The following is a 144,179-nucleotide window of genomic DNA, read 5'->3' on the forward strand; positions in this document are numbered from 1 at the left end:
TAAAAAACATTATTTCATGACCCATTATCAACTAACCATAATTCTTATAAAAAGAGCATAAAATTTATCTTTTGTATTTAGATTCGGATGTCTTAGGGGCTATCTTTATGAAACTGTTAGAAAAAAAAGGAAGAGAGGAAAAAATAGAAAATGCTAAAGCTAGAAGAAGAAATAATTTTAAATATTTTAGGGAGAAGAAAACTCAATGCCGTATTTATAGACACAAACAACATGCAAAAATTATATGTACTTTAAGAACGCATATCCTTAGAATCGGAAAACCACTAATTCAGGGCAGTGTTGTGGTGTAGTGGGTTAAGCCACCACTTGCGATGTTGGCATCCCGCATGGGTGTTGCTTCAAGGCCAGGCTGTTGCACTTCCATCCAGCTCCCTGCTAATGCACCTGAGAAATCAGTGTAGGACGGCCTAACTGCTTGGGCCCTTGCACCCATGTGGGAGACCTGGAAGAAGCTCTGGGCTCCTGGCGTTAGCCTGCCACAGCCTCGGTCATTGCAGCCATTGAGTAAACTAGCAGATGGAAGATCTTTCTCACTCTCTTTCTCTCTCTCTGTCTCTCTCCCTGTAACTCTTCCTTTAAAATAAATTTAAAAAAAACCTCACTAACTCTCAGATAATAAATTTGTCTGGAATATACAATGCTAATTATTTGATGTAATTGTTTTAAATGAGTGGTTAAATAAATATTGTAAAAAAGATGTTTTAAGTCATAATCTACTTGGTTTTTGGTATCTGAATAATGTATATAAATGATATATTCAGGAACATTTTTTGGGAAAAGGCAGTAAAGAGTTTTTGTTAGTACATGACAAGGACGAGGACAGAAAACAAGTTGATGCATTTCACAAAAGGTCTAACTGTGTCTTTCATACTCTCAAGGACAGTAAACCATTGAAATAATTCCATTATGCCCTCGAGCAGTGTTTCTCTCAAAATCACATGAAGACTACTTCTGTTTCTGAAATGAGAGGGAAAAGCTGATGATATGGCTTCTACTGAGTCACAAGAAGGGATTCTTGGAATCTCCCTTTCCCATGCTGTCTTGAGCCAGGCATACCAGTCTTTGTAGGACTTAAAAACATAGTACTTTGGAAATTTATATTCATTAAATAAAAGTTAAAAAAAAACATAGTTGAAATAAGACTACTTAAAAAGGGAAGATATCATCCTTTTTGCATTATCCACCAGTAGAGAGAATCTTTACTTAAATTTGCATCCAGTATTTTGTCAGTCGCTTCTTAATACTCTTTGCAAAGTGTACATATATACTCAGTATCCACAAGGTAAGAATGTAGGAGGAAAATAGTGTGATTTATTGCAGTTTGCAGATTTTTCAGGTATTTTCTATGGAACGGGTTGTTGGAATATTGATAAGAAAGTGTATGAAATGATGTACTATAGACTGACTCTAAGTTGCATATGGAAAGTTATATACTAGGAGGAAGTTAGTACACAGACAAGAAAACAGGGACTCAGGATCTGAGCGATTCTGTGGAATGAAGTAATTAAGGGAAATAGGTAAAGATTAGGAGGTTTAAATGTTGGGTGTTTGGAGTAAAGATTTCAGAGAATGATACAAGTACAAGGTACTTAAAAAAACTCACGGAAAATTGAATTAAAAAGAGTTTATTTGGGTGCAAAACATGTTGAAGTCTTATATGCAGAATCTTCAGAAAGTTCAAGGAACAAGGATTTCAAATGTTTTTGCACCAAAATAAATTGATCTTAGTTCAGCTTTTTCCAAGAACTTTTAGAAGTCCTCTCATATTAGTTTTCTCTTGTGTAACAGTTTAACCACAATTCAGTGGTCTCAAACAACACACATTTGTTTCCTCCTAGTGGGTCAGGAGATGGACGTGGCTTAGGTAGGCCCGCTCTTTACAGCCTGACAAAACTGTTTCCAGGGTGTTCATTGTATTGGTTTTTCACAGGGAGCTGGAATTGGGGAACAAAACCACTTCTGAGTGTACTCAGGTTGTTGGTAGAATTCCTTTCCTTGCAGCTGCAGAACTGAGGGACCCTATTTTTGAGTGGACATCAGCTGGAGGTCCTTTTCCCTTTCTGGAAGCAGCTCACAGTTCTTAGATCTCGGCTACTCATAGTTACCCGATGTCTTTGCCATGTGGGCTCACCCAACAGCACCCTCCTGGTGAATCTGCCAGAAAAGTAGCATTGTGCGTAGCCTCCTGCACGTGACTTCATCTCTGCCGCATTCTAATGGTTGGCGGAGACACAGTTCTGTCTGCTCTCAAGGGGAGTAGACTGCACAGGGGCACAAACAGTCCTGGGTGGCCAGGCTTAGAGTCTGTCTGTCACAATGTGTGAATGTTTGAGATCAATTGATTTCTTTGCCCTTGTTCAGAGGCAAGATATAATGATACGATACTTATGGGCTGGAGTGCCATGTTAATTGTTAATATGTAGGAATTGCTAGGATTTCAGGAGATAGGGAGAGAATGGGGAGAGCTGGAGAAAAAAAAGTGGAGGGCAAGAATATCGCTGCTGGAATCCAGTTAGTTTAATTAGCTTTCCTTAAAAAAAAAGGGCCATAAATTTATGCATCTTTAACCCTATATTGACTGCTTTTTAGATAGGTTTAATCTAAAAAAAAGTGTGTGTGTGGAGTGTGGTTTGTGTGTGTGTGTGTGTGTGTGTTCTCTTTCACTGAGAGGATTAGTTAGAACATTTGATTTGAAATAGAACATAAAATGTTTATTTTTGTAATCTTGCTTTTAACAGCATAATAAAATACAGACATAGTGATATGGCAGGCTTTAGAATCTGATTCTATAAACTGAATTTTATGGTTGAAAAGAGTGATGCAGACTTGAAAATCACACTCAAAAGTTTCAAATGCAGGCCCTCTTTTCATTATATATATTTTTTATTCCCAAGGCCTGAAATACACTCAAATATATTTAGAAGCCATTTGCCCTAAGGAGTCTCTAAGACAAGTGGGTCACTTATTGTTAGCTATTCTTTTCCTGTTTGCATAGTAATAAATAGCAACCTCACATGGCTCAGCATGGCAGGACCTGAAAAAACTCTAGCTTTAATTTATGTTCATATTCTTTATCAAATATGTAAGTGAATCTGGTACAGCCTCTCAGTGTTTGTTTTTCTACTGGTTCCCTCTGCTATATTTGCAGACCATGATTCTTCCATCCAGAGATGACAGAGACACTGGGTTGATGTTAAAAGCAATGACTCTCATCAGACCCAATGACCAGATAATTCACTCATGCGTTTGAACCCTGACATCACCTCCCATTCGCTGGGGGATCTGAGCAAGTTATTTCAGCTCAGTGGGCCTCAGGCTCCTCACTTGTAAAGTAGGTGGTTGTGAATTTAAAATGTGATTAGTATGTTATAAATTAAATGATAAACTAATGTTATCTATCATAATTATATCTTTAGGGTTAATTATTCTCTATCCTTTTATTTGTCATGAATTTATTTTCTGATAATTCTATATGTAGTAAAGATGTTGGCTTTTGGCTTATGTCTCTTGGATCGCATCTTAACCTTTATCCATCATAATTTCAATTGTATATATTTATATTCCAGGGCCAGAAGTTTTGCCTCCTCCAATTTAGCAAATTCAAAAATAATTAAAAGTCAGATACTCATACTGTGGCCCTATGATACAACTCCTTGTCACAGGAACTTGCACCCATCCAAAGCTCTTAAACTTGCAGAGTACCATCTCCAGCTCCCATCTTCTTTGGTCCTCCCTCCTAGTATTCACATGATTAGGCTTCAGCCTTTGATTTTTTTTTCTTTTGTCTTTCTTCAGTGGGTATTTCCTGCCCGGTATTCAGTCTGGACTCCCACAACTGTTGAAGAACTCTTTTATTGACTTCTTTACTATCCTGTAACCTGCGTGTATGCATTGGTGGATTTGGGCTCAAGGCTACAATCTGCCTTTGTTGTTCCTTCGTTGGTGTTGCTCCATGCTGACAACTGTGGCTGCTGTCTGAGCACAAGTTCACTTGGTCTGCCACCTCCCTAAGACCTTGATGCTTAATCAGTTCCCTCTTCCATGTTCCTCTTCAGCCAATACAAATCATCACTGAATATTCAGTCTCAGAAGATAATGTGTCACTCTTTCAATGCATAGTCAGTAGCATCGTCCCCTCGCACAGTAGGGCCAATGTACTTCCAGGAGTATAAACTCAAGTGCAATGTGTACCCTGCATGCATACATACACTTGCTTTTAATCTCTTCCCTTATTCCCCAGAACATTGTGGGATTAGTTATTTCCTCTACTTCAATTCTCTCTTCTCATTTTTCCCAATCTCTTATCCCATCTTAAATAATATGGGTTGAATCCTCCAGGCATTTGAAAGAAATGCAGTAGAGCAGGTGTGGTACACTAGGTGAAGCCACTGCTCTCCTCCATTCGTGTTGCACAAATAGTGAAAAAAATTTACAGGGTAACCAAAGTGTTGAGAGCGTTCACTTGAGGACTGTTTGGCTTACATGTACTTGATCCTTAAGTTCAATCACCTAAGTGAAAATCACCCAAAATGTCTGATGCGTAGTTACTGGAGAATGATATCCAAGTTGTGATTGTTTACAGAATATCCAAATATCCAAATATATATATATATATATATATATATATCCCCTTTTTTTATTTGTGCAAAAGTACCTTTAGTACTTGATTTCAACTGCTGGTCTGTTAGCTATTGTCCTTTCTTTTTTGGTGGTTGCTCTAGAGTTTACAATATATGAGGGTACAATAATGACGGTATTTCAAAAAGTTTGTAGAGAAATGAGATTAAAAGTTAAGTTTATTTTGGTGCAAAAATATTTGAAATCTATGCACAGTTATTTTATATTACACATTTCCACTAACTTTTTGAAGACTCCCCATACTGTTTCTGGTGAATTTAAGAACATTTTAGCAATAAAATTCCATTATTTTCTTCTTGTCCTCTCAATTCTCACTGTCATGTATTTTACTTCTATATATGCTCTAACTTCACAATGTATTGTTACTAATACAATGTATTGCACTAAAATCTTAATAAATGAGAAAGAAATTCTTCATATTTATTTATCTATATATCACTTCTTACTCTTGTCGTTTCTTTATATAGATTGAAATTTCTATCTTTACCATTTTCCTTCTACTTGAAGAATGTTCTTCAGCATTCCTTCTAGCATTGGTGTGCTGTTGAAAGATGCTCTAAACTTTTATTTGTTTCTTATTTTACCTTTATTTTTGAAGAATACTTTTACTGGACATAGAATTTCAGATTGATTTTGTTTTTTCCTTCATATTTACCATTTTAAATATGTTGTTCCACTGCCTCCTGCTTGCATAATTTATACAGAGAAGTCTGAGGTGATCCATTGCTTTTGTTTCTCTACATGATTGTCATGTGTCTTTCCTCTGGTGCTTTTAGGATTTGTTTTTCTTTTAAGATTGTTTTGTTTTCTAGCCACATAATCATGTTTTTTGGTCTTATGCTATGAGTTTTGTAATTTTTCATGTTAAAGTGTGTTTATCTTGTTTCCAGTTCACTGTGAATTTATAGTTTTTGTCAAATTTGAGAAAATTTTGATCTATATTTATTTAAATAAATACTATTTTAAATCATCCAACCAACCAAAGTGAGATCTTTTCATTTTTTGAGCTCCTACAATAAACAAGGGGAATAAGGAAATTGTTCTTAATTGACCATTAACTGAGTTGAGCTCAAATCTCTATCCAAGTGTTTTTATGTACATAGTTCCCATCCCAATTTTTAGTATCTGGAAGGTATTCTTCCAGTAAAGGTCTGTTATACCAAGGAAGAAAGTAAATACTTTTCCTTGTTTTCTAATTCTTGTTGCCTAGTTTTTTTTGGGGCTCCTTGACCTATTTAGTACACCAAACATCACAATTCCCAATACACACTGTTGCTGAAGATCCCATTTTTTTGCTTCCATTTGAAAACACTTATGTGTGAAGTCTACACATCATTGAAACCATATACCCTTGTAGGTTTTTTTTTTCACTCATTTCTCAGCTACTTTTACGAGAATCGTTGTCCCCGACTAAGTGTTGGAAGGTAGTTTGGGTGTTATATAGGGCAGTGATGCGACTACTCCCATTGGAATGATATAATGCCTCTGCATGGAAGATGAATGTACTCTCACACTGCTGAGTTGAAAACTATGTTTGTTGATTATAAATTTCCTCACTGCAATTGGATCTCAACATCCATAATAAATCAATTGTTGGGGTCTTTAAATTGCTTTATATCTCTACCCTGCTTATTATCTTAACTTCTCTTTGGTTGAGAAAAAAACTGGAAATCTGATTATCTCAAATAAGGAGACTTACAGTCTGTATATAATACTCAGAAGAGTAATTGGCTTTTAATACCTTTCCTTATTATCCCTAGGGTTCTATTTGGATTCAGTAGAAATGCCAAGGCACTTAGAAATTTGTCTCTTAGAAGCTTTACTAATGATTGACTTGATTGAAGGAAGTCATTCACTAACCGATACTTCATTTCCTATGTTGAATATTGAAATATCATTGTTATGTAGCAAAGTGGGTCACCTTTGCCTGTCTGAGCTATCGTAACTTACTTCTGCAGGATCAAGTAATTCTAACTGGAACAGAACTATCAGGGAGATTCAGACACCATGGATTATATTTAAATCATAGACCTTAGCATTTACATGGATTTGAGACCTCACTTACTGAAAATAATAAATTGCAAGAGAGGCTTTCCTGTTCGATACCCTCAGAGTTTTAATATTCTTGAATCTCATGATACAGGGCTGACTAGTTTCTGAAAAGAAAACCTGTAATAGTAATTTATCATTCTTGACAGTTTCCTTTCAGTTTAATTACTGGTGAGCAGCAGAACTGACACTTAATAAAAGTAAGAAGCATTTTTAAAATCCTCAAAGAAAATCTCCACCTTATAAGAGAATTGGAAAGCTGTAAGATACACCTGGCCACACCTATCATTTTATTTTGTTGTTGGATTTCAAAACGCACCATTATGAAGCTTTAAAAAGAATGAGACTGGAGGAAGACTAATGTGATGATAGCCAGTGAGGCATCTGTCTCAGAGACTCCAAAATGTCTTTAATATTTAAAGATTTTTTTTAATCTTGCTCTCTTCTCATTAGGGTGACATGGTACCCTGTGGCCAAAAATTCAGAAGGAGGTTGTACTGTTCCTAGATAACTCACCTAATCTCAAATATCCTGATAAATCAATTTTTAGTTCTCCTTGTGTCTGATTGTAAGAAAAGTCCAGAGGATAGGCCCTTGTCTCAGACCCTTGTCTGAGGCCCAGTATAATGTAGTTTGATGGGACCGGGGGCTACCTCTGGCCCCTGAATTCTGTCACATTTTCTGATGCCTCTGATTCATTTATTTTGAAAATTAATTTCTTTTCAGGCTTTTTTGAGCTTCCAGCTGAAAGGACCCTAATAAGGTATCATTAGTTAGTCTGAGAGTATAGAAGAGGAATTGGAAGAGGAGATTCTCTAGAAAGATGATTCAGGGAGATAACGAAAGCTTATTTGACCTTTTTTGTTGTAGTAGGCTCCTCTCCTGGGGCTCTTGCAAACATTTTCTTCTACAAACCTTCTAAAAACTGTGATTCAGGTACAGATGAGGAAACTGAAGCCCAGAGAGGTGCAGTTTTACCTAAGTTCACACAGCTATTGAGAGTGACACAAGACATACCTAACCAAGGTATCTCCATGACCACACAGCAGTACTAAGTCCTGTCTACATAGTGAGTGATTCCTAGATCAGTGCAATGAATGGTAATAGCAATGGCTCCCCCCTAAAGACCTGGAGCATTTAAATGTTCATTGAATGGGATAGTAATGATCTGACTTGGGCTTCTCCTACAAAATAAAAGTGAAAATCCAATTGGAATGAAATATACCCCTGGAAAGGTAACAGAGCAATGTTCTTCAAGTCTAAGAAATATAACATCAATTATAGACTGAACACCAAGAATGACTACATCAAAAACTTATGAACCCAACAATAAAGGATGTGGCAAGAAAATGACACTCAAGAGAAAGAAATCAATTTCCATTAGTCAAATTTCATGGATTAAAAGAATAAGCACACTAGATAAAAAGTAGAAGTTAATGGAATTTTGAAGCAATTCGATAACTATTTAAAAACACTCAAGGTACACCGTGGCAAAGCATTTATAAGGCTTGGAGAAAACAAGACTATAATGATTATTAGAATTGAATGCAGCTAATGTCATGGAATTAAACATCAATTAAACAATGAAAATATTTAGTGATATCTGAATAAATACTCAATATTCCAATTCTTGTTGACACTACCCCCTGCAAAAACATCCCAAGAGAACATACATGTGCAATGCACTGGAAGGCTGGATTTTATGCAGGACACCCCCTCCCCCCAAGACTTCCTAATTGGTTGAAGTCATAGATAAGTATGAGAGTACTTCAAAAAGTTCTTGGAAAATGAAATGAAAAAAAAAAAACAAGTTTACATTGGTGTAAAATGTTTGAAATCCATCCATGGGAGGGGTTTCATAAAAGTCAATGGAAAATGTATATTAAAAAAATCTAAATAAATTTCAGTTGATTTTGTACCAAAATAAACTGATCATTTAATCCATTTTTCCCATCAAGTTTTTGAAATAGCTTTGTATACTTTTGTCTTTAATGCTAACTAGAGGGTGGTAGTTTCAGACTGCCTGCCGTGTCAGGCTTATGAAGGGTAATAGGGTGGTGCCATTAGTTGTGTCACTTGAAGTTATTCTCCAGTGTTCCCAGGGTACCTGGAGCCTGGTTGCAATGACAAAACTACAACACTGAAACACAGATTCAGATTCAAGCAGACTCGTTTTGCCTATGGGGAGACAGCCTTGAATCCAAAGCAGAGCGGCTCATTCTCTACTTCTCATTTTCTTCCCCCGGTAACATATGGAGGCTCTCACAGCATTGCAGTATCTACTTCCGTGTTAATGACAAAAGGCCGTGATTATTTGTCTGCGGACTCCACTCCTTTTGGTATGCTCATTCCCTGCAAAGTCAGGGTGGAAGTTGAATTTACACACGATCTTTAAAATTACCTTGGGAAAAACCAGCTGTAACTGATCAGAAGAAAAATATAATATAGGAATACTTGGAAACAAAAGAAGATAAGACCAAACAACTTTTACTTAAATGATTAAAAAACACAGAAGCACAGATGTTATCAGTCAATCGCATATGGCATGATGCTGTTGACCTTTCATCAGAAGAGCTATTAACGAATTGCCTCCCAGGTTGTGGGGCTAGACCATGGATCTTGCAGATTGTGTTCCCCCCATTTGCATATTTTCAGCAGGTGGATGAGTTCAGATATCTGAACTGGAGAGATTTCTGACCACCAGGTTCTATGAGAGAACATGTACCTGCTCTTAGACACCTTGCTCTTCCATCCACGGAGTTCCTACTATGGGATAGTTCCTACTATGGGTTCCAGGTATGGAGGATGCACCTCTGGCCGGGGCGAACCAAGCTGCGGCCTTCGTGAAGTTTATAGTGGGGATCAGGAGGGAGGGTGGTTTCACCAGGTACATGAGAGTGTTGTTACAGCTGTATATATGGCAAGTGCTTGATGAGGGAATTTGAAGGGCAGTGTAGAGGTGAGCAATCCAATCTGAGAGTGATCTCCAAGAGGGGTGTGAAGGAACAAGTAGGAGTTAGCCAGACTGAGGGCAGGAATGAAGTGGAGGAATGCTACAGGCAGGGGAGCTGTGTGCACAAAATAAAGAGGTTGTACAGAGCGAGGCCTACTGTGGACACTGTGACTAGAGGGGTACAAAGTTAACAGCTACAGCAAGGGAAGCCAGCGAGGTGAGTGGGCCACAGCCCCAAGGTGACAGTTTTTTTCACTGAATTCTTCTAGCACTCAGCTTGGGAGATGGACAGTTGAGATTTGTTTTCCTCCTCTGCGATCACTTTCTCATTATTCCACTCCACCCCTCTTCCAAGGACAAAGCTGGGAACCAGGCTCAGGGCCTCTAAGCTGTATTTCTTTTAGTGTAAATGAAACAGCCACCTCTGTTAGCCTTCAGAATCAGCTCAGGGGGTGGATGTTGTGGTATAGAGAGTTAAGCCGCCACTTGGGGCACCCACATCCCATGTGGGAATACTGAGATCAAATCCTGCTTCTGCTCTGATGCAGCCTCCTGCTAATGCAACTGGGAGGGAGCAGATGATGGTTCAAGTGTTTGAGTCCCTGTCACCCATGTAAGTGACTCAAATGGAGTTGAAGGCTGCTGACTTTGGCCTGAGTCAGCCCCAGCTATTGTGGGCATTTGGGGAGTGTACCACTGAATAGAATCTCTCTCTCTCTCTTTCTCTGTCTCTCTCTCTCCCATCTCCTCTCTCTTCTCTCTTTTCTGTCATTCTGCCTTTTCAATAAATAAATAAGTAAATATTTTAAAAATAATCAGCTTGAAATATTGGAAAGGAAGATATGTAAACTAAAGGTGTTGTTTTGTTCCTCATACAATATAGTTGAAAAAATATGCTTTTGTGGAGTTAAGAGTTCATAGGGCATGAGTCTGGAAATTTTTGCTGAGTTTGGATTCATTCTCTAGCTTTTTAGAGAGCTGAGAAATGGGTGGAAGTCAGATTTTTAATTTCTTTCTGCAAGTGATGAGACCATCTACTGGCTGTTTGGTACTAGGAGCATTTCCCAACTGGCTTGGTGATATTAGTGCTGAATGAGATACATGTATTTTCCCATAGTACTATAATTTGAGTATGATTTGTCCCCTTGAACTTATGCAGGAGTTTAATGCCCCATAGTCTTTTTAAAAGATTTATTTATTTATTTGAAACTCAGAGTAACAGAGAGAAAAGGAGAGGAAGAAAGAGAGAGCAAGAGAGCGAGAGAGCGAGGGAGCGAGAGAGAGAGAGGTCTTCCATTTGCTGGTTCACTCTCCAATTGGCTGCAACTACCAGAGCTGTGCCTGTCTGAAGCCAGGAGCCAGGAGCTTCTTCCGGGTCTCCCACACAGGTGAAGGGGCCTAAGGACTTGGACCATCTTCTACTGCTTTCTCAGACCATAACAGAGAGCTGGATGGGAAATGCAGAAGCCAGGACTTGAACTGGCACCCATATGGGATGCTGGCACTGCAGTTGGCAGCTTTACGCACTATGCCACAGTGCCTCCCCCACCCCCAGTCTTATGTTAATGGTATCAAGGGGGTGGCGACTTAATATGGCTGAGTGTGGTATTTGGAGATTGGACCTTTGGAAGATGATTCCATTGGGTTGGATGTAGTTATTAGCATGGAACCCCAATGATCAATTCCCAGTGCTTTACAAGGGGGAAGAGAGAGGTTGCATTGATGTAGAAAGACATGAGTGCTTCTTGTCTCTTGCCATGTGATGGATGCTCTGTGCCACTTGAGACTTGGCCATCAGGAAGGCTTCTACTGGATGAGACTCCTAGACCTCCTACCTTCAGAACCATGAGCCAAAATAAACCCCCTTTCTTTATAAAATTCACTTCACTTGGGTTTTTGCTATTACCACAAGAAGCTAAACTAATAATAGCCACAGGCATGAAGCATGTGTGTGTATGTGCGTGGCTGGTGGTGGTGGGGGAGACAGTGTGTGTAGCTCTTTAGAGGAGGACGTTCAACTTTCTGGAAAGCAATGAGCATTGTTGAGGCATCTTAACATAGACTATGCAGCAGGGCAAAGGGTCAATTCCCTTCTTTGTACGTGGGGTAATGAAAAAGTATTGATCTACTTTATTCTATCAGCCTGGAGATGCTTTCTTAAGAGGGGAGAGAAGTGGCTTTTCTTGACTGGAGATGAGACTGACCCTACTGATGTATTCAAAGCACTTTCTTCAAGGTGAATAGCTGTTACTGACCTGGCCGCAGAGCTGGCTTTCCAATTCAAGAGGCTGGACAGTTGAGTGTTAGGCCTCCATTGAAAGACTTGGTAAAAGCTTGGTAGAGGGAATGATTAAGGCTGAAGACTGCACTAGGAAACCCTGGATGTCACTTCTTCCAGCCTCAGGTTGTGTGCAATGCTAGGCTAGAGTATACACTCCTCATATCCATTACCCATTCTGCTTTAATCGCTCATTTTTTGAGGATGGGTATGATATGTTTAACTGAAAAAATAATCTGTATATTTCCAAATCTCTCTTGCATCTAGGGGAGGCCTTGTGAAACAGTTTTGGCCAATGACGCGTAAACTGCAGTTGTGGGATTTCTGGAAACACTTTTGTTTTCATGCCATGGATGCTGTGCTTTCTAGCTTTGCTTTCTTTCCCTCTTCATGTCTGAAATGCGGTCTTGATATTTTGACACTGGGGCCAATGAAGAAAAGGCCAAAGGAATCACAGATACCTTGGCTCTGAAACCTTTGAGCTGCTGAAGCAGTGACAGCAACTGTTTCCTTGAGACCTTTTGTTAATTGGTGATAACAAACCCTGATGTGTTTAAACCACAGAAAATAGATCTCTGTTTCTTGCAGACAAAACCAATTTTTACCTGACACAAATGCATGCAGGGAGGAGGGAGACCACAGGTAGATGATCCATCTCGGGTTTAGGAGTCCCAGAGAGCATTTTGTAGGACGTGCCCCTGCGGGGGTCTGTTACCCGAGCTCGGGAGCCTTTGCTCAGGGAGTGCTGGAGCAGTGAGGAGCGTCATATGGCCTAGTGCTCAATCTGTCCATGTGTCCAAAATATGCCTTGAATATTGTTGCTTTGCCTGTTTTAATCCAAATGGTGTGCCTGCCTCAGAACTAGTTGGTGTATACCACAGCTGACAATTCCAGGACTATTAAGTAATGATGCTGCTTCTAATAGACCTTGGCTTTATTCATTTTCTTATTATAAGGAACCAAGTGGGAGAAGAGTGAGGCTGAATACATACATGTCTTTTATTACTTAATAATTTGTTCATTAAGTAATTATTTAGTGTGTACTAAGTACCATGCTGTGTGTTAACTTTTGGGAAGATAATGATGAACTTGACTAAGACAGTGTCTTTCTTATGGTCTAGCCTTGGGACAATAGTTCCACCCTATTAAATCCCTGCTATGAGCCAGGTATAATATTGGGCTCATCATATACATCACCTTAGATTATCTTCATAATAAACCTATGAGATAAATATTATATTTTCTAAAGATTTAAAAATAAAAATAAGTATCAGTTTTTAATGTGACTGGAAGATGGAGGAGTTGGTCTCCCTAACTTCTAGTCTTAACCAACTTGGAAATCCCCAGTGCCTCTGTTTCTGTTAGGGTATATATGAATCCCACATTCCCCAGTACTGGGTTAATGAATGTTAGCAATAGAAGCAGAGATGAACACTTCTGTGGTTTGGAGATGGATTGAGTTTGTTTCCCAAAGGTTCATGTGCTGAAGGCTTGGTCCCTAGCGTGATGATGTTGCAAGGTGGTGGAATCTTCACAATGCAGAGCCTAGTGGGGGATAATTATGTCTTTAGGACAGATTGATGCCTTTGGAGGGAGTGAATTCTTGCTCCTAAGAGAAGTCCTGTGAGAGCTGGTTGTTCTAAGTGATCCTGGCACCTCCCCTGAATCTCTCTGACTTGCTTGTTTGCATAGGTATCTCTTCCCTTCCCATTTCCATGTTTTGATGCTGTCAGAGAGTCATTGTCAAGACACCACAACCATGCTGTTTGGATCTTCCAACCACCAGAATCAGGAACCAAATAAACCTGTTTGCTTTATAAGTTATTCATTTTCAGGTATTTTGTTATAGCAACATGAGACAGACTAAAACAGGCACTGGGGTGAAGTGAATAGAAATAGATTTCCTTTGGGCAGAAGAAACCATGAATGAAGACACAGGGTATTCAGGTACATGCTATGTTCAAGTCATGGCAAGGTGGGAAGCTTATTGAGAATATGACAGATGCTTACTCTCTATAGTGCCTAGAACATAGCTCGGGTGTCTTCCTATTGTCCTTCTGGGTCAGTTAGAGTGAAGGATCATTTTGTTTCTGCCAGTTTCTTCGGGAGATGTGAGCCATCAGGATAGGTTGATGGGGACCATGGATTTGAGAGACTGAGGTAAGTAAAGACGAGGATGAAGCAAGAATGGGTCCAATGGACTGGCTGAGGCACAGCATGCCAAGAAAAGATGTGTGTCCCACACCGGCTCATCCTTGATGGTCAGACTGAGGTCGGAAAAGGCTATAGAAAGCCAAATAAGACAGAATTTGGGTCAGTCTTCACAGGAACATATATCAGACTCTCACTGTTGAATCTGAGGAGAGTTTAAAAAAAGTAAGGTTTTTTTTTTTTTTGGTGCAAAATTTTTTGAAATCCTTGCATAGTTTTCTCATACTATGACTTCCATGAATGAATATTTTTTTAAATATTTATTTATTTTAAAGGCAGAGAGAGAGAGAGAGAGAGAGGGAGAGAGAGAGAGAGATATATTTCATTCTATGGTTACTCCACAAATGGCACCAACAGCCAGGGCTGGTCTGGGTCAAACTAAAGGCAGGATCCTGGAACTCCATCTGGGTCTCCCATGAGTGGCAGGGACCCAAGTTCTTGAACCATCATCTGCTGCCTCGTGGGGTACACATTAGTGGAAAGCTGGATCAGAGGTGGAGGTGAGGCTTAATCTAGGCACTCCTATATGGGATGTGTGCATCCCAAGTGGCAGCTTGGTAACACCTGCTTTCCCATGAAATTTTGGGTACTCTGATATGGGAAAGCACAAGTCTTTACATCCAGTCTCATTTCTGAAGCGTATATTCTGGATCTTAGAAGAGTGGGTATCTCAGGGTCTGTGCTACCTTCCCAGAATGATGCCTGTGTCCTTTATAGTCTCTTGGAGACTCGTTTACACATCTTACAATACATTTAATCCTTAGAGGACACTGGGACTCAGCTTCCAGTTTGTCTTCTATGCTGGGTGGAGGCTCATTCACCCAAGTCTGTAGAAACATTTAAAAAAGAAATCTAGACACTGTCTCTCCAAATGTGCTCAAGGATCTTGGCTGTGATTCTATGAGCAATGACATGAATTTGAGAGCTTGATGCAACCTCCTGTGACTTCCGCACAGCTCACTGCCCTGGGTGGGGACATTATCTATACCCTTGATCCCCGGGGATAGTGCATCAGTCAAGCTGATCTGTTTAGCATGGGCACCACAGCAGGACCACCATGAGGGTGCATATAGACAGAAACGTATGATTCATCTTCTTTGTGATTGGATCCCCTAGGTGGATGATGCCTCCCTCCATCTTTTCTAGGGAAGAGCCCCCTCACCATCGTGGTGTGTTGATGATATAGACTGGCCAGAAGAAGGCACAGCTGTACTCTAACAGGGGAATGGAAAACAGTGATTATACACTCCCCATGATCCTTTGAAAATGCAGGGCTTCTTTTGGTAATTGAGCTAAACTTCTACAAACTCAGATTGAAAAATCAGCTTGTAAGAGCCTTTCTCTCCCAGAGCCCCTAAGGAACATTCTCTTAGGGAATAGCCTGTTTTATCTTTATCTGTTTGTCATCCATCTTCTATTTTACAGATAGCCTCTGTAGATGAGCAAGAAATATCTTCCAGCTCTTTTACTTTATGTATACTATCATTGAGATAATATTTCTCCTAGTTTCCTCCTACTTGGAGATGACTATCATTTTTTTCCAGATGCTTTGAGATAACGCCTTTGCTATTTGTATTTTTTTATACTTTTGAGAAATATTTCCTTTTATTCTTGCATAATTTAGCAGATTAAATCACATATTTTGTTATACTTCCCCTTTCCAGTTTGAATTTTGGCTATCTCTTCTCAATGCCTTCTTAATGGTGTTGAAATCTTAGCAGTAGTTCATGTTACATTTTCTTATAATATTAAAGCATATACAAATATTTCAAGGACATAGGATGTTCTCATAGACTATTTTTAAATATTCTCTAGCTCCTGATTTTGACTTATAAAGAATTTAAAATATAATATTCCATTTCTGTAGGATCCAGAAAATGCTGATTTAACACTACTTATATAAAATGTTTACTTCTACTAGGAGTGAAATATTGAATAGTTTCTTTTTTAACTTAAAGGTAGCCAGCCACTTCTTATATTTTCAACCCACGTTTATTTGATTGCAGTTTATCTTATTCTATAATTTCAGAGATACCATATTAATGCTTATTGCAGAATGGATTGAATCTCTAATTTTTCTTTTAAAATGCTGATAGTTCTGATGGAAACTCTCTGAAAGAAAGCTTTTCAGAGGAAGATTTTATTAAGCTCATCAAATATTTACTAAGTACAGACCATGTCCCTGGCTTCCAGGAACAGAATCAAAGGTGAGTAAGACCACATTCTTCTCCTGAAGTTGATCATAAGAGATGTATAACCAGAGTAAGAAATGAGCTGTGGGAAAATATGGGAAGGGGGGGTCAATTTTAAATGAGAAAATCATGGAAGAGTTTAAAGGATTGAGGGAACTGTGATGGAGAAAGAAAGCGAGGAAGAATGTTCCGGATGGAGAGAGTTGGAACTTCAGGCCAGGGGAATTGTGCACAAAACCAGGGAATAGGATGACTAAGTGTGTAGTTTTGTGAGAGTACTGGAGAGAATGGGAAATAAATTTGGGAGGTTTTGCACTCATGTTAAAGAGACTTCATTTTATTCTGTATTCCCTGGGTTGGATGTTTGATTAAGAAGCAGTTTGGGATGCCCACATCCCATATTGGAAGGCCTGGATTTCAGCCCCAGCTCTATCTCTGATTCTAGCATCTCTGCTAATGTAGACCTTAGGAAGCAGGGAATGGTGGCTCAAGTACCTGGCTTGCTGCCACGCACATGGGAGCCCTAATCTGACTTTCAGGCTTGTAGTTTTGGCCTGGCCCAATACTGGGTGTTTGTGGGCATTTGGAGGAGTGAATGGATGGATGACCTATGCTATTTCTCTGCCTTTCAAATAAGTCAAAATAAACAAATAAGAAATATCCACATCAAAATATTTTTTAAAAAACCTGTACTCAGGGGCTGTCACTGTGGTATAGTGGTTTAAACCTCTGCTTGCATCCCATATAGGTGCTTGTTCAAGTCTCGGCTGACTTTACTTCAGATTCAGCTCCCTGTTAATGGCCTGGGAAAACAATGAAAGATGGCCCAATTGCTTGGGACCCTGTACACAAGTGGGATACCAGGAGGAAGGTCCTGGCTCCTGGCTTCAGATTGGCCCAGCTCGGGCTGTTACAGCCATTTGGGGAGTGAACCAACAGATGAAAGATCTCTCACTCTCTCTGTCTCTGTCTCTCTCTCTCTCTGTAACTCTGCATCTTAAATAAATAAATCTTTCAAAAACAACAACAAAAAAAGCTGTTCTCATCGAGAATACAGAAGGGAAGGTGTTTGTTACTGAAGTGTAATCTAGATGAAGTTTGTCTGAGAGAACTTTCTGCAAAGATGTGAAGTTCTGTATCTGCACTGACCAATATGGTAGCTACCATCCATGTATGGCCACTGAGTACTGGGGGCATGGCTAGTGTGAATGAGGAACTGAATTTGGAATTTTAGTCAGTTTGGATCGACTTAAACTTACAGAGGCATCCAGACTGATACCATTAAACTTTTTCTTTAAGTGCTAGAGAAAACCTGTCCAAAGCCTTTCCACTGGGACAGAAAATACTGCACTGATTTGCTCACTAGCACTATCCTATCATCTAATGACCAAAACAATTAACAGCACTAGTGGTGGCCACTGCATCAAAGTTCATTAAACTTCATCCTATGTCCTTCTAAGGGGGAGGCAGAAGGAGATTTAATACAGAGAAGAAGGAAATAGGACAGAGCCAGAGAGAGATCCGAAGATGCTACTTAGTTGACACTGAATGTGGAGGAAGGGGCCAGAGGCCAAGGAATGCAAGGAATGTAACTCTGGTTCTTGAAAAGGGCAAGGAAATGGATTTTCCCCTGCAGCCTCCAGGAAGAGTATAGCTCTGCCAACACTTTGACTTTGGTTTAGGGAGACTGATTTCAGACATCCAGCCTCCTGAATGGTAATAGAAGAAATCGGTATTGTTGTAAGCCACAGAATTTGTGCAAACTGTTACAACAACTGTGGGAACCAAGACATTGGCTAAGTACTTACTGAGGACCAACAATGTTCAAGACACCCTTGGTCTGGCTAGGACTATAATGGTGAGTAAAAATAATTCGTCTTTTCCTCTTGATATTTATTATGGAGAAGAACAGCAAAGCAAGAAATACCAAGTGAGGCAAAAAGTCAGAGCCCTGAGAGAAGCAATTATGTGTTATGCTAATTCAAAGTAGGAGGGACAGAGGTTCTTGAGCCAGGTAGTAGGATGGGGAAAGCCCATGTTGAAGAGTTGACAATTAAAATAAGACCTAGGGGAAGCTGAAATAATGGCAGAAAGAACTGGGATAAAAGAGGCGACACCACACAAAGTGGAGAGAATAGATGGGTCAGAAAGATGGGAAACTGAATGGCTTGTTTGAAGAATAAGGAATACCTGCTTTTGCTCTAACAAAAGATACTTGAATTGGGCTAAGAAGTAAGACCTGGGTCATATGATGGAGAGCTTTGGATGGCAAACTGAGAGATTTATATTTTCACTCAACAGTTGGTCAGCATTAAAGGTATTTGTGATAGGCATCTTTAGTTTATATTTAAAACATATGGTTAACCACAATCTTTTTTGGGGAAAATTGTAAATGTTGTTTATTAAAATAACCTGCAACTAAAAGAAATTTTAGTAAGTTTTTTGCAGTGTAAAATTTTCTTATGTATTATGATGACTCTAATTATATTTAAAATTCTTAAAATTTACTTCTGCAATCAAGTTAAGAATGAAAAAAGACAGATTTGTCTGAAATTTAAAATAAATTACTGATACTATACTTTGAGGAGAGTTATTGAAAAGGTGATGTTGAGTGATAAACAAACACTAATTAACTCATGGCTTGAGTAGCTATTCTCAGGATGACAAACATGAAAGACTTTAGTGTCATAAAGGTGTTAAAATTACATTATAATTAGAAGAAAGAAAAGTTTGGCAGATGTATAGTTAAGGTAGAAGAGTTGTAAGGGAGACACAGAATTAAAACAAAGCAGAAGTAATTGGAGTTAATCGTGAAGACCTTAACTACTGAAATGGTGGAAAGTTGAAATGTATTATTTAAGATTTCACTTTTGACCTTTCTTGAAAAAAAGAAACCTCTACCATTTTTCTCATGTAATTCATTTGCAGCAGGCAAGATTTGGGACATATTTTCTGAGTAGCTGGCCCAGTGCCAGGCACTAGGTTTGGGTGCCTCCACACTTCCTTGCACCTGAGCAGGATGACTCTTCAGGCAGAAAGCCGTGCTCTTCAACACAACATTCTATTCCCTCAGTAGTCTGAACGTGCTTCCAAGCGAGCACTACACCACAGGCTCAGTGACTACTGGCTGGAGTTCTGCCCGCTGGAAAAATACACTGATCTAGAGGGAGTTAGGCCAGGAGGTGAACCTGTGTAATGGCCAGTAGTTTACTTCTCATGTTTTATACAACTGGGAGTTTTTGTAAATCTGATAATAAATGAAAAAAAAAAGAGAGAAGGAAAGAGAATAATCAAAATGAAAAAAATCTATAAACAATCCACAATAAAATATCTTTGCTAGACAAATAATGGGGTATTGGTTTATGGATAACTCTAATGAAAAATAAAGAGATGTATTATTTTTAAGATTGGTTTATTTACTTGAAAGGCAAAGTTACAGAGGTGGGGGGAGAGAGAGAGAGAGAGAGATCTTCCATCTGGTGGTTAACTTCCCAGATGGCTGCAATGGCCAGAGCTTGTTTGATCCAAAACCAGGAGCCAGAAACCTCCTCTGGGTGTCCCATGTGGGTGCAGTGGCTCAAGTACTTGGGCCATCCTTTGCTGCTTTCCCAGGTGTATTAGCAGGGAGTTGGATTGGAAGTGGAGCAGCTGGGGCTTGAACTGGTTGGTGCCTATATTGGATGCTGGTGCCACAGGTGACAGCTTTACCTTTTATGCCATAGTGCCAGCCCCAAAAGAGGTGTTTTAAAAACATTCATTATAAAAGCTTGTATCTACTTGGAAATCACATGAAAGAAACCAAAAGATATCTACATGCCTCCTGCCCTCCATGCTTCCCGTTCAGCTGTAACATGTTCCATGCTTTGTGCCACCCCAGGCTCTAGCACAGCTAAGGCCCCCTGAACCACTGCCCCAGACAGAGCCAAGGCTTTAGCACTGACAGTGGCAGGAGGGGAGTGCCATGGACTGGTGTGCTGGTTGTGTCCAGCTGAAGGTGTCCAGCAGAGACAACCTGGTCACCAGTGTGGATGCTGCAACCACCTTCAATGAGCGATGTGAGGAAGTGAGGGATATGCAACCTGTACCAGCAGCACCTGATCATCCTCGAATTGGTGGCCAGGGAAGGTGACCCTTGAACTCTGTCCTCCCAGATAGAGCTGGAGAAGGTCTTCTGCCTGGCCTGTCAGGACTGATAGACTCCTCATTCACATCTGCTGAAGCACCCCCAAACAGCCTAGTGTACAGTGTCCCATTTACTGCCTGGGAGCCAGAAGAGGAAGGAAGCTCCACCATGCCAATGGCCATCGCTTCCAAGCCACGTGCTTTACCAGGGGATCATACTGTGGCCAGTGCAGCAAAAGGATATGGGACCTCACAAAGGCATCCGTTATAAGCTGCTGGCCCAGGGATGCTGTCATGCCCTGGTCCCCCTGACCTGCAGAAGGCAGATGGCTTCTGTCAGGTCTGCTCAGGAACCTCCATGGATGACAAAGATGACAACACAGTCCTTTCTTCTGAGAAGACCCACAGAATAGCCTGTATTTATTCAACTCAGAAACCAAAGAACATTAAAGATGATTCTGAGGGCCTTACACTGGGCCTCGGTGAGGTAGATTGGACCTGGGATGTAGGACTTTGACCTAATCAGCCCATCTTGGTGCTATTAACAAGGAATGACCAGATCTAGCCATGGAAATGGTGAAGAAGCTGCTGGTTCATGATAAGGACAGCCACTGAGCACAGACAAGCAGGTGTTTTCACAGGCTTCCAGCAATCCTTCCTGGAAGGCTCCAGACTCCAGCTTCCAGACAACACGTGGGAGATTCCTGGTCATGGACTACAATGGAGGGAACAGGGGAGGTGTCCAGGAGAGCATGCCAGGTTCCATGTTGCTGAGGTTGGTATCACTCTGAATTTCCTGCATGAGAAAGGGATGATCAATCAGGACCTGAATCTGGGCAACACTTTCCTCAATATTGATGGCCACATCAAACTCACCCACACGCGGTGTCCAAGGAAGGCCTGGACGCTGGTGACATGATCAGCACTTTCTGTGGAATCCTGAGTTACAACACTCTGAAAATCCTGCAGGAAGAGGAGTTCAGGTTCAGTGTCCACTGGTGGGTGCTGGGCATCCTCAAGTTTGGAATGATGGCCAGGTGCTCCTCCTTGGACATCATCACCAGCAACCCCAATGGGAACATGGAGGATCTCCTTTTCCAAGTCATTCTGAGCAAGTCCAGCTAGATGCTGTGTTTCCTGTCTATCAAGGCCCCCTATGTATTGAAATAATTTTTAAAAGATTTATTTATTTATTTATTTGAGAGGTAGAGTTATAGAAAGACACACACACACACACACACACACAGATCTTCCATCTGCTGGTTCAATCTCCAAACGGTCCCAATGGCTGCAGCTGAGCTGATATGAAAGCAGGAGTCAGGAGCTTCTCCCACGTGGGTGCAGGGACTTAAGGACTTGAGCCATCTTCCACTGCTTTCCCTGGCCATAAGCAGAGAGCTTGATCAGAAGAGGAGCAAACCAGCACCCATATAGGATGGCAGCATTGCAGGCAGGGGCTTAGCCTACTATGCCACAGTGCTAGCCCCCAAAGAATTTTTAAATAAGGGCCAAGATGGAGCTTGGATGCAGGGCAAACATGGGATGTTCTGATGTCAAGTCTTATGCATTCTTCCACAACATAGACTGGGGCCTGCTGGAGAAAGAGCGAGTCTCCCCCTTGCTGCGGCAGCAGATCACAGAGACCTCTGCTTGGACAGCTCTAGTGTGCAGTTTATCTACGAGCTGGTACATCTGACCCCAGAGAATGACAATGTCCTAATGAGGATTGACCAGTTCAAATTTTAAGGCTTCAAGTACATCACAATTCACTCCCACTCTCTACTGAGGAGTCTGTGGGATGTCCTGTGGGTCTCTGTCATGGACACACCTGTGAATGACCCTTTATCTTTATCCTTAACCAGAGCATGTGCATGTCAGACTGGGCACAAGACTCCAGGTGTAGCCAGGGAGGGGCGCTTACCACTGAGACCATGGAGGGCAGTGTTCAGCAGGCACCGCTAGGGAAGGACAGTCTGGTATCCTCCATTTGGAGGATCTACTGCTTGTGCTGGTGTTGTAGACCTATGGGACCCTATCTGATGGGAGACTGTAGCAAGATTCCAAAGGTGCACATTTTCTGCAGAAACAGAACTTGGTGCATTGACCAGCTCTACCAGGCATGTTAGTGTGTAACGTCCCAAGGAATAAAATATACTGGGGGCTGGCGGGGTGGCTCACTTGGTTAATCCTCTGCCTGCGGCACCGGCATCCCATATGGGTGTTGGGTTCTAGTCCCGGTTGCTCCTCTTCCAGTCCAGCTCTCTGCTGTGGCCCAGGAGGACAGTGGAGGATGGCCCAAGTGCTTGGGCCCCTGTACCCGCATGGGAGACCAGGAAGAAGCAGCTGGCTCCTGGCTTCGGATCGGCGAAGCTCCGGCCGTGGCAGCCACTTGGGAAGTGAACCAACGGAAGGAAGACCTTTCTCTCTGTCTTTCTCTCTCACTGTCTGTAATTCTACCTGTCAAATAAATAAATAAAATCTTTAAAAAAATAAAATATATTAATGATGTTATTTTAAAAAGTGGTATAAGAAAATCATACAGTAATTCAAAAATTTTAAAAGACTCACCTTTTTAGGATGGAGTACAACATACATGAATGAAAAGATAGATGTAAGAAAGAATCATTTCTATTTTCCAAGATAACCTCATGTGCACAAATTTATCCCGAACAACACTGAACATTCATTTGTGCTATTGAATGATTTTTCATGAGGAAATCTCTCACTAAGAGCCAATTTCTCGCTACCATGGATCCCTATCTGCCATCTAAGCATTCCTTAGGGCAGAGTATGGTCTAGTTCTCCTTTTGACTGTGGAAAACACCCCATTGCTTATTTACGCAAGAGCTCTCAATGATACTTTAACAATTTTCATCAAGGGCAAACAGTCCAGTGAAGAATTGGCTCAGTATGTGCACAATTGTAGTAAAGAAATTATGATTCCTTTCACCGAGAGTTTGGGCTAACTATTCATAAATATATGCATAATACACATTAACAGTTCTTGATTTCTAATTATCCAATTATTTCCTTTCCTCTTCCCTAGGATGTTATTCAGAATAGATTATTGCAGATACAATAAACCTAGGGAAAGACTGCAACCCTTTTAGGATCTAGAGCACCGAATCAAAGATTCATCTATGTATTATGAGCTTGCCATTTAGCTACATCTCTACCTTAGCTTAGCATAAATATTATATAAGTATAGACTCTACGGCCTTATTGAGTGGATATTTTGTGCATGTTTGTGTGTGCAGCCTATAAATCATTCCAAATAATAGCAATGTTAAGATGACAGACCAGGATGTAGAGCATCCTAAAAAAATGATAGAATGGTCACCACTGGCTCTATATTAATTAGGTGTTGATTTGACTGTAACAGAGACAAAATAAGCTTAAATAAGACAGATGTTTCTGATCCATAAGATGTGTGGGGCATGCTGTAGGCCAGGATTGGTAGGCAGGGCAATTAAGAGTCTTTGCCACAGGCTTAATGGTCATTTATACTTTCTTAAGGACATATTGTGCTTTTTTCAATACCAGCCTGGGTTTACTGTGTTAATTCTGGCATGATCTAAAATTACTTCAAAAAAATGAAAGCAAACAGCAAATAAAGCAAAGCAAGCAGTAAATAAAGCATCATATACTGCCTCAGTAGGTTTTTGTTAGCTGCTGCATATCTATTTTCCTACCACACTAGAGAAATTGTGAGCTTCTTAAATACCTAGTGACAAGTTAATTAATGAAGCTCAGCAAGACATAGGGCCAAATTAGCACTCTTGATCTCAATGGGACTCAAAGCACTAATTATGAGGAATTTTTGAGTCATGATGAAACTACTGACATACATAAACCTTTTTAAATTGTGCTATTAATCATATCACATGATCATTTCATTAGAGAATACCCCCAACACTGGCTGGAAGAATTGCTGTTAAACCCCCAATACCGGGTTTGCTTGCCTGACACACAGCAAACCAACTGTTGACACTGGGGCTGTGGAAGAAAGCAGGTTTTTCAATGCAAAGCACAGAGCAAGGAGCTGGACAGCATTTGCTTTATTTTCAGGCTGAGGACTTAGGGGTAAAGCTTCTTATCGATTGAATTTGGGGTTGAGGGGTGCATGTTTAGCTCATGTCCAAGTTCCTGGTTGGTCTCCAGCTCTTGTGGTGCTCCTTTGATTAGTTGGTTCTCTGGAGAATTTTGATGGTGGTTAAAGGGGGCTCCTGTCAGTCTGGGGGCTACATACAGGTGGTAATTGTTTCTTGCTCTGAGACTGGGCTTCCTGGAAAAGAAACCCCTCAAGATGAGACTGAACTCCAGCATGTTATCTATAGAGGAGGTAATGATTTCAGGAGTGTGGTCCTCTTATGTTCAAGGATTCTACAGGGTCAGTTGCTCAATTCAGGGGGCTCAATTTAGTAAAAGTAGGCCAACGGAAGTTTAAGCTGAGGGAGGGAGGTTGGGATACTAGGATCCCATGGCATCTAGCACCTGTATTTAGGGCACTGTTCAGGGAGCGGGTTCCATTTTGGAAGTCTACACATTCTTTCTATTACAAGTAGAGCACAATATATGAAAAGTGTTAAGTGCAAAATTAAAATTTTGATAATCAAATTTAGGAACTATAAAACATATTTCCAGAGTGGTTATTTGGAGCTGGTGCTGTTGTGGAGCAGGTAAAGCCGCTGCCTGCAGTACTGGCATCCCATATGGGTGCTGGTTCTAGACCCCACTGCTCCACTTCCAATCCAGCTTCCTGCTAATGCACCTGAGAAAGCAGCGGAAGATGGCCTAAGTCCTTGGGCCCCTGCCATCCATGTAGGGGACCTGGATGAAGCTCCTGGCTCCTGACTTTAGACCAGCTCAGCTCCAGCCATTGCAGCCATTTGGGGAGTGAACTAATGGATGGATCTCTATCTCTCTCTCTTTCTCACTCTTTCAAATAAATAAATAAATAAATAAATCTTAAAAAAGAGTGGTTATTCAAGATGTACTAAGGGTTTAGATACAAATTTTAAGTTTCATTTGGTTTAAAGGTTTTATTTTCTCTTTCCTTAAGAAACTTAAATCTCATCTAGGAGCAATGATTGCCAATCATCAGAACCACACATGGAACATTTTAAAAAATAAAGATTCAAAGACTGGAGATTCTGATATTGTGGATCTGAGATAAGGCTTAGGAACTTCCATTGTAATTTTATTAATATTGTTAAATATTTTTATTAGTTTGAGATAGGGAGAGGGAGATGGTGAGGGGAGGGGGATAGAGGGAGGGAGGGAGAGGGAGAGAGAGCGAGCGTGAGCTGCCATCTGCTGGTTTGCTCCCCAAATACCTACAATAGCCCATGCTGGGCCAGACCGAAGTCCATGTCTGGGAACTCAGTCCTGCTATCCCACATAGGTTGCAGGAAAAGCTCTTGAACAGTCACTGCTGTCTCTAAGGGTCTACATTAGCAGGAAGCTGTAGTCAGGAGCTGGAGCTGGGTATCAACTCAAGTAATCCAATCTTTGGTGAGGGATATGGGAATCTTCACTGGGATGTTAACCACTAGGTTAGATGCCTGCTCTAGGAACAGGCATTTTTAAAGTCTCCCAGACTCCAGAAATTAGCCTAGGAGCATAGGTTTATATAAGAATGATGTTTCACACAGTAGACAGACGTTAGGCATTCTGGAAAGTGTTTTTAGATCATTTTGCTTGTATTAAAAATAATTCTGATGTTATTTACATTCTGGCAGGAATGTTTCTTCTTGCTTTTCTCACTTTATGAACCTGTTAGTCGAATAGATCTCTGTGAAAATCCACTCAACACCTAAAATGTGATTACCTACACCTCCCACCATAGTTTTTACTTCTGTTTAGGAAGAAACTCTTTCAGTCTTTTGACACTGGCTGGGCTATTTTTCCTCAATAGTTTAAGAACATTAAGGAATGGAAGTTTTGCCAGTTACCACTGGTTTGAATCCTGGAACTTATTCTACTGACAATGAAGAATGTGGCCAATGAACATGCATATGAGAAAGTGATTTTAGAAAGTGTGTATTTGAAAAAGTGAAGAGACAGAAATTTCCACACCTGATATCCCAGGTGGTGTCTCAGTAAAGGGCTGAGAGCCCAGTCTGCATTCAGATTAGGGTTTTTATGGGCATGAGTATGGGTCCTCCATTTCTTCTCCCCTCCTCCCTCTTCTGGGAAAGTCTGGGTGGGGGATTTTTGGAATTTCCCTAAACAAATCTCTCAGTCAATGCTGGCCTTCAGGGTTCTCACCCACTGGAGAAGCAAATGACTGCCATAGTTCAGTAGGACCAGCTGTATCACTCCCTCAAGTCCCTGAATTCCTTTTGATAAAGGATAGACCGGGGAGACAGACAAAAGGCTGGCTCCTGCCTTCAGGACTTGTTTTCCCTCATTCCATTGCACATAAGTTTATTTTCTTTGAAAACTTTGAAACTTTTCGTTTTCTTTGTCCCTTCTTACATACACAGGCTAACGTCTACCTAGCTGCTTAAGCATAAGGAACCAGGAATGTAGGACTACCACTGTTTTGAAAGTTGATGCTTCCAGTGTGAAAGAGTTAATGTTTGCAACTGAAGTACACCCTGTCCACCATTCATGGCAAAATACAGTCTGGGTGTGTGTTCAAATTCAGTGGTCATTCTTATGCCAATGACAAGTGTCCAACATGGGTTCCAGCTCTCTCTCCAAGGGTAAGAGTTGGACTTGTTGCCATGGAGACCTTTCCTGGCATGAACACACATGGCATTTGACCCTGAGGAATACGTAGGTGACCTGAATGTGGGCAGGGTGCTCAGGGCTGTTTATCTTGAAGCAGCATCAGTTTTCTCAGGCTGCTCCACTGACTCCTAACACATTTTTCTCCTTTTGAAGTCATGCCATGGCATTCTCTAGAGCAAGACTCAACAGTCTCCACAGTCTCTCTCAGGTGGTAGGGGCCTCAACTGGAGGATTTATAGTCTTTGCAAACAGAGGGAACACTTCTTTGTTTCCTTTCAGAAACCAAGGAGTGATTCATTTTCAGTAAACAAAAGGAGGATTACCGACATGTTTACTAGTCTGGAATTCAGCTTCCACTCAATGCAGTTCCTTCAATTTCTAGAAAAGGCATTGTGCATTTCAAACAGTTATCTTTCTTCTTTAATCCACTTTCTTTCTTCTGAGCATGAAAAGATATATAATTTAGCTTTCACTCAAATCCAAATGAGATGACTTTCAAAGGCCATTCAGGCCCTAATGTTTGTCCTTTGCAAGAACAAGCAACTGTGATTGGGAAGAATTTAAATGCAAGTATTGTTGGCAGTCAGGCGATGTTTTCTGCAGTTGGAATGCAAAAGAAATTTTCCCTTTACAACTGCACTGTGCTATTCCTGACGTTGATGGGCCCTGTATTCACCAGAGGGGGAGAAATTAAAATATCTTACCTGTCTGCACAGTATCCTTGGTGGTTATGCAACAATAAAATATTCAGCAGTCTGATAGATTTACTGTTAAAACTGACAGACCAAGTTGAAACTAGTTGAGAATATGTACATTGTATCATGTTCCTACTTCCTTTAGATCAGCTTTCTATCAGAACGACCACATTCTGCGGGCTCATGTTGTCTCGGTTATACAACCAACTCCAAGACACTAGCACTAGGTTGCTACAGCAACTTTGAAATACTTGCAACTGTTGACAAAAGATTCAGTTTCATTATCCTGAGTTTCAGAGTAAAACTATGATAATATAATCACTTTTTCAGAGTTCCATCATTTATGTGGTCCCAGAAAATCATTATAATTTTCTAGAGTCATCCCCAAATAGTTGAATGAATGCAGTTTTCACATCAGTAAATTGAAGAAGCAGCTGAAACTCACCTGTTTGTTTATTTATTAGAAATAGGTCACAGAGAGACAATTTTTGACGCAAATCTTCTCATTTTCAATAGAACGTTAGAAATAGCCCTGCTAATGTACCATAAAAGTTCAATTCAGGTTTTCATAATGGACCTAAAAGGCATATTAATAAATGAACCTATTGCTTTATGTGCTCCCAAATCAGATTTTTATTTTCCCACTGTTTTCCTATGACATAAACAAAATCTCTTGACAGAAACTCCACATCGACTGAGAAAAATTCTTTCTGAACTGAATATTTTTAGTCATATGTCACTTGTTCATGATGTAGAAGAGGAAAATCAACTTTTTTACTCTTTGTGTTTTAGTTGAGATGGATCATAGTGAGAAAAGGCAGATTAATAAGAGAAAAATGAGCAGATTTATTAACATGCATACTTTGTGTATATAGAGGAGACACCCAGAGAAGTGAGCAAATACCAAAGAGGTGGATTAGACCCAGGCTTAAATCCTGTTTTGTGCCAAAACAAGGAAAGAGTGTGAGGAGGGTTGATTATGTGGAGGTATCCAGGTACTTTTTCCACTGAAGTGTCTCTAATGACAGTGAGAAAAAGATGAAGATTTCTTTTACTCATGTAAGTATTTCTTAAAACATGACATCTCCTACTCTGTTTTCAGAGTTTTTCCTATGGTCATAGCTTCTCAAAATGACAGGTCAAAATAGGTGGCCGATGTTGGGGTGGCATGTTCTGGGTCCCTACAATGGCTGTCTGTCAGAGTTCAGAGATATGCTCTCTAGAGAAAGTAAGATTTACTTTATAATTTTTGGACTTTCAAAACACTAGCTTCATTACACTAAGAGAGTGAGTGTGTAGAGTAAAATCCCTTATTTTAAAATCTAGGTATTTCCATCTATGCATACAGGTCCAATTTCATTATGCCAATAATGGAATGGCTCTTTAGATATATAATAAAAATGGAGTTATATACATGCTTTTCTTTTCTCCTAGCAAGATCTCTGTGCTGTGAAAATAGCCCCAGAGTGAGAGTTTTATTTGTCTTTCTCTAGTAAGGATTACTTTTCTTGAGTTTCTTTAATTACATTTCAAATAGCATACCATGATGAATGTCCCTATCTTGTTTTCTGATCTTAACCAGGGATGTGAGTGTTGGTATGAATATTTCTATGTTGACATTTTGATGATTAGCATTTCCTGAGATTTTGGTAGTGTAGAAGTGAAGGGAATTTTCTTTCTGTTCCTCTGAAGGAAATGTAGAAGTGAGGGGAATTTCTCTTCTACCCCTCTGAAGGTTCACTGAAATGAACTGACAATAGATCAACAAAAGAAAAAGCGTACAAATATGTTAGTACATGAGGGAAGGTGATTACTGAGTAACCCACTGAGCTTCAGAAGGTCTGGTGCCATATAAGAGGGGAACATGAGAACACATAGGCTTTTTTGAGCCATAGTGACTGATTTCCCAGGGAAATTGAATGGGCCCCAATAACTAGTGGTAGTTTGTGAATGAGTCTCTCTGGCAGTTGAATGGACCAATGAAAAGACAATAGCTTATGATAAAGTCCGTCTGGGTGTAGTGATACTCCTCAGACATTCTTCCTGCAATATGAGTTTTATCTTCCTCAGTTAATGCAATTTGAATAAGGGATCAAATCAAAGGCAATTATATTCCATGTCTGTGGATTCCTTCTATGGGTATATAAAGGAGTTTCTGAGAAAAGACTGTCTCTCTGCTAGGGAATGTGTGTGGAGACAAAAAGGGAAGGCAGTTCCTGAATACTTCCAACTTCCATTAATTCAAATTTGTCCACATGTCAACGTATCTCATTTTGGAGTATTGTTTTCTGAGTCCCAGTATTAATGAGTATGAAGATAGTTTGGAATTTTGGTTGTTTTAGGGAAAATGCTTTGATGACCCAGACAGTTTGAGAATTCATAATAGTTCTGATTGTCTATAGCTCAAGTTTAATAAAATTTCTCAGACAACTTCTTCTGTCATAATTATGGCTTTCTAAAAAGGAAACCTATCACTTACTCTTTAGTAAAACTAATGTTAAAATTGAGATTGTATTCTGTTTGTGTAAAGACCAAGTCAATTTTTATTGCATTTGGGGAAAGCAAGAATCTAAATGTTTTAACCCTGGTAATCATCTGTCATTTCCACTTGCTAGAAAATGTCATTTCATCTAAAACTCTCTAAAGGGAAATGATTTGAAAATATTCTTTGAGCTACTTAGTCCCAAGTTCCTTCCCGGTTGTCAGCAATGAGAAGTGATGACCTGAGTCTTAAAGATAGCACAGTTCACTGAGTAGCAGTTCCCCAGGGAGGGTCATCCAGGACTCCCCGAGAGTAATGATAGACTGAAAGCAGTGCAGGAAGAAGTGCTGTATTTTTGAAAGGTTTCACGTTTTCAGCCACATTTTTTTGTGTGGAGAATTAATGTGGACTATGTCAATAATGAGATCATCACCCTTGGACTTATTTTTTGCATTACAGCTTGCCATATTCTTTTCCACATAAAAACCCTTTGTAACATCTCCTAGACATAGCCTCTGGCCTACTGCTACCTAATTTACAGTTAAGAACCTAAAGTTTCAGAGAGAGTAAGGGACTTTCTAAATTCCACTCAGGCAACAAAGGGCAACCATTGTTAGGTCTCAAGATTTTAGGGTTCAAAGAAGGTGGATAGGCTGGTTGAAGTCAGTGGAATTCATTTTAGGGGGACAAAATAAAGGGTTAAAGAGAGTGGGGGGTGAGCCTGCCTGATTTGAGCAGCAGGCAGAGTATTTTCTTTCTTTTTTCATTTTTATTTATTTATTTGAAAGACAGAGTTACAGAGAGAGGTAGAGACGGAGAAAGAGGTCTTCCATCCACTGGTTCACTCCCCAGATGGCCGCAACTGCTGGAGCTGTGCCAATCCGAAGCCAGGAGCCAGGAGCTTCTTCCGGGTCTCCAACATGTGTGCAGGGGCTCACGGACTTGGACTTGGGCCATCTTCTACTGCTTTCCCAGGCCACAGCAGACAGCTATATGGGAAGAGGAGCAGCTGGGACTAGAACCAGCGCCCATATGGGATGCCGGTGCTTCAGGCCAGGTCTTTTTTTCTTTTCTTTTTTTTTTTTTTTTGACAGGCAGAGTGGACAGTGAGAGAGAGAGAGACAGAGAGAAAGGTCTTCCTTTTCCATTAGTTCACCCCCAAATGGCCGCTGCGGCCAGCGCTCTGTGGCCAGCGCACCGCGCTGATCTGAAGCAAGGAGCCGGGTACTTCTCCTGGTCTCTCATGCGGGTGCAGGGCCCAAGGACTTGGGCCATCCTCCACTGCCTTCCCGGGCTACAGCAGAGCGCTGGACTGGAAGAGCAGCAACCGATGCAGAATCCTGCACCCCAATCTGGACTAGAACCTGGGGTGCTGGCACCACAGGCGGAAGATTAGCCTATTGAGCCGTGGCACCAGCCTTTTTTTTTTTTTTTTCAGGCCAGGTCTTTAACCCGCTGTGCCACAGCACCAGCCCCAGGCAGAGTCTTTTCGTAAGCTGCTTGTTGGCAGAGGTGCTGAGGGCCATGTGGACCATGATAAAGTGGGTGGGAGAGGAGCAGAAAAGCTGGTACGGTTTGCAGTGTGCTGTCTTAGAAGGTCATAGCATCTCAAGATTATCTATCTGCACCTGGTTTCATTGGGTTTGAGGGTTTAGGCCTCAGTGGATTCTAACAACCCTGACCCACATCCACAACTGATGCTCTAAGTGTAATCAAGATTAAGATGGGAAATACTGTGTGGGGCAGAGCCAAGATGGCGGAATAGTGAGGGTGCGCACTGATAGTCTGAGAAAAGATAGTTTAATAAAAGTGGAGTTACTGTAGCCTCAGGAAAAGGCTCAGGAAAAAATTGCAGAGGGAACTCTTCCAGATCTAGTGGATGTGACACAGAGGACCTACGGGTGAGCAAGGTCCCCACCGCATGGAAGCTGAGCCGCGGGAGCTGAGCCACCGCAGAAGCCGAGCCACAGAGTCTGCGCACCAGCGCTGGAAGGGGAGGTGAGACAAAAACCCCGGTAACCTGAGACATTGGTGGGGAAAGGCAGAAAGAGCCTAGAGGGAACGAGGCCTGAAGCCCTACTAGGGAAAGTTCACCAGGCTGACTGGAGGAGAGAAAAAAAACGAATAAATAAGGGGAACCAGCACGGACATTAGCCTCTCTCTCCACTCACCTTAAAAAGCTGAGCAAGACAAAGAGCAGGTGCCATTTTATGTATGTAAAGTGGCGCCCGCTATTAGCCAAGCAGAAAAACCTGACTCTGGTGGGGAGAAATAACAGGAGATTAAAACCTAGTGAAAGTGTGGAGCTAATGAACTGAGACTGTGAAAATCTGAGGGGGGGGCGAGAGAACTCACTGAGTACACAAACTCGGTAACCTGGGCAACCTGGTGAGAGACTGTGGAGAAATTTGAGACCACACTGAGGGCTGCATAAACTCTTTGTGTGGTCCCAGGGGTAAGCAGACGAATACCCACAGGGGCCAGATTTCATACATCAACTACCCTCAATTCCACTCAGCTGTGTGGAATTACTTCCCAACTGAATAAAAAAAAAAAAAGAGAGAGAGAGAGAGAGAGAGAGAGAGAGAGCTAGCGAGTGAAAGAACAATCCGGGTGAGTCACTTTTGGCACACCCTTAACCCTGAAGAACCAAACAGAGCTCCCTGGCCACACCCATCACAGCCTCTAAGGATCCATCAAAAGCAGACAGTCCACTTAATCCAGAGTCACAGTATAACAAGAAAAAACACCACAGCGAAGAAACCAAAGAATATCTCCAATATGCCAAGCAACAAACGCAGAAACCGAGGTAACAAGAACAAGGAAGACACTATGACGCCCCCAAATGAAATAGACCCCCCAACTCAAGATTATGAAGATGACGAGATAGAAGAAATGCAAGAAGTGGATCTCAAAAAATTGATAAGAACATTAAAAAGTTCTCAAAAACAAATTCTTGAACTACAGAAATCCTTAATGGACAAGATAGAAAATGTTTCTCACGAAAATGAAATCTTAAGGAGGAATCAAAATGAAATGAAACAACCAGTAGAACATGAAACTGTGATAGTGACAAGAAATCATAATGAAATGAAGAATTCAATAGATCAAATGACAAACACATTAGAGAGCCTTAAAAACAGAATGGGTGAAGCAGAAGAGAGAATATCAGACATAGAAGACAGAGAACAGGAAAATATAGTCAAACCAAGAAAAGAAGAGGAAATTAGAAATCTAAAAAACATTGTTGGGAATCTTCAGTATACTATTAAAAAACCCAACATTCGGGTTCTAGGAGTTCCTGAAGGCATGGAGAGGGAGAAAGGATTAGAAGGCCTTTTTAGTGAGATACTAGCAGAAAATTTTCCAGGTTTGGAGAAGGACAGAGACATCCTAGTACAGGAAGCTCATAGAACCCCTAATAAACATGACCAAAAGAGATCCTCCCCATGACACGTTGTAATTAAACTCACCACAGTGAAACATAAAGAAAAGATCCTAAAATGTGCAAGAGAGAAATGTCAGATTACTCTCAGAGGATCTCCAATTAGACTCACAGCTGACTTCTCATCAGAAACCCTTCAAGCTAGGAGGGAATGGCGAGACATAGCCCAGGTACTAAGAGAGAAAAACTGCCAGCCCAGAATATTATATCCTGCTAAGTTCTCATTTGTGAATGAAGGTGAAATAAAGACCTTTCATAGCAAACAGAAATTGAAAGAATTTGTTGCCACTCATCCAGCCCTGCAAAATATGCTTAAAGATGTGTTGCACACAGAAACACAGAAACACGGTCATCAATATGAAAGAAGGTAAATGAAGGAAACCTCACAGCAAAAGATCACAGGAAGTTCAAAATATATATTAGAAAATATCTTTGGCAAATGGCAGGGCAAAGTTACTACTTATCAATAGTCACATTGAACTTTAATGACCTGAACTGTCCAGTTAAAAGACACAGATTGGCTGATTGGGTTAAGGAACAAAACCCATCTATTTGCTGCTTACAAGAAACACATCTTTCCAACAAAGATCCATACAGACTGAAAGTGAAAGGCTGGAAAAAGATATACCATGCCAACAGAAATGAAAAAAGAGCAGGCGTAGCCATCTTAATATCGGACAACATAAACTTTACCACAAAAACTGTTAAGAGAGACAAAGAGGGGCACTATATAATGATTAAGGGATCAATACAACAGGAAGATAATAATGATTATCAATGTATATGCACCTAATTACAGGGCACCAGTTTATTTAAAAGATTTGTTAAGGGACTTAAAGGGAGACTTAGACCCCAATACAATAGTACTGGGGGACTTCAATACTCCACTCTCAGAAATAGACAGATCAATAGGACAGAAGATCAACAAGGAAACAGTAGATTTAAATGACACTATAGCCCAAATGGATCTAACAGATATCTACAGAACTTTTCATCCTACACAGAAAGCATTTATATTCTTCTCAGCAGTACATGGAACCTTCTCTAGGATTGACCACATACTAGGCCATAAAGCAAGTCTCAGCAAATTCAAAAGAATTAGAATCATACCATGCAGCTTCTCAGACCATAAAGGAATGAAGCTGGAAATTAGCAACTCAGGAATCCCTAGAGCATATGCAAACACATGGAGATTGAACAACATGCTCCTGAATGAACAATGGGTCATAGAAGAAATTAAAAGAGAAATCAAAAACTTTCTGGAAGTAAATGAGGATAACAACACAACATACCAAAACTTGTGGGATACAGCAAAAGCAGTGTCAAGAGGAAAGTTTATAGCAATAGGTGCCTACATCAAGAAATTGGAAAGGCACCAAATAGATGAGCTTTCAATGCATCTCAAGGATCTAGAAAATCTTCAGCAAACCAGACCCAAATCTAGTAGGAGAAGAGAAATAATTAAAATCAGAGAAGAAATCAACAGGATTGAATCCAAAAAAAAAAACATTACAAAAGATCAGCCAAATGAGGAGCTGGTCTTTTGAAAAAATAAACAAAATTGAAACCCCATTGGCCCAACTAACTAAAAAAAGAAGAGAAAAGACTCAAATCAATAAAATCAGAGATAAAAAGGAAACGTAACAACAGACACCACAGAAATGAAAAGAATCATCAGAAATTACTACAAGGACTTGTATGCCAGCAAACAGCGAAACCTATCAGAAATGGATAGATTCCTGGACACATGCAACCTACCTAAATTGAACCAGGAAGACATAGAAAACCTAAACAGACCCATAACTGAGACAGAAATTAAAACAGTAATAAAGGCCCTCCCAACAAAGAAAAGCCCAGGACCAGATGGATTCACTGCTGAATTCTACCAGACATTTAAAGAAGAACTAACTCCAACTCTTCTCAAACTATTCAGAACAATTGAAAAAGAGGGAGTCCTCCCAAATTCTTTTTATGAAGCCAGCATCACCTTAATTCCTAAGCCGGAAAAAGATGCAGCATTGAAAGAGAATTAGAGACCAATATCCCTGATGAACATAGATGCAAAAATCCTCAATAAAATTCTGGCCAATAGAATGCAACAACACATCAGAAAGATCATCCACCCAGACCAAGTGGGATTTATCCCTGGTATGCAGGGATGGTTCAATGTGCGCAAAACAATCAATGTGATTCACCACATTAACAGACTGCAGAAGGAAAACCATATGATTATTCTGTAATTAATACACAGTTATTCTTAAGTGTTAAAATTTAACTGAAATGTGATCCCTGTTAAATATAAGAGTGGGAATAAGAAAGGGAAGAGATGTGCAATTTGGGACATGCTCAAGCTGACTTACCTCAAACGGTAGAGTTAGAAACATACCAGGGGATTCCAATTCAATCCCATCAAGGTGGCATGTACCAATGTCATCTCACTAGTGCAAGTGATCAATTTCAGTTCACAATTGATCATAATGAAGGGACTAAGAGTCAAAGGGATCACATAAACAAGTCTAGTGCCTGCTAATAGTAACCGATAGAATAAATGAAGGGGAGAGCGATCCAACATGGGAAGCGAGATACACAGCAGACCCATAGAATGGCAGATGTCCTAAATAGCACTCTGGCCTCAGAATCAGCCCTAAAGGCATTTGGATCTGGCTGAAAAGCCCATGAGAGTATTTCAGGCATGGAAAACCAAGACACTCTGGCAAAAACAACAACAACAACAACAACAACAAAAACAAAAACAAAAAACCAAAAAAACAAAACAAACAAACAAACAAAAACAACCAAACTCTAAATGAAAGATCTCCACGAGTGAGATCCCAGTGGAAACAATAGGTCATCAAAGAAGGAGGTACCTTTCTCTGAAGGGAGGAAAGAACTTTCACTCTGACTATGACCTTGTCTAAATATGATCAGAGTCAGTGAACTCAAAAGGCTTCCACAGCCTTGGCAACTCATGACAAGAACCTAGGGTGATTACTGATGCCATAAACAAGAGTGTCAATTTGTTAAGTCAACAACAGGAGTCACTGTGCACTTATTCCTCATGTAGGATCTCTGTCCTTAGTGTGCTGTACATTGTGATTTAATGCTATAACTAGTACTCAAACAGCATTTTTCACTTTGTGTTTCTATGTGGGTGCAAACTGTTGAAATCTTTACTTAATGTATGCTAAACTGATCTTCTGTATATAAAGAGAATTGAAAATGAATCTTGATGTGAATGGAAGGGGAGAGGGAGCGAAAGGGGAGGGTTGCGGGTGGGAGGGAAATTATGGGGGGGAAGCCATTGTAATCCATAAGCTGTACTTTGGAAATTTATATTCATTAAATAAAAGTTAAAAAAAAAGAAAAAAAATTAAGATGGTTTTCAGAGCACTAGAACAATGTCTGATGAAGATTAGCTGTTTATTAAAAGTTAGTTCCCATTCTTTTGTGATTTTCTTTCTTTTCACGTGATTTAAAATGATAAAGGGCTCAGACCAGTTCATATGAAACGCCTTCTCCCGTTTCTCTAAGGTAAAAGTCACCATAACTTGAGTAAAGGTCAGTGTATAATATATGAATTAAATGACAAACTGAAAATAAAATGGTGCCTGTGGAGTAATCAAGAGGTGTGACAAGAAGATGCGGGGAGAGAAATTATCTTTTCCTTTGACCCTCTATGCTCATGGCTTTGGCACCTGTAGCAAAAGACAAGCATACACATTTACTTGTATTTAGTATAAGTTTGATATAACAGGGAATCCTTTGTAAAGAAATGAAGACCTGAAGAGACAATTAAACCCCAAACCCAAATGCAATTTGATGGAGAGGAGAAAGTCCTGGAGAAATACGACTGTGTTTAGTATGACGCAAGTCTAGCAAACAGGAAACTTTGTCAGGTCTGTTTACTTGGGTTTCTTTCTGTGTCCCTTTGTCTTTGAAGACGAGGGTATTCCTTTCCTCCAGGTCTAAGGAGGGCACCTCTTACCTGGTGTGCCACAGAGGAAAAAGATTTGAGAAGGTCAGAGACACCTCCCCGCTTTTCTTGTTTTCTCAAATTCCTATCCCCAGCTTACGTGCATCAGGGCTATTATTTCTGCCTTTTGAGCAGTCATCCCTGAAGAGATACTCTTAGCATCAACAGCTCCATATAAACGTACACTTGTATATCCTGCCACCCACCAGTCACTTAACAGACAACTGCTACCATTTGCAAACCATGTCCTCCTGCTAACGTGCATCGAGGCTCTCACTTTGGAGCAATCACGTGTTTGGGGATCCTGAGACAAGGGCAGCAGTGTGGCATGGTGCAGAGTCTGACTTGGTTTTAGAATGATGTTTAGAGTATTCAGCAATAAGGCATGATATTGCAGCACTTGGCCACCAGGTAACCAATGGCGTCCTTTTGTTTCCAGAATATTTACCACCTACTGTGATGTCCACATAGAAAAGAATTGTCCTATAGTGCAGCCCTCTCGGGGACACAGCATCTAGCTGTTTAGAACAAAGAAGCCACTACTCAATTTATTGGTCCTAACATTTGATTTAGAACTCCCACTGTACTTCCCTGTCTTTCATGTACATATGGGTCAGTGGGCTTTTCTAGATCAGGTAAGTCCCACATCAGGGCACCCAACAGAAGCTCCTTTGGCTTTGTAAAGGACTGATCGCATCGACCCATTTGAAGGTGTCAGCTTCCTCTCCTTTTAGTATGTCATAGAGCAATTTTCGACTAGCCCCATCTGGCTATCCAAATCCGGCAGAAGCTAGTCACTCCCAGGATTCCCCATTAATGTTTCCTAGTTTTGGGCAGAGGTGAGTTATAGATTGCCAATTTGTAGACTATGCTGACTCCAGATGTCTTCTCAGGGGCTCAAGCTCACAGGGCCATCTGGAAAGGGGTTTCTAAATGCCAACAACAAAGGAGTTGACTATAGTAAATAAATTCTAAGGCTTCAGAAAAAACTTCAAGAAGGGGTGCACGTTTGATATAGGGGTTAAGACGCCACTTGGGGTGCCTGGATTGGAATATTGTCTCTACTCCTGATTGCAGCTTCGTGTTCATGCACATCCTGGGAGGAAGCCCATTATGCTCAAGTAGTTGCATCCTTGCCACCTTTGTGGGAAACCTGGATTAAGTTCCCAGCTCCTAGCTTCAGCTGGCTCAGCCCTGAAGTCACTGGAGAGTGAACCAGCAGACTGAAGATCTCTGTTAGTATGGCTGTATCCCCACCATGGTGTTCCCACAGACAGCCTGTGCTTTCCTTGGTAGACCCTGGACTGTTCAGGACGCACAATGCCGAGTTCAGCACCCTGTTATGTGGAATATTAGGAGAAATCTGAGAAAACAACAGAAGCAAGAAGTGCTCTCTGACCTCCTCACACCTTTTCCAGGGAAGCAGATCATTTTTGTCTAATTTAGCTAGTTTAGTATGACAGTTTCATTAAAAATGTGTATTATTTGGATTTTGTCTATCTCACTTGATTTTTTTTGAGATGAGATACACGCAACTTTAATCACATTAGGGTGGACAATTAAGTGACATTAATGCATTCACAATGTTGTGCAACCACATTCATAGCAACTTTCAAAGCATTTTCTTTATCCCAAAGGAAAAGGTGTATCCACTAAGAAATCACTCTCCATTTTCTCCTTCTTATGGACTCTGGGAACCACTGGTGTGTTTTCTGTCTCCGTGTATTTACCTGTTATGGATACTTCATGTAATGGAATTATGAAAATGTGACCTTTTGTGTTTAGTTTCTTGCACTTAACATAATTTTCGAGGTTCATCCATATTATAATACACAGCAATACTTCATTACTTCTTGTGGCTGTTGTTTGTCAGCTCGTTTGTTGATAAATACTTGGATTGTTTCCACATTTTGACTGTTGTGAATAGTAGTAGAACAATACTATTATGAACAATCCTGTATGAGTATTTGAGTATTTGTTTAAATTCATTTAGTTCATTTGTCTACTGAATGGTAGAATGGCTGGAATGAAAGGTAGTATGATAACTCTGTGTTTAACATTTGAGGAACTGCCAAGTTATTTTCCATAGCAGTTATACTATTTTTCATTCCCAGAAGCAACATACAATGATTCTAATTTTTCTTTCTGTATCCTCACCAATACTTATTATTTTCATTTTTCAGTGACAGCTACCCTATTAAGTATGAAGTAATATCTATAGTTTGCGTCTCCCAAATATGAATGATGTTCAGTTTCTATTCATGTGCTTGCTGGCCATTTTATATTTTCTTTTTGAAGATTTATGTATTTATTTTTGAAAGTCAGAGCTAGAGAAAGAGAGACAGAGACAGAGAGACAGACAGAGACAGAAAGAGAGAGAGATTTTCTAGCCATAGGTTAACTCCCCAGCTAGCTGCAACAGCCAGGGCTGGGACAAGTGGAAGTCAGGAGTTAGGAGATTCATCTGGGGCTTCCACATGGGTGTCAGAGCCCCAAACACATGGGCCATTTTCTGCGTTTATCCCATGCTGTTAGCAGGGAACTGGATTGGAAGTGGAGCAGCCAGGATATGTACTGGTGCCCATATGGGATGCTGGTGTTACAGGCAGCAGCTTTACTAGCCACACCACAACACTGGCCCACGTTTTATATTTTCTTAAGAAATATGTTTATTCAGATCCTTTGCTCACTTTAAAAATTGAGTTGTTTGCCTTCTTGCATTTGAATTGTAAGAGTTCTTTATACATTCTGGTTATCAGATCTTTAATCAAAATATGACTTACAAATATTTTCTTCCGTTCTATAGTTTATTTTTTTACTTTCATTTTAATATCTTTTGATGCAGATATTTTTAATATTGAGAGGTCTAATTTATCTATTTTTTCTTTTTGTTTGTAATTTTGGTGACACATTTTAAAAATTATTGTTAAATCCCAGGTTATAATTTATGTCTATATTTTCATCTAAGAATTTTACAGCTTTAGCTTAGGCTATTGATGCATTTTTTTCGAATATTGATTCAGTCTTCAAAAAATATACTACAATAAATACAGCAATGTATAAAAGGATTATATACAACAATCAAATGAGAATTATTTCAGGAACGCCTTGTAAGGTTGATTTTACATTTAATAGGCAAATAAGGAAACACATCATATCGATAAAAGACTAAACCCAGACTGTTTGGGAAAATTCAACACACTATCATAATACAAATAAATATACAGATGCTAATCTGGGCCTGGCCTTGTGGCATAGCAGGGTAAAAAGCTGCTGGCAATGCTGGCACCGGTACCTGAGTCCCAGCTACTCTGCTTCTGACTCAGCTTCCTGATGGTGCACCTGGGAAAGCAGCAGGAGATGGCCAAGCACTTGAGCCCCTGCCACCCACATGGGAGAATCTAATGGAGTTCCAGGACCCTGACTGGGCATAGTCAAGGTTCGGCTGGTTATGGAAACCATTTGGGGAGTGAAGCAGCAGATGGAAGATCTCTGTCTGTCTGCCTTTCTCTCTGTAACTCTGCCTTTCAAATAAATAAAATATTTTTGGAAAAAACACTAACTAGGAATAGAAAAACTCAACATGATAACGCAAAGTTATCAAAAAATCCACAGCTAAAATCATATAAATAAAATTTCATCAAATCAAATTTTATTTGCTAAGCTGCTGATCAATTCTGAGTTAATTTTTGTTTATGCTGTGAGATAGGGTTCCAACTTCAGTCCTTTGTGTGTGCATGTCCTTTTGCCTCAGTATCTTTTGTTGAAACGACCTCTCAGGGTTTTGAACATTTTATTTCTTCAATATCTCTCTAAATAAAATATTTAACATCTATATAAAGCATAAAGCCTAATAAAATGTTGAATACATTGGAGATTATCATTCAGCTGTAGAACTAGTACATTTTTGAATAAATTGCCTTATTTATGTGTTTTCATTTGTCTCATTTACTATTTCCATATTCCAGCTATTCCTTGAAGTAACAAACTGTTTTGTATTTCATTTTTATATTTCTCTTATTTTAAGAGACTTTATAGCATTCATTCGTATTTATTACTAAATACTGCATTTCTTGTTTGGGTTTTAGGTATATGAAATAATAATCTACTTTGTCAGATATATTTATATATGTATTCCAACATTATTTCAAAAAATCATCCATGTTGTTATGTATAGCTATATTACACTTTTTACTCTGCTGATGTAGTTTTCTATTCTAGAAGATTGATTCTCTATTGATAAACACTTGAGAACTGTTTGCTCCTTCTTTGCTGAGGAGACTAGTGTTGCTCTGGTCATTCTTATACTTGGATTCTGATACGGGAAATTCCTCAAGACCTGTATATCAAGCAGCAGAACTGCTTGTTCAGATGGTGCTTATGTTCAACTTTAGGAAAGAATATATTTTTATTTTTATTTTTATTTTTTTTGACAGGCAGAGTGGACAGTGAGAGAGAGAGACAGAGAGAAAGGTCTTCCTTTGCCGTTGGTTCACCTTCCAATGGCCGCTGCGGCTGGCACGCTGCGGCCGGCACACTGCGCTGATCCGATGGCAGAGCCAGGTACTTATCCTGGTCTCCCATGGGGTGCAGGGCCCAAGTACTTGGGCCATCCTCCGCTGCACTCCCTGGCCACAGCTGAGAGCTGGCCTGGAAGAGGGGCAACTGGGACAGAATCCGGCGCCCCGACCGGGACTAGAACCTGGTGTGCCGGCGCCGCTAGGTGGAGGATTAGCCTATTGAGCTGCAGCGCCGGCCCAAGAAGTTATTTTTCAAAGTGGTTTTTAGCAAGGTGCAGTCCCACCAGCAAAATGTTAGTAAGCTTGTTGATCCAAATCCTCTCTAACCACACTGGGTGTTTTCAATCTAGTAGGGTATCACTTTGTGATAGTAGTCAATCTAGTAGGGTATTACTTTGTGATAGGAATTTTATTTTATCTTTGATTACTAAAGAGGTTGAACACCTTTCAAATGTTCACTGTCCATTTTTTTTCCTTTTTTTTTTAATCTGGAAATGTCTTTTCAGACCTTTTGTCCATTTTTCTTGCTTTTTAATTAAAACCTTTATAAGAATTTATTTCATATTCTGGACTCCAACTCACTGTCAATTATGTGTTGCAAATATCTTCTTCCAATTTTTGATGTGATTTTTTACTTTCTTGTTGTGTCTTATGAACATTCTTAATTTTTACTCATTTAAGTTTATCAAACTTTTTATGATTAATTAATCAGTTATTTTTTAAGGATTTATTTTATTTATTTGAAAGACAGAGTTACAGAGAGAGGTAGAAACAGAGAGAGAGGTCTTCCATCTGCTGGTTCACTCCCTAGATGGCCTCAATGGTAGGAGCTGTGCCGATCTGAAGCCAGGAGCCAGGAGCCAGGAGCTTCTTCCGGGTCTCCCATGTGGGTGGAGGGACCCAAGGACTTGAGCCATCTTCGACTGCTATCCCAGGCCGTAGAAGAGAGCTGTATCGGAAATGGAGCAGCCAGGACTAGAACCGGTGTCCATGTGGGATGCCGGTGCACCAGGCCAGGGCTTTAACCCGCTGTGCCACAGCCCCGACCCCAGTTAATTTTTTTAAGGTGAACAAATTCCATGTATTTCATATGTACAGATCAAGGAACATAGTGATACTTCCTGCCATACCCCTCCTCCTGCCCATGCCCATGCTCCCACACTTCCACCTCCTTCTTCTCTTATTCTCTCTCTCAATTTTTACAATGACCTACTTTCATTTTACTTCATAATCATAAGATTAACCCTAAACTAAGTAAAGAGTTCAACAAATAGTAAGAAGAAAAAAATCACTCTTCCTCCACAGTAGAGACAAGGGCTATAAACAATCATTGAATCTCAAAAATTCAATTTCACTCCAACACATTACATTTTTTGGTACTCTATTATTACCATGGATCAGGGAAAAATATGATATTTGTCTTTTTGGGATTTCACTAAGTGTAATGTTTTCAGTTGCAACCATTTTGTTGCAAAAGACAGGATTTCATTCTTTTTTTGGCTTAGTGCTAATCAGTTGATGGCCATCTGGGTTGATTCCATATCTTAGCTATTGTGAACTGAGCTGAAATAAATATTTGTATCCACCATAGTGAACTAATGGTTAAAGGTATGTAAGTGTGGTTTAACGAGCAGGTTGTAGTTAGCAGTTCCAATGTGATTTGCTTCATTGCTGAATGCAGGGTTTACATAGCTGAATCAGAAATGCTTTATGTCTACCTGAAACACAATATATAAAGGAAAGCAGTCATTCAACTACTAAGCATAAAGTGACATTAGGAGATAAGACATGACCCATGGTCTTGAGTTGCCCACAGGTTAATTGTTTAGAGATAGGACAAGGCCATCTGCGTGTAACTCATCTGCGTGTAACTTGGAGATTCAGTGCCAGAGTGACCGTAATAGCTGGAAGTGTACCAGAAGGGAAGAATCTGGGATGCCTGATGCAGAAGATCTCGGTATGCTGACTGAGGGGCACACACTTATGCATTTATCATTTATCTAAGTTTTACTGTACCCTACTGGGCACCAGACAGTGTTTCAGACATTAGAGTTATAAAGATGAACAAGACAAGACAAAGTTTCTGCCTCTAGAGAATTTAGTTGAGAGTACGTGCATGTGTGGCACCAGGAGGAGAGAGCAGGTGGTATATGCATAGACATGACAGTGAACCGACTGGGATGGGTGTTGGCCTAGCAGGTGAAATGCTGGTTAAGATGCCCACACCCCATACTGGAGTGCCTGGCTTTGAGTCCTAGATGCGCTTCCAACTTCATCTTCCTGCCATTGCATATCCTGGGAGACAGCAGATGTTGGCTCAAGCAGTTGAGTCCTTTGCTACCTTACATGAGAGATCTGGGTGGAATTCCCAATTCCTGGCTTTATACTAGCTCAGCCCTGGACATTGTTGGCATTTGGGGAGTAAGTTCGAAGATATGAGCTCTCTTTTTCTATCTGTCTTTTTCTCTCTGCCTCACCAAATAAATAACATTTCAAAAATAAGTGAACAGTTGCCTATACTACTAGCAAAGAAAAACAGAGAACTCAGTGGGACTAATTTGGGGAAAGGCTGCTCTATGGAGATGAAATCTGACCTAATGGAGGGAAGGAATTTGTCCTATGAAGACTGGGGAGAGTGTGTGTGTGTGTGTGTGTGTGTGTGTGGTGGTGGTGGGTGGGTGGGTGGGGGAGGAGGGAGACGTTTCAGGGGAGGAATCAGCTATTGCAAATACCCTCAAACAGAATCAGTCTCCACACAAAAGGGAGGGAAAGGCTGGAGTGACTTTCAGGAGGTGATTGGTTTCCACTTCCATACAGAGAATTAGCAGGCTTCACCTGCTGGGTGCAACTAGACAACACACTATAGTCTTTTCCAAGCTCCTTTGGGGAACTCCAGACTCCTGGGCAGTCACATTACTCTGTGAAGCTGAACTTACAACATTGGAATTCAATTTCATGAGCCTCTGTGAGGCTGCATCTGGTCGTCATGCTCTCCAGCTTCCCCTATTCCTCAGGCTGCGCTTTGATCCATGCCAATTTTCAGAATAATATAGAGGAAACTGAAAACTCAAATAGGAAACTTCAACTCTATCATTTTTATTTTTTTCAATTTTAGCACGTTTCTTTCTGTCCAGGCTGTGTTCTGACAAGCCAGGACTTTTCAGCAATTCAGCTGAAAAGTAAACTTAAGCAAATGAATATGATTATAGGTATCCAGCTTGCAGGATCATTCTATTAGAGAACTTGTTTAGACAGAACCTATTTTCTCATTCCCACAACTGACAAAGCTGTAGGAAAATCAGTCATGTTTGAAAGCAAAGTACAGTACAATGTTTTATCGTACAATTGGCTTGGTAAAGGAAAAACAAACCATAGAAGACTCTGTGTTGCTTGAAAATGATAGCTCAGAGGTTTATTCATAAAGGAGAATGTCCAAAACACTAGACTAGCTTCTTGATTACAAGGGCTGAAGATAAATGTGAAATAAAACATCAAAAAAATGGCATGATTGTTGAGTGTTGACTTTGTGATATGGTCAATGTAATAGCAACCAATAGTGGGGGGGGGCGGGAATAAAACATGGCACGTTGATTTCTCCATGGAGGAAGTGAGAACATCTTACTTAACCCACTTACCTGGAGGAACGATCTAGACAATGTTCTTGATGGCTTTAAAAAAGTAAATAAAAAATTTGCCCTCAGAAGTTTTCTTGGAGAATATGAAACTATTGAGCAGTAGATAAATTTGATGATTTAGAATTTAATAAAAGCTATATTCAGGGTGACCATATGTTCCAACTGCCCATGATAGTCCCACTACACACCTGTTGTCCCAATATAATTATTGACAGCAGCTCCCTTTCACTCTTAAATTGTTCCCCAGCTAGAATAGACCTGAAAGTAATGTTTCTTCTCACAATGAAATCTGTCTCGCAGCTACGCCTCCCATTCCAATTTCAGTACCTGCTTCAGCCATTTACTTATTAATATTTCTGATAAATGCAAGACCAGATGTTTTTACAAAAAGGCATACGAAACAATTGCCCATTAGCTCCCTCTAGGGGTTTGGTGTGTGTTATCATCAGTGCAGGATGACGTTAATGGTTTTTCTGAATTCAGTGTTATGAGCATTATAACACACTACACATTAGGCACTGACTGGGTATTTAGGGAATAGAAAGGTGAGCAGGGCAAGGGATGTTTCTTTGAGGAGTTGTGTTGGTTGATTTGTTTGTCTCCATCTACTAATCTGTTAAAAGTCTCCAATGATTTCTCATTTCATTTGAAATAATCTGAGCCTTGTATGATATCAAAGCCCTCATCTGGTGCCCACATGCCTCTTATTTTCACATTCTCCTTCCTGGTTTACTAAAGACATGCATGTACACACAAACACACACATATGCACACACACACACACACAGTGGCCTGCTTTCTGTTTCTGGCACTGTCTAGCTTGTCCTTGCCCCAGGATCTTTGCACTGACTACTTCCTCTGTGAAGGGACTTCTAAGAGGTCATGGGACTGGAATTAAAAATCCATTTACTTTGGGGCAAAAAACTTTGAAGCTTTTGTTTGAAATCCATGTGTAGTTTTTTCATAATATGTCTTTTCCACAAACTTTTTGAAGAGCCTCTATACAAACTCCCTGCTCCTAGGCATTCTGTGGCTGGCTTCTTCTCATTGCTTGTGTCTATGTCCAAATGCGATATCTTCCGGGAGACTTTCCCTAACCACATATAGAAATTAGCCTTCCATCCTTCTTTCACATTTTACCTTTCAGCAACCCCTGAAAAAACGTATACATTGTTTTCTTGGGTTATCTTCTCACAATAAATTGTAAGCAGATTTTGTCTATCTTGGCCACCCCCAAATCTGTCTACCAAGAACAGCAGCTGGCACACCGTGGGCACTCAATAAGTGAATAAGTAAACTCAGTGACTTTTTGTTGAGTTTCTTATTCCTCACAATTCATCAAGTGTTCTAAAAAGTCTTTTCCCAGCCATTTGCCTCTGTTCTTTCCTATGATTCTCTTTGCACTTTGAGCCCTTGGGTTTGTTATTCTCAGCGACTTTTGGACTCACACAGGTACAGAGCTGCTCTGATGGTTGCCTTCTGTACCTCCTTGTTCTGATAAAATAAAAACCCAAGGAGATTTTCAATTGTTTCTCTTGCTTCCTGTGGTAACCAACACCAATTTATTTCAGTCTGGAGGGGCTACTGAAAAGTCCGTAGTGTGAGTTTGGCTGTGACAGAGTATATTTAAGATTAAGACAACAAATTTAGGGGTTTGTGTTTAGCCTACCAGTTAGGATACCCACATCCCACGTTGGAGTACCTGGTTCCATACCTGTTTTCAGCTTCTTGCTAATGTACATCCTGGGGGGCAGCAGTAATGGCTCAGGTAGTTGAGTTGCTGGCACCCGTGTGGAAGATCTGGATTGAGTTTCTGTCTTTTCTGCAGTCCAGCCCCACTTGGCTATTGTGAACATTCTGGAAATGAACAGCAGATGGAAGCTCTTTCTGGCTGTCTACCTTCTTTCACTTTGTGTCTCTCTGCCTTCCAAGTAAATAAATCTAAAAAGATTAAAAATGTTTTAAAAAGATGACAACTTCAGCTCACTGTAAACATGGTATAGACTCTTGAGTATTTCTTTCTGTAATGGTCACAGTTTATGCATTCCTGATGGAGGCAGGGCAGTTGATGTAGGTAAGAGAAATTTGTCTTTCTTTAAAGAGAAGTTGGTCAGTGAGCAGATCAAGCCTGCAATGTTGGCTTCATTATCCTCAAACTCTGATTAGGGACAATGGCCAGCCAGGGCAACTTATTTAAACTATACATAGGGTTTTTGTCATCCATTTACAAGCAATAATTTTTTTATTGCTTATAAAATCAATAATTCAACTCCACACTGAAATGCTGTGCACTCACTGGGCATAAAACAGAAATGAATGATTCAAATGCAATGCCAAACACAAGTGGTGTCTTGGATGCCAAGGATGTGCTTTTTCATATGTTCTACCAACCGTTCCATCATGTCTATAGTGTGAGATGAATCCATTTTTGAGATGAGTATAAAGAACTTAAGTCCATATGACTAGCAAAAGCAAGAGCCCATCTCCAATCTTCTGAGGTCAATCCATTATAATTTCCATTGTATCACACTTTCTTCCCCCTTTCTACCTATATTGCATTTAACTTGAATATACCATTATTTTTAGCTAAGTCTTTTCTCTTGATTGGGAGCAATGCAGCAATAATTACTGTGTGTTTCATGTTATTCATCATTCATATTGAAACTGTTGGTATCCAATCATGTTTGAAATACATACAAAGAATTGTAGTTGTATCTTCAGATACTGACATGGGATGAGATGTGAAAGAGATTGATTTGGGTAAAATGTGTTTAAAGAATAAAAAGAGGGGCAAAAGGAGAGTGCAGAGAGATTAGCAGACAAGGCTGTCCGCCCCTTGTGGAAAGAGGGACAGTGGAGGAGATTCTGTAGGAAGAGCTTCTGATCACAGCACAGTTCTGAGAAAATTTCAGCAAGGTCAGTGGTGAGTCCCTGAACCAAGTCCCTGAACCCTTTAGAGCAGGAATTGCAAACAATGGCCCATGGGACAAATCTGGCTTGCCACTTGTCTTTGTAAATAATGCTTGTTGTGATGTAATCACATTCCTTATTTATATATCCTCCATGGATAACAACCAGAAATGGCATGATTGAGGAGCTGCAATACAGCATGTACAGCTAGAAAAATCCAAAATGCTTGTTACCTGACTCTTTGCAAAAGATGATTGTCCCTTACTTTATAATAATCCCATGCTGATCAGGAATGGTCCATCCTAGTACCTCCACTATGTTCAGTTATTGGATGAAGAAATGTGGTCTTGATGCAAATGGTACCTCTGTGTGAACTCAAAAGTGTAAAAACTTTTAATGAACTACGTTCCTCATAGAAGGTTCTTTTGAAGGGAGATTTGTGTGGGGCAAGCCTTAGCTGCCACACAGGAAATTTTAAATAAATGTTGGCTAAATATTTTGTTTGGAATTGGAATTTCCAACTCATTGCATTGAAAATTAAAATACAGAAGCCATAGAGCCAGCATGTAAAAACCTAAAATACTTATATTAAGCTCTTTACTGAGATAGTTTGCTAAGCCCTAGTCAACATGAAAGTTGCCATTTAGTTCACAAGAGAGATACTCTTTTCTCATAAAAGAGAAAACTGTCTATTTTATAAAGCACTGCCTTGTAAGACTACATAATGAGAATCATCCTCCTAGGATTTGACTAGGTCATCTCCCTATCAGTTAGGTTGCCAAGGGAGGTAAATGTGGTTCTAGGGTCTTGTCCAGTATCAGTGACTAATTACCTATATCACCTTTGTGTGCTGTGGCACCATTCTGGGATTCAACAGCCCCATTTGTAAAATATGGGGTTTGGGCAAGAGGTGTGTTTATTCCTTTTGCTCCTCAGTACAATTAGAGAAGTATTAATCAAAAGGGTGGGTCTGAGTCAGCATTTGGGGCTTTGGTGAACTAATGGGGAAAAGATGACCCGGAATGGTCTGGAGGTGTTCTGTAGCAAGGAGATATTTGGAATTGTCCAGTGATATGAATTGTTCACTTTCTAATTTCAGAATAAGCAAGATTCTGTTTATAGGAATGTTCAATAAATAACACAGGGCAGTGGCCCATCAATTGGAAGAAACCAGTGAACTGGTGATGATATAGCATTAAGGACCCCAGATGCTGACCAAAGAGGGCTCTTGTGTGGGGACACAGACAACAGCTGTTTGTCCCTGATCATGAGACTTTCTCAATCTTGCTGGAGGTAAAAATGAGGGGCTGCTGTTGTGCTATAGCTGGTAAAGCTGCTGCCTGCCTTGCCTAGCATTCCACATGGGCACTGATTCCAGTCCCAGCTGCTCCAACTTCTCATCCAGATCCTTGCTCATGTACCTGGTGAAGCAGTGGAAGATGGTCCAAGTCTTTAGGCCCTTGGACACAAGTGGGAGATCTGGATAAACTGCTTCTGGCTTCAGCTTGGTCCAGTCCTGGCCATTGTGGCCATTTAGGAGTAAACATCTCTCTCTCTCTCTCTCTCTCTCTCTCTCTCTCTCTCTCCCCTCTCCCTCCCTCTCTCCTTTCTATAACTCTGACATTCAAATAAATAAGTCTTAGAAAAGAGAGAGAACACACGTTATGTGCATGTGTGCGTGTGTGTGTGTGCATCTGTGTGCATGTGTATGTGTGTGTGTGTAGGAGTTAAACAATAGGAAAACTCAGGAAATTGCACTGTGTAGATGAAACCTAGGCACTGAAGGTTTTGTATATGAATAATATAGGTTTGAGCTTCTGATATAGCTGTGTGGAAACAGAGATATTAGTATTAAATCTGAGCTATTCTAAGGAGTGCTGAGCAGGTGTCATAGGCAAGGGGAACAGCCCTTCCAATAATAGTATAGGTAAGGTTGCTAGACCTAAAAAAACAAAAATACAGGTAGCATAGTTAAATTTGAATTTCAGATAAACAATATTTTTAAAGTGTAAATTCTATGTAATATTTGCTTTTTGTTTGACAATCTTAATGAAATGAGGCCAATTTTCTGGAAAAAATAATGAAGGGAGCAGATTTTGGTACTCTGTAGGAGTTGAAAGGAATCAGTGGACCCCCCTTCCCCGAGAGCAGGTGTAGCCTGTATTTTCTGTCTCTCCTCATCCTCCAGCAGCCAAGTAGGGGATATAGTTCTAAAAGTGATAAAGGAAGAAATAAACTTTAACTCTACCTTTCAAATTTATAGAGTTTATTTGCAGAAGCTACTAGAATTCTGAGTCTAGCTGTAACTAGAGCTGACCCAGACCCGTATCAAACATTGTGATAATTGAGTTTTTCAAGTCTTAGTGAGAGTGAGATGGAAAGCTATACTATGGTTTAACTAAAAATGTATTCTATCTTTTTTGTGAGAGAATAGAATGTCCTGGACATATAAATATCTCTTTTTTGGGATTTTTTCTCAGTCCTATTGAACTCACAAAATGGAAACTTTAGTTGATTCAAAGCAATGATGAAGAACTTTACCTTGAGAGATTCTTTTATTCAATAAATAGACATAGATAATATTGACACTTTGAGGATCCTGGGGTACTTTGGTGCTTTCCTGTCCCTATGAAAGAAGACCACTATGAAAAAGGAAAAAAGAAACCCTTCCACCGTGAGCAGAAGCATATTATTAACTTTCTTTTTAAATACATTTTTCTGGTTTGGTTTACTGTAAACTTTTGTGTATGCCAACGTAATTTTGACAAGTTTCAAATGGTCTCCAGCTCTAGCTGTTAGATTCACCATTTAATGAAATAAAAATTGATTTAAATTTACATTGGGTTGTAGAGAGTTGCTAGGTTTAAAGAATCATCATGAACATATTATCAAAAATAGACCATTTTAATTGAATTCCATCACTTAAGTTGCACAAAGATACTAATTAGAAAGTCACCCTTTACAAGGTTAGAAGCCACAAGCAAAGCTCCAAAACACAACCAAACCTTTGGAGGTCTTTAGCCTCTTTCCCCCACACTATGCTTCTCTTCTTTTTAGCCAATAACTCTTGTCTCAAGGTACACTCTTCCTTTTCCATTTCCCTATCCCTTTATTGACATGCAATTAGCCTCATAATTGATCCACATTGTGCTTAACACAGAGACTGTAATTTATCATTCCTCATTATATGCCTCTTTAGAAAAGTTCATATTCTCAGTTCACTCTACCATCTTCCAAACTTTAAAGCTGCCCCACTGTCTGACATAATGTTCAGGACAGGCTGGTAGGTGGTGGTATTCTGTTGTTTTCAATCTCCATCAGGGGGTGTGTCTCAATTACCTGTTGTTCAGTTACATACTATCCCTTAGCTAGTGGCATAAAACAGCAGCTTTTTGTGCTCATAGGCTCATGGTCACAAAGTAGCACCGTTGAATGCTAGTGTCAACAGGTTAGAGTTTATACCATAGCAGTTGTTAAATATTTTGATTTTTACCCACAAACACTTGTGTTACAGGATCCCTGCTTAGAACCCAATCCCTTTGTTCAGTTGATAAAGCTCTCCTTAGGACTTTCAAGACTCAGCTCAAGCTCCTTCCTTGGAGCTCCTCCTGCTCTGTTCATGTCCTCTGTTACAGCACTAGGTATGTTGCCTTGTAACTGATTCTTCTTTGAGTTTTCCACCTTAGGTTACGAGCTTCTTAAATAGTGTCCTTTTGTACATGGTTCCCTCTGCACTGTGCATCTGTCATACAGTCATCTTCAAGGGGAGAATAGATCTTGAGCATCAAATATTCTCAATCAATTTTCTGTGCTTTGAAAATTGATATTTTTCTTGATAAATATAAAATTAAGTAATATTTTCTCTAATAACTGTGAAAATTATAACATCTACACACATTAGGGAACTGTTTATGAACTTATTTTTCTTTTTTTTATGGCATATAGTACTAAAAATGCCTCTCCCTCCTTAAAAGATATAAGCTCCATGAAGGCAAAGATGATTTTCTCAGAATTTAGCACAGAGTCTAGAACCATTCTCAATACCTATTTATTAAAACATTATTATAGATTTTTAAAAGATTTATTTATTTATATGAAATTCAGAGTTACACAGAGAGAGAAAGAGAGGTCTTCCATCTGCTGGTTCACTCTTGAGATGGCTAAAATGGCCAGAGCTGTGCTGATCTGAAGCCAGGAGCCAGGAGCTTCTTCCAGGTCTCCTACACAGGTGCAGGGGTCCAAGGATTTGGGCCATCTTCTACTGCTTTCCCAGGCCATAGCAGAGAGCTGGATGGGAAGTGGAGCAGCCAGGACTTGAACCGGTGCCCATATGGGATGCCGGCACTACAGGCGGTGGCTTTACCCACTATGCCACAGAACTAGTCCCTATAGATATTATTAATAGCAAAGCATATACACAGAGTGCTTTCCTCATAGTCTTTCATTTAATATTCTCTTAAGATATTTGTTTTATTTATAGAAGTTCTACTACTTGACTCACTTTTTAGGTGACAGGACAGAGACTAAGTGAGGTTAGGTAGATTATACCAACATCGAAGAGTAATGGAGCCAAGATTTGAATCCAGAATACCCAGTATCAGGACTTGACTTACACATCATGCTTCAATATCACCTTAGGTAAATGAATGTCAAAAACTCCTTTGTATCATTCTGAATTGTGGCCTTCTTAGTAAAATTCTTGAAGTCCATCTATGCTCATTTACCTTAACTTCTAACTTTCTTGCCTGTGGGAATGAATTTGGTAGGTTCAAGGAGTGACAAGAATGCCAGAGTGGTCAGAGCATCAGGAACCAAAGGAGGATGAATAGGAGTGGAGTTGGAGAGAAGAGGAGGGGGAGGGCAGAGCACACGGGGCACTGGGGGACGTTTGGGCTTTATGTAATGAAATAGTCATTGGAGGGGTTTTGATTTGGTTGTAATTGAGTTTAAATATTTTGGATATTCTGTAGATGAAATAAATGGAGGGGAGGGAGGCTCTTTTGGGAATTGGGATGAGAAAAGAGGGAATGTAGAATTGTACAGCTGGAGTGAAAATAAAATATGGATTGATTTGGGATATTTATGGAGGGAGAGGTCCTCAATAAATGCTTGTTAATTCAGTGAGTGCATAATAAATACAGAGTATTTGGAACAGTTATTAATACATAGCAAGTTCTCAGTAAGAAGTGATTACTATTACTAACATCATCATCATGATCATCATCCCTTCCACCTTCAGAGAGTTGAAATTACAGTGTTGACATTTGGAAAGGAGCATTTTCCTACTCTGCATTTTATTCTTTGCCCCTTTAATACCTACCTGCACAGGAGGCTACTCCCCTAAAGTGATCCAAGCTGTTAAATTCATTGTACTTTTCTTATGTTTCATTCCCAATGCCTTTCTGTAGCTTTTGACTTCCTACTCCTTGAAATGCCCTGGCACCTGAGATATTAGATTCTTTTAACTCTCCTAGCATCTCTCTCTCTCTCTCTCTCTCTCTGTCTCATCTCTATCTATATCTAATCTCTCCTTCTCCCTCTCCCTTTCCCTTCCCCTTTCCCTATTTGGCTCTTCTTTTCTCTCCTGCTCTCTCAAAATAGAAGTTGCCAGAGAATCTGATCTTGAGATCCTCATTTTCACAGGTCAGATGCAGAAAGACAAATAATCCTCTTTGACCCGATTTCAGAATTAGCTTTTCATTTCTAGTTGATAACTTTTTCTTTCAAAGTCATGACTTAAACTGGAAGATGAGAAGAGAATTGCATTTGTGTCTAAGTCCTTTCGTTTCCTACCTAAGATTATAAAAACATATAATTGGAAATCTTGGGAGGCACACAAAATATAATTTATAAAGGATAAAATTCTTATAGAGAACTAATTTTCTATTGAGAGAATTAGCAAGATTTTTTAATTTGACCTAAAATATCCATTCCTAAAGTTAATCTTATATGTGCTATTTTTTGCTAGCCTATACGATATTCATTATTACCTCATGAATAATTCATGTACCACTGGCCAGCACAATAAAATTTTCCTCTCTCTGCATACATCTAAATTTCTTCACTCAGATCTCAATTCTAATTAATACACTCAATTTCTGTTTCTTGATGGGGAGTGAAATCCTACATAGACCTGAACAACATATAATGAACTCCATTAAATAGAACTGACTGGATGGAGCTCACTGAGATTTAAGTGTAAATCAAGTTTCCTTTTCTGAGTTAGAAAAAACACCAAAGTTTATCCTCATAGCTGACAGCCTTTGAAGAAGGGTCATCCCTGACCAACAGCTGTTCCTCCTTTCTTTTCTCATAGTTCTCCATGCTCAGACCCTAACTGGGATCCAAAAATCTATAGAGATCTCTTGGGACTGACCCTGACAAGAGCTGGATTTCCAAAGAATGATTACCTTTCCCCCCCAGAAACCTTTTTTTTAAGGAATACAAACTTCATGCATTTCATAAATGCAATCTTAGGAATATAGTGATTCTTCCCACCATAGCTGCCCTCCCACACACACTTCTACCCCTTTTCCTCCTCCCTCCTATTCCCATTCTTATTTTTTACTAAGAACTATTTTCATTTAACTGTAAACACATGATTAACTCTATACTAAGTAAAGACTTCAACAAATTGTATGAATAATTAAAAAAAAGCACTCTGTTCCTCAACAGTGGAGACAAGGGCTATTCAAAATCATTGTATCTCGAAGTGTAAATTTCACTTCTAGGATGCACTTTTCTCTGAAGGGAGGAGAGAACTTCCACTTTGCTTATGGCTTTGTCTAAATTCTGATGGAGACTGTGGCAGCTCATGTCAAGAACCTTGGGTGATCACTGACATCATACATAATAGAGTTAATTGTTAAATTAACAACAGGAGTCACTATGCACTTACTCCTCAAACAGGACCTCTGTCCTCAATGAGTTGTACTAAGAGAATTAACTGCAAAACTTGTTCTCAAACAGTTTTTTATATTGTGTGTGTGTGCAAATTGTTGAAATCTTTAATTAGTATACAGTTGGTCTTCTGTGTATAAAGTTAATTGAAAATGAATCTTAATGGAGAGTAGGACTGGGAATGGGAGAGAGAGGAGGAAATAGGGTGGGAATGGGGGTGGGAGAGTGTATATGGTGGGAAGAATCACTATATTCCTAAAGTTGTATATGAAATTTGTGCTCATTAAATAAAATATGTGGTATTAAATAAAATATCCAGTATTTGCCTTTTTATGACTGGCTTATTTCACTAAGTATGATGTTTTCCAGTTTAATCTACTCTGCTTCAAACAACAGGATTTCAATTTTTAGTGCTGTGTAGTATTCCATGCTGTATATATCCTATAATTTCTTTATCCAGTCTTCAGTTGATGGGCACTTGGGTTGATTATATATCTTAGCTACAATAAATTGAGCTACAATAAACATGGCAGGGAACAGATAACTCTTACATATGCTGATTTTATTTCCTTTGGGTAAATTCCCAGGAGTGGAATGACTGGGTCATGTTAGATCTATATTCAGATTTCTGAGGAATCTCCATACTATCTTTCATAGTTGCTGTACCAATTTACATTCCCACCAACAGTGGATTAGGGTACATTTCCCCCTACATCTTTGCCAACATTTGTTGCTTGTTTATTTCTGTATGAGAGCCATTCAAACCTCATTGTTTTTTTTTTTTATTTTTTTGACAGGCAGAGTGGACAGTGAGAGAGAGAGATACAGAAAGGTCTTCCTTTGCCGTTGGTTCACCCTCCAATGGCCACCGTGGCACTGATCCGATGGCAGGAGCCAGGTACTTCTCCTGGTCTCCCATGGGGTGCAGGGCCCAAGGACTTGGGCCATCCTCCACTTCACTCCCTGGCCACAGCAGAGAGCTGGCCTGGAAGAGGGGCAACCGGGACAGAATCCAGTGCCCCGAACGGGACTAGAACCTGGTGTGCTGGCGCCGCAAGGCGGAGGATTAGGCTAGTGAGCCGCGGCGCTGGCTCTCATTGTGGTTTTGATTTGCATTTCCCTGATGGGTACTGATCCTGAGCATTTTTTCATGTGTTTGTTGGCCATTTGGATTTCCTCTTTTGAAAAATGTTTGAGTCTTTTGCCCATTTATTAACTGGGTTATTTGTTTTGTTGTTGAGCTTCTTGACCTCTTTATATATTGTGGTCATTAATCCTTTATCAGTTGCATAGTTTGCAAATAATTTCTCCCATTCTGTTGGTTGCCTCTTCACTTTCCTGAGTGTTTCTTTTGTAGTACAGAAGCTTCTCAATTTGATGCAATCCCATTTGTCAATTTTGGCTTTGATTGCCTATGCCTCTAGGGTCTTACCCAAGAACTCTTTGCCTATGCCAATGTCTTTCATGGATTCCCCAATGTTCTCTAATAATTTGATGATATCTGTCACAGATTGGGTATTTAATCCATTTTGAGTGTATTTTTGTATAAGGTGTAATAAAGGGGTCTTGCTTCATACTTCTGTACACAGAGATCCAGTTTTCCCAGTACCATTTGTTGAAGTGACTGTGCTTGCTCCAGGGATTGAATCTCCTTTGTCAAAGATAAGTTGGCAGGCCGGTGCCGCAGCTCACTAGGCTAATCCTCTGCCTTGCGGCGCCGGCACTCCAGGTTCTAGTCCTGGTCGGGGCACCGGATTCTGTCCCAGGTGCCCCTCTTCCAGGCCTGCTCTCTGCTGTGGCCAGGGAGTGCAGTGGAGGATGGCCCAAGTGCTTGGGCCCTGCACCCCATGGGAGACCAGGATAAGTACCTGGCTCCTGCCATCAGATCAGCGCGGTGTGCCGGCTGCAGCGTGCCATCTGCGGCGGCCATTGGAGGGTGAACCAATGGCAAAAGGAAGGCCTTTCTCTCTCTCTCTCTCTCTCTCACTGTCCACTCTGCCTGTCCAAAAAAAAAAAAAAAAAAAAAGGATATGTTGGCTATAGATGTGTGGGTTGATTTTTGGCATTTCTATTCTGTTCCATTGGTATATCCACCTTTTTTTTTTTTTTTTTTTTTTTTTTTTTTAACCAGTACCAGGTTGTTTTGATTATAATTGCCCTCTAGGAGGCCGGCGCTGTGGCGCAGCGGGTTAAAGCCCTGGCCTGATTATAATTGCCCTCTAGTATGTCTTGAAATCTGATATTGTGATGCTTCCTGCTTTGGTGTTATTGTATAAGATTGCCTTAACTATTTGGGGTTTCCTGTGTTTCCACATGAACTTCAGCATCATTTTGTTTATATCTGAGAAGAATGTCCTTGGTATTTTGATTGTTATCGCATTGCATCTGTAGATTGCTTTAGGTGCTATGGACATTTCAATGATACTGATTCTTCTAACCATGAACATGAAAGGTTTTTTTCTATTTTTTGTGTCTTCTATTTCTTTCTTTAATGTTTTGTAATTTTCATCATAGAAATATTTGACATCCATGGTTAAATTTATTCCAAGGTATTTGATTTTTTTTGTAGCTATTGTGAATTGGATTGATCTTAGAAGTTCTTTCTCAGAGCTGGTGCTGTGGTGCAGTGGGTTAAAGCCCTGTGTCCGCAGCATCAGCATCCCATTTGGGTACTGGTTCGAGTCCTAGATGCTCTACTTCCATTCCAGCTTCCTGCTAATGTGCCTGGGAACACAGTAAAGGATGGCCCAAGTTATTGGGTCCCTGCACCCATGTGGGAGACCCAGAAGAATTTCCTGGCTCCTGGCTTCAGATCAGCTCAGCTCTGGCCATTGTGGCCATTTGGGGAGTGGACCAGCAGATGGAAGACCTTTCTCTCCCTGTCTCTAATTCTCTCTGTAACTATGTTTCAAATAATAAAATAAATCTTAAAACAACACAACAACAACAACAACAACAAAAGGTCTTTCTCAGCCATGGCATTGTCTGTATTTACAAAGGCTATTTATTTTTGTGTGTTGATTTTATATTCTGCCACTTTACCAAACTCTTCAATGAGTTTCAATAGTCTCTCAGTGGGGTCTTCTGGATCCCCTATGTATAGAATCATGCCACCTGTAAATAGGTATACTTTTATTTTATCCTTTCCAACTTGTATCCCCTTGATTTCTTGATCTTGCCTAATGACTCTGAGACTTGTCTATAATATCTTCAGGACTATATTTATTAGCAATGTTGAGAGTGGGCATCCTTTTCTGGTTCCATATGTCAGTGGGAATGCCTCCAACTTTTCCCCATCCAATAGGATGCTGGTCATGGGTTTGTCATAAATTGCCTTGACTGTGCTGAGGAATGTTCCTTCTATACCCAATTTGCTTAAAGTTTTCATCATGAAAGGGTGTTGTGTTTTATCAAATGCTTTTTCTGCATCCATTGAGATAATCAAATGATTTTTGTTCTTCAATTTGTTAATGTGATGTATCACATTGATTAATTTGTGAATGTTGAGCCATCTCTGCACACCTGGGATAAATCCCACTTGGTAAAGGTGAATGATCTTTCTTATATGTTGTTGGATTCAATTGGCTAGTATTTTGTTAAGAATTTTTGTGTCTATGTTCATCATGGAAATTGATCTGTATTTCTCTTTCTCTGTTGTATATTTTTTAAGTTTAGGAATTAAGGTGATGCTGACTTCATAGAAAGACTTTAGGAGGATTCCCTCTCTTTCAATTGTTTTGAATAGCTTGAAAAGTATTTGAGTTAGCTCTTTAAATGTCTGGCAGAATTCAGCAGTGAAGCCATTCAGTCCTGGGCTTTTTTGTTGTTGTTGTTTGTTTGTTTGAGGGTCTTTATTACTGATTCAGTTTCCCTCTTAATTATTGGTCTGTTTAAGTTTTATTTTTTAAAAATTTATTTATTTGATTGAAAGAGTTACGCAAAGAGAGAGGAGAGGCAGAGAGAGAGAGAGAGAGAGAGAGAGAGAGAGAGAGAGATTGGTCATCCATCTACTGTTCACTCCCCAATTGGCTGAAACATCCAGAGATGAGCTGATCTGGAGCCAGAAGCTTCATCCAGCTCTCCTATGTAGGTGCAGGTCCGGAGGACTTGGGCCATCTTTCACTGCTTTCCCAGGCCATAGCAGAGAGCTGGATTGGACGTGGAGCAGCCAGGACTCAAACTGGTGCTCATATGGGATGCAGGCACTGCAGGTGGTGGCTTAACCAGCTAGGCCACAGTGCCGGCCCCTGTTTAGGTTTCCTATGTCATTATGGCTCAATTTAGGTAAGTTGTATGTGTCCAGGAATCTATCATCTTAATACAGACTGGGCTGGGGCAAAGAGGGTCTGCTTGAGTAGCTTCTTCCTTCCCCAGTGTCTTAATACATCGTTTTCAGATGCATAGGAGAGGAAATATAGCAGGCTATATTGAAGAAACAAGGAGATTCTCAGAGTATTTCTGAGAGACTCTTGGGAAACATAAAATGGGTGTTCTGCACTAAAACAAGTAGAATGAGAGAAGGCTGTTTGTGTGGCTTTTTCCTCAGATTTCTATGCTGGGCACTAGTTGCAGGCTGTTTGCCTCTCCAGTAGAAGAGGGGTCAGGCAGCTTTCAGATTTATCATTCAGTGCATAGGCTCCACAAAGTAGAAACCCCCAAAAATGTCTTCCACAGCATCTAGGACTGTGTCTCACACCCTGTGGATACTTAATAATGGTTGTGTAATGAGCAAATGAGAAGAAGCAGATCCTTTTACTTTGATGTTCAGAAACAAAAGTTTACCAATACTGTGCTATAACCAATAACCTGAATGTGATGGAATTTAAAGATGTGAGACTCCTCTTTATCCTTTCACTTTACTCTTCTTTCAGGTGAGAGCTCCAATGTGTGGACAGTTCTAGTTTATAAACGTGTAGAAACTAAATGTTTTTTCTTTTTGTCCCATTTCCAGTTCTTATCTCCTTCCCCACTCTTCCATATCTAGCCATTTATGTGTTTTGTGTGACCCCTTTGCTCCTGTATTTTGTAAAATGTGGGTTGTTATCTTGTGTACACAAATTTTTGTTTCATATGGTATTATACTGCAGATATCCCTATTATTATTACCATTGCCTCTGATCATTATGATCTACTACTGTACAGCTGAGTGAACATCCAATCCAATAGAATTTAACTGTTGAAGAGTCTACCAGAGAGTCCATCCATGAGTGCTTATTCACTCTTCGTATTGGACATCCTGATTGTTATTGATCTCCTGGTCCAAAAGTGTTGTAGTGGTAAACATCTTGGTACTTGTCCTCTTATATATGTGTATCATAAGTTGGGAGGGACATACATACCCAGGAATAGTACTGATAGGGCATAAGTGCAAAATTGTATATTGACTCTAGTTAACTGCAGCCAACTGCTTTCCAGAATGGCTTTCTAACCTATCTTCCAAACAGCAGCAATGAGAGCACCTACACATCTGTATATTTCTTCCAGTACATGTTAATCAGCTCTTTACCTTTTGCCCATTCAATGTGTATAATGGAATATTCCACTATTTCTTTAACTTCTGTGTGTTTTTTGGACAGGCAGAGTTAGAGAGAGAGAGAGAGAGAGAGAGAGAGAGAGAGAGAGAGAGAGAAAGGTCTTCCCTCCTTTTGTTCACCTGTCAAATGGCTGGCACGCTGCGGCCAGCGCACTGCGCTGATCCAAAGCCAGGAGCCAGGTGCTTCCTCCCAGTCTCCCATGCGAGTGCAGGGCCCAAGCACTTGGGCCATCCTCCACTGCCTTCCCAGGCCACAGCAGAGAGCCAGACTGGAAGAGGAGCAACCGGGACAGAATCTGGCGCCCTAACTGGGACTAGAACCCGGGTAACTTCTGTGTTTTTAGCTATTGTGTTTTTCCTAATGTTCCTGTTTACATCTAACCTTGTTGTGTTGCATCTTTCTGTGAATTAGTTGTTTTCTTTGCCTGGGTTCCTGGATTTTTTTCATTGATTTTTAGAGTCTCTTGTGGGTTTTAGACATGGCAAATATCATTTCCGAATCTGTAATATCTCTGTTAATTTTGTGTGAGACATCTTTTGTTAAACAAAAATCCTTAATTTTTATAAAATCAAACTTTTTGTGGCCTTACATTTTGTGTCTCTGAGATAGAGAGCTTTATAAAGTTGTGTTTTTTATGAAAATAATGCAACAGATGTATCAAAATTTGACAATTTTGTATCAAACAACAATACCATTTCTAGAGCTTAATATGAATCTCTTAATGCATCTATGCTTCTCCATTACTGTGAATAACTGGAGAGTTCTGTTGGTCCAAGTAGAGAATGGATTTGCTTGAGGTATGGATTCTAAAGATTTAGATTTTTTACCTTCATGGAGAAGACCTTTTGAAGAAAAGCTGGAGTCGTTTGGCTCAAGGTTGCCTTGCAAGGAAGCTTGGAGCTTCCCCAGAGGTTAAAGGGCTTAAGTGCCCTTCTTTCCTCCATTCAACCTCCTCAAGTTAACTTCATTTTTCTTATCAAGTCCCATTAAAAATATACAATGAGAGGAAGATTGCATTGTGGACATTTCCACAGTGGCTAACACTTATTCAGTTATTATTTTACTTTTAGGCCAATTGTTCCAGTTAAGAAGAAATGTAGATTGATTCCCAAAGGAAGTGGATGATGAACAAGTCATATCTTCATCATTACTGCAATGAGTGATGCCATTATTTGGTGTGGTGAATTGGTTCACATCCCCCTAAAATTTATGTTCACTAAGAACCTCAGAACTTAACCTTATTTGGAAATAGGGCCTTTGCAGATATGATTACTTAAGAATCTCAAGGTGAAGTCACCCAGACTTAGGGTGAGTCTTTAATTTAGTGACTGATGTCCTTACAAGGAAAGGAAAGGACACAGACCCACACAGGGGTGAAGATAAGGATTTCTGCTGTCACAAGCCAAGGAGTGCCAGGCCACCAGACTCTGGAAGAGACAGGGGAGACTTCTTCTCTAGGTAAGAAGTGGCCTTCAGAGGGAGGGTGGCCCTGTTGACAGTATGATTTGGGACTTTTGGCCTCTCAAAATGTGACAATAAATGCCTATTGTTTAAGCACCGAGTTTGTGGTTATTTGTTACAGCATCCCGAGGAAACAAAAACAGGTGGAATAATGACATAGTACATTTTCAAATTGCTGATGCTTTGTGGTAACTGGTATTCTGATAACCAGGATCATGATGAAGAAGCTCTAAGTACTTCTGGGAAATTCTTCTGCTAAGAAAGTTACGGCTATTGCCAATCAGCAAGTGGCCTGGTTTTCACATAAAGAATCTGAACTCACATTCAGCCCAAGGTAATGGTATAATTGCACACATTTCCTATTTTTAAAAATGTTATTTATTTAGTTATTTAGCTATTGAACTACTTGAGAGAGAGAGAGAGAGAGAGAGAGAGAGAGAAATCTTCTGTTCATTGGTTCACACCCAAGTGATTGCAACATCAAGGCTGAAGCCAGGAGGCTAGAATTCCATCCAAGTCTGTCATGTGAGTTTCAGGGACCTGATTGCTTGGGACCATCATCTGCTGTCTCTCAGGACACATTAACAGGAAGCTGGATTGGCAGTGGAGCAGTCTATTCTTGAAATTGTCACTACACTATGGATGGCTTAACATGCTGAGCCATAACACCCGACCTGTCCACACTATTAATCTAGGACTTTGGCTATAATTTAAATCAAACTTTACCCCACCCTCTATCATTCCATCTGTCAGACAATCCTCAACCTTTTCATCATATAAATCCTTCCTTTTCTCTCAGAGATTTAAATGGTGATGGGACTGAGGAAGGGAACAGTCAACGAGATCAAACTGACACGATCCTTGGAGAGGGGATTTGTACAACAGGAGTCTCATTGACACTCTTACCCTGTGCAGTAGTTATTTATTGAGCAGTTATATGTCAGTTACTGGGGATGGCAGACTTTTGTCTTGATGTTCTTCTTATGTTTGCTCTCCTGGGTTTGTTCCAACTTCATATGGTTTGCGTGCATGATTGATAAGCATTTCGGAGAAGCGTTCCTCTTCTCCACGAGAGACACCTCTTTGTACAGAGTGATGCCCTGTGTTTTGGATGATGGTCTTTCCTTTTGGTGACCTCCATAAACTTTGTTTGACTGACCTGTGACTATTCTTTTGATTTCCTATCCAGGTTCCAGGCCAGACCATGTGTCTCCTCTGGTATCCTCTCTCTGGTATATAGATTTTCTCACCCTTGGAAGCTCAGCAGAATTTCTTAGGATTTTAAGCTCTAATAAATTACCACATATTTTAAGGAGTTTCTTCTTTGTTACTACTCTCAGTGGTATTCTTAACTCCCTGAAGGATGCATGTGCCTGTAAAATATTGCTGCTACTGAGAGACAAGTATGCCAAAAAGTAGAGACAGCATCATTTTCGGAGATGAAGCAGATAGGATTTAAGTGAAATCCACAGAAGGAAAGTGGAAAGCTGTGGGTGGTGTTTGTGGTCTAGGAGAGAAAACTTGTAGCTGAGAGAAAAGTGTGTGATGAAACTGTTTCACTTAGAAGAAAGATCTCCACTGAGAAAGTCTGGGTAGCATTATTAGCAGGTTTGAATCCTTCCAAGAATGGGTGATCCCAAATCTAGGTGATCCCAAATCCAGGACTGAGTGATCCCAAATCCCAAATCTAGGATGTACAAGGATGTTGGGACTTCCTGCAGGCAGGCCATTCAGAAGCACATTTCCCCTGTGGAGAGGGGGCTCAAGTGAAGCCTTGGGTCCACCTGCCATTGGGCCCTTAAAGAGGCAGTAGAAGGAGGAGTTAGTCAGTTTTCTATGAGGGAGTAGAATGGTCAGGCCAAATTGTGGCAGTGGAGCTCACAGGTGACCTTTGCCTAAGTATGTGTCTTTAGGAATCTATCATACCAGAGTCCCCTGACTCTTGGCACTGCTTTTTTTTTTTTTACAGGCAGAGTGGACAGTGAGAGAGAGAGACAGAGAGAAAGGTCTTCCTTTGCCGTTGGTTCACCCTCCAATGGCCGCCACAGCTTGCGTGCTGCAGCCGGAGCACCGCAGCCGGCGCATCGCGCTGATCCGAAGCCAGGAGCCAGGTGCTTCTCCTGGTTTCCCATGCTGGTGCGGCACTGCTTTTTTTAAGTTTTAATGGAAAGCCCACTGTTGAATAAGGTCACTGACCTCCTCAAACTTATATGTAAAGCTCTCCACAGTTCAGCCTTCTCTCTTTTTCCAAGTATAATTCTCAGTATGTGCCTCTATATATTTGTCTTCAGTGACCATCACTCTTCGCCATTTCCCAAATGTGGCCTTTAGTCACCTGAAGTAAAGCCAGTGCTCAAGCTATTTCCTTTACTTGAATGTCTCCTCCTATGCCTGCTGAAGTCTTTCACATTCATTTTGTCTTTTTTTAAAACCATCACCACCCCTAGATTCTTCCAACAGATTCAACGCTCTCCCCCTTTCCAAATTTGCATGATATTTTGAACATCCTATTATGTAATGTATCAAATTTTGTGACATGCTGAAGTTGTCCTACATATTTTTCTTTTTTTGTATCCAGGTCGGAAGTGTAATTTTTTTTAGAAAAAGAATCTATATAAATCTTCTGTGCTGCAGACAATGTTTGTTAATAGAGGCATTCAATAAAGTTTACTGAATCAAACTCTCTGACATCAAGGTGAGTCACAAATGGGATTGCATGTTGAATGTAGAAAATTGGATGAATTTTCAACATTTAAAATGCTGTTAGTTTTTCTTCAGCTTCTTTTTCTTTGCTCCACCATCTTCATCGCAGCCCTGGACCAGTCTTTAGCGCTGACTCTTCTTTCAGCTCTGAAAAGGGCTAAGGCTCACCCTTCAAAGGATCTTGGCTGAGCTTGCTGTGAGATAGCTATCCAATCATTTCATCTGCTACTGCTTTTAGGAAGTCTACTCTTGTGCTAATCCATTAGTGCTACTGGGCTTTTCCTTTCCATATGATTATTGTGCCTCAACTTCCATAATGAGTATATCTTGAAGCATCATAGCCAGGGTAATATAATGGCTAAAAACATGATATTTGTTGTCCTGCTGCCTGGGATTAAATTCCATCCTTTCCACATGCTAGATACTGCCTTGGGAAAGATGCTTGGCATTGACAAAGCAACTCTTTCAATGACAAAATAGCAATAAAAATACATAAAATTATATAGTTCTCCTAAGGATAAAAAGACATGCATGTAAGCACTTAGCAGAACCTAGCACAGTAGTCTATACTTAAAGAGTAATGGTTACTCACATTCTTTGTCTCCCTTTCCACATATTTTATTTAAAGTTTTCTTGCTACTCTTATTTGTATTATACTCTGTAAGAACCATTTACTTAACCCTCTGTAAGTGTTACTAGTCAGAGATACTTGGAAAATATTTATAATATAAAGATAACTCTATCTTTGTCTGAGTAACTCTTATCCTTTTTCTCTTTTCTTAGTACTTCTAATATGGGAGGTCTCTCATTTATATTTTCATATAGAAATTAATGCCCTCACAGTGCAGCTATTCCCCTGATTGTATGCTTTTATAGAAAAGGATGTATTATTATTGTCTACTATAGTATAAAAGAGCAGAGATATAAATTAGACATGAAGAACAACTTTGTTCCCAAAGCATATCAGAACAAATCAGCAAATCACAAACTTACAACAAACTTGGGTTACTAAAAACAAGTCTCCATACTTAAATTTCCCTGGTGTTTAAAAACCTTCACAAATGTTAAATGAGTAACACTCAGAGAAGCTCTTTCAAATAAGCCCTTAGGCAGACACATTTTCTTTCACCATGTTGTGTCCAACTCAATACTGGGGACTTGCTGGCCAGCCTGCTGTCCTTTCCCTGAATAATGCATTTCATCTCCAAACAAGGCCTAAAGTGATGCAGGAGGTAATCAATAGAAAGGCTTTATCAATGTTCAATAGAGGAAGGGAAGTCTAATGAACAAAATAGAGGACTGGGAGTTGAGCCAGATCTGAATTCCAATCTTCTCTTAGCCTTGTAAGCAGAAGCCTAATGAGGTGATTTCACTCCTGGAGCTGGTTGCTGTAAGGGCATCCTTCTCTGCACAGATCCTACTCTGCTCCAAGACTCAATCAAATGGGCAAATGGAGGAAGAGACCAAGAGAAAAATACAGGTAGCAATAGCAGAAGCCATGTGTGGGCAGGTGCATGTGTTTCATCATGATTTATCCCTTGTCATAGAGTGGATGTGTGTGTGCATGCATGCACATGTGCATATACATATATGATGGTGCTTGTCTCTCTTCTTTGGTGTCTTTGTGTACTGATGGTTTCCGACCTTTAAACACTTGACTTTAATTTAATCAATCCCTGTTTACTGAGTACTATTCTCTGTGGGGATCAGTGACTTGGTCATGGACAACACAAAATGAATCTTACCCTCAGTTCTCAATTATATAAAAAGATTTGCTTGCTTATTTTATTTTTTGCTTGTTTATTGTGATCGCTTTAAAGCTGGCAATAAATGAAAAATGATAAAATGAAGTTTAATTTAGTGATTATCCATATTAAAAAATGACCAACAAATGGACAATCTTGTTTCATATCTACCATTATCTACTACTTGTCCATTCCTCACCACACATGTGTACACAACACACACACACACACACACATGATTATGAAGCAAATCTGAGACATTAGATCACTCAGGCAGGGAAGTTCCAACTTCCCTGACTAGAGTATGACATCAGAACTCTTGTCTTCCTGATGCTCTTCTGTGGGTGCCTTGGTGGTTTTCAGACACTGTAGTGGGTTCCTCAAAGAGCTTGCTCACAGCTAATGCTTCTGTTATTGCAAATCCCCATCTCCCCAACAAATTGCGAGATTCCAAAAAGGAAATGGAATAGGGTCTGGGTGTGTGTTGAGACAGACTTAATGATTACTATAGCCTGGTGTGTGTGCCCAAGAGGGATGCTTTGCATGACCAATTGTCCATGATTCCTCCCACTTTCCCTCCAGTTATCTCTCTGTACCCTGGAGCTCATGCTTAACTAAAAGTCTCAGGTCCATCCTGACCTAAATTCTTGGTTTCTTGGTTGTCACCATTTGTCAGCTTCTTGGCTGGCCTGCCATTGGGAGACTGGTGTTTGGATGGTAGGACCGGGGACTAAACTGTCAGGGAGGAGACTTGAGAAATGAGTGAGAGTATTAGTAATAGTAGTAATGACCAAAAATAAGAATAAAACTAGTACCTATTGGATACCCATATGTGTTATTATTATTCATATATATGTATATATGTATATATATATATGTAGAGAGAGAGAGAGAGAGGAGAGAGAGAGAAAAAAAGAATGATCCCATTTGCTGATTCATTTCCCAAGTGCTAGGACTAGAGCCTGAAGTCAGGAACTCAATCCAGGTCTCCTATGAAGATTGCAGGAACCCAATTGTTTGAGCCACCCCTTCTGTCTCTTGGGGTCAGGAGTCTGAGCTGAGTAGCAAATCCAAGTATTCCAATGCAGGACACAGGCATCTTAGCCACTAGGGTAAAACCCAGTCCTGTTCCCACATTTTCATTTCCAGCATCATATTGGCAGGATAAAGAGATGTTCCCAAAGTTTGACAAAAGCATCTCTGTCCAAAATGACTTGAAGGAATGCCTGCTTGCTTCCATCACAGTCCATATTTTCATACGTTGTTGAGGGTTGGGTCAATGTGAATAAGCATTAGGGTTAGTGTGAACAGTGTGGATTTTAAAGCAGGATTCCCTCCTCAAGCATTTTGATGACTAAGACAAAGTTGTCATGTTCCCCATAATTATTGACTTAACATATTTCTGTTTTACTTGTAAGGAAAGTGGGTTATTGTGTAATAATTCCTGTTTCTGGTTTTCCTTGGGGCTAATATAACTAAGGGCTGAGAAATTTGGATTACAGAACCATACATAAGAGAACAGATATCCCCTAAAGCAGTTAGAGACTAATTTTTCTTATCTGCGTGACCCAAAGAGTAGCTCATGCATGACCCTGAGTAGTTGCAGTGTGCTTTTTACTTAGCTGATTAGTTCACCTTTTATGAGTAGATTTTAAAACCACAGGGAAGAATTTTGACATCTTCATTCACTTTTACAGTTCCGTGTATTCTGTGCTTAATAAATAATGGAGACAACACTGCTCAATTTATAAAAATAGACCTTACTACACAGAGGGCATTTGGGAACAATGAGAATTAAGTTGCAGTTTGTTCTGTAACTTGTGATTCAGTCATTTTTCAGAAAGTTTAGCTGTTGGAAATTGTTATAACTATGAAAGCAAAAAGCTCCTCCCTTTTCCTTTACCGATTTTGAGGAATATGAAAAAATCAAAACAAGGGGGAGATTAAGCTCACATGTTTCTTACCCCATGACTTTTTTGTTGTTGTAAACATGAGGTCTCAAACTTGAACTTTCTTCATCATGTATGAAAACACTAATGTATGGTGCTTATAATTTTTCAAGCATCACTCAATCCTCACAATAACCCGATGAAGAAAATGTTATAATTTTCCCCATTTTGTACATGAGAAAATTGAATGACAAGATGGTTTATTAACTTGCCCAGCATCACATAGTTGTTAAGTGCCAAGGTCATGATTCAAAGCAGATCATCTGACACTAGAGACCATGATTCGACTTCTGTGCTTCCTTGATGTGGCTGATGTGACCTGTGCAGAAATGTGGGAGCCAAGAGTTTGTGATACTCATATGTGAATAGATGCTCTGCTAGAACATGCACCCTGGCTTGTAGAAGGGGAGCTAGCATGCTTCGTGAAGATACCAAGAGGGTGGGGACGTGGAGTTTTTTATAATCTCTCAATCTCTCCTAACCTATGCCAAATAAATAGGCAATCCAAGGAAAAGGAATGTGCTTGCTATGGCAAGTTTCATCAAAAGGATTTCTTGTGCTCCATTCCAAAAGATTGCTGCCCAAAGCTCTCCTTTGTAAAAATTCCAGAGCCCTCTCCGTTTGGCTTCATAGCAGTTTCAAGGGTTACAGACAATCCCTCTAAAAATAAATATATTGTGGATCTTTGAAATGTGAAACCAGACCATCTCTAGTTGCACTTTCCTTTAACATTTTTGATTAATGGATTCATGAAAGCCACATAAAAATCAGCTTCTGAAGAGAAGCATCTTTGATTAATATTGAATTTAGGCACTTGCCTATTGCTTCATTTGTGGGACAAATTTTTAACTTCTGAGGAAAACTTCTGCAACTTTTTGTGTCAGATCCTTCAAGACAAGTTCAAAGGCAAAGCAGGTAGCAGCAGTATTAGACTATGGTAATGAAAAAAAGAACACATACACAATTAATCATTCATTCAATAAACCCACTGGCATCCATCAACTTTCCTTAAAATGAGTTTGATATCACAACACAGGCTTGTCTCAATTAATAGTCTTTTTGGGAAAGCTAAAGTAAAAGTGAGTATTAGTGGAATGCTCTGACTCTTTTTGTTTGTGTTCTAAGTGCCAGGGTGAATTCTCTAGTTCTGAGAATGACTCTTTCAAAGTTTATTTATTTTAGAATTAACAATTTTTTAACATTATGCCATATTCACCTCATATGTAAATATAATATACATACACATACATAATATTTTGGAAAGCAGGGAATAGCACATGGAATTCGTGATAAGGATCATAAAGTAGGGAAAGAAGGGTACATAGTTATGTACAGGGAATAATCCATAATTTATAACTATTGATTTACCAAATAAGGTGGCATCCACACAAATTTTATACTCCATATATTAACTTCCACATATGAGAGAAAACATGTGAATTTGTCTTTCTGTTTCTGGCTTTTTCAGAGTAGACTTTCTGGGTTCTGAGTTTATATCCTTTCAAATATCCAACTTTTTCTACTTCATGCATTATTTATGAACTATCATATTTTACACAATCCCTAGGGACTTAGCAGGCCTGCAACCCACTGATTGATTCCACATCATGCTACATATTACAACTAATAGGTTTGTCCCACAGTTATCAATAAAAATATGTCTTTTGTGTAATTTTCACTTGGAAATTTAGAGTGATCTTTTCAGTGATATGGAAAGAGTGTGTTTGCAGGTATATACCCATATATGTCCAACTTCTTACAAGTTTTTTTATAGCATTGCCACAGTCTGTGAACCAAAAAAGGCATACCAAGCAAAAGGCTGGCCCTGTGTAATACAATAAAGGACAATTTCTTTTTCTTACTGAGTGTTACTAGCATATTGAAGTACAATAAAAGTGAGTTTGGCATGTGACACAGTGTTAAGCTACTGCATGTGACACTGGCATTCCATATCAGAGTCTGGTTTGAGTCCTGGCTGCTCCACTCCATATCTCACTTCCTGTTATTGTGCCTGGGAAAGCAGCAACTGGTGGTTTAAGTGCTTGGGTCCCTATTACCCATGTGGGAGATGGATGGAGTTTCCAGCTTCCAGCTTCAGCCAGGCCCAGCCCTGGTTGCTAAAGCCATTTGGAGAGTGAAGCAGTGGATAAAAGATTCTCTCTCTCTCTCTGTATCTTATTCTTTGTCTTTCCCTCTGTTTCTGATGTTCTTTCAAATAAATAAATAAACAAATCATTTAAAACATTATTGCTGATGATTTCTGCACAGAAACACATCTACACAATCAAAAAATTAGTTGTTTTTCCTTTGTTGATTTTTAATTTTCATTTGTTTTATTTTTCATCCTTAAAAATCATTTACTTCACGATCTTTGACAAATGGCCTTCATATAATTTGGTTAGGCATATCTTTGCCTATACAGACAGTTAGCTTTATTTTTTTGAAACAAATTTATTTATTAATTTCAAAGATAGAGCGAGTGAGTGAGAGAGAGAGAGACAAAGAGAAAGATATCTTCCATTCTCTTGTTTACTCCCCAAATGGCCACAATTGCCACGGCTGGTTCAGGCTGGAGCCAAGGAGCCCTGAACTCCATCCAGGTCTCCCATGTAGGTATCAGGACACAAAATACTTGAATCATCATCTGTTGTTTCCCCAGGCACATTAGCATGGACTTTGATCAGGAGCAGAACAGTCAGAACTTGAACCAGTACTCTAACATGGGGCTCTTGTGTCGCAGGCAGCAGTTTAACCCACTATGAAACCACACCAGCCCCATAATTTTTCCTTAGTGGATAGCATAAGGTATATCACCATTTACAGGAAGATTATCAGTCATGACTTAATGAACTAGAAATAGTTGACAGTGGAAATGTCAATAAGCCCACTCTACTGACAAGTTGACACTGTTGGCTGAGACCTGGATTCCTATACATCATGCAGGCTGTTCCTGAAATCTATTTTTATTTCCATTCGGGTAAAGTTGACAAGAAAATTGTGAAATACTATAATATTGCAATTTAATAATTGCATTCGCTTGGAAAAATATAATTGATCATAACAGCCATTCATTGATAAAATTATGCCCATATTGAATTCTTTCAGTTATGTCTACATATCATGAAGTGGCAAAGAGAAAAACAGTCTCTGGCTGTAGGGAAATTCACAGAGCTCTGATTAAAAAAGTGATCAATTTGAGTCATCCTCTGCTGCCTTTAAGCAGGCTCTTGCCTCAGCTCAGAACTGAATCTTTTCAGGGTTTTGTTAAGGGAGTTTTATTTCCCACTGTTAGTGGCTGCACTATTATTTTCATTGGAATTTTATTACCCAAAACTGGCTTTCTGGACATTTGCTTGATGATGCACTCTGCTTTCTTATACCCTGGGGTCAGCATTCCGGCTCTTGTGCTTCATGTGTAGCCTACTCCTGGGTTCTGGTCCTTGGGGAATTTTATTCTGCCTTCTTTGGTGGCTGAGTGACTTCCTGTGTGGGGTCAGAAGTGAAAATAAATCACCCAGGGATGTGTGAGGATACAAAGTCATTAAGTGTCTCCTTCATTTCACCCAACCCCAGAGATCCAGTGTCCACACTTGTACTCATTTCCTCTCCACAAAATGGTAGCCTCATCAAGGCACTGCAGCTGCTTCTTCAATTGCTTAAGTGGGCGTTCTATTAAGTGAGTGGTCATTACATTTCTTTGGGAGGATAAAGAGAATACTACACTTCCTCTTACTGTTTTTGTTCAGATTGGCAATGCAAAATTCTCCAATCTGAAACAGAAAACAATGCTCAAACTGTTAAGTGTATAGCAATAAAATCTTTACAAAGAAAATTATCCACCATAAATATATACGAACTTCTTTTTTTTCATTTAACTTTTATTTAATGAATATAAATTTCCAAAGTACAGCTTATGGATTACAATGGCTTTGCCCCCATAACGTCCCTCCCACCCGCAACCCTCCCCTTTCCCGCTCCCTCTCCCCTTCCATTCACATCAAGATTCATTTTCGTTTCTCTTTATATACAGAATATATACAAACTTCTATAAGTTTTTGTTTTCAAGTAACAAGTTAAGTTTAAGCAGCTAAACTTTTTAAAAGATTTGTTTATTTATTTGAAAGGTAAAGTTGAAGGAGAGAGAGAGAAAGAGAGAGAGAGGTGAGAGAGAGAGGTGAGAGAGAGAGAATCTTCTGTCTGCTGATTTACTCCCCAAATGACTGCAATGGCCTGAGCTGGGCTGGTCCAAAGCCAAGCGCCATGAACTTCCTCTGGGCCCCCCATGAGGGTGCAGGGGCCCAAGGACTTGGGGCATCCTCTGCTGCTTTCCCAAGCGCAGTAGTAGGGAGCTGGATCTGAAGTAGAGTGGATGCTGGCGGTGTAGGTAAGGCTTTACCCACTAAACCACAATGCTGGCTCCAAGGAGGTAATTTTAATACAAAAAGCACAAAAATGTGGAAAATATTAATTGATTAGCTTGATTTCATTTTAAAGTATACAACGCTACCAAGAATAGCTTCAGCAAGGGTGGTCTAGTGATGAAGACCTTGCTTAGGGCATCCACATCCCACATTGAAGTGCCTGGTTCAAGTCTCAGCTCCAGCTCCTGAACTCAGATTCCTGCAAATGCACATTCTGGGAGGCAGCAGTTAATGGATCATGTAGTTTGGTCCCAACCACAAACATGGGGGACCTAGACTGAATTCCCAGATCCCAGATTGGTCTTGGCCCAGGAGTAAATCCATGGATGGAGGACCTCTGTCTGTCTCTGTATGTATTCCTGCCTTTCCAAAAGAAAAAAATAAAGAATTATTTCAGAAAAGCATCCTTCCTTTTTTTAAAGATTTATTTTTATTTCTTTGAAAGACAGAGTTACTGAGAGAGAGATCATCCATTCACTGGTTCACCCCCTAAATGGCTGCAACAGCTGGGACTGGGACAGGCTGAAGCCAGGAGCCAGGAAATGCATCTGGGTCTGGCTTGTGAGTTCAGGGACCCAAGCACTTGCAAGGCCTTTTACTATTTTCCTCATCACATTAGCAGAGAGCTGAAGCAGAAGTAGAGCAGCTGGGATTCGAACCACCTCCACAGCAGCTTAACCCATTGTGCCACACCACCGGCTCGTTCCTTTTCATTTTAAAAATTGTGTTCAAACAGGATGGTTAACCACCCTGGCTAGTTACATAACTTAGGAGCTTTTAAATTAAGAGAAGTTGTACTAGTGGTGATTTTTTAAAAAAATAAATGAATAAAAAGTGAGCATTTTCCACCTTGGCCACTAACCCTTTCTATGGATTTCTGGGCTAGCAGAGGTCAAATCATTGACTCGTATTTCACAACTTCTTCAGGTTTGATTCATAAATCTTAAATTTCCTTAATTGCCATTTGGTAATGATAATTTTAGAGAGCCATTTCCCTAATGATGGAAAATTTTCCTGATAAATTAAGTGTCAAAACTTGGTAAAAGTTCTTGTATTATCATGGAAGATGAGTAAGGCATTTAAATAAATGTGTTCATGGAGGAGTGAAGATACCTTCAGGTACACATTAGAACTTGGGGATTGATTTTTGAGCCAAAACCATTCCTAAAAGGACAAGAATACTTAAAAAGAAGCTTTGTTTTATTTTTAAACCAGAAAACCAGAAGTGGCTTACACAATGATACTGCAGGCCCCTTGGTGAATAAACACAATGATAGGGAGCTGGTACTTTTGTAAAGAGTCACCAATTGTGTAACATCTTCATGCCTATTTGCTTAACATTTACTCAGTACTAAAACAGTCACCCAGCTTACTACTTCATGCTTTGCATGCACAAAGGCTGATCTCCTGTAAACAAAGATGCTGGTATCAGAAGTACAACAGAAAACAGGAGAGTGCAAAGACTCCTCCTTGCTGTGTTCTGATGTTATAAACACATTTGGATTGCTATGAAGGACTCTAGAGCTACATAATACTTCCCGAGGGAATGAAAGGCAACTGAGGAAGCAGTGAGCTGCTCTGTGCAGGCCCAGGAGTGCCCTTCAACTTACACCCTTCGTGGCTCTCAGCTTTCCTTTATTTTGTCCTGCTCCTGCCTATTTGCTGCACCATCGTGGGCCGTTCCTGGTTTGACTCCTTTCAGCATTCCAGCTTCTGTGACTGGATTTCTCTTTTTAGTCAGAAACTCTCATTCCAGGACTTACTTCTTGGTTCTTGATTTCTGCATTTGTCTTCCCTCCTTTCTTGTTTTGGCCCATTTTGTACTGGCTCATAGCCCAGCTTCACTATTGATGCCAACCGTTCCTGCCTGTCCAGTCCTCGGGGCACACACAGCAATGTAATTGTGGAGGAAACTGAGTTGTAAAGTCCTGAATGGGGAGGACAGTTCAAGAAGTGTTTCACAGCAATTTGTTTTTGACTTATTTTTCAAGGCAGAGTGGGGGAGGTAGAGAGATCTCCTATCCATGGGTTTACTCTGCAGATACAACAACTGGGGCTCCATCAAGCTGAAGCCAGGAACTGCAACTCAACCTTATTCTCCAATGTGCACAGCAGCAGCCTACTACATGAGCTACTATCTTCTCTCTCCCATAGTGTGTATTAGCAGGAAGCTAGAATTAGGAGCCAAACTGGGCACTCTGTAATGGGGTGTGGACATCTCAAGCAGGATCTTAACAGCTATGCCAAAGCCTGCCTTGTGTGGTATTTCAAAAACAAAGAAAAATACACAATATTCTTTTTAATTGACATATTTTAAATAAAGAGAGCAAATATCTATATATATCTTAGCAAGATTCTCTCTCTCCCTCTCTCTTTCTTGAGATTTAAAAAGATTTATTAGAGTCAAAGACCTTCAGCCAGAGCAGCATGGAGGGGGACTCCCAAGAGAGGAAAAAACCCAAAGGGCCCCTTAGCACTGGGGTTTTTTAAGTACAATTTTGAAGGAAAAAAAAAAACTTGATAATCAGATTAGCATTCAGTTAATAGGCAGGGACAAAACCCATCAAAAGACCTGATTTACAATTCTTCATCCTGTCTGGTCGGCTCATGGTTAAACAAAATACCATCCAGAAAGGTGGGATAGGTAACTTGTTTTTACAATAAGCTGTGAGCTCGGGAAAAGCTCCCTTGCTAGTCTCATGGTAAATTTGGAGATTCTTAAGGAAGGAGGGCGGCCTGTTTATTCTTGCAAAAAAGATAAAGTTTTTTGAGAGAGAGTCACTGATTAAAAAGGAGATGCTGTTGTCTTTAAATAGATTTTTAACACTATTTCAGAGTATGTGCTAACATATATGCATCGCAAAAACCTCACTGCTTTAACAGAGGATCATATTCTAGTTCTATGTCAAATAGACTAATAGCTTTTGTAAGGCTACCACAAAACACACCAAATACCAGAGTAAGTTAAAAGGTTTATTGGAGGAAACCCAATGGACCGGAGGGAAGGGGTGAAGAAGGAGAAAGAGACAGAGAGAGAGGCAGAGATCAGGAGACTGAGAGAGAGAGAGACATGTGTTCAGGAACAGGTCCTTTGCTGATATCCAAGAAAGGAAGCTGAGTTGGACTAAACCAACATTCCCAGAGCTGCGATGAGAAGTATGAAGAGTGGAGCCTCTGGCTTTACAGCTCTTGAGGACTCAAAAAGGGCAGGGGACTTGCTCCCTACTGGAAACTGCATTTCTTGGCCAACAGCTTTCCAGCAGTGCCCAGCCAAGAGACCTTTCGGAAACACTGGGATGTAGCCCTAGCCAGAATCCATCAGTTGTCTCAAGGCCTTCTTTCAGTCCCATGCTAAGGGCTGGTCCAAGCAAGAGGGAGGTGTTAGGATAAATGTCAGCTCCAGGGGATTGATCTAGCCTTAATCAACAAGCCTCGCCCCTGAATCTTAAGACTGGCAGCTGTGCTAATTACTTTTAACAGACTGACAGGTACTGGTGTTTTTGAGAAAATGCGAGTTACCATGAAGGAGAGCAAGACTCTCCAAAAAAAAAAAAAAAAAAAAAAAGAAAGAAAAAAGAAAAAAAAGACAGTGGTCCACACGCTCACCGGTCTAGCAGGATGATCTGACGCGAGCAGGATCTGCATTACGTTGGAGTTGCAATCCGAGTCTCAACACCAAAATGTTATGGGAAAATGGTGGCAGAGGAATTATAACCTCAGTTCTTTGTCTCACATGGAAGAAGAATTTCCAAGTGGACAAACAGAGAGATTTAAAAAGATTTATTAGAATCAATGACCTCCAACCAGAGCGGCATGGAGGAGGGCTTCTAAGAGAGGAAAAAACCCCAAGATTCTCTTCTAAGGATTATTAATCACTTTGATGAAATAATATATTGAATTATACATGTACTAGTCAAAAAACTAATAGGGCATAGGGAAGGAAGAGCACCAAACTTTGATTGGTGTTGAAGACAGTCATGAAGTCCTAACTTCATACAAAGCTTAATAAGGCAGAATTCTTAATTAGAGATATTTGCTAAGTTCCTATAAGGAAAAAAAGTTGTTTTAGATGGCTTAAGTTTGACAAGATGGTAAAAATTTAAAGCATGCTTTCTACCTTTGAGGAGCATCTTCTTTCTTTGGGGAGATAAGATATAGGTGAAGTAAATGGTAAACCAGAAGTGAGACATCATATTTAAATCATATACAACTAGTACAAATTTTGGCCTCTGAATTTAAAGACCTTCTTTTTTTCATTAAGGCCAAGTAGTATCTCTTTTCATTCTGTTCCATTTAATCACTAAGTTAAACCACTAGTTTTTAGTCTAGGCTTTTGGGAGAGCAAGAACTAAGCTGTTTATAAAGTGATTGAAGCTCACTTGTAAGATTTTGGATAGTGAGTTAGTTAATCCATCTGCTATTCAGACTTGGCATTTTTATGATTGCCATAGGTGTAGGAATGACTACATAGCTGTTTTAATAACACTCATTATGCTACTTAACCTTTATTATGTAATTAAAAAAAGGATGCATTGGATACCACTTATGATTGTGTGATTTCTAGGTAACACCCAAGGAAGATAGGCTGAGGAGCTATGAGTAAAAAACAGAAATCAAAGAGGTGCTACAAGATATGAAGGCTCCTGGTCAGGAAAATGATGTCATTGTAATTCTAAAAGTTAAGAGGTAGAACCAGATTGTCAAGGATGTCACGCACAAATTGATTTTGTGACCCCAAGAGAAGATGAAAGGAAGACTGAGATATGTCAGCAGGATATAAGGGAATCAAGGACAAATTTACATGGGCACCATAGGAGGGATGCCTTGGTCCTGCTCATTTCACTGTACATTTTGTGCACCTGTCTTGAATAATAACAGTGGAAATAAACTCATTTTGGAAGCAACTCTCTTGATCTCCATGTAGACAAATTGCAAAGCTTCATCTTAGAATTTATGTTTTAAGTAAGTTAGAATTACAACTTTCCTAGACTTGAGGAATAGCTTGTCTACCAAACAAGTTTGCTTTGAATAAAGCCTCCAAATGCTCTAAACCAAGAACTGGTATTGCTGGCTCATGTTTTAGAGGACACATTGTTACATCTCACCATAGCCTCTTTTTAGAGGAGGTGAGGACCTTTTAAAATGGCCGGTTGAGAAGATATTTTGATTTGTCCTTTCCTCCATCTTCCTAATTCCTAGGAAATATGAAAGACTTTTTATGTAGTAACACTAATATCCATTCAATTCACCTATGTCAAATGCATTCACAACTCTGCAGTACAAAATAGCATATAAATTACAAAGGAAACAGTGTGCTTTCTCATTTATATTCTTATCTTCAAATTCTGGCTATCAGCACAAGTTTAAATGTAGAATTGAAAACTGAATGAGACTGTAAGATCACCTCATTCTATGTTTCTTATTTTACAGATGAGGAAACAAGCTTGCGAGTGACCTGTCCAAGGTTACAGGCATTAGTGATGGAGCCCTGACCAAGGGCTTGTGACTGTCAGCTCAATTCTCTCTTCATATCACACATCCTCTCAGGCTAAACCATGGAAGAGAAAACTTTCCTAGATCAGGCAAACAGAGCTATTTTCTGCTTGTTGTTTATTTATTTATTTGAAAGGTTCAAATTTATTTATTATTCAGGTTCAAGAGTACATGTGGCCATGTAACAAAACAAATGACATGTCCATGTGAGAATTAAACCAATTTTTAAAGTTTTTAAGATTTTATTTGTTATACAAGTTTCATGCATTGCATATATACAGATTTGGGAACATAGTGATGCTTCCTACCCCACCCTCCCTCCCAAACATGCTCTGAACCTTCTTCCTCCTCCCTCTCCCACTCCCACTCTTAATTTTTACAAAGATCAATTTTTTCCCCAAAGAAAATTTTATTTAAGGAATACAAGCTTCATGAATTTCATAAGTACAACTTTAGGAAGATAGTGGTTCTTCTCACCATACCTGCCCTCCAACCCCACTCCCTCCCACTCCTTCTCCTCCCTCTTCCATTCCCAGTCCCATTCTCCACTAAGATTTATTTTTGATTAACTTATACCAATTTTTAATTTTCATGAGTAGGGTCAAATTTTTAGTAAGCTTTGGAGAAGGGATAGTATAAGCTGAAAATATGAGTTTCAAGTAGGCTTCAAATAATTTGTGGTTATCAGTTTCTTAGTGCATTTAGGGCACGTTAGACATACTTTGAGGCATTGCAATGATACTTTGACAAAGTATAGTAGTTAAAGAATCCAGACTGCCTGGATTAAAATGACAGCTTCACCATTTTCCAGTGGTGTAAAGTTAACTACTCTGTTTGCAAAACAGGGACAAAGGAATAAAGAAATTGCCAACCTCATAGGATAGTTGTTGGGGGTTGCATGTGATTCTACAATGGTACTCCAAAAGTTAATGGTAAATAGAATTAAAAGACAAGCTTGAGCAGGCATTGTGGTGAAGTGGTTAAGAATCCACTTGAAATGTCTGCATCCTATATTGGAGTGCCTGGGTTTAAGTCCTGGCACCACTTCCAATCCAGCTTCCTGCTAATGTGCAATCTTGTAGGGATGATTCAAGTGCTTGGGTCCCTGCCACCCACAATGGAGAACCAGATGGAGTTCCTTTCTTTTGACTTTAGCCTTGCCCAGCTCTGGCAGTTGCATGCATTTGGGAAATGAACCAACAGGTGGGAGATCTCTCTCTATGTCTGTCTCTATCTCTCTGTGTTTCAAATAAATAAAAATAAAATAAAGTTTTTAAAAATAAATTTAGCTTGGCACAAAATAATTTTGAAATTAATGTATAGTTTTCCCAGATTATATAGTTCCTTTTTTAATGGAAGACTGTATCTTTTTAAAAAATTTATTTGTTTATTTAACAGAGTTATAGATAGAGAGAAGGAGAGAGAGAGAGAGGGATTCCATCTGCTGGTTCGCTTCCCAAATGGATGTAAGATCTGGGGCTGGACAAGACCAAAGACAGGAGCCAGGAACTTCTTCCAGGTCTCCTATGTAATTGGCAGGGGACCAAGAACTTGGGCCATCTTCTGCTGCTTTCCCGGGAGCATTAGCAGGGAGTTCAATCAGAAGTGGAGCAGCCAGGACACGAACCAGCACTCACATTGGGTGCTGGCCTCACAGGTGGCAGCTTTCCCTGCTACTCTACAACACCAGCTCAAATATTATGCATTTTCCATAAGCTTTTTGAAGATCCCTTAAATAAATGAAACTGCTTAGCACATAAATGTTCGATAATGCTAGCTGGTACTCTTATTGAAAGCCTAGAAAGTAAACATTTTCTCAAGATATCTGTTGGGAAGGTAGTATGATTTTATAGCAAGGGTGTTGGAATTTTTTTGTCTGGAAGTTTTCAAATTGTATTCCTCTATTTACTGGCTTGTGTTGGACAAGCCATTCAGTTCTCTGCAATCTTATCTCTACCCTGAACATACTGGTAATATTGTTCTTTCTGTTTGTCTCAAGTGGGTAGTTGTGAGAAACTGATGAGTTGACGACTCTTTCTGAAGAGTAGGGCAATTGACAATTGGCCATTGGTATTTTTATTCTTTTCTACTGCATCCTTGATAAGAGATATGACTTGGCTGGACAATGCTCTAACTCAGTGTGAAAATTCAGGGATCCTATGTACTCCCTGTTTCTTGTAGATTCACAATTTTCAGCGATGGGTAGTGGAGATTTGGTCAATAAGTTAGCAACAGTGGTTGAGTACTTACTCTCTATAAGGCACTACGGAAAAAAAGAAATTGCATATGTTCTGAAGTCTCTGTCACTAAAGAGAAAGCTTTATATAAAGATGCTATTCAAGAATGTTCCCATAATAACTGTTATCAGCTCTGACTTTAATTTTTTTGAGTACTGTGCCATGAGATACAGTCTCTAAGATGCTCACATGTATCTCTGTATGTGCCTTCTGCTACACACATCATAGAAGACATGGAGTCAACATCTCTTGCAATTGAATGTGGACTGGGTAATTTCTTGGGTCAGATTAATATAGCAGACTTGACTGGAACTTCTGAAACACACCATAAGGAAGCTTTTAGTTTCTTCCTGAATCTCTTGCAACACTCTTGGGGCATTCTCTGAAGAACTTACATGCAGAGGCTACATATACGAGTTTTAGCTGTTAGCTCCAGCTGAGCTTCAAATCAAAAGCCAACAGCAACTGCCAGGCATGTGTGAATGAGCGTTTTGGATGTCAGCCTAGTCAAGCCTTCGCGTGATTCCATTTAACTGCAGTTGCATGAGAGATTCCAGATGAGATCTGCCTCAGTTAAGCCCAGCCAACACTCAGAAGGTGATAAAGTGTTGTTTTAAAGTAGTAATTTTTAGGGCAGTTTCTTTTACAGCTGTAGATAACTGAAAAACACATTATTTTCTTCTGAGGGAATTTATAAGTTGTGAAAATTGTCAAGAGGTGGTTTAATAAAAGTCTTCATGTACACATTTTAACTTTGATTTATCTTGTAGCTAGAAAAGCATTTGGAGGCATGTTTCATTCTTTTGAAAAATAACAATAATAGAAAAATTACTACATTGTGTAGTACATTACACCTATTGTGTGTCTGACTGTCACTCACTGGATACTTCTTATGTCTATTTCAGACCTAGAGTTTCAAACCAGACTTATTTTAAAAATCCATTTCTGGCCAGTGCCACAGCTCAACAGGCTAATTCTCTGCCTGCGGCGCTGGCACACCAGGTTCTAGTCCCAGTTGGGGCGCTGGATTCTGTCCCGGTTGCCCCTCTTCCAGTCCAGCTCTCTGCTGTGGCCCGGGAGTGCAGTGGAGGATGGCCCAAGTCCTTGGGTCCTGTACCCCATGGGAGACCAGGATAAGCACCTGGCTCCTGCCTTCGGATCAGTGCGGTGCGCTGGCTGCAGTGCGCCGGCCATGGCAGCCATTGGAGGATGAACCAACAGCAAAGGAAGACCTTTCTCTCTGTCTCTCTCTCACTGTCCACTCTGCCTGTCAAAAAAAAGAAAGAAAGAAAAAAAATCCATTTCTTATGTTTATATCACACTGCCCTTATAAATATTATCTCCTTCAAACCAAAAAAGATCTATCATGAGAAATATTATACCTTTAGGTAGGAATTTCTAGACCTTGTAAGAAGGCAGGATGGTTTATTCTGGATTTTGTTTTTTGGAAGTTAGTACAGAGTCCAACACAAGCAAAGTATTTAATCTGTCACTGTTAACCTACATCTAACTGCTTTTCTCCAGATGTACTATCTGGCTCTTTACCACTTTACTTTCAGACATTATCCAACCAGTTTGAAGTCTTTTATTTCTCATATCTTGGTCATCAACATTGAATTATCATGTTCACAGTTTACATTCAATGCAAAAGTAAGTAATGTTCCTATTGTCGTTCTTAATGCATTTATAACAGCAGAGAAAACAGACAAGAGGTCCATTCCCTTCCAGAACTCTCCTGTCATCATAGTGCTCCTTGTTCACTCCACTTTGCCCACACTGGTCTTCCTGCTGTTTTGCTAAATCACTTGTCATGCTCCTGCCTCAAAGCTTTTGTGTAAGAGGGTCTCTCTGCTCATTCAGATCTCCAAGCAAATGCACGGGAGGTGCTTCTTGACCACTCTTTAAAAACATGCCATTACTCCTACTGCCTAGCTTCCTTACACTGTTTTATTTTTCCATTATGGTACATATTGTCATCTGGCATAGTGTATGTGGGCTTTTTAGTCCCTTTATTAGAATGTAAACCCTGCATGGACTGGGATTTGGTTTTGGTTACTGTTGTATTTTCAGCACCAAGGACAGTATCCCATGTGACAGTAACCAAGTGAATGTAATATTATTGAATGAATAGATATCCACAATTCTGTTGTTGAGTAGGAGGACAGAAATGTTGACAACAATACAGGAAAAAGTCTTTCCATTATGTTTAGGTTGGGGATATTGCTTCATATTTTATACTACTGTCATAAAGAGAAGGAAAGCAAAGATGTTGGGAAATTTTCAGTAGCACATTCTGGAAACAGATGGTCATCGATTGAGCTTAGCTTGGACAAAGTGCTGACAAAGATCTTTGCTGCAGAGTTGGCCAGGAGCACTAAGCCCCACATATATCCCTTGTGAGGAGTGACGAATGCTGGGCAGGTGAGAGATAATCAAAATAAAGCCTACAGACTAGAATTGAGATTCCATTGTAAGAAATTACAGCTAGTGGTTTGTAAAAAGGAGACTAAATTCCATGCATGTATTTCTCAGTACTTTGGCTTCATAATTACTCTGTATTTTTTTAAAAAAACACAGCTATTTTGATGAGCACTAATTTTTATAAAAATGGGTCAAATCTGTGTTTCTTATAGTAACTATATTCTTGGATATGCCTAATGACTTGAATCAAATTTCTACCCACAGACATCACCACCTCCTAGAAGAAGTGTGATGAATTGAAGAGAAAATTATCTGAGAGCAAAAGTGTACAAGATACAAGGTTAGAAATCTCAAGTCATAAAGTCATGGCAATCATAATAGTAATGATGTAAATAAAGCAGAATTTCTGTGTGGGGCAAAATGAGGCATAGCAGAAGTTGTTTAGTCCTGCACTTCCAGAATCAGTCCATCTTTTATGCAATGTGATATTGTATTGGAAGAATGTGGGTTGCTATAATGTTTAGCACCCCAGGCAGAAATATACTTTGCTAATAAGTCATTCAGATGCACTGTTTACCTGCAATTTGAAATTACATGCCTGAAACCCTTGACTGTAATCAAGAGAATTCAACCTTACACAGCTCAGGGTTATGTTGCTCTCTATTGTGCTGATCACTCTCTAATTACTAATTCACTACATCTTAAAAAGGTCAAAGTGGACTCCAAATACTTATAGGTTGGGGTCAAGGAAGGTCATTTTTCTCAGATATGCTGTGCAGAATGCCGGATGCTTATTTTACTTGTCTAGACCCCTGGTGAGTAGCACAGATTTTGCTCAGGATTTACAGACTGGCACTGCCACTAATGTAGTGACCTTGATGAACAACTTCACCTCGGTTTTCTTATCTGCAAAATGGAACATCAGTATCATCCTCAAAGAACTTCTGTGTGGGTTAGATTACATGATGCATTATGCTCACTTACCTTATTTCTTGGTATATATTAATTCTTCAATGTATACTTTAAAAAAGGAGAGAGTTTTCTGGAGTGGATGCTGTCTTTTTAGGTCTGTAGCCATCTTTCCTCATCCCTTGAAGAAAACTTACCTTTCATTACCAGTGGCTCTTCCAATGGTTTCATAAGGTGACTCTCTTGTCACTACTAGACTTCTGTCCGCTAATGATAACTCAGAGATTTTACAGTTCTGTCACTTCATGGTCCAAGTGTTTCACCTGCACAGGTAGGCCTACTGTGAAATTTTTTATTATTAAAGATTTATTTTTATTTATTTTAAAGGGAGAGAGAGTGAGAGAGAGTGAGAGAGTGAGAGAGAGAGAGAGAGAGAGAGAGATCTTCCATCCACTAGTTCATTCTCTAAATGACCTCAACAGCCAGGGCTGGGACAGGCTGAAGCCAGGAGCCAAGATCTTCATTTGGTTCTCCTACATGGGCCATCTTCTGCTTCTTTGCGGGGTGCATTAGCAGGGAGCTGGATTGGAAGTGGAGCACAAATAGGATGCTGGCATTTCAGGTAGTGGCTTAACCTGTTAAGCTACAATGCTGGCCCCATGCTATGATATCTTAAGAAATCCCTACTTTGCCTCATCTGGTTGTCCCTGCCTCTGGTTGTCTGAAAGTTTCATTTTTTGAAAATTTTAAGTTATACAAGCGTCATGTATTTCATATATACAGATTTAGGAACATAGAGATACTTCCCACCTTACCTTCCCTCCCACCTACTCTACAACCCTTCTTCTTTCTCTCTCTCCCATTCCCACTCTTAAATTTTATAAAGATCTATTTTCAGTTTACTTAATGATCATAAAACTAACACTAAACTAAGTAAAAGGGTTCAACAAATAGTATAAAGAAAAAAAAAACACTGTTCTTCAATGGAAGAGACAAGGGCTATAAACAATCATCAAATCTCAAAATGTCCATTTCACTCCAATACATTAAATTTTAGGGTCTCTATTAGTTACCTCAGGTCAGGAAAAATATAATATGTCTCTTTGGGACTGGCTCATTTCAATAAGTATAATGGTTTCCAGTTGTGTCCATATGTTGCAAGACATGACTTATTTATTTATTTATTTATTTATTTTACAACTGAGTAGTACTCCATAGTGTATATATACCATAATTTCTGCATCCAGCCAACAGCTGATAGACATCTGGATTTATTGATTTGTAAACTCAGGAGCCTACGACTGACACACAGAGATGAGCGTTTAACATGTTTGCCTCTAATTCTTTAAAATTCCATGTGAATAATTCTGTGGGTCTTATTCAGTATTTTGTGGGAATGAAAATTGATCATTCTGTCACTTGGTACATGTTCAACATATACTGATAACCTAATATCATGCTATCTAAAGTATAAAGGCGAGCAAAATTTCACCAAGAAAAAGAGCCAAACCTTAAATGTAATATGGAAAACCTAAGTGCCTAGCCACAAGAAAGCAGAAGCAAATGTTATTAGAAGACTCATGGTGCTGTATCTCTTTCTGTTTATGTATAATGAGGATCTTAATAAGATGTGTAAGTGCAGAGATGTGAAGGAAACCTGTGATTATGCAGCTCCTGTGAAAACTACATTATGTCATTAGGGCAGAAAAACACAAAACTCTCACACAAAGAGTAAGCTGAAAGTAAATTGAGCATTCCAAATTATTAAAGGGACTTGACACAGAGTTTGATCCTGGCTAAGCTTGCAGAATATGTAAACAAACAGAACCAGATAAGAAAGTGTAAATGGTCTAATCAATCAAGTAACAGATAACATCATCAAATGAACAGAGCTGATCATCCCTCAGAGAACTTATCAGAGTGTAAGGGAAAGATTGTTGAAGGTTTTATGCTTGCCCAGGACACAGTCACTTACCCTCTCACTAAACAGCCTAGTAATTTCACACCACCTGACAGATAACAAGGAAAATTTTTAAAAAGGCAACTTTACAAACTACCAACAATAATATAAAAACCAGAGAAAAGCAAGGTTTGAATTGGAAATATAAGATTTCAATGTGAGAGAGACTCATCCTTTGAGTGATAATAGAAAGAAAAATGAATGCTAGGTTGTAGAGATGCAGAAAATGAACTCTTGTGTCAATACCATTGCATTGAGTTCTGTTATCTTGTTCTGTAGCAAATGCACTAACAATCCAACAACTCGAAAAATTTGTGATAATCTAGAGATTGAGTCATTAATTCACTCTGAATCTCCAGTGTGCCAGGTGATGTGATGGACATGGGAGATGGTGAGTAAACAGAAGTCCTTGCTTTAAAGGAGCTCGTGGTTTATTTGGGAGAGAAAAGTGAATAAATAATAATACAGGGCTAAAGGTGCTATGATATATATATATGTGTGTGTGTGTGTATGAAATATATATCTATGAAAAATACATGTATATATATATATTAGAAAAACATGTTAGATTCTGCAAGGTTTGGCTGTGATTTCTGAATTATGAAGAAATATGGAATTATTTTTAGAGGAGTTTTAGCTGAAGTGTTATTTTGATATTTGAAATCTATGATAATCCCCCATTAAACATATCCTAACAAGGAGAACTAAAGTTAGAGCTAAAGGTAAATATTTGAATATATATTTGAGTACAATGCTCATCTTCCCATCCTTTCAGAGAGAGGAGAGAGAGAGGAGAGAGGAGAGAGGAGAGAGGAGAGAGGAGAGAGGAGAGAGGAGAGAGAGAGAGAGAGAGAGAGAAATATGCCATTTCTTACCTGGCAAATTCCCCCTCCTAGAACTCTTCCCTTATTGCTCTTCCCTACCTATCATCTAGGGCTGGGAAACCTTTTCTATATGCATTCTTTTCTTTCTCTGAAGATCTCTTTAATAAGCCAGCTGTAAACTCCAGTGAAGAACTTTAATAGATTAGGTTTACCAATACAAACTTTTTCCCCTAAGCTAGTCATACTTTAATGTCAAACCAAAGCAGAACTCTGGTTCTGAGAGTCCTGAGCAGTAGAGATACTATGAATCCCCAACAAGGATACCCTGTTGAGTAGATCTAGAACCACAGTTGTATGATTCAGGTAAAAATAATTGAACTCTTTACTTACTTAACATAGAGTATCATATGTATATAAACTCAATTGAGGATGGATATTAATAAAAACGAGAGTGGGAATAAGAGAGGGAGGAGGAAGTTTGTAACTGTAAAGCTGTATAGTTCTGCAAACATTCCTACAGACTTACTTCTAAGGGTACAGTTTAAAAACTTGTCATGGGACCACAGATCCCATTAATCTGGGTGGTAAAAATGCTATCTGAAGTGTAAAAGTGATCATTTAAGTGTTAAAGTGAACATATAAATAGGATCAAGTGTCTGGTAATAATAATAGAATTAAAAAGTAGAGAATGTTCCAACATGGGAAGCAGTCCACACAGCAGACTCATAGCATAACAATCACTTTAAGTAACACTCTGACCTCAGAAACAGCCCTTAAGGCTTCCTGGTCTGGCTGAAAAGCCTGTGAGAGAGTTTCAGGGATGAGAATCCAAGACACTGTGGCAAAAAATGCCCTACATGAAGGATCTCTGTGAGTGAGGCCCCAGTGGAAAGAAGTGGCTATCTAAGAAGGATGTACTTTTCTCTAAAGGGAGGAGAGAACTTCCACTTTGCTTATGGCTTTGTCTAAATACCTATGGAGTTTGTGAATTCAAAAGGCTTCTATAGCCTAGGCAGCTCATGTCAAGGGCCTTGGGTGGTAACTAATGACATACATAAGAGTGTTAATTGTTAAATTAACAATAGGAGTCACTGTGTTCTAATTCCCCATGTAGAACCTCTGTACTCAATGAGTTGTATTATGAGTTAGCTGTGAAACTAGTTCTCAGTTTTTTTGTGTGTGTGCATGCGTGTGAAAATTGTTGAAATCTTTACTTAGTAGTGAGTTGGTCTTATGTGGTCAAAGTTAATTGAAAATATATCTTAATGGAGAATGGGACTGGGAAGGATAGAGGGAAGAGGTGGAGTGGTGGGATTGTGGGTGGGACTGCAGGTATGGAGAGAAGAATAACTATATTGCTAAAGTTGTACTTATGAAATTTGTATTCCTTAGAAAATAGTATAAATAAATAATGAATAAATAAATTTAAAAAATAATTGAATGGGCATAAATACATTTTTAAATTAACTGTTTTCCAACCACTTATTTCTTTTATTCATAATTTTTTTATCTTTTCAACTAATTTCTTTGCTTCTAACACTCTCATAGTTTAGAATGTTTCTGCCAGCAGAAAAATAAAATCCAGGAAGGAATTAACTAGTCATGTGGTGGTCCCTACCATAGAATTTAGATAGTCTTGAACATTTATGTTATATATTCCAGGAACACACTCCAAAATTGGAAAGAAATATCAACTATCCCTATGTGGGAAGCAATGGGAGTCAAAAGGTAGAATTAAGCTTTCAGAACTCTTCTATTTCTGATTCTACACTTTTTTTTTTGCTTCATCACATAGACACAAAGTGCAGTTCCTATTTTTATCTGTTGCACACAGTTGGTATTATAGCCTTTTTAAACTATATGAGATTGGGTCCCTATCTATATATTTTCTATTGCAAAGCAGGCAATGTAATTGCTGCCTAATAAGCATTTATTGAATAATGGTGAATTTATAAGAAAGCTATTTATTGCAGAATTGGAAAAAGTTGAAGTTGGATGTAAAACCTAAATTGGATTTGCTAGCCCTAGAGCACATTGCTTTTGTTCTTGCCTTTAAGGGGTAAAATGGCGTCTCAAGTTTTGTATTATTATATGTATCCCTCAGATAGATTCTATTTGCAGAGACTGACAAGGCTCCACAGATATCTATTGAAAAGACATCACCCAAATCATCAGCGATTTCTCTTTCTGTGGATTGAGTTATACATAATGAATGTTCTCTGATGGTTACAGGAGCTGTGTGCCTATAATTAATGTTATGGAACCCTGTGGAGTTCATTTAATCAAATCTGTAATGATGGTATTGACTGTAAAATCTAATGAAGTGATACTAAACATAGTTGGTTTGAGATTAGAGTGTGAGTGTTCAAAGACAAGTTTCGCCCCATTTGTAGCCAAAAATATTGTTAAGGACAAAAGCTCAAAAAGGACAATGGGAAGCTTCTTTGTTTTCATGGATAGAGTGGATTTCTACTATTCTTGATTTGAGTAAATTTTGAAAAGTTACTATTCAAAACCTGTTTATTTTTTACTGCAAACAGGGAAATTTTATGTTCTAAAGAGTTAAAAACAAACTTGGATCCTCAGGGGCTCATGTGGGATTTGAAAAACAAACTCTTGTAAAGTCTATTTGCCAATACTGAACATTTTATCATAAAATGAAAATAAATGACTGGGTATGATAATAAGGGTTGAAAAGGGTATGTGCAACACAGAGGAGAAAAAGGAAATGATTCTGAGGAATTTTTCAGAAGACTTAAGAAAGGTGCTAGGATTTTTTTTAGCAATAAGATAAAAAGCAAAACAAAATGTTAACAAAGACAGCATGTGCTTGCTGTAAATGTAACTGGAAAAATATATGGTATATTAGCCCAGGAGTCCAAGATGAAGTGAATGACCTTGGCAGAAATTCTAATCAGTAATCTGAATCTCCGCAGAAGGAAAATGTTGAAACTAAAATCAACGGAATAGAATGAGAGGTATGGAATAAAATGACTCAATACATTGACCCATAAAGTGGTTATCTGCAAATATTAGTATACGAAATAGGTAGCTTGAAAAATTTCATTGAAGTGGAGAAAGTATTGGGAAGACAATATCAGCATGGAGTATGATGGCTTATTTCCATGTTATTAAAGGATTCTCATAACCTTAACACCCAAGTCCATTAATATAAACAAAATTGCATAAACATTTGCAGAGACTGAAAAAACAAGGAGGAATAAAGAGCTTAGTCAGAAGATTTCTCCATCTCCCCAAGCCAACATTTCTCTGATAAAAAAAAGTCTTTGTTTAAAGAATACTGAATTAGAATAAATGTACATATGCCTCTTTTCTGCTCCCTATTCTTTGAACTAGCTACTTATCCCCAATCATCCAACTAGGTCAAATTTGTATTTGGAAATATAACACTTTTACTTACTTTTTAAATTTGAATTCTCTTATTTATTTGGGAGGCAGAAAGACAGACAGACAGACAGACACACACACACATACATAGGTGGGAGGGAGAGGGAGAGAGGGAGAGAGGGAGTGAGGGAGAGAGAGATTGAGTGAGTGAGCCCTGCTTCACTCCCCAAAATGTCCATAACAGCCAGAACTGGGACAGGTTGAAGCCAGAAGCCTGAAACTCAGTCTGGGTGTCCCATGGCAGGAATCTAACCACTTGAGCCATAATCTGCTGCCTCCCAAGGTGTACATTGGCAGGAACTTGGATTGGAAGCAGAGCTGGGACTCAAACCCAGGCACTCCAAAACTGGATGTGGGTAACCCAAACCATGATTTAATTGTTGCACCACAACACCTGCCCCACTTCCCTCATTGGAGTTTTAACTGTAGGCCAAACACCCACTCCAAAAATACTTTTTAAAGCCTTTACTAGGTTTTCCATAAGTGTTCAAGTTATAGAACCAGATAGAGCTTCTTCTCCTGTCTTCAAGCAGGAGAAGAAATAGCAAGCCCATCTCCGGGAAACTTCCTCAGCTTTCCTAATTTCTTTCTGGATGTTTTCATTTTGTTTGCTTGCTTTTATTTACCCCACATCAGAGTCCCACTGAGGAAAAAACATTGCCTCTTTTCTGTGGTGAGAAGGATGAATAAGTTACTTATACGCCACTTTAGGCCAAAGTTAACCATTTGTTAGTTTTTAACAAATAAACAAAGGAGTAAAACTATTTGAGGTGTTAACCCTTGATTTTAGTGATATTTTATCTGTTATTTGAAGTCTGATCTATTTAACTTTAGTTTAAAAGTTGTAACCTTTGATCTTTTAATTTTAGCTTTTTTAGCCTTTTTTCTCACATCTTTTATTTTCCTTTATTTATCTTTTGTATTGAGTCTCCCAAAGTTTCCAATACATTGAAAATTACGAATGTTTTTCTCCTTCATTCTAGGATTCTCCTATATTTTATTGATTTCTGATTTGTTTTTATGTTCATCATCAAGAAACACAATCTGGGGCTGGCATTGGGACTCAGCAGGTGAAGCCATTGCTTGTGCCACCAACATCCCAGTAAGAGCTCTGGTTTGAGTCCTGGCTGCTCTCATTCAAATCCAGTTCCCTGCTGATGCACCTGGGAAAGCAGAGGACGATGGCTCAAGTGCTTGAGACCTTGCCAGCCACATGTGAGACCCAGATGGAGTTCCTGGCTCCAGGCTTTGACTTCACTGAGCCCTGAATTTTGTGGCCATTTGGAAGTGAACCAGAGGATGAATGATCTCTCACCCCTAACCACTCCCCCCATAGTCACTCTGGCTTTCCAATTAATTAATCTCTCTCTCTCTCTCTCTCTCTCTCCCTCTCTCAAAGCACAACCTGGTGGTGGCAACAAAGAGAAAACTGTCCCCATCAATCAAGCAAAGCAGGACACTTTCTGCCCAGCTGGACCCCTGGGTCCTTCCTAATGCCTCTCCAAGACCTTTCAAGGTTGAGTTGTCAAGATGTCTCATTTCAGAGGATCAAGGACTCCCACAGTCTCCCTCTTCCCAGGGCTATAACTCTAGTAGTATGGACCAGCGTTTCACAATGTCCTCATCTTATGTAAACATTTGCTGATTTAAAATTTCTACATTCCTCTCTCCTGCTTTTTCTGAACTTGAAGACAGGATGGACGCACACACACACATATACGCACACACACATACACCATGCTCTCTCAGACAACTGGGCTTGGGGATGAGAAAAGCACTCTGCTTCCCTTTATCTCTTTCTTAGCTCTCACCCTTCCGCCCAACCTTGGTGCTCACATCATAAAATTATATTAATCAGTGTTCATTTGGTTGTTGTCATCTACTAGCTCTAGTGTCCGTTTCCCTCAAGTCCAGACAAATTTTTCTACAGCTCATTGTCACTTTATTTGATGCTACTCTTGTCTTAATTCTTCGTTGTAAGACTCACTATATAATCTGTGTGGTTTAGTGCAAAAGGAAAATGCAGGTCTTTGCTCAAAAATTGTTGAGAGTTTCAGGATGACAACATAGAGTATTAAACCAAGCACAGGATCCTTCTGAGCATAGGTTGCACATCCATAAAGTTGTCCTTGCTTGGTTGGGAACCATGATTCTACATCCTTCTGATGTTCATAGATGAGAAAACATCTGCCCCTTTTATGAATGTGGAGTATTGTAGTGAAGGCGTCCTGCCTCTCTCTGGACTCCTTGTATGTACTTTCTCTTGTCTGAGTAAAGGAGAAAGGAGTAGCCTTGTTGATTAGCAGGAATCTATACCTGCTAACTGTGTTTCATCAGTGGCTGCACTAATCTATTATCTCATGTGAGGATTTATGGCTGGGCTCAGGGAAATCACTTTTCATTTTCAGTTTTCACGGCATGACCAGATCTTTGTTCCTTGTCCCAACATTTCAAGCCAATGATTTGGGCTCCATTCAGTGGAGAGGGCTTATGATACCCCTCTCTGTCCTAAGGTTCACACTCTGCATGGCCACAGTTTACTCAACAGTTCTGTACAAGGGCACCTGTTATTATGTGCATCATCCATAAATAAGCTAACACTCTGATCTTCATGTGGCTCCTACTTTTTGGGGTTGCATCCAAAATTAAATATTAGGGGTGGGGGTTTGGTGTAGCCTGTAAGACATCATTTGGCATACCTGCATCCCATAACAGAGTTCCTGGGTTTGAGTCCCAACCCCATTTCTCATTCTAATTGCTTGCTAATGGGCACTCTGCCAACAATGGCTCAAGTACTTGGGTCCCTACCCCTTTGTGGGAGATCATGGATGGAGTTCCAGACTCCTGGCTTTGGTCTGTTCCAACCCTGGTTGTTGTGGCCATTTGGGGAATTAATTAGTGTATGGAAGATCTCTTTCTCTCTGCCTTTCAAATAAATTTTTTAAAAATGAAGAAATATATTTTTTAAAAAATTAAAGACTTAAAAAAATCTGATAAGAACACCTAAGTTTACAAGATGATGTTTTCAGTGTGGGCTTCACTGATGTGAAGTATTGTCCTGAAATATCTAAAATTCAGTTCCTTATTTCTGTTGCTTTTCTCCTTCTTGATTGGAAGTACTTTCCTTCAAGAAACTAGAGTGTAGGGAAAAAAAAAAACATGTGTGCCTATGTTTTAGTTTTAGGTCTTCTTATCTCTGACTGGCAAGGAAAACAATTTTGGCAGAGGTGACTATGAATTGACCCCTTTTGTTTCTGACAACCTCAGGGAAGGAAAAACATGACCGATAATAAGAGGTGGTTGCTGCAGAGCCAGCCAAGCTGACAGTCCCAGTCACGTAGTGACCTGGAGCTCAGGGTCTTTTTGACAAGTAATATTCTCTGAGTAAGCAGAGAGGACAACACCAGCAGTTTGTGATTTTAGAAAGCTATATATATATATATATATATATATATATATATATGTATATGTATATAGTGGGGAGAGAAGGAGGATGGATACTGCGTACCAAATCGGAGTTAGAAGGAGTAAGTGCTTAGTGTTACACAGAATAGTGGGGTGGCTGCAGTTCACAATAACCTGTTATGCATTTTCTCAGCATATAAGAGAAGAGCTCCAAGGCTCCAAACATACACTAATGAGAAAGAAAGGGAAATGGTGATTACCCTGATTTGACCAGTACACATAAACTGAAATGTCATTTTGTGCCCCATACATACATACAATTATTGTCAATCAAAGGACTTTAGGAGGTATGCTCATTTGGTGTAGCCATTCAGATACCTGCCTTCCATATTGCTGTGCCTGGGTTTGTGTCCCATACTTGCTCCTGCTTCCAGCTTTCTGCTAATGTACGAAGAGCAGGTGATGGCTGAAGTAGCTGGGCCCCTGCCATCCATGAGGGAAAGCCAGATTGAGTTCCCAGCTCCTTAGATTCAGACTCAGCCCTAGCCCTGGCTACTCCGGGCATTTGGGGAGTGAACCAGGAGATGAGAGCTCTCTCTCTCTCTTGAATAAATAAATAAAAATGAAGCAACTACAAAAAATGTTTTAAAAGGTCAATAAAGAATGAGAGGAAAAAGAAAAAAACAAGGAAATACTTTGTGTCATTATTTCCTAAAATTCCAGTGTATTCCCTAGATCAAGGCACTTTAAAGAAGACATGCTCAGACATGTTACCTGCACTGGCTGGCTGTTGTTGAGGTGGCAGCTCAGTATAGCACAGATAGTCTTACCGTGTGCATGCAGAAGAGCAATTTCTGACATCAAAATCATGATGATTGCATTCCTTTTTTATTGTGGACACTGCTGGTCTCTTTGCTTTGGCCACAAGAAAGCAATGTTCCAGAATCTGTATCTCCTCTCTCAAAAAGACAAATGTAAGGGTCTTTTTTGCTCACATTTACTGTGTGAGCAAATTTAATTCTGACGTTATCTTACTTTTGTCCTCAATTTCTCCTTTTCTCATATTGAGCATCTTATTTTATATTTTATACCGTTGGGTATTGCTTTTCAAAAATAAGTCACTTTAAATCCTTAGTAGAGTAGGAAAAGGTACATGTAAATAAATAGAAAAGAAATTATGAAAACACAGCATGGGATCATTTGATTTCTACACATAGTTTAGCCAAAGAATTTAAATCACAGGGATTTGAAATCATGTAGAGGTTAGACAAGGCATGGAAAATTCAAATTTTTATTCCCAAGCTCCATCACTTGTCATTTCTGCGTGGCCTTGTACCTGTCTTGGAAATACACATTTCTGTTCTGAAAAAACTCAGAAACTTGACCTGATGTTCAGAAGCCATGTGAGGGCCAATTTGGTCAGGTGCAGCATAAATTTTAAAGGTTGGATTCATGGAGAGGAAATTAGTAATGTTAAGTATGTCTTTGGGAGACAGGCAGGCTGGTGTTCTATGCAAAACCATGAGTTGAATATTAAAGCTGCCCCAGTAAGAGTTCTCCAACTGCCTACACATCACTTCTCTCCACTTTAAGCCCTGTTAGAATGGGTACTAACACCAGTGCCGGGCTTTTCTGACCCAATTAAAAATGTACAATAACTTTCATGCAAGTCTTCCGTTTTCATCTTTTGCTCTACTTCAAGGAAAGTTGCACCCTGATTTTAACCATTGTGCTTAAATACACAGAGGATGTTCACTGACATTTTGTTTGAAACCACTCCTTTTCAATTCGTTGTCCACAAGAGACTCTCTCTGTCCGACTGGAGCTAGGTCATTCTCGATGCTCCAGCTTTTCTTCCACCCTGTGGGCTCCAGGGCCTTGAGATGATTCTGCTTCCCTCCATCCAGAAAGGTAGTGACATCCACCCTGCTTCACTTAACATTTACATTTTTGACTGTATAAACTGTTTAACTCATTCAACTCCTTGTAGCCTAGCTCAGCAAGGGTGAAGCAGGTCTGCTAAAAGTATAACATGTAGAAACCAGGACCATAGGACCATGCATGTGTAGGTTCATTCCCTTGGTAGAATCAATACCCATTTACCCATATTAATCCCTTGCACATGAACTAAGTTCCTACAAAGTGAATAATGGACAGTGGACTGAATGTTTTGTTCCCCTAAAAATGCAGTCAAAACCTAATCTCCACTATGATGGTGTTTGGAGGTGGGGCCTTTGGATGGGTGATTAGAGTTAGTTACATAATAAATGTTGAGGCCCTCATGAGAAGATTAATGTCCTCTAAAGAGGAGATACAAGATCTCTCTCTCTCTCTCTCTCTCTCTCTCTCTCTGCATGAACCAAGGAAAGGCCAAATGAGGAGATAAGAATGAGGCCATCAGCTAATCAGGAAGAGAGGCCTCATGGATATTCAACCTGCCTGCATCTTGATCTTGAACTTCCTAGCCCTAGAACTATAAAAATCAATGCTGTTTAAGTAAGTCAGTCTATGGTGTTTTATTATAGTGACACAGGCACACTAACACAGACCAGATTTGCTCATTTATCTTTATAAAAGGCTAATGTAAGAAGCAGAGCATCTTGAAAGGGTCAAAGAAGTGACATTAGGGACTGGTGTTGTGGTGTATGGGTGAAGTTGTCACCTGCAATACTGGCATCCCATACGTGGGCCGGTTTGTGTCCAAACGACTCTACTTCTGATCCAGCTTCCTGCTAATGCACCTGAGAAAGCAGAGATCTGGAAGCAGATCCTGGCTCCTGGCTCCTGGCTCCTGGCTCCTGGCTTCTGCCTGTTCCAGCCCTAGCCATTGCAGCCATTTGGGGAGTGGACCAGCGGATGGAAGATCTCACTCTCTTTCTCTGTCTCCCCTCCCACCCTCTGTTTGTAACTTTGTCTTTCAAGTAAATAAAAATAAATCTTAAAAAAAGAAAAGGATATGTCTATTTTGCCTGTATTTGCATAAACTTGGCCAACTGAGGACAGCACCCTGTGGACCACTTGGCCTGTTGCAACAGCACTGTGTACACAGTGGTCTTTAACATGCAGGCTTTTAGTTAGGAAACTAAATGTAGCAAATATGTATAGCATCTTTATTTTTCAAAAGATCTTCATTACTCTAGTGATAAATACCTTGTTTTATAAGGGTTGAAATAAACTTCCATAAACTAGCATTCTATTCATTATTTATTATATAAAATGATTACAATTTTTTTTGTGTGTGTGATGTTCTCAGGAAGTGTGCTATAATATACTCCTATGTGGGTGCTCAAAAATGAGTAAATATTTTTCTTAAAATTGGGGAAAATTAATAAAAATTGATATTATTTTTGTAAAATATTTGGAAATATTTATTGGTTTCTTTGGGAATGGATTTATTTTGAGGAGATACTTTTTAATAAATGATTATTTTATTTATTTGAAAAGCACAGTTACAGAGAGAGGGTGACACACACACACACAGGAGAGAGAGAGAGAGAGAGAGAGAGAGAGAGAGAGAACCTCCTTCTGTTTTCTGGTTTACTCCCCAGTTGTCTGCAATGGTCAGGACTGGGCCAGGCTGCAGACAGGAGCCTAGAATTCCATCCAGGTTTCCCATGTGGGTGGCAGGGGCTCAAGTGCTTGGGCCATCTTCTACTGCTTTCCAAGGTTCAGGGACCTGGATTAGAAGTAGAGCAGCTGGCACTCAAACCTGTACTCATATGGAATGACAGCATTGCAAAAGCTGCTGTACTTGAATGCCAAGCCCAGGTGCATTTTCTTCTTTGTTTTTATTTTTGACACAGAGGAACTATCAACTAAAGAAAGCACAATCTTATAAACATAGTCAGTATACGATATTTAAAATAAAAGTGAGTGGAGATATTTCTAGAACTTGCTGTGAATGTGTGTATATATATGTGTGTGTGTGTGTGTGTGTGTATAGATATTCGTCATTAATTTAATTTACTCAGTCACAATTGGAAGGCCCAGGCTCTGAAGAATCAGTGATGATTAAAAAAAAAAAAAAAAAGATTTGAGAAACAGTGACAAACAGATCTCCCATCTGCTGCTTCATTTCCCAAATGTCCGGAGCTGGGAACTCAATCCTAGTCTCCCATATGGGTGACAGGGATTCTATTACGTGAGCCATCACCACTGCTTCCCACAGACTCCAATAGCAGGAAGCTGGAATCAGGAGCCAGAGCCAGGAATCAAACCCAGGCAGGCTGCTAGGGGATGCAGGTGTCCTAACTGTATCTTACCTGCGAAGCCAAGTGCCTACCTCATTGATAACTTTTTAAAAATTATTTTTATTTTCATTTAAATTTTGAAAGGCAGACAGAGAGAGGGAGGGAGGGAGAGAGAGAGAGAAAGAGAGAGAGAGAGCGAGAACAATTCCATCTGCTAATTCACTTCCCAAATGTCAGCAATAGCCAGGGCTGGGATGGGCAGATGCTAGGAGACCAGAACTGAATCTGTCTCTCACATGATTGGCAGAGACCTAGGTAACTGAATCTGTCTCTCACATGATTGGCAGAGACCTAGGTACTTTAATTATCACCTGCTGCCTCCTAGTGGCAGGAAGTTGTCCGGAGCTGGGAACTCAGCAGGAAGTTGGAATCCGAAGTGGAGCCACGGATCAAACCATATTCTGATAACGGCATGTGGTCATCAGAAGCAGCAACTTAACTGCTGCGACAAACAACTGCCCCTTTCATTGGTGGTTTGTGATCAAGAATGTGAAGTGTTAAAAGAATTTTTATTGTAGGTTAATTTTGCTGTACGTTAATTTGATAGTTGGAAAGGGTAGAATTTTGTGACAGAAAGACCAGTGGGAAGCTCTTGTTATAACATAGACACAAAGCACCAAGTGCTTGACTTTAGATAAAAATTGTAAGATTACTAGGCAGAGAGAGATTCAGTAATGGAGGAAGCAATGGGATGTATTGGCTGATTGAAAATCAAGGGTGAGGCCGGCACCGTGGCTCACTAGGCTAATCCTCCGCCTCGCGGTGCCGGCGCACCGGGTTCTAGTCCCGGTTGGGGCACCGGATTCTGTCCCGGTTGCCCCTCTTCCAGGCCAGCTCTCTGCTGTGGCCAGGGAGTGCAGTGGAGGATGGCCCAAGTGCTTGGGCCCTGCACCCCACGGGAGACCAGAAGAAGCACCTGGCTCCTGCCATCGGATCAGCGCGGTGCGCCGGCCGCGGCGGCCATTGGAGGGTGAACCAACGGCAAAGGAAGACCTTTCTCTCTGTCTCTCTCTCTCTCACTGTCCACTCTGCCTGTCAAAAATTTAAAAAAAAAAAAAAAAAAAAGTCAAGGGTGAGAAGGAGAGATTCCAACCTGACAAGAAGTTTTAAGTTTGGGTGATAGGAAATCAAGAAGGTATAAAGGAGTCTCCAAGACATGATGGAAATAGAGCTGTTATATGGGGACACATTTTTTTCTCTTAAAATTATTTATTTATTTGAAAAGCAGAGAGAGAGTGAGAAGAAGAGATCTTCCATCTGCTGGTTCACCTCCCAGATGGCTGCAAATACAGGGACTGGGTCAGGCCGAAGCCAGGAGCTTCCTCTTAGTTTCCCATATGGGTGCAGGAGCCCAAGTATTTGAGCCGTCTTCTGTTGTTTTCCCAGGTGCATTAGAGGGAGCTGGATCGGAAGTGGAGCAGCTGGGAAACGAACCATCACCACTTGGGATACCAGCGTTGCAGGCAGCAGCTTAACCTGCTATGCCACAGTGCCTGCCTTGACTCATATTTCTTAATTTTCATAAAGTTGATGGTGTTAATTAAACCACATTCTCTGCATTTCCTTGCTGCTTATGTTGTTTTCACTGCCTCAGTACCAGACCTAGAATTTCAGCCTTAGAACCTAGGTCCTTGTACACTCCAGGAGGATGCTGCCTTGTAACAAAAGCAGGTGGGCCAGACTATGTGCAAGGCAATCACACTTTCAACTGTCATTTAATTCTGAGCTTCACAGGCAGAAGTCATTAATAGCTTATCTCCCTCACATGGCTGTGCAAAGGAAGAAAAACTGATAAAAATTTAAAACTGTGGTCAGCTAATTATAGTAACTAACTTTGGAAAAGGTAATTAAAATTCATGTAACAGAGCAAACATCAAAATGGAATTGCAAATGGGTGTGAATATGTTGAAAAGAAATCAATTCATCTGGAACATAGTGTAATCATAAGAAAGAATAATAAAGAGATTTAGCCTGTATTTAGAATCTAAATTTGTTTACTTGAGTCATAAATATTGACCAATGACTAACTCATGTCAATATTTTGTGTTCCTCAGTTTGCAATACTTTGACACTAGCTGTTGAAAAAGTGTTATAACACTGCATGATCTATCATGTCTTCTTGAGGGGCATGATACCAATATATAAAGAGAAAAACTATGAAGACTTGGATTATCATTAATTCACTACCTGTCCAAAAATGAGCATTTTCTAACATACGAGACATCATGATGTCTACCCTACTCTCTAAGAAATTTTCACATACTAGCTTAAGTTAAAATAATACTGTTTATTCAGCATTTACCACACTACCTAGTCCTCTACATGGTAATTTCACTTATGCATCATAAAGACCTGATTTTTCAGTTAAGGCAGGCCTGCATAGTTTGCTCATTCTCCTTGCCTGGGAAAGGCAAGAGGAATGAATGAAAACTGGTTTTCTCAACTCCAGAGCCTGTGTGTTCACCATGTTTACTTCCACACCACAGCTGAGCTTCTTTAAGGTCAGTGTTTAAAATGAACACTTGTTCTCACTTTCGTGCTATGATTATAGGCTTCCTGAGGGTGGGGCCATATCCTATTCATCTATGTAACGTGCAGGTGTGGTGTTGGGTATTAGGTGTTGGTGTTGGGCCCAATCTATGTACCTCCTGTGAGTTCAGGAAAGACTGACAGCTGGTGGCAAAAAGATAGGCTGTGACTCAAGACAGGAGTCACCAGGTAGTATCCTGGAAGCTTCTCATTCTATGAGAAAGGACGATGAAGGTTTCTAAGCTTGTCCCAGGGACAATAATAGTGGAGACACTACTCAGATCGTGTCAAGGGCTGTTACTTAGATTGTTTCCAACTCCGCATGGCTCAGGGCCACTTACCTCTTCCAGGAAAACTCTGGGGAAAAAAAATTGCATCAAAGCTGAGAGCTGCATTTGAATTTCTGAGAAATATGAAAGTATAGGGTGATGATGTTAATAATAATAACAGTGGTAGTTAGCTGTGGTTATTAGTAGTAGTTATTTGTTTTCCTGCCGTGTAAAATGGGAAAAATGCATCTTTTTGAAATTTCATTTTATCTATTTGAGAGGCAGAAAGAGAAAAACAGTGAAAGAGACAGAGAGATAGTCACAGAGAAAGAGAATCTGCCATCTGCTGATTTACTTCCCAAAGGCCCACAACATCAGAGCTGGGCCAGAGAAAAATCAGGAACCAGGAACTCAGTCTGGGCCTCCCACATGCATGACAAGGACCCAGTTACATTTGAGTCCTAGTCCATTTCCTCCCAGGCTATACATTAGCAGGAAGCTGGTTTGGGAATCACAGTGGAGCTGGGACTCAAACCCAACCCTTCAGATATGGGATACAGGTGTCCCAACTAGCATCTCAACCACTAGTCCGAATGCCAGCCCTCATCTTATAATTTTGATCAGAATCAAATCTATGGAAATGCCTAGCACATAACCTGGTAGGTACAAAATGAGTATTTAAATGTTAACTGTAATTATATGCTAGGTATGAAGGTACTTAAAAAAGTTCATGGAAAATAAAATTAAAAGACATTTATTTGGTACAAAAAAAATCTTTAAAATCTATGCATATGGGGGGTATCTAAAAGGTTTATGGAAATGTTTATTATGAGAAAAAACTATGCAAGGATTTCACAAGTTTTTGACCAATACAAACTTACCTTTCATTTCCATTTTCTAGGAGTTTTTTGAAACACCTTCATGTATTCAATCTACCAAACACTGCATATATGTAAAATGGATTGAATGTTTGTGTCCCTCACCCTGAAAATGCATGTGCTGAAATCCTAAACCTCACTGTGACGGTATTAGCAATTAGAGCCTTAGGAGAGAATTAGTTCATGAGGATGGAACCTTCATGAATGGCATGTACACTCTTTAGAAAAGACACAGAACCTGCTCCTTTTCTATTCTCTGTCATGCAATAAGGCAGTCATCTACGAATCAGGAAGAGGATCTTATTCAGACATTGGATCTTCTGGTACCTTGGTCTTGGTCTTCCTACCCTCCAGAACTGTGAGAAATAAATGCCTGTGTTTAAGTCAGCTAGTCTATGATATTCTACTACAGCAGCCTGAACTAAGCTATTACTTCACTTAGTCCTCAAAACATCCTTGTAGAATAGCTGTGTTTGTTTCTGTTCTACTGCTGAGGTAACTGAGATTCTGTGTGTTTAAACACATTTCTTAAAATCCCACAACCATCCATTGGTAGCTGAGTTCATGGCCTGGCTGTTTTCTGCCCTGCTGATGTGAGTGCTGCCTTAGTCTCTGGGGTACAATGTAAGTGGGAGTGAAGAGTGTTTGCCAATCCCTGGGGAGAGGAGTGGCAGATAAACACTTATTGTGGAAGGTGGTGGATGTCACAGCTCCACTCTGGTACTGTATCACTCCTTGGCCTGTGTTGGGAACAGCAAACATGCTGTTCTGTAATTGTGACTGGTCCTGGAGAAGAAAAGGCGGCCAATCGGAAATACAGGATAACACTGGGAAGCACATGTGAGACAGCTATTGGAGCTCTCTTGAATCTTGAGGTGTTGACTCTCACAACTCTGCAGAAGGGATTGATCTGGAGAGACTTATGCTATTAAACCTGTTGTACATTCGCTTTTGTAGCAAACTCTAATTAAACCAAAGAGAAAGCCACTCAACTATTCAGGTCCAATGTATCTATCCAAAAATGAAGGTAATAATAATATACTTCACCACAGCTGTTGTTGGGATAAGGCAAAATGAGTAAAGGGTGCATAAATTACAAAATAGCATATTCAAAAGTGTGATTCATCAATCCAATCAATACTTATGTTTCAGGAATATGAGATCATCAGTACACAAAATAGACAGAATCCCTACCCTGCACATCTTAATTTCAAGTGGGGAAAGAGGGACAGCAAAACTAAATAATATTAAGAAGTCAGGGGTGGATGCTGTGGCATGGTAGGCTAGGCCACCTCCTGGGGCACTACCATTCCATACAGGCGCTGGTTCCTGTCTTTGCTGCTTCTCTTCCAGCTCTCTGGAAGAGAAGGCCTGAGAAAGCAGTGGAAGATGGCCCAAGAGCTGGGCCCCTGCACTGGCGTTGGTACTCAGAGGAGGCTCCTGGCTCCTAGCTTTGGCTAGACCCAGCTCTGGCAGTTGTGGCCATTTGGGAAGTGAACCAGCAGATGGAAAATCTCTCTTTCTGTCTCTTCCTCTCTCTACCTCTCATAGAGATATATAAAAATCTTTAAAAAATAATTACTTAGTATTTTAGAAAAAAGAAAAGTTATGAGGGATGTGGGGAAGAGTGCAGGTGGGGAGTGCTGGAGTGAGGGTTGCAGGTTGCTGAGTCAAATAGGGTGGCAGGTGGCCTTGTTGCGAAGATGAGATTTGAGCAAAGACTTGGAGAGGTGCAAGAGTGAGCCAAGGGAACGCTGGGGAAATAGAGGGAAGAGTTCAGTAAAGGCCTCAGGGAGGCTCCTGCCTTCTTGTTAGAAAAAAATAAATCCAGGAAGTCTCCATGGCTGGAGAGAGAACAAACAGGAGAGTACCAGGAGATGGGGCCAGAGCTGGGCGCTGGGTCACAGTGGGGCTTGTGGGCCACTGCAAGTACTTGAGCTCCTCTCTCAGATATGAAGCATTTGGAGAATTCTGAGCAGAGCAACCATGGCCCTACTCACCTTTTAAAGGATTGTTCTGGCTTTTGAGTGTGTGCTCAGACACCCTCATCACACTAATGTATACTAACATAGTCATCAATGCATCATTTGTCTAGCAAACACTTGTTAAGAATTCTTATGTGCCAGTCATGGAGCTCTGTGCTGGAATACCAGTACATCAGCAAGATCAATGTCAGCTCCTCTGGTGAGGTTTAACTTGTGACAAGAATTCCCCTGAACCTGTGGGACCAAAGTCCTGGAGCCACAAAATGTTTTGCGTCTGTGGGAGGAGTATGGAGGAAGGGACAGAGACTGCATTAGCAAAACTATAGTGATAAGTCAAATACCATCCCAGAGGTAGCAAAAATTTCCTGGAAAAAAAAGCCCATATGTGTATATATCAATATGGTAAAGAATACTTAAACTACTAAGTAACAAATTTTGAGTAGTGTCAAATTTGAATGAGAGCTCTACTTAGCTATTAACTGATTTTCAATGGACTGAGCTAGAAAACGTATAGAATACTCCCATGATTGTCAATTCATTAGGCAATTATGACATAGGATTAGCTGAGGATTATAAAAGAAAAATTATATTTGCTATCCCATCAGGTGGTACAGCAGCACTGCTGTGGCATTGCCCATCTGCCATTATCATCCTTCAGGTTTACTCTGCAATTATCTAATTGCATGATTTCTACTCTCTCAGTAATCTTATCTTACGATTTTATCAACCACACTTACCCTGCCTCAGCCATTTGAGATAATTATTATGTCTCAATATATGCCTTGCATAATAGCCAGACTCATCAACAGCCCTGCCCTCTTCATCTCTGGAGTTGCTGTACAGACAGTTCCTTTCATTCTTTTCTATAGAACCCTTGTTTTTAGTCACAAGAATACAAGGTTTGATTGACTATTTTGTGTGTCAGAACTTTGTGCCAAATCATCCTTTTCCCACAAAGAACTTAATGTAGAACATCTAGGCTTAAATAGCCTTTAAAGTACAAATACATATTGGATGGGTATAGGACTGGGATCAGAGGTGTTTGGAAGTTTTGTTTTCTTTTACATCATTTCCGTGGCGTGAGCTCCTCTAGTTGGATTAGATGAGGTCAGACCCAGGCTTTGTTGTGGGGGGAGGTATCAGACAGTGGTCTGGAAAGCTGAGCAGTATTAACACAGCAAATACTAGGAGTACTATTACTCTAGTATTGCTCCACTGATGCATAGGCTCTGTTGACAACCCAAGTCCTTATACACACGCAGCTGGGACAAGGCTGGGAAAAGTGAAATGCTTAGGGTATAAATAGTAAGGAGCTGCCCCCTTCCAGACTTGTACAAGTGGCTTCATCACTGAAAGCTTCAGGCAGATCTTGCCTGAAGTTGTACATCCTCAGATATTGTGCCTTAGACACCTCGGTTGCTTTATTCCAATGTTGGCTTTAGTGTGTCAACTCATCATGTTGCTGGATATTTTGATATGCCCATTAGATATTATCATGTCTATTTTCCTTTTAAGACTCTGCTCATGGGTATTGTCCCACAGTGCTTAGTCTCCGTGGTGTGTCCCCACAGTACCCTGTGTGTTTGATGCCCATCTCCCTTCAAAGTTCAAAGACTTTGAGGAGATGCAAGATTTCATGTTTGTGCTTGTGTCCCCAGTTCCTACGAGGCCCTCTGTGAGTGTTCAGTGAGTAAATGAGGAAGCAGTGCAATCAAAACATAGTCCATGTGTAAAAGCAGTCGTTTTACACTCAACCATATTTAAAAAGCAAATCTCCCAGATGCAAATGAGTGCTAATTGTGTTCCACATGGGAATGATTCACCATTACTGTCTGTTGACTGTGTAAGTGAAATAAAGTAAAAAAAAAATGATTTCTAGAAAAGGGATACCTAAAAATGTCAGGCACATTATTATCTAAGGCTTAGCCAGCTGCCAGCTAATTACCGTAGCCACAGGTTCTAAAGTAAACACAGATGTGGCAGGAGTGATTATCACCAGAAAGCAAAAGTACTTCCTCTGCAGACTGGAGAGCAGCCTGAGTAGTTTCATGTAAGGGATGAAGACAGGCTGGAGATGGTGTGCAGATCGAGTGGACATTGAGGGACCCAGAAACCTTGACAGCAGGGTGGCAGGGGGTACTGCATAAAGAAGATAAATTGTTCAGTGGATGGAAGGGTCAGATACGGCAGTATCTGAAGGGCTGCCAGGGAAAGTTTGTCTACAGTTACTCTAAGTTATTGCAGAGCCTTCTATCATAAGTTATAAAACAGAAGCAAAACCAAAATCAAACAAAAGAGGCGCAACATTTCCTGAACATCACTACGTTATCTAAATAATTATACATTTCTGATAATACTCTGGCCTAAGTCAGGCACCTTGAACCATAGTTCTACAAGTGAGGAGACCAAGGGTCAGGGATATATGAGGACAAGATGGAGAGCTGAGATTCCCGTTACTTGTGGCAGATCATGTGCTCCGTCCTCTACTCTGAATATCTTCAGCCATCTCATAGGATGGCCCACACTGGCATTGGCAGAGTTCCCAACAGGTTACAGGGTGCTCTTGACATATCTCAACAACCTGCCATCAGGCATACAAGAGAACTAAGTTATTCTGTAAGGAGTGACTTGTTCAGAGTCACATGGCCAGGTTTCAGCTGAACCTGGACTCTGACCTGACACGTTTTCATAGCTTCCCCAGGGCATTTTCCAGAGGTAGAGAGGCTGTTAAAGAGGGTGTTCCTTCACAATGGGGAGGCCAGATTGGATGGCCAGCAATCAGCACCAAGATTATGTGACCCTGATACCAAATACCCCCGTTTTTGATACCCACTACACACACCAATAAGAAAATAAGAGAAGTGCTAAGCTGTAGCATAATAGTGTTGAGTGTTCGTGGGCCTCAAGGTGAAGTCATTGCAAGTGGGCAGCAGTAGCCAGTCAACAGCAAGGACAGGGGACACAGAAAACACAAATTTGTATAAAACAGTAAACCTAAAAAATACTCTGTGAAAAATGTTGCCTCTACAAAACAGAATAGGAAATAATCCTCTCGCTGGTAGACTGTACTTTTCAGTGAGCTTTTAAGACCATGATAAGTCTATGATAAAAAGCAATATTATCTAATATGAATATATTGTTAGCTGATGGGCATCTGTACTCAAATACATGTGCACAATTTCATAGATTTTTTATTGCATTTAATTTTTGCTAATAAAATTTAGTCGAAACATCTTTATGAAATCTTGGTAACTAGAGTTCAATATGGTGAAAAGACCTCATGAGGGAGATTGGCTGTTAAGCAGTCTGTACTCTCAGCAGCACTAACTAAGATCAAAACAATTCAGCAAGGCTCACTGGTTTCCTGTCCAAAAATGTGCTGACAGGTTAACATGAGACATGACCACGAAGCACTTAAGACTAATTGGCAAGTCCCATTAACTAATGAACAGAGAAAAACAGAATGGAATACTTATGTAAATGTTAATGCATTCCTACCTCATAAAGACCTCAACCTGAGGAACAAAAACATGTTCAGAAATTGCTTGATATAGAATTCAAGCAAAAAGCTTGGGATAGTCTCACCATAATTGAAAATTACACATTTATTGTGTGCTCATTTGTTTAAATTTTACCTCTCTATTTAGATTATTTTACTTGCTACTGCCTAACCAATGTCTAGCACATGGACTGACATGGAGTAGGCTTTTGGTGAACATTTGTCAAATGAATGAATGGGTAGTTTTATCAGGCAATGATGGCCAAATGCTTCATCCATCCTGGGGATGGGAATTCTCTTGAGCACCCGAGAGCATGCTCTGCACCCTGGGCAATACAGGAGACAGCTGATATATACGGTCTCTGATTCCCTTTTTGATACAATCAACATACCTCATATCTGGCAAATTATTATTATAATGCAACTATTATTATACAACTGAGTAAATTATAGGTGTTGCCACATCATTTACTTTCTAGATCTCTGGGATCCCTGAAGGCAGGGGCTGTTGGTTCATTATCTGCTTGAACATGTCTTTTGGCGCTCAGCACCAGTGCCAGATGCATGATGAATATTTGTTGAGTGAGTAAATGATTACCTTGCTGAGAGTACAGCCCAGTTCAGGGAAAGGAAACGAATGTGCTGCCACTGCCACCTCTTCTGTTGTGGCAGATGTCTCTAATTGATCAAGGAATTCTCGCCCATAGAGGTTGCATGGAGCATGGCTTCCTTCCCTACCAAAGCCCCAGGCAGCACAAGTCATCTACTGGAGCTGATAAAGTGAAATCTGTTTCCTATCCCAGTCTTAGTTACTTGGTTGAGTCTGGGGGGACCATCCGCTCATGGATGTTAAACTAGCTGTAATTAAACAACAAACATTTGTCTCCTCTTAACTGTTCATTGTGCTATGTGCTGGGGTACAAAAATGTGTATCCTAAGAATATGATTCCCATTCCTTTGAAACTTCATGCTCCAGTGAGAAAGAAAGATCCCCAAACCAGAAAACGGTAATGTAGTAGAATATTTGCTACAATAGAAATGTGTATATGAGATATGGGAACACAAGGAGAGTGGAATATACATTAGCAGGGAAAGTGTGTGTGTGTTGTGTGGTGTTGTATTTTAGTGTGTACATAGGGGAGGTTTAAGAAAATGTGTGGAGTGGAAGTAGAATTTCAGCTGGCTTTGGAAGACTGAAATAAAGTATTTTTTGGGGGAAGAGTATTTAAGGTAAGAGTAGGAATAAAAGCGTATTAAATATAGGTGAGTGGCCCCTTTATAATATGTACGTTAGCACTGTGGTAGGTTTGTAGGTGATGTTGTTTGGCAAAATGCCCACTCATGTTATAATTTCAGCCTATAGAGAAGATATCTGGAGCTCCTCTTCCGAGGTATCTGAGATGATAATACCACAACTGCTTGTCTAACAGGCAGCCAGCTCTGCCTATGTAACCCAAGCAGGGAGCAGAGTGATGATTATAAAGGAATTTTGTGCACACAATGACAAAGTTACCTTTCTTGTTAGTTGACTGAAAAACCCAAACCAAAAACACAATCTGGGGGCCAGCCCTGTGGCACAGCAGGTTAAAGCCCTGGCCTGAAGTACCAGCATCCCATATGGGCGCCGGTTCTGATCCCAGCTGCTCCTCTTTCAATCCAGCTCTCTGCTATGGCCTGGGGAAACAGTGGAAGACGGCCCAAGCACTTGGGCCCTTGCACCCACATGGGAGACCTGGAAGAAGCTCCTGGCTCCTGGCTTCAGATAGGTGCAGCTCTGACGGTTGCAGCCATCTGGGGAGTGAACCAGCGGACAGAAGACCTCTCTCTTTGTCTCTACCTCTCTCTGTAACTCTGTCTTTCAAATAAATAAAATAAATCTTAAAAAAAAAACACACAATCTGCTGTTGGCATCAAATCAGACCTGAGTAGGTGAAGGTTCTACTTTCTACCTGTGGTTGTGTTCTGAGCACCAAGTCCCCACATTTCCCCAGACAACCTGGTTATGCTCAGATTCTGTCTATGTTTCCTACTGTTCCCAAGCTGTTGTGTCAAGAAGAACCAAGAGGAAGGGTAGGTTGGGGATGGGAGGGGAAAGGTACTTTGAGGGTTGGGACTCTTTAATTGACTACCTAAGGAAGTCTGGAGGGCCACTTATTAAAATTAGTAGATTTAGAATTTAACTGCTGCTCCTTCGGTTCCCATCTGAGCCCTTTTCTGTCCTCCACACCAATGACTCTGGGGATTTCCTTCACCTTCCTCACATGTCACCTCTATTTAGCTAATAAATACTATTAATTCTACTTAAAAATACCCTGAATCAACTTTTCACATCATTGTGATTTCCCTATTTAAATTCTCATCTTTTAAAAATCTGTTTACTGTCCCCTCAGGCCTCTAGGTGGTCCCTCTGCTCCCAGAAAACCCTACACACAACTTGCAGAAGTATGATCCAGCAAAGCTGTGATCCAGTGAAGGAACAGAGTTGGGATCCAGTAAGTCTAGCAAGCTATCCTCATAGAGGATCAACTTCAAACCCTCCCATGATATCCACAGATCCTAAGCTCCCTGAGCCAGGACCTGTGACTATTTTGTTCACTGAGAGCAGAGCACATGGTAAGTCATTTATAAACATATATTTTAAGATTTATTATCTTTATTTGAAAAGCAGTGGGGGGGGGCGGGGAGAGAGAGAGAGAGAGAGAGACTTTAATAAACTGATTCATTCTCCAAATGACCACAACAACTAGGGCTGGGCCAGGCTGAAGACAGGAGCCCGGAACTCCATAGGGATCTTCCATGTGGGTGGCGGGGACCCAAGTACTCGGGCCATCTTCTGCTACATTCCCAGGCATATTAGCAGGGAGTTGGATGGGAAGTGGAGCAGTTTGAACTGGTGTTCATATGAGATGCTGACATTTCAGGCAGCAGTTCAACCCTCTGTGCCATAGTACTGACCCCTATAAATATTTTTTGAATAAATGGATGTTTACAAATCCTTTCACAATCTGGTCTGAATATACCTTGTCAGAACTTTTCCCACCCATTGTTCCCCATGATGTACCCTAAACTCCAGCCATACCCAATTTCTCACTTTTCTTGAAATGTGCTATGCCCTTCCAGGGTGCCATGTTTTCCCTTGGACTGGCTTTTCTTTCATTTCTTCTCCATTTAGAAAACCCAGACTTAATGTTTAAAATATAGCACAAATCTCTAAAGAGTATAAAGTAATAAGACTGCAGTATTCCTACTGTCTGTGGCTTCTCTGTCGTTTACATATATCTTTTCTTTTTAAATAAAATGTTCACCTGTTTGCACCACACACCATTTATTACTTTCTATCCTTCTCTTTATATTTCACACAGCATGGTTGTGAAGGTGAAGAGTTTAACCTGGTACCTAACAAGTTTTAGAGGAGACAAATGACCCAGCAAAGGAACGTTTGGAGAAAATGATTATACCAAAGCCAATCATCACCTGTCTTTATAATTCTAGACCTCAGAAAATCTTAGCCAATCCTACAGAAAGATTTTTCTGGATTAATTTCTCCATTAGAAAGCCTAAATAATAACAGATGGAGGATCCTGACCTCCTCTCCGCCTCACACATTTTGCCATCTTTCTCATTCTTCTCTATGTTATGAGAAGGTATTACTGTTAATGTTCCTAAACCTGGTTTACCAGAAATTCTCACTTATTTTCCTCTCCCTTCTTCTCTTTCTCAAATATTTGAAACAGAACTGTCAACTGTCAATGCTGAAAAATAAACACGGAATGCCAGATTAGGAAGTGCAATGAACAAATACACATATAGGAGGTAAAATCACCCACCGCTACATACCAACTCTATTATAGACAATAGAAGCTGTCAGAAAAATAGATTGCAATGGGCATTTGGGGAACATTGAGATTCTAAAGGATGCATAAATATACAGTCAAGTATAAAACAACAATAAGCTCAGCTGCGGGGCAGATGAGCAAGCCATGGTGTTAACTCTACTGAAAGGGGCAGTGACACTGCCTGTATACTTCTTTTCTATCAATAGGATAGTTAAAAAAGAAAATAAAGAAAGGGGACTCAGTGGTTTTGTGTCTCTGGAGTTAATGTGCATTCAGAAATGTATTCAGAAGGCATAAGAACGCTATGACCTTGTCTCTATTTGCTAGTTCCTTTTTCTGTAAAAACTTGCATCTTGCATTCTGCCTGTTGTACTTCATTTTTTTTTTTTTGGCCACTCTGTTTATTGACAGATAAAGGGCTTCTCAAATAGCAGAAAGTAAGATAATAGGAAGCAAAGACCATGCAAAGAAGGAAATAAATACAATCTACTATGATTTTATCAAGCACTTCTTATGTGCCAAACACTGTTCTGGGCATCAAAATCATGCAAAAGAAAAACATATGAAGGTGTGCAAATCTTATTTGAAAGATAAGAATAGCACAGTTGAAGTAATTGGGGGTTACATAATATTACATGAATATTCTTGTATATATGAGCTACATCAGACATGCAGTTGAATATAGAGAGGGAAGGATGAGTGTTGTGTGGAAGGATGAGTACTGTATGAAAGGGGAGAATTAAAGCACCAGGAAAGAGGAGAGGACACAGAACAGTGAAAAAAGAATAAAAAATTGGAATTACAGAGAGAACAAAAGAACAATTAAACATAAATCTTAATGTAGAATGAATACATGAGTAAAGATAATAAAAATTCTGAAGATGAGGAAACAAGGAGAGCAATTTTAATCATGGGAAAATAATTACAGACAATTTTTAACTACTTTTTTCTAGTAGAGTTTATTTAGAAGAATTACATTTGTTTTTAACTTATACTTGAGGTTTGTAACAGAAACAATAAAATTATTAGCCATCATTTATGTTTTTCAGGAAACTAACATCACAATTGGAAAAATGGTATCAGATTAAAGTGGGTTTCAAAGTAACTTTCAAGTTTCTGCTTTGCAGAAAAGAAATCTCACACAAACACTGAAAACAATTGTGTTGCTTATGCTTAGGGTGATATTCATATGAGAGAAATAGTATTTTGAAATATTAAAATTGTGCCATTCCTATAGAGACACACATATACACATCTATTTTTATTCAGAAATGCATGGCCTTTGTAAATTAAGAATGTAGCATACACTTTAAGTGAACAAAAATTTATGGAAAAAAATTGTGATAATGGCAGCGTCTGAGGTATCTATTACTACCTAACAGATTACCTCCAAATTCAGCAGTTGAAAGCAATAAGTGTTTATTCAGTCCCAGGGTCTGTGGATCAGGAATGTGAGAGGGGTTTGCAAGGTGATTTTGGTTCCAAGTTTTTCCTATTACAGTGAAAACTTCAGTGGTGACTGCTGTTATCTGAAGGCTTCACTAAAGCTGGAAAATATACTTCCAAGATGTCACACTATCTTTCGTAACTTAATCTTGGTAATTGTACACCATCTGTATTAGTCAACTTTTCATCACTATAGCTAAATTATCTGAGAGAAGCTACTTAGGAAGGAAGAAGGTTTATTGAATACAGCTCACAGTTTGGAAGTTCACAGTCCAAGATCAGGTGGTTCCACTGGTCTGACATTTGATGAGGGCAATGTAAAGCAGAATTTGTGTGGAGGGAAGATCCTGTGGTGAGCCAAGAAGGAAGAAGAGAGAGATAAGGAGACAAGGATGCAGGAGAGGGAGAGAAAGAGCATGCTAACCCATATGATCTCTCTTTAAAGGTCACCAAGATTCAATCATGCGACCACACTCCAACAACTAATTCAATCGAATCATTTCCAAGAGCCTCCACCTTCAAATGACACAGTCTCTGTGGTCTCTATGCTTACTCCATTAACCATTAATAGACTTTGGAGACTAAGTTCCTAACATATAGGCCTTTGGGCAGTACCCAAAGTAGTAAATGAACTATAGCATCATTATTTCTGCCATACATCTGCTATTTGTGGGAAGTGAGTCACCTAGTCTAGTTTACACTCAATGGAAATTAAGCTCTACTTCTTGAAGAGAGCAGTATCAAAGAGCTTCTGGATGCAATTTTAAGGCCACCACTCGCATTATCTTACATATATGTCTACATGTATTAATTTGCTCAAGAAATGAATGACAATTTCTTTTCAACTGCATTAAAATTCATGAGGTGTCAGGCAAAACGTATTTCTATACCCATAAAGCCTTTCCTCATCCCCTTCACATCCTTTAGATAACACATTACAACACTCACATTCTTCACTCTATATTAGGTTAAATGATTTAAATGTCTCAGGGGTAGGGAACATTCCTCCCACGGACCATATAAAGCCTGTGAAATCACTTGGTGTGGCCCTGCCCTGGACAGCAATAAATCTATATAACAGGCTAATTTTTAAGTTGATGGTTTTGTATGGCCCACAAATGATGTTATAAATATCCAAATGGCCCTTGGCCGAAGAAAGTTTCCCTGCCCCTGGAACATAGACTTTAAGATTATATTATTTGCTCTTGAATTTTAGGGAATAAGAAATATAATTTAAATATTTGTTTCACAATATTGGATAGAGCCAATAAATGTCATTGAGCATTTGGTAAAATGCAAATTGATCTGTGTATTGAACCAGTAGTGTTAGTTACTTCCAAAAATTTTCAAAATATTTTTATTTTAAAAATTTATTTATTGATTAATTTTTGTTTTATTTGAAAAGAAGGCTGACAAAGACATACTGCAAGAAATCTTCCATCTACAAGTTTGCTCTGAAAATGTCTGCAACAGCTAGGGCTGGGCTACCCAAAAACCAGGAACTAAGAACTCAGTCTAGGTATCCCACATAGATGGCAGAGCCCCATGGACTTCAACCAATATCTGCTGTCTCCCAGAATGCACATTAGCAAGAAGCTGAAATTGAAAGTGGAGTTGGAACTTGAACCCAAGTTCTTGGATATGTCATGCCGATGTTCCAAGTGGTATCCAAAATGTACCAAATGCCAATCTCTAAAACAAGTTTTTTTTTTAAAAATTGACATACAAAAATTATACATATTTATGGGCTCCCATGTAATGTTTCCATACATGTAAGCATTGTAAAATATTAAAATCAGGGTAATCATATCCATTTCCTCAAACATTTATCATTTCTTTGGGGTGAAAAGCAATCTTTGTAGTGAAATCAAAGTCCTTTTTCTAGATTTTTTGAGATATACAATACATTATTGTTTTTTATAGTCACCCTACTGAGAAATAGAAAATAGACTTTTTCCTTCCTTTTTTAAAAGATTTATTTTATTTATTTGAAAGACAGAGTTACAGAGAGAGGTAGAGACAGAGAGAGGTAGAGACAGAGAGAGAGGTCTTCCATCTGCCGGTTCACTCTCCCGATGGCTTCAATAGCTGGAGCTGTGCCAATCCAAAGCCGGGAGCCAGGAGCTTTTTCCAGGTCTCCCACATGGGTACAGGGGCCCAAGGACTTGGGCCATCTTCCACTGCTTTCCCAGGCCATAGCAGAGAGCTTGATCAGAAGGGGAGCAGCTGGGACTAGAACCAGCACCCATATGGGATGCCGGTGCTTCAGGACAGGGATTTAATCTGCTGTGCCACAGTGCTGGCCCCTGACTTCTTTCTTCTAACAATAACTTAGTACCTGTTGATCAAAATTTTCCCATTCCTCATTCCTCCCAACTATTACAACTCTTGGTAACTACTGTTCTACTCCCAACATCTATGGAATCAATCTTTTTAGATTCTACACATGTAGTCAGACTAAGAGGTATTTGTCTTTCTGTGTGCCTGGCTTATTTTGAAATTGGGGACTCAATTTACTCAAAATTTTACTCAAAATTTCAAGAATTTTTGCCATGTATTTAAATAGTAATTCTAAATATTGGCTGTTTATAAATGAAACAGGCAACATGGTACAGTTTTTATTATTTATTTAGTGAAAGAAATATGCAGGAAAATGAGGGCTTTATTTAGGGGAGAAAGAAGTCTAGAAACTAAGTTGGGTCCATACCAGGCAGAGAGCACGTGGAGCAAGAGTGCACTTTGGAGCAGTCACAGGTAACATAGCACGGGCAGGAAAGCAGAGAGTTGCGGCCAGAAGGCCATGTGCTGGAAGGCACGGGACAGCAAGAGATGAGCCCACCATGCTTCAGGCTTTTTATTCACTTCCAAGGGAGAGTGGTTACATAGTCTGATTGGCAGGTGGGCGTACAGGTGAGGTCCTATAGGGAGGGGCATGAGATCATGAAAGGGGGCAAGGCAAATGCATGGTCTTCAGTTCACAGATCTAATTGATTTAATCCTATCTGCCTGTCTATATCAATTTTACTTAACAAAATGACCTTTGGTTCCATTTGTGCTGCTGCGAATGTCAAGATTTCATCCTTTTTAATGGATGAATAGTATTCCAATATGTATATGGGTCACATTTTCTTTACCCATTTACCCGCTGATGGACACTTAAGTTATTGCCAGTTCTTGGTTATTTTGAATAGTGATGCAATAAACAAGAAAGTGTTGACGTCTCTTTGGCATATTGATTCTGTCTCTTTGGCTATATACCCAGTAGTGGAATCCTCAATCATAAGGTAGTTCTGATTTTAATTTTTTGAGGCACATCCATAATGTTTTCCATAATAGCTCTACTCAGCTTCCCAACATGAGAACCCACCAACAGTTATTGTCTACTATCTTTTTTTTATTATTTATTATTTTTTATTTTTTTGACAGGCAGAGTGGACAGTGAGAGAGAGAGAGACAGAGAGAAAGGTCTTCCTTTGCCGTTGGTTCACCCTCCAATGGCTGCCGTGGTTGGCGCGCTGCGGTTGGCGCGCTGCGGCCGGCGCACCACGCTGATCCGATGGCAGGAGCCAGGTACTTATCCTGGTCTCCCATGGGGTGTAGGGCCCAGGGACTCGGGCCATCCTCCACTGCACTTCCTGGCCACAGCAGAGAGCTGGCCTGGAAGAGGGGGCAACCGGGACAGAATCCGGCGCCCAGACCGGGACTAGAACCTGGTGTGCCGGCGCCGCTAGGCGGAGGATTAGCCTAGTGAGCTGTGGCGCCAGCCTACTATCTTTTGATAATAGCCATTATAACTGGAATGAGGAAATATCTCACTATGGTTTTGATTTCCCTGATGATTTAATATATAGAGCATTTTTTTCCATATATCTGTTGGCCACCTGTATATATTTAGGTCTATTGCCCATTTATAAATTATGGGGTTTTTTTTGCTATTAAATTCCTAATATGTGGATTTTTGAAATCCATGCATAGTTTTCTCATAAAATGCATTCCATGAAATTTTGAAGATCCCTCATATATATGCTCTGAAATAAAATTCTTGTACTGAAATAAAATTCTTGTAATTCCAGGTTCCTGTGAACTTTGAATGTCCTCATATTCTGGCTATTAAGTGTTTGTCAGATGCATAGTTTGCAAACTTTTTTTCCCATTCTATAGATCACCTCTTCACTCTGTGGATTACTTCCTTTGCTGTGCAGAAGCTTTGGTTTGATGTAGCCCCATGAAACTTCTGTTTCCCATGATTGTTGTGCATTATGCAAAAAAAAAAAAAAAATCTTTCACAGCATCCAATGTCCTGAAGTGTTTCACCTCTGTTATTCTAGGAGTTCAGGGTTTCATTTTAAGTCTTTAATCTCATTTTGAGTTGATTTTTGTATCTCGTGGGCCAAAAGGGTCTAATTACATTCTTCTGCATGGATATCAATAAATAGTGCTGGGAAAGATGGCTTTCTGTCAACCAGGAAAAGTGCCTTCACCACACACCAGATCTGCTGGTGCCTTGATCTTGGACCTCAGCCTAGAAATGTGATCTTTATGTTGTCATCCAGTGTGCCAGGACCTTTAAAAAGACATGCTCCCCAGTTAAAGCTCTTACTGTTCAGTATCACCCAGGTAAAGATGACCTTGTTTGTGAGAACCTACTGTTCTGCATCGCATGCTCATTCAAGAGGTAAATGAAAGAGAAATTTCAGAAAACATGAGCGGGACATTTATGATCCTTGATTTAGTATGCATGACAGCTTTATGAAAGGATAAACCTACAAGTCCCCAGTTTCTTTCATTCACGCTCAAGGGATTTGTTAATATAAGTCCTATTAAGTAGGTAAATCCTCTGTGTATCTGAGAGAGCACAGACTAACAAACATCAATTTACTCTCTACTATTTGCAAGTTACCTCCTTGGTAGGCGCCTACCTAATTCTTCTGGAAAATGTATTCACTGAAGCTCAAATTTATGTGCCATCTTTCATTTGTTTGGTTTAAATAAACTGCACACAATAGCTTCTTCAGAAGATACATTGGTAAGATAGAACAGAAACTTAAAAAATGACTCTAGCAAGATCCAAAAGGTATAACCCATAGCTCTTAATTGAGTGAACTACCTTAAGTTTATCACAGTTTTACCAGACTTAAACATGCATGAACGGAAGAATTAGAGGCACCTGAAAGTAATTAAGATCCCCATCCCCCCCACCCCGAGAGGTGTATAGCACATTGGAGCTTGGGTCATGGAGATCTGGCTTTGAATCTCAGCTCTACTAATTGCAAAGCCTTGGATTCTAGACTTAATCTGTCTTCAAGTCTCAGTTTTCCCAGTTGTAAAACAGAAGAGGGGAGAGGGGATAGTGGTAAGAGGGAACTAAATGGTAGCCATTATAATTTAAAAAAAAAACAACAACAATATTTTGAAGGCAAGTAAATCAGTCCCACGTAGTCTTGGGAGTTAAATAAAAGTTATGTCTGCATCTAGGCTATAGTTTTATTTTGGTGCTTTCATTGATTAATTTCAGGAGGCATCTCTGTCTCTGTCTCTCTCCCTCCCTGTGACTTTGACTTTTAAACTAAACAAATAAATAAATAACTCTAAAAAATTTCAGGAAGCATGCCTCATGCTTCGGTTGCTCGTGGTGTAAGATTTTGCTTACAATGGCCAGGGATACATCAATATTTTAATTTGGGTTGGGGATGTCTATTGAAGCAGACAAGCCCACATGTGGCAGAAGAAGAGGAAGGGGGTGCTGTGTCCCTTCCCCTCTGCCAAGGGAAGCGCAGGGATGCCCTGAGAGGAAGCTGAGCAGTACAAGGGAAGACCGACAAGGTAAGACGCTAGCATCTATCCACACATCCCATCTCTTCGCACCTAAGGCATTGGTATGCTTTGCAAACACGAGGTTTGCCATCACTCTGTAAACCTTCTTGGAGACAGCAAGCACTGATTTACGTTATGTGCACTATTGCTGTTTTCATTCCAATACACCTCTATATTCTGTTTTAGAATAAGCATGTCCCATTGCATAGGTGTTCTTGATCCAAAATCATTTAATCTAAGAACACTTAATGCTAGAAGTAAAGCCGCAACTTTGTTTTATAGCTTCTAGGGATTGTAAATTTTGGTTTTCTTTAAGCCCTAACCTAATCTTCTAATGTTTGTTGAAATATAATGGACACCGGTTTATCGATACCTGGAAGAGTTAATTTCCCTGACAATTTGTCTCTGTAGGCTCCATTTTACATAGGCAGGAGCACAGGTTAAGACACTACTTGCCTAGCATATATAATGTGAATGCATATTGAAAGGAAGTACCCCGGTTCCTGCAGCAACTTGACTGTGGCTGTCTTAGAAAGCCAGCCAAGGCATATATTTTTCTCCTCTTAATAAGTGCATTATAAAATGGCACTGCATTTCTTCTTCTCAGAGGCGAGGAATGCTCAGGGTATTAAAATCATCAAAAGCAGAAAAAGTTAAGTAGTTGCAACAGGTACAGATCTAAGGCAAAGAACTACATCTAGCCTTGGAATCTCAGATCAAATATGCCTGCTTTTTCCTTTCGCCCTTCGGGGTCGTTCTTCTGATAAATAATTCACAGACTGCAGTGCAAAGTAGTTTGCATACTGACAAGATTAAAAAGAATGCTTTGTCTGGGTTAAATTTACAATCTGAAACCTCCCTTTAAAATGTCAAGAAGGTAATTAATTTAAGAAGGTTTGCCAAGCAGAGTCTCTGACCCTGTCAGAAAAATTTCATTTCCTGGGGGTGAAGGGGATGTCGCATTTATCTTTCCCAAATGCCTGTTTTGGTTTCCATTTTAAGACCATTTTCTCCCATTCCTAATATGCTTTATATAGTGCTTTTCTCTTTAAGCAAAAATGAACCCAGTATTCTTTCCTGGTGGATTTTCTTCAAGATTATCTCACATAGCCTGCAAATTACCTCTGAATGCAGACCGGAGAGTGGGTCAGACCTTTTGACACAAACAGAATAAGAGCATTTCTGCAGAGAGCATGCTCCCCCGCCTGAACATTCAGAGAAGCATTTTGAGTAGCAGCGGGAAATGCATAAATTCAGCAGCATGAAAATTTGCTTTTGGCATAGCAAAACATCCTGTCCCACATATGCTCACTAGTGTGCATTCTTATGAATGAATGCTCAGGACAATCAGTGGGGTTTTTACAGTTTCACTTCCAGCCAAGTGTACTGGTATAAAATTTCCTTAGCAGTTGTGTCCCCAAAGCTACTAATCCCTGAAGGCCTTTTTGAAAGAGATTAAACAATGCATTGTGGTTTGGGACGCTAATCCAGAATGCATGTACCATATGTACATACACACACAGACACAAGGCACAAAAGTGGTGAGTGGCCCACCATAAGCATGCTTTCTCTCTCTCTCTCTCTCTCTCTCTCTCCCTCTCCCTCTCCCTCTCCCTCTCCCTCTCCCTCCCCCTCTCCTCCCCCTCTCTTAGATTGATTGATTTATTTGAAAGTCAGACTTACAGAGAGCAAGGGAGAGAAAAGAAAGAGATCTTCCATCTGCTGGTTCATTCCCCAGATGGCCACAATGACTGAGGCCATGAAGCAGGAGCTTCATCTGGGTCTCCTGTGTAGGTGTCAGGATCTAAACACTTGGGGCAACTTCTACTGGATCAGAAGTGGAGCAGCTTGGGGACCGGCTCTGTGGCGTAGTAAGTTAAGCGTCTGCCTGCAGTGCTGGTATCCCAAATGGGCACTGGTTTGAGTCCTGGCTGCTCCACTTCTGACCCAGTTCCCTGCTAATGGCCTGGAAAGGCAGTAGAAGATGGCCCAAGTGCTCGGACTCCTGCACCCATGTGGGAGACCTGGAAGAAGCTCTTGGCTCTTTGCTTCACGTCGGCCCAGCTCCAGCTACTGGGACATGAACTGGTGCTCACAAGGGATGCTAGGATTACAGGCAGTGCTTTACTTGCTAAGCTCAAACGCCGGCTCCTGCCCTTTCTCTTAAGAGGAGGATTTGCCAGGGCCGAGGCCGCGGCTCACTAGGCTAATCCTCCGCCTTGCGGGTTCTAGTCCCAGTCGGGGTGCTAGATTCTGTCCTGGTTGCCACTCTTCCAGGCCAGCTCTCTGCTACAGCCCAGGAGTGCAGTGGAGGATGGCCCAAGTCCTTGGGCCCTGCACCCCATGGGAGACCAGGAGAAGTACCTGGCTCCTGCCATCGGATCAGCGCGGTGCGCCGGCTGCGACGGCCATTGGAGGGTGGACCAACGGCAAAAGGAAGACCTTTCTCTCTGTCTCTCTCTCTCTTACTGTCCACTCTGCCTGTCAAAAAAAAAAAAAAAAAAAAAAAAGGAGGGTTTGCCAGGGGAGCGAAACTAAATAGAGGTCATTTCATTGATGCTAATCGGGAATTAATAATTTCATCTCTAATTTACTTTAAGAAACAAAGGTCTGCTGAAATGTGTCATAATGTTAAATGAGAAGAAAAATAGCTTAAAATGTCTGAAATTTAAATAAGAATTTTCTAATTTTAATGTAAATCTGAGTCAGAGATGTGTTCAGTGGAGATGATTTTGGATGCTGAGTTACCTTCCCTCATTACCAGCTCTCGACCTGGTGAATGAAGTGTTTGTGTTGCTGTGGTTAAGTTTCCCCCGATTTTGCTTTTATATCTTGTGTCATCCTGAAGGGGTCAGGAGATTCTATGTCACTTTGACAGCTGTGTTCTCTGAGGCTTTAGAAAAATAGGCACCAGACAAATTATTTTGCAGATTTCTAACTCATCACCATCACACTTTCAGAAAGGAGATATCTTTTTAAGGGTACATGTTGTTAGGATTTACCTTTCATAGAATCAATACTATCAGTATATTAATACTTAACAGTCTTTAATCCTTTCATTTATTTAGTTGTCTTATATAAACATTTTAGCTGGTTTCAATTCTTTTGAGGAGTTGTGGTATTGTAAGGAAAATGGGAGCAGAACAGAGAGGAGACAGGACATAAGCTCACAGCCAAAACAAATTTTTTAAAGAAGAAAAATAAATTCTCAGAGGTGGCTAACTGCCAGGGTGCACACAGATCAAGCACGTGGCAGAGGTCCCAGTCTTCCAGTGCGTTGGGTGTTACATATCCTAGGGTGGACTGAGGGTCTGGAGGGGAGGTTTGGGGCAGTAGTTGGAGGTGAATTTCTTCATACAGGTTTTCCAGGTTTAGGGAGACTTACAAACCTGGAAAAGAATGTAGAAGGTGGGGCGGGGAAAAGTATGGGGTGTGGGATTGAGCTGGTCTCTTGAAGCAATGCAGGGACAAAGGATTCCATCAGGGAATTTGGTTTACTTTCAGGAAGGAATTAAGATGGCTGAGGCTTATGTCTTGAATTCCATAAATTCAAAACAAGTAAGATATGAGATGGGCATTTCATGCAGTGGTGAAGATGCTGCATCCCAATCAGAGTGCCTGAGTTCTATTTCTGACTCAGCTTTCTTGCAACTTTCTGCAAATGTGCACCCTGGGCAGCAGTAGGTGATGGCTGAAGTAGCTGGGTCCCTGATATCCATATGGGAAACTAGCATTGAGTTCCAGATCCCCAGCTTTTGCTTGGCCCTGTTCTTGCTGTTGTTGGCATTTGGGGAGTGAACCATTGAATGGAATGCTGCTCTCTGTCTCATCTTTCTGCCTTTGAAATAAATAAAAATGAATAAAAATTAAAAGTAAGATATTTTCTAGTATAAAAGCCTATAAGCTCACAGCTTAAAATGTAATTTAGGTTTAAGACAACCTATATTTTTCATTACTATAATGATTATTTCTAGAAAGTCCATGCCATTGTAGTGTTTTCAAAGGAAGAGATGGTGAAGTGCCTTATAAACTGATATTGCAGGAATGTTTATTTTTAGTTAAATAATTTGATTTTAAAATCTTTAATTTTAAAATTTAATTTTAAAAAATTTGACAGGAAAAATTGCACATATTTATGAGGTGTTATGTGATGTTTTGTTACATGTATGCATTGTGTAATGTCCTATCAAGATAAGCATAACTAATTTCTTCAAGCACTTAGATTTCTTCCTAATGAAAACACCCCAAGTTCCATATTCTTCAATTTAAAAATAGAGAAATGTAGAGTAGATTAACACTCTCTACACTCACTCACCTGTGCAGTAGAGCCCCAGAGCTTCTTCCTCCACCTTACTAAAACCTAGTACCTGTCAATCAACTTTTCCCTGTCCCTCCCTTCCACCTTCCCTCCCCAGCCTCTGGAAGTCACTTCTTTGAGATCACCTATTTTTAGATTCCACATATGAGTGAGATCATACTATGTTTATCTTTCTGTACCTGATTTATTCACTTAACATAATGATCTCTAGTTCCATCTGTGTTGTTGCAAATGGCAAGATTTCATCCGTTAATGGCTGAGTAATATGATGTTGTGTGTATGGACCACATTTTCTTTAGTTATTCATTAGTGGGTGGACATTTATGGTGTTTCCAACTCTTTCTTTTTAAAAAATTATTTATTTGAAAGGCGCAATGACAGATAGAGGGAGAGATATAGAGAGAAAGAGCTTCCATCCTCTGGTTCATTCTCCAAATGGCCAAATGGCAGAGTTGGGCTAGGCAAAAGCTAGGAGCCTGGAACTACATCTGGGTCTCTCACATGGGTAACAGGGGCCCAAACACTTGGGCCATCTTCTGCTGCTTTCCCAGGAGTGTTAGCAGGGAACTAGATTGAAAGTGGAGCAGCTGGGACTCCAATTAGCTCTCCAATATAGGATGCCGGTGTTACAAGCAATGTAACTTGCTAAAGGGAAATGTTTATATGTGTTGGAGAGAGGTAAAATTTGGCTCAAAGGATACCATCATGATATTGGCCATAGCATTTATATTTTCAGGAAACAGGAAGCCACACTTGCTCTATACTACAGCATTAAGAATAGCCCTGGTTGTAAGCCATGGGTTTCTGTGAGATCTTCATTCCCATGTGTTAGCAAAAACTTCTGGTGCTGGAAACCTTCATTCTTGTTCCCCCTATCCTTCTCACTTTTTGGACTCTTCAGCCTGTCCAATTCCCTCATCATTCTGCCACAAGAGAAAAATGCCCATCAATATCTCACTGAAAAGCATAGTGGTGGATTCTGCCAAATTTCTGCACACGAAAATATGTATAATTATATATTGAGACTCACTCATTATTCAATAAGAGATATCTATCTCTTCTGAAGATTTTCCAATTATAGAATATTTGAATGAGGAAAAACCATACTCAGTAGCAAAAAATAAAATACTCTGTCTCAGACATGCTCAGTTTATGGGAGATTGTATAGATTAGGGATTGTGTGATTTTCTATAGCCAGATTTAATTTGATGTGAAAATGAATATGGAAGTTTGGAACACAGGGAGAGCAGAAGAGGTTGGATAATCCTGGAGGGTGAGAGGAATGATCCTTCATGATATTTGCAATGCTTGACCGGTAGCCCAGGTGATGGAGTAAAAGTGAGAGAGTGTACTTTTAAAGCTGTACCACAGCATTCGTAGTTTCACCAGCAATTCTCAGCCATTAGCCATCTCTGAGGTTGTCTGAGAAAGTGGGATGTAGGTTCACTTCCCAAATGGCCACAACAGCTGGGGCTGGGCTGATTTAAAGCTGGGAGCCTGGAGCTTCTTCAGGGTCTCCCACATAGGTGAAGGGGCCCAAGGACCTGGGCTATTTTCCACTGCTTTCCCAGGAATATTAGCAGGGAGCTGGATCAGAGGTGGAGCAGCTAGGACTCACTTATGGGATGCTGACACTGCAGGTGGCAGCTTTACCCACTATGCCACAGCACCAGCCCTGACTGAGTTTTCTAAAAGTTGTGATTTGAAAGAGTAGCAGAGATCTTCCATCCCCCTGGTTTACTCCCCATATATTCATAATAACTAGGACTGGGCCAGACTGAAGCCAGGAGCCTGGAATTCATTCTAGATCTCCCAACTATGTGGCAGGAACCCAGTCTCTTCAGCCATAACGTGCTGCTTTCCAGGTTATGCCTTAGCAGGAAGCTGGAAACTGGAGCAGAGTCTGAACTTGAACACAGGCATTCCACATCAACCATTGCATGAAACCCCTTTCCCTCTCTGTGTTATTTTTGCTTCTCCTGTCCTTCTCTCTAAATCTTATCCACCAGCAAGATCTGTCAGTTCAGTCTCAAACACTGCTTCTCAGATCCATCTCTTCTTTGCCTTGTTTGCCACCGCCACGTATCAGTTCAAGCTGTCACCATCTCTCATCTGTAACAATTTCCAGTCTGGAAACACTGGTGGAAGGTCAACTGTTCCTTTTCTAGGTTCAGCTCTTCCTACTTTTCTTAAACTGAAATATCTGATTCTAAATGAACCTGCCAAACTATGACTATGAACTTGTGCTCAGATAGAGGCAAACCTGCCCTGAACTCTCACTTCCCCCATGCACAGGGAGCAGGAGTTGCAGAATGGATGTGTTTATGAACTTGTTAGGCTTTAGGATACTAGGTTGTCCAATGGATTGGTTGTTCTGGGGCTTTTATATCAAATACAAAGACACATCAAAAAGTTAATAGAAAATGGAATTTAAAAGAGTTTATTTTTGATGCAAAAAGATTTTGAAGTCTGTGCACAGCTTTTTTCAGAATTCACATTTTCATGAATTTTTGAAGACCTCCTATATGCCCAGATTACAAAATTCATTGTACAAAAATGAACTTATCTTTTAATTCCATTTTCCCAGAACTTCCTGATGTACTCTTGCATTACAAATATTCAACAGCTAGCTTTACCACTTACAGATTTTGTGGACTTGGACTGGTGATGCAGATTCCTTGTGCCTCAATGTCCTCATAAAGAAAATGGGAGTACTGCCTGCTTTGAAAAGCTTAAGAGGAGACTGTGAGTGCCCAGCAGTATGCTTGGTTCATTCTAAGCATTCAGTTAGTGTTAATGCCTTCTATTTTGTTTTTCCCAGATTTTGCCTCAGAGACAAGGATGTAAATCGCTGAAAGCCATCCCAGGTGTTTTATATCATGGCCATCATTGGCACTGGGACCACCCCTTGCAGTAATTCCAAATTCAACCCACATGCCCTTAAAACATGGGAACTTTTGAGTTTGGTAATTCTCAAAAACCGAAGAACATTACACATGTTTGTTCTTTGCTTACATTATTGCAAGATACTTATTTCTACATTTCAAAGGGTCACACAATTTCAGAAGCAGTAGAGCCCTTATAGGTCATTTTGGGGTAGAGTGGAAATAGCATTGCCTAGAGTCAAGGGCAAGGATTCAAGTCTAAGATTTGCAGCAAATTTGCCAAGTGTCTTCTGGTACCTGCCCTACCTACTTCACTGTATTGTGAAGCTGCGGGCAAGATGAATCAAGGATTCATGTGTGTGCCTGATGGTCAGTGGTGATTATCATTTTGCTTAACAATTAGTTTTTTTCTTTGTTTACTACTTTTAGACCCTCTTTTTAATTAGTGAGGACAGTTTGTCAGTGTAAGAGGAAGAGAGGTGCCTGGAGAAGCCAAAGGGTTTGTGAGAGAAAAATAGTGAACCATGGAGCCTCTGTGATGTACTTAATTCTTTTGGTTTCCTTAAAATCTTCATTGATTGCTCGAAATACTGTAGTAGTTTTGAAAATTGATTTGTGCACTTGCATATGTGATGAGCTGTGAAGCTGACCTTCAGGAAAGTTTCCAGTCCATTCAGGTCTGTTCCCAAGAAAGTCAATAATGTGGGTAACGGGAATGGCAAATTAAATAATATTTATGACAGCATCTTCAACAAGTGCATGGTTATTAGCTATATGTTGCTTTTGATTTGCCTCAACACTGACTTTTCAAATGAAAAATCTGAAGTTCAGAAAGTTTTGAGATTTGGACAGTGATATTCAGTCTTATGTTCTAAAGATTTTGTGAAGTTTCAATGAGATACACAACCCATGGCACAGACCCCGGGACGTAAGAGGCATTCAAGAAATATTGCCAGTTAGTAGTGCTGTCATTCTGCTTCTGCTGTTGATGCTGCTGGTGGTGCTTGAAGACCGTGTGAGACACTATTTATGTATTAACTCCCAGTCCCATGCTCTGCCTACTGCACTTTGATTTCCCAACTTCCACTGAGGAATGGAGAGCTCATGGTGTCACTTCAATTCTGAATTTGAAGACCTGAGAACCAGCAGTGCTGAGAGAAGGAAGTTAATGCTCAGCTCAAACAGTCAGGCAAAGAAAAACAATACTCCCTTCCCTTCTCTTCTCTTTTTGTTCTAGCCAGACTTTCCACACATTGAGTGATGCCTACTCACATTTGGGGAGGACAGTACATTTTACACATTCTACCTATTCAAAGATCAGTCTCTCCCAAAAACATTATCACAAAGACACTCAGGAACAACATTCAATAAGACATTTGGGTAGACTGTAGTCTATAAAAATTAACTATCACAGCTACATAGGGTGAAAATGTCTACACACACTCGTATTTAGGTGAACCATATAAAATAATAATGGTATATGCCAGAGGATAATTGTTATTTGTACAAGGATGTTAGTGTTCAGAAGACTTACTCATATCTTTATTTACTTCAATGAAGACAGGAGAGTAACAGAACTCATAAAATCAAGATCATCCTGACCTAATGTATATTTTTATCCCCAACTGCAGGTAGGTCCATTCAGCTCTAAACCAGTCCGGAGCAAGGAGCATCCATGTCTTATTTGCAAAAGAGCACCTACTTCTTGCACATGCCCACAGTAGCCTAACACAACCGATATGTTACATTTCTGGGGTGGCAGTAGTGAGCAACACTACCATTTAGTATGTATCATGTACAAGAGAAACAACAACACCTATGCAGAACACTGGTGCTGGGTGCAAATTGAGGTACCACATCCTGCGCAGGACAAAACAGGATATCATACTGGGTGCAGATCAAAGTGCCATGTGCTGAGGGTGCACCACAATGCCTCCACATCTAATAAAATCCCCTGCCAAGCTCCTCTCATTGAGCCAGTACTGTCTCCCTAGGGTTCGAGCATAGCCTTCAATAAAGCTGTTGGCCTCTTGCTCTGCATTGCAAGGGAGTCACAGAGTCTTGAGTTGTATCATAAATGGCACTGTGCATTTATTTTAATACTCATTTAATCATTAAATGGGGAATTTGAAATTCAAAAAACTAATCTGAATAAAATCAAATAGGAAGTGATGGAGCCAAAACCTGAAAATCCACGTGATGACTCACCATACCAGATGGCCAAAATAGATCTTTTAAAAAGTATTATAGTAAAATGCAAATTACATTACAACTCATATCATAAATGTGTACCTTGATAGATTTTTACTCGTGAAAAATCAATGCAGGCACTATTGGTACAGAGAACCAGAGGATTCCTTCATGTATGTTCTCAGTCAACAACCTCTCCCGAAGAAGATGACCATAGCCGGCGCCGTGGCTCAATAGGCTAATCCTCCACCTTGCGGCGCCGGCACACCGGGTTCTAGTCCCGGTCGGGGCACCGGATTCTGTCCCGGTTGCCCCTCTTCCAGGCCAGCTCTCTGCTATGGCCAGGGAGTGCAGTGGAGGATGGCCCAGGTGCTTGGGCCCTGCACTCCATGGGAGACCAGGAAAAGCACCTGGCTCCTGGCTCCTGCCATTGGATCAGCGTGGTGCGCCGGCTGCAGCGGCGGCCATTGGAGGGTGAACCAACGGCAAAGGAAGACCTTTCTCTCTGTCTCTCTCTCTCACTGTCACTCTGCCTGTCAAAAAAACAAACAAAAAAAAAAAAACAAAAAAAAAAAAAAAAGAAGATGACCATGCTCTGACTTATCCCATCACAAGTTTAGTGTCACCTATTCTTAAACTCCATGTTAATAGAATCATGAAGCACATACTTTACTATGTGTCTGGCTTTTTTTGTTCAACATATTGTTTTTTTTGTTGTTGTTCAACATATTGTGTTGGAGTTTCATTCATGTTGGTTTACAAGTACATAGCAATAGTTCTATCTTTTCATTATTGTTTAGTGTTTCATTATCTGAACATTCTACAATTTATTTTCTATTTAACTGTTGATGGACATCTAAGCTGTTTCCCGGTTTATTCTATTATTAATTGAGTTATCACAAGCCTTCATATTCTTGTCTTTTAGTGTATAGACGCACATGTCTCAGAGCATGTATTTCATACTGAATTGCTGGGATATAAGGACCCTAAGGAGAGGGAACTCAAGAAAAAAGGGTGCCAATGTTGATAAGATGTCATATAGGATAGTCATTCCCAAAGCCCATTCTGCATCTCAGGGTAGAAGCAGCAAGATGAAACCCTCCCAAATTCCTCTTAAATAGAGTTCTGGGTTGAATTCTCCCAAAGAGAAGCACTGCATGGATTTGGAAGAGGAAGAAAGGAAATACCATTTTTCTTCAGTGACAGTCCCTGGGACTATCAGAAGACATGAGATTTACAGCAACTCCCAGGTGGGCTCCTGCAAGTAACCTGCCTTGGGGCTGCAGTAGGGGGTTTGTCAGCAGGAGTTTCCTAAGCTTCTATCTTTCCAAATTTCTAGAAGGCCATATTTTAGCTTTTGTAGATACTCTCAAATAGTTTCCCAAACAGGCTGTACCAATATATATACTTGTATTCCTGTTAGCATTGTATGGGAGTTCCACTTACTTCACATCCTTGTGAACACTTTGTCAGTATTTTAAATTTTAGCCATTCTGGAGGGCACCAAATGGTGACAAGATCTTGAGACAGATGCTGTGCTTCCTGTAAACCCAGCCTGACACCAGCTTGTTATTCTCACTTATTTTAATGGCAGGAACATTTCTGTATGTCCGAAGCCCGGCTGAGGAGTAGGATTTGTTTGTTTCTTTTTTGGTTGGTGACATAGACCTTGATTCTTTCTATCTGGTTTGGACTCAACTACTGGATCCATGTGGATTCTAGCTCGTCTATTTTAGGCTCTATTGTGTGAAACTGGCAATTCACTGGGCTGGTATGGAGTTCTGTTTTCTCATTTATGAAATGAAAAGCTTGGAATAGCCACTCTAACTCCTTTCTGGCTCTGTTGATCTGTGATTTCTTTCATTCCCCTAATGTGTGTAGCAATTGTGCTCTCTTTTCATTATTGTATGTTCTGGCCTACAAAATAAGAAACTTTTACATTCTTTCCTATCTTTCTTAAGCCACCTTGCTTAGTTACTATTCCAAAACCTACTAATGACTTTCTTATTTTTGCCCCAGCTTTGTCCTTTTTTTAGTTAGATGAGTTGGCATATTTCCTAAAGCTTATTCTTTTATATCATATTTTTGATCCAAATGTCCTACCTTTTCTCAACTATGTCAAATGCTTCCTTCATAATCTTACTGAGCTCTTTTACCATTGGTCACTAATGACAAGTGACCATTTTGGTAACTCCAATGCCCTCTTTTAAGGACTGCTCCTAAAAGCATCTCTGCAGTGTTATCACCTTTCCTGCTCAAGTTTCTTAAAGTCCAAGAGAGCTGTTTTTCTTTCTTTCCTCTCTCTTTCCTTCTCTCTTCCCCTTTCTTCTTTCTTCCTTTTTGTGCCAGATCATTATCAACTTGGTGTCATTCCCAAACTCTCTTCTGTATCTCAGGTAGAAGCAGCAAAATGAGATATTCCAGAATTCTTCTTCCACCAGAGTTCTGGGTTGGAGTCTGCCATAGAGAAGCACTGTGTGAGATTTTGAAGCAGAAGAAAGGAAAGGATAATTTTTGAATTAATTTATTTTGAAAATTATTTATTCAATTTACCTGAGAGATAGATTGAGAAAAAGAAAAACAGAGACAGAAATAAGGCCCAGCTGCTGTTTTACTCCTTAAATGCCCTCCAAGAATCCAGGAGATGGGCACTCAACCCAGGTTTCCAATGTGGGTAGCAGAGACTCAATCACTTTATCCACTACCACTACCTGCTACGATATACATGAGCAGGAAGCTGGAATTGAGAGCAGAACTGAGATTCAAATCCAGGTCCCCCAATATGAGATGTAGATATTCCAATTGGTGTCTTAAGTGCTAGACCAAAGGCCCATTATGCAACTCTTTTTGAAACACTACCCTGATTATAGTAAACACAGTTACTTGTTATAATTTGTTTTCCACGAAAGTTCTTTGACATCAAGTTAAACAATAACATATTTTGAGTACTCTATGTAAACTTCATAAAATGCAATAATATTTCATTATATATTATTTAAATAAATCAATAGATTGTATAAGTATAGAATAATTTGCATTAGTTAATAGTTCTAGGCATTCTCTCAAATACAATATCACCCCTTTTTTAAAAGATTTTTTATTTTTATTTATTGGCAGAGTTACAGACAGTGAGAGAGAGAGACAGAGAGAAAAAGTCTTCCTTCTGTTGGTTCACTCCCCAAATGGCCGCTACAGCCAGCGCTGTGCCAGTCTGAAGCCAGGAGCCAGGTGCTTCTTCCTGGTCTCCCATGCAGGTGCAGGAGCCCAAGCACTTGGGCCATCCTCTACTGCCCTCCCGGGCCACAGCAGAGAGCTGGTACTGGAAGAGAAGCAACCAGGACTAGAACCCGGCGCCCATATGGGATGCTGGCATATGGGTGCTGGAGGCAGAGGATTAACCTAGTGTGCCATGACTCCAGCCCCAACATAACATTTTTAATATAAGTTAAAATCTCCATGGTATAAGAATGTCCATGGTTAGCATCTATAACATATTTGCAAAAATAATTAATTGAAAAAATTAATGATTTAAGTAAGGAATTTGTGTACACATGCTAAAAATTTCTGACTTCTTTCTATATGTGGCAGATGTTGTAGGTATTTCCATGCAGTTGGCTTTCTTTACTATATATCATTGACAAAATTCACATTCAATGCAAATCCCTGTGGCTCATAGATTTGCTGCCTTATTCATCTGTTCTCACTTGGATTGCATCTTTTTACCTTTTATTCACCTCTCTCCCCCACCAGAAGTTCTTCTGGTCATCCGCCTTCTACTAATTTATCACCATCTTTATTGGGCCTGCAATATTGTGATAGCAAGAAGAGAAAAAGAAACACTGGAAATCCATGGAGGAACAGATATTTTCTCTCCATAAATTTCAATTCTTGAGTGCTCTTCTCCACCTTAGGCTGTGATTTTTTAGCAGATTTTTACAAGTGTTGGGTTTATTTAGGCAAGATATCATCAAGAAATAAAATTGTGATGCAAACCAAGTCTGTAATTTGTCTAGGGGCTCTTATATTTTCTCTGAAGTAGGCTAGATCAATACCCTAGTAAGTTGTCAGGGACATTACATTGAGGTGATATCTTTATGAACAAATAAACTAGCACTTTTATTCAGTTTCATGAGATAATCTACTCTGCTATGGGAAAAAGGGGGACATAAGAGATAAAGGCAAGTTTCTGGACCAACATCTCAAATACATGAGTTCGAGATGTTGATAATTTATGCTTCTGGAAAACTCAATAGGACTTCATTTACAGAATTCTAAAATTCCAATTAGATCTATTACCTGTGCATTTTATTACTTCTCGGGCTATAATTGCATCTCAGCATTAGATTTTCTTTTTGTTCTTATGCCTTTATTTCATGTCCATTTATTCATTCTACAAATGTCTAATGGACATGCAGGTTTTGAACATGCAGCAGAGGACAAAGTCCTGGAAAGGAAGCTCAGTAGAAATATCTCTGTCAGGATAAAGACATACTGATGTCCACAAGAGAACATTAAAGTAGGATGAGTTCCTAGAACTCATTGGTTTTATACCCTTCTCACTTATTTGTTAATTCATAAATACAAAAAATGTAGGTCATAATATGCACAAATAGATAGAGGTGTTCTCCCATAAAACATTTATTGAACACCTACTGTTACACACTGGACTGGGTGCTAGTGATGAACAACACATAGTCTCCCCATAGAGGAAAGTTGGGAGCTGGAGGAAAAGCAAACATAGAAATATGTAATTTTTTTTGATAGGCAGAGTTAGACAGTGAGAGAGAGAGACAGAGAGAAAAAGTCTTCCTTCTATTGGTTCACCCCCCAAATGGCCGCTATGGCCAGCGTGCTGTGCTGATCCGAAGCCAGGAGCCAGGTGCTTCCTCCTGGTCTCCCATGCGGGTGCAGGGGCCCAAGCACTTGGGCCATCCTCCACTGCCTTCTCGGGCCACAGCAGAGAGCTGGACTGGAAGAGGAGCAACCGGGACAGAACCAGCGCCCCAACCGGGACTAGAACCTGGTGTACTGGAGCCACAGGTGGAGGATTAGCCTAGTGAGCTACGGTGCCGGCCAAAATATGTAATTATCACACAGCATAACTGTCGTGAAGGAGGCATCTTTGGAACCCTATGGAAGAAAACATAAAGAACCTCCACCCCAACTCTGTGCTGTCTTGTTGAGAAAGTGTTACTACCATATTTCTGATGAAAAAAAAAGAACTTATTTGATAGAAAATCTCTCCATTGACCTTTCAGGTGACTTATTAGGAGTTGAATGATTTCTGAGAGTTCTTTGGATAGGCATCTGTATACCATAAAAAGGGTGTTCTGTTACTAGTGAAATTAACAATGAAAAATTAGAGTCACCTAATATGCACATTTCTAGTTGCAGTTCTCAGATACAGTTCTCACACTGTAAGCAGTATCCTTTTCATTGTCTATTTACTGATTTTTACATAAATTTATTAACTTATTTTCATTTTACATGAAAGGGAAAGAGATACAAAGAGAGAGGGAGATACTGTCTATTTGCTGGTTTATTCCCCAGATGTCCACAACAGGCCAGGCTGAGATAAGGAGTCTTGAACTCAATCTGCATCTCTCATATTGGTGGCAGGGACCCAAGTACTTGAGACATTGCCATTGCCTCCCATGGTGCACCTTGATAGGAAGCTGGAATTGGAAGTGGAACCCTGATTCAAACTCAGGCATGTTGTTATGGAATGTGGGATCTTATCGGTTACCAAACACCCACTCCTCCTGGTCTATTTAGTGCATTTTTAATGTTAGTTCTTATTTGGTAGTAATTTCAGTGTTCAAAATGGCCCCAGAGAAAATTGGATTTCCACATGCAGAAGCATGAAGCAAGACCTTTACCCGACACCTTTCACTAAAATCCACTCAAAATGGACTGAAGACCTAAATCTATTATCTGACACCATCAAATTATTAGAGAACATTGGGGAAACCCTACAAGATATCAGCATAGACAAAGTGTTCTTGGAAAAGACTCCAGAGACACAGGCAATCAAAGGAAAATCAACAAATGGAATTACATCAAATTGAAAAGCTTCTGCTCTGCAAAAGAAATAATCAGCGAAGTGATTTATACTGACAGAATGGGAGAAAATATTTGCAAACCATGCAAATGATAAATGTTTAATAACCAGAATATACAGAGATCAAGAAACTCTACAACAATAAAATGCAACCATCCAGTAAAGAAATGGGCAAAGGACTTAAACAAACATTTTTCAAAAGAGGAAATACAAATGGCCAACAGAAACATGAAAAAAATCTCAGGATCACTAGCAATCAGCGAAATGCAGATCAAAACCACAGTGATGTTTTACCTCACCCCCATTAGAATGGCTTTCATAAAGAAATCATCAAACAACAAATGCTGGCAAGGATGTGGGGAAAAAGATACCCTATTTCACTGTTGGTGGGAAAGTAAACTGCTAAAGCCACTATGGAAGATATGTGTGGAGGTATCTCAGAGGTCTTCTAAACATAGACCTACCATATGAAACAAGCCATCCCACTCCTGGTAATCTACCCAAGGGAAATCAGCATATGAAAAGGCTATCTATACCTCCATGTTTATCACAGCTCAATTCACAATAGTAAAGACATGGAATCAACCCAAATACCCTTCAACTGAAGACTGAATTAAAAAGCTATGGGATATGTACACCATGGAATACTACACAGAAGTAAATAAAAACAAAATCTGGTCATTTGCAACAAAGTCGATGAAACTGGAAAACATCATACTTAGTGAAATAAGCCAATCCTAAAGAGACAAATTCTATATGTTCTCCCTGACATATGATAACTTATAGAGTACCTGAAAGATAACATATAGAAATGAAGTTGGCACTTTGAGAAGTAATGATTATGAACAGCCCCTCTCTTGACTGTTGAGGAGCAGCTTCTTATTCTATATTTTTGTTTATCATTTCCTTTATAATAGTTTCCTTATCTTTTTCTCTTTCATATGATTCACTGAATGCTATACTTAACATAGAGTTACATGTATGATTAACAACAGAGTTGATTATGTATGTATAAAGTTAATTGAAAATAGATCTTAGTAAAGAACAAGAGTAAGAACAAGAAAGGGAAGTGGAAGAGGGGTGGGAGTGAGGGTGACAGGGTGGGCAAAATGGGATGAATCATTAAGATCATAAAGTTGTAATTGTGAAATGTATGAAGTTTGCAACTGCAAAGCAGTGTAGTCCTACATACATTCATACGGACTGACTGACTTCTAAGGGTACAATTTAACAACCAGCCATATGACTGTAAAATTCCTTAAGCTGGCTGACAAAAATAGCAGCTTAACTGTTACAAAGACCAAATGGATATGAATAAGTGATAAAGTGACCATATGGATATGATCAAGAGTTAAAGTGACCATATAAATAGGACTAAGTGTTTGGAAACAATCAAAGACAGAATTAAAAAGGAGTGACAGCTCCAACATGGGAAGCAGTCCATACAGCAGACTCATAGAATGACAATTGCTTTAAGTGGCACTCCAACCTCAGAATGAGCCCTTAAGGCAGTCCAATCAGGCTGGAAAGCCCAGGGGGATAATTTTAGGCATGAGAAGCCAAGACACTTTGGAAAAAATGCCCTACATAAAGAACCCCTGTGGGTGAGATACAAATGGAAAGAAGCGGCCACAAAGAAGGAGGTACTTTTCTCTGAAAGGAGGAAAAAACTTCCACACTGCCTATGCCTTGTCGAGCTAGTGGATCCAAAAGGCTCCCATAGCTGAGTCAATTCATGTCAAGAGCCTTGGGTGATCACTGATGTCATGCATAAGAGTGGTATTTGTCAAATAAAGAACAAGAGTCACTGTGAGCTAACTTCCCATGCAGGACCTCTGTCCCCAGAGTTGTATCATGAGCCTTAAGAGTAAAACTTGTTTTCAAGAATCACTTCCTTTTAGTGTATTAAATGGAAGATATTATCATGTTTCATAAGTTATAGCTATGTCTAAGAGCTCATAAAAGATATATCATCATTGGATTCTTTTTTAAATACAAGATTCAAAAAGGAAAGAAGGGGGAGGAAGAAAGGGGAAAGAGTAAGGGAAAAAGCGCCTGGCTCCTGCCATCGGATCAGCGCGCTGCGCTGGCCGCAGCGGCCATTAGAGGGTGAACCAACGGCAAAGGAAGACCTTTCTGTCTCTCTCTCTCTCACTATCCACTCCACCTGTAAAAAAAAAAAAAAAAAAAAAGAGTAAGGGAAAAAAAAAGTGAAACTACCTTCGAAAAGCAATAGCAAAGAACAGTCCTTGTTTAGACTGTTGAGGAACAGTTCTCTTAGTTTTTTAGTCCATTCTTTCATTTTTTTCTTTCTTTCTGTTTCTTTTTCTTTCTTGGACCAAACAGATGAAGGAGGAGGGAGAGGAGTGGAGGGGTGGATGGGAGGACAGGTGCAGTGGGAAGAATTACTATGTTCCTAATGTTGTATTTATGAGATATATACAAATAAAAAAATGTAAATGGCCACAGAATGTAATATTGAAGTGCTGTCTATTGTTCCTAAGTAAAGAAAGCTGTGATGTGCTTTATAGAGAAAAATACGTGTTAAATAACTTCATTCTGGGATGAGTTACAGTGCTGTTGGCTATGGGTTCAAGGGTAAGAGATCAACAATATGTATTATATAAGATATCTTTATGTAGAGATACATGTAAAACAGGGGTGATGAAAATGTGATCAGAAACTTGAAGGAACCTAACCCTGTATTTCCTCTAGGAGCAACGGTTGGACATTTACTAATTCAGTGTTTATGGCAATTTTAAAGAGCATAACTAGAATGAATAGTGAACATTGACTATTTTTTATTAACAGCTAATAGAGGAATCATTTACAAGTCTATTTGCTGTATCACAGTAAGTGTACTCTGGGAGGAGAATTGTGAAATTTGTATGCTCTTTCCTAATGAACGAAATGAACAAATATAACTCCTTATGAAATAAGATAACTGTTCATAACTAATTAGCTCCTACTTACCTTCATCAAAACATATTTTCTGTGTTTGCATTGATGTTAAATGTCAAGGCAATGTGACAAAGGAAGGCCATCTCCTTATTAACCCTGCAATTGTGGAGACTGAGGGCATTCTTCTCATAGTGGAGCTTTGAGAAGCACTTGTAATTCACAGAAGGGGCCCTCTGAAGGCATTTCCAAGAATTGTCACAAAATTCTGTCAGCTCCTGCAGTGATGAAAAAATACATATTCTTGTGAATATGATTAAAGTGCATTGGAATCTAAGAAAACCATCACTAGCCACTCCGGTTCTCTTCACGCTCTTCGAATGTAGTCTCTGGAAGAAAGTTGGTTCTGACAGATGATTTCATGGCATTTTACTCAGTGTGGGATATATTTTAGAAGCAGTGTATCAAAACTTTGACCTTGGCTTCATTTTTTTCTTCATTGTTGATTTAGAAGATTAGTGGCATTCTAAAATCTTTTTCTGAATGTCTTCTCAAATGTACAGCAAAAAGGATGCAGAAAGGACTTGGGACACAGAGTAGAAGGATAAATCAGCTCCGGGGAGGCAGTTTGCAAATCACTCTCCTCTTTATGGATTTGTCTCATTAGGGAAGAAGGGATAGGTGGGTGTAGTAGCATTTACAGGTCAGGAATTGTATTTTCTTTCTTGGCAGTGAAGATCTTTGGGTGTGAATCCCTTCTCTGAGAACACTATACACGTTTTAATTATACGTGAAGATCCTCCTTGCACGGGTTTTTGCAGTTTGAAGAAAGCATACATACTAAAATTAGAAACTGCTTAACTTTTACATTTTATTGACTTCTAGGGTTTAGTGTAAAAAACTTGGAGGAGTGCATGATATGATGTTTATTTCCTTGATTGATTAGCATGAACATATGGCTTGAAGTAGATTTGTAAAATACAGCCAGGCACAGGTGCCCAGTACAATTGATAGGCCAAGGACAAAGGCATGTGGTCTGATATTTGCAAGGACTAATGAGCAATATTTGTGATCACATTTGCATAAACCTATTATTAACAAAGCCTGTTTTCTAAGTACAGATGTCCTGAGGTTTTCTGATAATGCAGAGGGGTAAACATAATAATTTCAGAATATGCAATAATGATAATGACCATGAATGTTTGCAATCATTTCATGTCACATTATTTCATCCTTCCAATAGTCCTGTAGAGTTATCAGTAAATAAGTATTTAGTCAGTGTCTTTTTTGAACAATTAATTTTTGAAATGTTTTTATTGTGGTAAAACAAGTAACATAAAATTTCTCATTTTAACCATTTTACGTTTTCAGTTCATGGGCATGAAACAGATTCACGATTTTGTGCAACCATCACCATTATTCAGTTCCAGAGCATTTCTCCTTCCCCCAAAGAAATTCAGAATTTACTAGAGAATAGCTCTCCTTACCCTAAATCCTAGTAACTTCTATCCTATTCTCTGCCTCTATGCACTTGCCTACTGTAGGTAAGTTGTGCAATATTTATCATTTTGTGACTGGCTAATTTCACTTAGCATGATGTTTCCAATATTCATCCATGTTGTAGCATGTATAAGAATTTCAAGCCTGAACAACCAATTATTTCTTCAGGGCCTAATAGTGTTCAAAACCCTATCTGAAACCCGAGATTCTTAGAGAGAGATGTTTATGCTCACCTCTCCCCAGTGGACTTCACATTTTTGGAAGCTTGATCTTGACTTCTGGCTTTCAAATAAGACAGTTTTTTTCCTTTTTCAAGCCCAAACTCTAAAGCTGAAACTCAGATGGCTATTCTTTGGGTAATGCCATAAATACATAATCATTAATATTTTATGCTAATCACTACAAATTAGCCCACCCAACAATGTTGTGAAATAGTGTAATAGAGATGTCCTTCAAAGAGTGCTTCCAAGGGGGTTAACGGTCTGCAAAGAGAGTGTTGTGGCACTCTGCACAGGGGAAAGACACTTTTCATTTCTATCCATTACGTAGTGATATTTTCTGCCTAATGGAATATGTCAAATTTTTCTTTCTTCTTAGGATGAGAGAGAGCACCAAATAATCAAAAAGGTTATTTCCATGATTAATGAAGCAGGCAAGCAACATTTCTCAGAGTATATCTGAGAAGGAGATTCCATGGATCCATCCTTCTCCATGGAATCCAAACAATTAATACTATCTATTTGAATAAACTTATAAGCAAATAGTAAAGACTGAAATAGATAGAGGGATGCAGCTATACTACACAGAACATTATGGAATACATAGAGTAGCAGCATAATTAGGACAATGTAAGGACAAAATATACCCCAACAGGACCAGAAGAGAAATCTCTTGACCTGAATGGTCAAGTTTCTTAAAATTTCTAGTATATAGGAATAAGAATTTGTTTTCAGAGCACTGCTCTAATAGTCTAGGTCTGTTATACTAATCCAGGTCTTAGTGACCACACAGCAGATGAATTTCAAAGTCCTAAGTTATTTAATTCCTCCCTGTCACTGGCTTTCAAACTTTAGCATGCATCAGAAACCCATGCCACCTGGAGGATTTGTTAAAATCTAGGTTTCTGGGCCCTGTTCATAGAAATTCTGACACGTAGTTGTGGAACAGAGCCTGAGATATGCATCTAAGTTTGCTTGCCTTGGGACCATATTTTCAGAACTTCTAGGTGTTTCTCTGTATGCAGACACCTGGATCAGAGGAGTTGAAGTTTAGTCAAAATTGTGATAAGTAGATTACTTTTCAAATTTGCTCATCTTTTCTATCTTATTGTTACCATGTTAATCAAAGCCACCATCATTTACATTTGCACTATGACAGTCTCCAAATTGGTCTTTAACTTCTTGTCTTGCCTCCCTTCAGCTTTACCTTTACCAGACACAACGGTTGTCTTTTAAAATTCTAAATTAGACGATCCTATTCTCCTGTCTGAAGCACTTTGAGCATGTTCTATGTCACACTCAATCTTTGTGTCATGGCCGTCCAGGGCTCTTGTGATCTGGTCCCTGTCTATCTTCCACCATCATTTGTATTCTGCTTTCTTCCCTCTGATTCACTAAGTTTCAGTCAAAGGTGGCAGAATGGGGAGGGAGCTTACTGCTCTAGTCTAGGGGAAGATAGTTGAAAAAAAAAGTGGAGAGAGTGCAATCTCAGGGAAGAGTTACGGGGAAAACTTTAGTGGAAACTCCACACAAGTTATTGGGGCGCTGTGGATCTACGTGGAGGGTGCGGATGTGTAGCATGAATACACACACAACACAGGACCCCACTAGCTAAGAGCCTCAGTACCAGCTTTGGAGAGTGAAATGAGACCAGAGTGCAGCAGCCTAAGCCACTGGCAATAAAGTTGTGGGGAGAGCCTGGTGTGAGTCTGGCTTGGAGCCCTGTGGGAGACAGTACCTACAAACTTGGAGCATGTTTCTCTATCCCCGGCACCAGACAACAGTGTCCTGTAATTAGCTGAGAGAGGGCACCATTTTCAACATAAGTAACAATTGCCCCAGCTTGTGTCTGCACTCCCAGCAACCAGCTGAGACAAGAAGTCTTAGTCTGACTGGGAGAACTGAAAGGGGGCTGGGTGCCTGAGCATTTGGGAACATGTGGGAGCATGTGGCTGCATGGGAGGACACAGGGTATGGCTGGGTCTTTGAGCAGTTGCTGTGGACAGTGCCACATGCTCTGAGCTCAATGATTTCCTGGAAAGGGTCATTGCTCCAGGACCCATGCCCACACTGAGGACTGCACATACCCTTTTTGTGGTCCTAGATGAATATTGCACCTGCTGGTGCTAGCACCCAGGCATTGATCTTGGAGGAGAGGAGGTGACGGTGAGACTACACCAACAGAGCTGATCAAACCCTCCCCTCTGATTAAAAAATAAAAGGAAGGGGCCGGCGCCGCGTCTCACTAGGCTAATCCTCCGCCTTGCGGCGCCGGCACAACGGGTTCTAGTCCTGGTTGGGGCGCCGGATTCTGTCCCAGTTGCCCCTCTTCCAGGCCAGCTCTCTGCTGTGGCCAGGGAGTGCAGTGGAGGATGGCCCAAGTCCTTGGGCCCTGCACCCCATGGGAGACCAGGAGAAGTACCTGGCTCCTGCCATTGGATCAGCGTGGTGCGCCGGCCGCAGAGCGCCGGCCGTGGCTGCCATTGGAGGGTGAACCAACGGCAAAGGAAGACCTTTCTCTCAGTCTCTCTCTCTCACTGTCCACTCTGCTTGTCAAAAAAAAAGAGGCAATTTTTAGTGAAATAATTACAGAAAATTTCCCCAGTTTGGAGAAGGAAAGGGATGTACAAATATAGGAAGCACATAGAGCTCCCAAAAGACTTGACCGGAAAAGATCTTCACCATGACATACTGTAGTCAAACTTTTGGCAGTAAAACATAATAAAAATATTCTAAAATGTGCATGAAAGAAATGCTAGATTACTTTCAGAGGCTCTCCAATTAGACTCACAGCTGATGTCTCCTCAAAAACCCTACAGGCTAGAAGAGAATGGCAAGATGTATTCCAAGTCTTAAGAGAAAGAAACCATCAAACAGAATACTGTACCCTGCAAAGCTCTCATTTATGAATGAAGGTGAAATAAAAGACCTTCCACAACAAGGAGAAATTGAAAGAATTTGTCACCACTCATCCAGCCTTGCAAAAGATGCTTAAGGATGTGCTCCACAAAAAAACATAGAAACATGGTCATCACTAGGAAAGAATGTGAAAGCAGAAAATCTCCCAGTGAAAGTACAAAAGAAATCCAAAGTAAACAATAGGAATATTTGTGGAAAAATAGCAGGGCCAAGTCATTACTTATCAGCAGTAACCTTGAATACAAATGGCTTCAACTTTTTAAATACACAGAATTTCTCCCTTGGGCCTTCTGAATCCCTCATGCCTACTCCATTCCTTTTTCAGCCATAGCCTCTCCCCACCTTCTCTTTGTCTGGTATTACTTTTTCTGCAGATTTCAACTTAAAAATCTTCTGACCATACGCATTCAAAGTAAATTCCTCCTTTTATCCTGTTCCTTGTTATAATTCCTTTACTTTTCTTCACAGGCTTCACTCCAATTGTAATTGCATATTTACTTGTTTACTTATATAATTAAGCTCTAACTTGCTTGAGAATGCAGTCACATCAGCGTAGTGTCTGAGAGATAGCAGGTGTTCAATTTGTTGAATCACTGGAGGCACGGGAGCAGGAAAGCTGTTATTTAATGTGATGTTATTCTCTGGGTTCAAGTAGAGTGAAAATCTGTGACTTGGAGCTCTGCTATTTCAGCTAATGTTCCTTGATGTCTTTTCTTTGAGTTCTACTCCTGCCTTTGATTGCTAAACTTTCAGTGGCCTGCTTCAGCATGATTAGTGACAAAATTACAAGGCTTAGCATCCGTGCTCATCTCCTACCCCATGCACAATTCTGAGGATTCCTCTGAGAAGGCTCCTCAAGGAGCTGAGGAAATTGAGACCTGTTTTAATTGAATAATCACAGGGTCTCCATTTATCTGAGGTTTCATTCTCCATAGTTTCAGTTATTCAAGGTTAACCATAATCTGAAAATACTACATGGAAAATTCCAGAAAGAAACAATTTACAAGTTTTAAATTGCACATCACTCTCCATAGCATGGTAAAATTTCATGCCCTTCATCTCTTCCCTGATTGGGATGTGAATCCTCCCCTTTGTTCAGAGTATACAGGTTATATATGCTATCCACTCTTTAGTCATTTACTGGCTGTCTTAGTTATCAGAATGGCTATCATGGTATTGCAATGCTTGTTTTCAAGTAACCCTTATTTTACTTAATAATGACTCCCAAATGTGAGAATAGTGATACTGGATATTTGAATATGTCAGGGAAGTCTTAGCGAAAAGGTGGACATTCTCAACTTAATGAAGCAAGAAAAAAATTGTATGCTGAGGTTGCTAAGATCTATAGTAAGAATACATTTTCCATGTGCAAAGTTATAAAGAAAGAAGAAAAATTTGCTAGTTTTATTGTCATACCTCAAATTGCAAAAAAAAAAAAATGACTACAGAGCATGAGAAACAGTATATATTGGGTTCAGAACTATCCATGATTTCAGGCATCCAATGGGGTTATGGAACCTATTTCTCAAAGGGAAGAGGAGACTATTGTAATATTGTGGCCACAACCAGGAAGAAATGGTCCTTTGGCAGTTTGCACTACACTAAAGTTTGCATTTGGAGATTTTGTTTACATTGGTGTAAGGTGAAGTTTAATCGTATTCAGTATATTCCAGAATTTGGGATGTCTGTCTTAGGAAGAGAAGTGGATGAACTTGAGTGAAAACCAAGAAGGAAGAAGCCATAATCTTAGGAAATAATGAAATTCGCTCCAATTTATTCCAGGGGGAACAATATATTTCAGCCAGAAGTTATAGGAAGTATATTTGGGGCCAAAATAAAAAAGAGTTTTCCAAGAAGTAGAGTTGTTGAGAAATAGATTTGCCTTGTGAGGAAATGAAACTCTGTCACTACTGGAAATATTCAGGCAGAAACAGTGAAGGAAGTGGTATGAAAAAAGGAATTACCATTTATTGTGAACTCTCTCTCTCCAAAGCTAGCTATCTACCTACCTACCTACCTATCTAAATAATTAAACGGAGGCCATCTTGTTTTCTTGCCAGGAGACTCTTCCAAACTTTTACTTATTTTTGGAAGCCTCTTTTATTGGAGGTGGTCATGAGAAATGTTGGGGGAGCAGTAGATTGTCATGGTTCAGTTGATTAACAAGATTTTATTTTGCTGAGTTCTATTCACAAACTGAGAAGCTAGCCCAACTTTTCAAGATATCAAGGAAGAAGGCTGAAAAGTTTAGGGAGATTGATTCAGGAAATAAAATAGTATAGATGAAGTGGCTGCTATGGCAGAGAATTTCTGAGGGAAAAATAGAGGGGATTTGATGACATCTCTGCTGATGAGTCTACAGTATGAAATCTTTTTTTCCCTATTTCTCATGTAATTTCTGCAAAATATACATTTCTTTATTAATGAACTGTGGCTTTGGCTACATTTTTTG

The sequence above is a fragment of the Oryctolagus cuniculus genome, chromosome 11 (assembly GCF_051225735.1).
Source record: "Oryctolagus cuniculus isolate XC-2025 breed Fujian yellow rabbit chromosome 11, ASM5122573v1, whole genome shotgun sequence".
In the NCBI taxonomy this organism is placed as follows: Eukaryota; Metazoa; Chordata; class Mammalia; order Lagomorpha; family Leporidae; genus Oryctolagus; species Oryctolagus cuniculus.